This window comes from Adiantum capillus-veneris, chromosome 16 (assembly GCF_014529385.1).
Source record: "Adiantum capillus-veneris isolate H3 chromosome 16, ASM1452938v2, whole genome shotgun sequence".
NCBI lineage: Eukaryota > Viridiplantae > Streptophyta > Polypodiopsida > Polypodiales > Pteridaceae > Adiantum > Adiantum capillus-veneris.
Genome location: NC_140946.1, coordinates 26,739,298 through 26,883,476, shown reverse-complemented (window position 1 = coordinate 26,883,476; position 144,179 = coordinate 26,739,298). Strand labels below are relative to the sequence as shown.

At 44.1% G+C, this 144,179-nt stretch overlaps 2 protein-coding genes across 2 annotated transcripts; both read right to left on the bottom strand.

The window, feature by feature from the left end:
• Positions 1-18,971: 18,971 nt before the first annotated feature.
• Positions 18,972-22,186, bottom strand: LOC147438757 (uncharacterized). The gene is made up of 5 exons (XM_086484737.1): positions 22,000-22,186; positions 21,697-21,839; positions 21,481-21,551; positions 20,504-20,845; positions 18,972-19,622 (listed from the first exon to the last, which is right to left on the bottom strand). Exons 1-5 carry the CDS (start codon positions 22,087-22,089, stop codon positions 19,468-19,470), a joined length of 801 nt encoding a protein of 266 aa, XP_086340863.1. The 5' UTR covers positions 22,090-22,186; the 3' UTR covers positions 18,972-19,467.
• A 45,366-nt stretch (positions 22,187-67,552) lies between these two features.
• Positions 67,553-134,453, bottom strand: LOC147438756 (uncharacterized). The gene is made up of 5 exons (XM_086484736.1): positions 133,909-134,453; positions 109,342-109,440; positions 109,171-109,215; positions 68,313-68,450; positions 67,553-68,027 (listed from the first exon to the last, which is right to left on the bottom strand). Exons 1-5 carry the CDS (start codon positions 134,341-134,343, stop codon positions 67,707-67,709), a joined length of 1,038 nt encoding a protein of 345 aa, XP_086340862.1. The 5' UTR covers positions 134,344-134,453; the 3' UTR covers positions 67,553-67,706.
• Positions 134,454-144,179: the final 9,726 nt, after the last annotated feature.

Below are 144,179 nucleotides of genomic sequence, written 5' to 3'. Positions count from 1 at the left end.
GACATGGATACATCACAATTCACCATTGTCATACGTAAATTGTGAGCTTAGATCCTCACTTTTCCAAATTTCCACAACTATGTGCCAATGTCGTCGACTATGAGGTGGCCTTGCCTTTGCAGCCACATATAACTTTTTGGAAACCCCTCTGTCAAAGTGCCCTAGCATGTGCCATGCATGGAGAGAAGTCGTGCTTCTAATCGAGACCATTTTGTACTCAAGTCGTGCTTGATTCTGGTTTTCATACCAATCATTGGTCTTTTGGATAGCCAAATCTTGCTAAACAAAAACCTTGGCATGGTCCAACCTTTCTGGGTTTTTATGCCTTTGGCAAGCCATGCTTGTATGCAAATTTGATAACCATAATTGTTGCACAAGCCGTGCTTATGCCGTGATGCCACATGTTCTTGAGGAAAGTAATAAACTGAATTAAAATCTATTGCTTACCTCATAAATAACCTCAGCAAACTTGCCTTAGCAACCACATGCCCATAGAGGTCGAGCTTGCAGGATTCGCAAATCATTCATCAAAATTAGTGTTGCCTAGGAGCCTTGCTAAAATTTTCAAGTTGAGAGCGCTCCATGTGAATTGATATGGCCTTGCCAATCGACAAATTTCAGATTTTTTGAATGTGGTAACGTGAATTTGATGCTAAACGTCAACATCCATTGCTTGCGATAATTACAATGGAGATCAAGGTCCAAAATCGTCAAGGTATGTGAGCATGCACAGGGTGGGCATGCACCCTTATGAGTGCCAAGATGTGCCACAGGCACCCTTGTTTGAATGAGAGAAAAAATTCTTTTTTTTAAAAGAAGCAAAGCTTCTCAGTGATGGCGGGCAATTGCATAGAGATAAATAGGGAAGAAGCTCTACATACTGGCCGCAATCAGCCCCGATCCACTGTCAAAAAAGCCTCCTCAAGTCAAGGCAAAAACACACACACACACACACACACACACACAGAGAGAGAGAGAGAGAGAGAGAGAGAGAGAGAGAGAGAGAGAGAGAGAGAGAGAGAGAGAGAGAGAGAGAGAGAGAGAGAGAGAGAGAGAGAGAGAGAGAGAGAGAGAGAGAACTTCCCAATTGGCGATCGTCATGGCTACCTCTAGCCTTGGTAAGAGTGCCTCCACACATAGTTTTTCTCCAAGAAACCGCCTCCTCTACTAAGCCCTCTTGCCCACGGCTTCCGACAATCCCTTCTCCATCTTCTCTGCAAGAGGTCTTCCCCATGGCCTCCACGACCCAAGCTCCTTCCCTCTTCACGGCACAAGCTCACCATCAAGCGCGCGCACGCACACACACACACACACACACACACAAACACACACACACACACACACACACACACACACACACACACACACACACACACACACACACACACACACACACACAGAGAGAGAGAGAGAGAGAGAGAGAGAGAGAGAGAGAGAGAGAGAGAGAGAGAGAGAGAGAGAGAGAGAGAGAGAGAGAGAGAGAGAGAGAGAGAGAGAGAGAGAGAGAGAGATAACATGCAAAGCCATGTGTTTGTCATGCAATACCCCAAACACTGATGATTCGAGTGCTGTGGCGACTAATATTTCTCTTGGGTGACTGCAGGACAGTCTTTTCACCATGGTAGTGCAGTGCATTAGTGGTTTATTTTGCAGTCTTACAATCTTTTAGCAGTGTCAGTTGTTTCTCTCATCGAGATGGTGAGTGGTTTTGTGGCGGCAACTTGTAGCAGCGTTACAGTGTCACTAGCATGGACAGGCAGTTAGTCACAGTTGACAGTTGGCTAGGTTTCACACTAGACAGACTCTCTTGTTAGGTCTATGACACATGCCAGGGATACGGATGGTGGTCAAATCAACACCATGGACATTGTACCACCATAGTTCAGATAGTCTTAGCTAGATATTGGTGAGCCGTTGGTGGCTCTTTATGGTTGTATATATCCGTAACTGTTTGGGTTTTAGGGGATCATCTACTTTTGTGTGGTCAGTCGACTAGAGTCTACCTTCTTGAGTTGTACTAGCACGTCTACACCATCCCTGCACAGTTGAGCCTCGACACCCCCACTGTACCTATGAGATCTGGGCTTGAGTTGAGTGTGCTTCCATGCCAGAGTCTATATCAGTTTCTTTGAGTTTGTCAATGTTCATGTTCAGGTTCTACTGAGTCATACTATTGTTGCTTGGTTGTTCATTGTCTTCTATGTTTGCATTCTGTGGAGTGAAATATCACGCATGTTACATTGAGGAGCACCCACTATAGAGGGCACAACACATTATCTCTGCTACACTTGTTTGCCCTCTGCTTGAAGCCATGGGATGCACCACTTGATAGTCTTGAATAGGATATATATTGTAATCTCTCCAAAAATTTATTGTCCTCTGCTTGAATCCATGGGATGCACCACTCGATAGTCTTGAGATGTATATGGTCACGTTCTAGAAATCTCTCAAAAAACATATTTTGCTTAATCGTCCTCTACTTGAAGCTATGGGACAACCCACTTGATAATCTTGAATAGGATATATCTATTCAAGTTCTTCTAATCTCTCCAAAAATTCAAGATACCTTTGCAATTGCTTCTTTTCTCTCTTTGTTTTTGAACTATAAATAACGTGTCCAGAGGGTTGTTGAGTGATGATGTTGGGTGTAGCTTCCCCCTTACTAGAGGCTTGTGTAAATCCATTAATTGGAAGCATCTCATAGGTGTGTCCATAATCTCCTATGCACTCTTGAAATCCATTGTAAGCTATCACAACTTGATGTGAATGAGAAGGGCTATATAATATGTTTATATGTTCATATCCATCCTCATTCTCATAGATTCTTTTGTTATTTCAAGTTTTACCAATCAAAGACAAGTTCAAAGTGAACCCTATCAATGAGTCTATATAGAGGGTAGCTTTTGATGGTCTTCCTTCAACTATCTTCAAGCCGAATATCTATTCTGCTCATGTTTTAGAATCCCTTGACTCCCTTTGTAGTTGAATTCTTGTCAATGAATGGAATAAAAAACGTTTCACAAGCTTGTTGGAAGTGCACTCTTTGTTTAGCCCAGCTCACATTGTGCTTTCACATCCATGGTCTTCCAACAAATACATGATCTACTAGCTTTCATGTAGGTAGCAAATAAAACTTGTGCATCATAATGTAATCATTATTTTGATTAGCCGAGCTCACATGGACATTGTTCTTTCACATCCATGGTCTTCCACCAAATACATGATCTACTAGCTTTCATGTAGGCAACGAAAAAAACTTGTGCAACATAATGTAATCATTAACGTTGACCTTGAGCATTAGTGATCCAAGTACACAAGTATTTTGTCCAGAATAGGCCTCACATTTGGTTGTCTTCGGTTTGTCAATTGGATTTTCCAAATTTCTCTACATCTCAAAGGTACTAGGTTCAAAGCACTTCAGCCATCAACATAATCATCAAAGATGAGCTTATCATGTCCCAAGTTGACTTGAATGTATGGATTTGTGTTTGGTTCATCATATAAGTCTTGATCCTCATGATTGTCTCTATTCAAAATTCATATGTGATCTTTCCTTGTCTACCTTAGTCTCAATCATTTTTACAAGTGAAATCATGTGAATGGGTATGACTTCATTTCCTTCTTTGTCGCCTAGAATTTGGTTTGCGTAGATTTTTTGATACATACATCCATGGTAGCCAATATATACATCCATCCAAATGTCTTGAATAAGTGTTCTAGAAAGGGTGAAAACACATATGCATCATTTGCCACATCCCTATTCAAGAATACAATATTCCTTTTGTAGACTATCATGCTCCAAAGCTGGTTATAGGCTATGTAAAGTACATACCTTAAGGGGGATAGATTAGGCTTGCATTCACGATGATGGTGCAAAACTCATGTGCAGTCATTCTAAGCACAATTATTGGAGTCAATACACAAAGATAACAAGCACAAATAAGATTGATGTTTGAACTAGAGTGCAAGTACATAGTGAGCCATTATATAGGCTTTTGGAGGGAGATTTGGATGACATCATAGATGATGGTAGGAATCAAGATCAGTCCCAATATCTTCTAGGTTGTGCATGCTTCTCCATGAGTGTGTGTAGCATGTGGAGTCAATGCAAGCATCAGCTAAAAGTGGTAGGAAATTCTAGTAGGCCGATACAATGAATTTAGACAAAGTGAAGTAAGGAAAGATCTCCATGGTGTGCACTGGGCACAAACATAAAAATTCTCCCCTTTTGTGTCAAATAACATCAAATTTCAAAGAGACCTTCTAGTGTTGTCAAAGTCTCCCATCTAGATAGGTGTACAAAAGAGTGCTTCCCCTAGAGAGTGGTGATAGTAGGGTGTAGGCCGAAAGAATTCCTTCCCTTGAGAATGGTGGACATCAAGGGTGTAGGGAAAAAATTTCTCCCCTAGAGAATCGTAAGAAACTAGGGTGTAGAAGAATGTGAGAGTCTTAGAGTACATCTACGTAGCACACTGCTCCGTTGTCTTCTTCACTAGATTTTTCATTTATGTGGACTTTGCCTTTATCTTTGTTTTTTTCTTGCTACAAGCACCAAGTAGAACCATGATTATTCTTACTACAATGCACACAAGGGTTAATTTTGCAACATTTATTGGATGTGTGATGGTGCCATTGAATGTTTGCACCTCTTCTTTATTGGGGTGCTTAATGATGCAGCAATAAGATCTCCTCCTGAAGTCTTTGTATATAGGATCTTCTTCTTGTGCTTTTGAAGTGTGTTGATGATGTCCTCCAAATTTGGTATAGTCTCTTTTTCTTTGAGTACTACCATAATCTGACTGTAGTATGCATCTGGTACTGCTTTGAGTAGAATGGCTACTTGGTCTTTGCTCTCCACTGAAAATTTTATGTATGTCAACTGGGTGCATGTGCTCTTCATTCTATTGACGAGAAGGTGTACCAAATGCAGACTATGGTTAGATTGTCACAATACTCAAAGAAAAGGATCCTATACTAAATTTGGAGGATGTCATCAAATCGCTCCAAGAGCACGAGAAGAAGATACAAGTTACAAAACTTCACTAGGAGCTTTTGTTGCTACATCATCAAGGAACCCGACAAAGAAGAGGTGCAAACACTATAGAATGGCACCAACCACACAATCAACAAATGTTACAAAATCAACCCTTGTGTGCATTGTGGTAAAAAACACCATGGGCCTAACTGGTTCTTGTACAAAGACAAAAACAAAGATAAAGGCAAAGTCCACATAAATTAAGAGTCTAGTGAAGAAGACAACGGAGCAATGTGCTATGTAGATGTACTCTAAGACACTTACATTCCTCCACACCCTAGTTGCTTACAATTCACTAGGGAAGAAATTTCTACCCTACATCCTTGTTGTCTACCATTCTCAAGGGGAGGGACTCTTTTGGCCTACACCCTCAAGTCACCACTCTCTAGGGGAGGCACTCTTTTGTACACATATCTAGATGGGAGACTTAGACACCACTAGAAGGTCTCTTTGACATTTGATGTGCTCAAACACAAAGAGGATTGTCAGGTTTTGTGCATACACACCATGGAGCTCTTCCCTTACTTCACTTTGTCTCGATTCATTGTGTCTACCTACTAGACTTGCCTACCACTTTTAGTTGATGCTTGCATTGACTCCAGATGCTACACACACCCACACACATACACACTCATAGAATGACATGCATGACATAGAAGAGATTTGGGCTGATCTTGATGACTATTATCATATATGATATCATCAAAATATCCTTCCAGAAGTGTATATAATGGATCATTATGTACTTGCACTCTAGTTCAACAATCAAAGCTCCCTCCAGAAGCCTATATAATGGCTCACTATGTACTTGTACTCTAGTTCAATAATCAATGCGATTTGTGCTTGTTTTGTGTCTTGAGTCCACTGATTGTGCTTAGTGTGGCTGCATATGGTGCTTTTTCCATCATCATGAATGCAAGCCTAATAGGTTTCCCTAAAGCTATGTACTTTACATGTGGTATTAGAGCCTATACTATTTGTATTAGCCTAGGCTCTTGTAGATTCAAGTAGATTCATTGTTCTCCCCTAAGCTAGACCATTCCAATTCCTCTCTCTTGCTTGGATGGTCGTCCTTCATACCTCCTTGCATTGCATTTAGCATTTTTCATCAAAAAAATTGGATTGATTAATTATTGTGTGTGAGCACTAAACCTCACCTTCACACTCAAATTTGAAGCTTTCCATTGCTACACTCTCCTTAAATTTTATGTGTGCAAGTAGCCGTTTGTCATATTTTCAAACGAGCCTACTTATGCTTCATTTTGAGCCTACTTCAGTTCCAATAACCGTCAGCTAGCTGCTACACAGAGCTTATATTATGCATAAACGGCTTTCTTTAACAAGGAAACATGTGTTGCATTTTGGTCTAGGTGGAGCAATCCAAAAGTAGTCCCAGTGGGGTCGCAAGGTCAATACCGTTTCCCAATCTTAGAAGCCATGGCAGAAGCATGGTGAGCCTTCTTCAATATTTCCTAAAAGGGAGTCGGGTCTAGCAATGACCATTCACATGTCCACAAACCTCACATCCTCAGATGCCAACTTCCCCCAAAGCTTCACTTTGATCTTTGGGTGGGTCCACAAGTGGCATTCATGCACCATCACTCGGTATTTTGAAGCGAGCACTTGTTAAGGGTGCCCTGACTTGGCCTTGTCATCTGACTGCACACCAACCTAAGCATCCAAGCCCAGTAATGGGGAACATTCCGAAAAGCACTTTGCATATCCACTATTAGCCAAGCCTTTGTTCCTGCGCACACTGTTAGCTGCATAGAAGACAAAGTCTTTCTCCGCTTAACAGAGATTCAGACAACCAAGCAAGCCTTTTGTGAGCTCATTCAAGCCTCTTGTAAGCCTCACTTCAAAGAAATATTTTCAAGCTTTGTAAAGAGCTGCTCCACAAGAGCGGGGAGTGACTTCACAAAAACTCCATCTTTTGTGAAAATCCCCTACAGATTAGTGTCCAAATGACATGGAGATTAGACACTTCCCCACATCAAAGGGGTAAGACCTTCTCTACACTACACTTTGGGGTGAATTATGGGCAAGGATAATCTCACAATTTTTTATGGCCATGGATTCCATGCCTAACAGATCAAAATCTCAGCATCACTACTTCCTATGGTGCATGGGTCACAGAGACATTTTGGAGCCATAGCCAAACACTTCAAAATTTCCATACCACTACTTTCTGTGGTGCATGGGTTATACTTGAGAGACACTTTGGAGCCATAGCCAAACACTCCAAAATTTTTCTCAAAGTGTACCTCTATGGCCTCCAACCAGGAGAAGATCTCCTAGTTCCATGGGGAGGATAGAATGAGTATATCCCCTTTCTTGTCTATAGAATGAAAAGCATATGCACCCAGGTTACATACATAAAATGCCTAGTGGAGAATGAAGACCAAGTAACCATTCTACTCAAAGCAGTACTAGATGCAGACTATGGTTAGATTATAACAATACTCAAAGAAAAGAAGCCTATACCAAATTTGGAGGATGTCATCAACTCACTCCAAGAGCACAAGAAGAAGATCTGAGATACAAAGACATCAGAAGGAGCTTTTTTTGCTACATCATCAAGGAACCCAACAAAGAAGAGGTGCAAACAGTACAACTGCACCAACCACACATCTGACAAATGTTACAAAATCAACCCTTGTGTGCATTGTGGTAAAAATAATCTTGGATCTAATTGGTGTTTGTAAAGAGAGGAAAAAAAAGATAAAGAGTCAAAATTGACATAATGGAAGAATCTATTGAAGAAGACAACAGAGAACTCTGTTATGTAGATGTACTCTAAGATACTCACATTCTTCTACACCCTAGTTGCTTACAATTCCTAGGGGAGGAAGTTTTTCCCTACAACCTTGTTTTCTACCATTCTCAAGGGGAGATATTTTTTGGCCGACACCCTACTGTCACCGCTCTCTTGGGGAGGCAGACTTTTATAAACCAGTCTAGATGGGAGATTTAGAGACCATTAGAAGGTCTCCTTCACATTTGATGCGCTTAGACACAAAACGGAAGGATTTCTAGGTTTGATGGGTTAGTTGATACTCCCTAATCACCAATGGTTAGCCTTAGGTTATGGTGGATGAGCCTTGGCTTAACCATGGTGTTAGGGTTAGGGTGGGAGATATGGAGATTAGGGTTATCCAAGAGCAAGAGCATAGAGAGAGAGAGAGTATAGATACAATGATAATAGTTCAAAGTGCAATGCTTCTTCAAAAAATAGCCTTCCAAATAGTCTTAGTGATTTACAATCATTGGCTAGAGAGGTTGCACCCTCTTGCTATTGGACCATTTCATTTTTTATCTCTTCCTAGGTGGCTAGAGGGCTTTTCCATATGGTGCCATAGGTTGGGGGGCTTACCCTTACAATCGCCCCCTTAAGCCAAAGTTCATATGTTCATTTCATGGTGCACTCCTAGGATAATATGATGCGTCTACCTGATATATCATGGCGGTTCTCACTAGATTTAGCACTTCACAATCCTCAAATGAATACATCGTGGCAATTCTCATAGGATTCAGTGACCATGGTTCAATCTCCCATGATACATCATAGCAGTTCTCAATTGAATTCATCACTATGGTTCACAAGTGAGACTTAGTAGGTTCACTAGAGTAGTCCTACACTACAAGAAATTTCATTCATTCATTCATTCATTTTGGGGTATTCATTTGTGTCCCCTTCAAAATTATCTTCATGTTTTTGTTGTCGTAGTCATCTTCTTCATCTTCATTTTGTTGGCTTTATGTGTTGTCCTCTTCATGTCATGACTTCATGTTGATGTTGATTGGCCCGATTTGTTGAGGATGCGACCTTCATGGCCAACAGTGCAAAACATGCATACACTTTGTTTTGTGTGCTTGTGTGTGTGCTCATGCTTGTGCTCATGATGATGGGGGGTCTTACTGTATACATGATGCATAGGCAGTGTCTAAAATCCACGTGCAATGTGCCTTCATGCATAATCTTGCAATGGCAGTGAGTGTTCTCGAAGTGTTTTTCTTGATGTCCAAGCCAAAGAGTCCTTTTGACAATCTTGAGATTGGTTAAGTCATACACATCAAAGCACGACTCAATGTGATGCTTTGTGTTCCTCATCTTGTTTGGAGTACTACTGCGGGAATGCCCTCTTGACAAGAGTTGCTTACTGTGGGAAAAATTGCTTAATGAAATCTCGGTAGACATCATCCGTGGAAAAGCCCACTTGTGTGGTTTGTGGCTTGAAGGTTTTGAAGTCTTGAAGTAGAAAGCTCGCGGGAGCAAGCCCTTAGGCAATGGGGGAAATGAGATTTTTGTCATCCTTCCAAGAAACGGGGCTTGATTGGTGTGGAGATGAAATGGTTTTATAGGCCCTTTTGAGGGATTTTTAACGTTCGAGACTGTCGCCATTGCGCTAGAAGGACCTCTTGCGGACCCGACCTTGCAACAACATCATTTGAGGATGCCTTTTGAGATTCGGCAAGGCTCCCCTCCAAAAATGGCTCGATAGGATTGAACCCATGACCTCCAAGGGTCAACGAACACCCTATAAATAATGAGCTAACCATGTGATCCTTTGAATTTGATTGTGCGGAGAGTGCTACAGAGTTAATCCATATTGTTGACCATGCAAAGTAACACACACACACACACACACACACAGAACACACACACACAAAATATTATCCCCAATTCAAATGGCCAATCACCTTGGATTTTGGAGCTTAAGGGCTCTAATTAAAGCTAGTGCAGAGGGCTATACACACACACAATTTTCAAATTTCAAATGGCCAATTAATTGGACATGCAAGGCCCGATTAAAGCAAGGGAATATTTGATGAATTGATCTTGGCAATGACTTTGCACACACACAAGTTACATAAAAGCAATGGTGCCTACAACAAGAGCAATAGTGAAAAAAAAAAGTTGAAAATGAACACGAACAAGCACAACAAATTAAAATTGCACACACAATACAATAATGTGAATCTAGAATCAACGTAAGAAAACAATGCTAAATGCAAGTTCCTCCTCACCTAATGACCAAAGGGTAGTGGAGCATGCTCGTGCCCAAGTGGTGATTAGGGAGTGGGATTATTAAGAAGGCTAATGCAAATAAAGATTAGTTGAGCGATAGGCCTAGGTACAAAACCATCGGCTCTGATACCACTTGATGGGTTAGTTGATGCAAAAGCATAATCCCTAATCACCAATGGTTATCATTAGGCTATGGTGCATGGAGATTTAGCTTAACCATGGCGTTAGGGTTAGGATTGGAGATATATAGACATTAGGGTTAGCCACAAGCCAGAGCATAGAAAGAGAGTATAAACACAATGATAGTAGGTCAAATTGCAATGCTTCATTAGAAAATAGACTCTTAAATAGGCTAAGTGCTTTACAATCATTGGTTAGGGAGGTTGCATCCTCTTGCTATTGGATCATCTGAATTTTTTTATCTCTTTCTAGGTGGATAGAGGGCTTTCCCACATGGTGCCACAAGTTGGACCTACCCTTACAAGGTTTTGTGCCGAGGGCCACACCACGGAGATCTCCCCTTACTTCACTTTGTCTAAATTCATTGTATCTATCTACTAGACTTGCCCACCACTTTTAGTTGATGCTTGCATTGACTCCAGATGCTACACCCACCCACAGACACACTCATAGAGAATCATGCATGACCTAGAAGAGATTTTGGATGATATTGAAACCTACCATCATCTATGATGTCATCCAAAGGAGATCCAAAGCTCCTTCCATAAGCCTATATAATGGCTCACTATGTACTAACACTCTAGTTCAAAAATCAATCCTATTTGTGCTTGTATGTGTATTGAGTCCAGCAAGTGTGCTTAATGTGGTTGTACATGATGCTTTCAGCATCATCATGAATGCAAGCAAAATCTATCTCCTTTAAGCTATCTACTTTACATGTGGTATGAGAGCTTAAAGCTAGGCTATCTCTATTAGCTTAGGTTTAAGTCTTATAGATTTAACTAGATTCATCATTCTTCCCTAAGCTAGGCCATTCCAAACTCTCTCTTTTTCTTAGATGGTCTTCATTCATACCTCCTTGCATCGTATTTAGGATTTTGTATGGAAATATTTGGATTGATTAATTATTGTGTGTGGGCATTAAAGCCCACCTTTATGTGTGAGCATTAAAGCCCACCTTTGCACTCAAATTTGAAGCTTGACATTCTTACACTCTTTGTAAATTTTATGTGTGCAAATATCCCTTCATCATAGTTTTCAAATGATCCTACTTATGCTTCATTTGAAGCCTATTTGAGTTCCCATAGCCCTCGGCTAGCCGCTACACAGAGCTCATACTCTACAAAAACGAATTTGTTTGTAAGGGAAATGAGGTGGAGCAACCCAAAATTAGTCATGGTGGGGTTGTGAGGTCAGTATCATTGTCCAACATTAGAAGCCTTGGCAAATGCGTGTGAGGCTTCTGCAATATCACATAAAAAGGGAGTCGAGTCCGACAACGACCATTTGTGCACCCACAAACTTTGCATCCGGATGCCAACTCCACCCAAACCTTCACTTTACTCTTTGGTTGGGACCACTGTTGGCATTTAGGTTTCACCACTTGGTGTTCTAAAGTGATCCCTTGTTAAGGGCACCCTCACCCGGCCTCATCCTTCGACTGCGCACCAACCCAAGCACCCAAGCCCAGTAATGTGGGGCGTTTCCACAAGCACTTGGAATGTACAAAATGAGTCGAGGCTCTGTTCCCGTGCACACACTTAGCTGCAAAAAAGAAAAAGTCTCTCTTGTCTTAGCAGAGATTCCCACAGCCAAGCAACCCTTTTGTGAGCTCATTCAAGCAACCCTCTTGGGCATAAACTCCGTTACTCTTGGGCGAAAACTCCCTTACTTCTTTTGTACACACATAAATTCCTAAATCTTAAAAACCCTACTTCAAGGAATATTTGTGAGTTTTTTGAAGAAGTGCTCTGCAAAAGTGGAGAGTGACTCCATCTTATGTAAAAAATCCTCTACATATTAGTAAACAAATCGCACGGAGATTAGACACTATCCCACATCAAAGGGGTAAGACCTTCTATACAATGCACTTTGGGGTACAGTATGGGCAAGGATAATTTGATGGCCAAGGATTCCATACCTGGTAGATCGAAACCAAGGGGAACCTAATGAAAAAGCAAGTGTGGGCCACAATCAAGCCATTGGGAGAGGGAGAGAGAATTGAAACTAGGCGGTCTCAAGCACAATTCACAGCATGGGATAAGCAAGCATTAGGGATTCTTCCCACCGCTTTGGGGGATGATTACATCCACTACCTAGATGAATGTACTACTTCCTATGGTGTATGGGTCACACTTGAGAGACACTTTGAATCCATAGCCAATGACTCCGAAATTTCTCTCAAAATGCAGCTCTATGGCCTTGCCGTGGAACGAGGAGAAGATCTCCCTTCTCTTGTCAATAGAATGAAGAGCATATGCACCCAGTTGGCATATGTAAATTTCCCAGTAAAGAACAAAGACCAAGTAGCCATTCTACTCAAAAGCTATACCAGATGGAGACTACAATTAGATTGTCATAGTACTCAAAGAAAAGAATCTTGTACCAAATTTGGAGGACGTCATCAACTCACTCCAAGATCACAAGAAGAAGATCATAGATACAAAGAATTTATGGAGAAGCTTTTGTTGTGCTACATCATCAAGAAACCCAACAAAGAAGCGGTGCAAAAACTGTACCCACACCAATTACAAATTCGACAAATGTTACAAAATCAATCGTTGTGTGCATTGTGGTAAAATTAAACATGAGTCTGAATGGTGCTTGTACAAGATAAAAACAATGACAAAGGAAAAGTTGACTTAACTAAAGAATCTAGTGAGGAAGACAACGGAGCAATGTGCTGGTAGATGTACTCTGAGACACTCATATTCTTCTACATCCTAGTCTCTTACAATTCTCTAGGTGAGGAATTTCTACCCTACACCCTTATTGTCTATCATTCTCAATGGGGAGGGATTATTTTGGTCTACACCCTATTGTCACCACTCTCTAGGGAAGGCACTCTTTTGTTCTCCTATTTAAATGGGAGACCTAGACACCTCTAGAAGGTCTCTTTGACATTTGATGTGCTCAAACACAAAAGGGGAGGATTGTTAGGTTTTGTGCTAAGCCCACACCATGGAGCTCTCCCTTAAATTTCACTTTGTCTAGATTCATTGTATCTGCTTACTAGACTTGCCTACCACTCTTAGTTTATAATTGAGTTGATGCCACATGCTACACACATCCATTCACACATACTTTGAGAGAATCATGCATAACCTAGAAGAGATTTGGGTTGATCTTGATGCCTACCATCATCTATTATGTCATCCAAAGCTTCCTCCAAAAGCCTATATAATGGCCCATAGTATATACTTTCACAACATATTAAGTGCATAAGTGAAGGGTGAGTTTAGGAAATGAAAAGACAGATGAAGGTGGAAAGTCAAAAGACAAATGAAGGTAGAAAGTCAAAAGACAAATGAAGGTGGAAAGTCAAAAGACCTTTTGTGTCCATATAAATAGGTGTTTTTCTTCTCTTTCATTTTTCTCTAGCGTTTTCTCTCTCTCTCTCTCTCTCTCTCTCTCTCTCTCTCTCTCTCTCTCAATGTTGTATCCGTCCTTCTGAGCTAATATTGTTGCAAATCTATGTGCTTTGTCATTGCTTGTTTTTATGTGCTATAAACTAACACATCGTTTTTCTTGTTGTTGAGAGGAATCTTTGAATTAGGAATACATTTTTTATTTTTTTTGAAGCCATATAGGAATACCTTTTAATTTTTTAGATCAATAATCAATCCTATCTGTGGTTTGCTTATTGAGTTCATTAATTGTTCTTAGTGTGGCTGCACATGATGCTTTCACCATCATCATGAAGGAAAGCCTAACCTATCCTCCTTAAGCTATGTACTTTACAAAGAATTTGCAAGAGACACACATTTAATTGAAGAGTTTTCATGTGTGATTGCAATGTCAGTCGTGGATTTGCAATAACACTTTCATACAAGGGAGCACTCACTTTCATTTATCCAAAAACTTAGGTTTAATTTACAAAAATTGGCCTTTATACTTTTCGAATGGTCAAAATCTGGTCCTCTAGCCAATATTGTTCATAAAACTGGCAAACTAAGTGTTGTGGGTATTTTGTCTTCACATAAAACACTAGATTTCGTGATGGCTCAATAGCATGCTAATTATTACAATGTACAATTGGGACTTTTGTAGAATTTCCCATATCTCTTGCAAGATTAGTAAGGCATATAGCTTCCTTGCTAGCCTTTGATGCAACAACATACCCAGGTTTTGTGGTAGATTGAGGCGTAATTCTCTATGAATAAGATCACCATGAAACTTCACCCTCTATTTGGACAAATTCTATGTCTTCTTTGGAAATCAAAGCAAGAATCGTCCGCAAAGTAGTCATTTTAACAAGTAGTGAAAAAAGCAATATCTATTCTCTTCTTTTATTTAGACCTTTTGGTAATCAATCAATGCCTTCTATTTAGGCTTTGCATATTGGGTGTGTTACCCTTTTAAATGGCAAAGCATTCTTCCCTTTTGCAAAGGCATTAAGTCTGGTCTGATTCTTCAACAAAGATTTCTTTTTTTTTATTTTTATAGCACTCTCCCACTTGAGATTGTCATCCATGAACATAGCTATCACCATAGTAAGAGGGCTCTCTACAATCATTCAACATAATGTAATCTAGGCTTGGATAAGCACTAAACTTTTATGACCTCAATATGGAGGGAGGGTGGAATTGTGGTGAAAGATGCGGTCCTACCCGAACAGATTGAACGACTTAATCTTACATGTAACAAGGACAATACAAATGACTTTTTTTTTTTTGGGGGGGGGGGGGGGGGGGGGGGGGGGGGGGGTGCGGTTTGAGCATCTTTTGTATAAGCGTATGTTCTTTTTGTGAAGTCCAATGTAATGTGGAGAAATTTATAGGTTGGTTAAAGAGTGAGTTTATATTTATGTGCTTGTTGCAGCAATGTCTCAACTCGAAAGATTGATGGGATAAAAGGATTTGAATGATAATTTAAGCAAGATTGAAATTCTTTTGATCCTAGAGGGACACAAATACATACATTTTCAATGGGAAAAAAAGATTAAAAATGTAAAATAGATTATGTGGTTTGATATTGCAAAGTACCTACCCAGTCAATAGCACTTAAAAAGTATAATTTAAGATGCAATCAATGAAAGGGTTTGCTTTATGACATCCTTGATGGAGGTTCATTGGATCTGAGAGATGGGGGCATCCCTTAGGGTTTTGCGTCGAGATGCAGACTTTTGAAGACTATTGGCTTGGGCGGATCTTTTGCTCGCATCGTAGCTTTATGGTTTGGTGATGAAGCTTGTTGAGAGGCATTGTCATGCTAAAATCTGTAGGATTCTCAAGCTTTCTAAAGGGTGCTTCTTTGACCAGTTGTTTTCTTTCTTTGCCAGCTTGTTGGTGTGGTAGGTCAACTCTCTTGGTGGCAACATGCTTGGAGTTGGAGGTTAGTTTGCTATGTATACGAATGGGTAGTTCAATTGTATTGACATTTGTAGGATGGCTCCCTTTATTAGCTGATGTATGGGATGGACTGTATGGGCTCTTTGAACTTGGTATATCTTCTGGATCATGGCTCAATGGGAGCATGACTAGCATTGTAAATTTTTTGATAATTAACATATTTCTCACTCACGTTTTGTAAGTATTACAAAAAAAAAGATCGTTTTCCATTTAGATTGAGAACACATATAAATCTTCTATAAATATAGGCCCAAGTTTTTTTAGCTCAATCTATGTTTTGTATTGTTTAAATTACCCTTTAAATTTAAAGATAAATACCATTTTCCTTTTTTGCATAATACACTTGGAATGCTGATATGACTTTAAAGCAGTATAAATTGTCGAGAAAGCTTTCCTTGTGGATGACCACTTTGGAATTGAACAATAACAATTCAATTTTTGTTCGAGGTTCAAGAGGTATGAGAAGTCTCATCATATTAGGATGCACTTCCTTTTATTTGAACAAAATCAAGGAATCCTAATATGATGAGAAGTCTCATCATAATAGGATGCACTTCCTTTTATTTGAACAAATCAAGGAATTTTATGGATCTACGCACATGATACCATCTAAGAGATTCCTAGCTAGTTGCTACGAGTTCTCTCCATCGTTCCCAGCACGTGGTGCATCAATTAGGTGGCCATGTTGATGCCTACGCGTGGCTCTTGCCGATGGTACGCGGCCCTTGCCCGACCATGTAACATGGCTAATATTTGGAAGGGATAAGCACCTCCCCCTATGGGCCCTCCGATGTGTCGGAAAAAAAAAGGTTACATTTTATCCGGGTGAAGAAAGTTTTTGGCATTGATATGTGCCATTAAAGGTTAACTTCCTTACTTATCTTTGCTTCCAAAGCTGAGCCTTAATCAATGTTTAACAAGTTGCCTCAGTAAACAAATAACAGAAAGAAGCAAAATTCCCCTATCAAATGTACACTATCCAAGCAGCTCCACTTCTAAGTTGTGATAGTGAGGGCTATGTAGAACTAAGTCGCAAAATGCTTTCACTTGCTTTGCTTACTTGATTGAAAATCTTTGTTGTGGTCTCTCCATAACAAAGATTTTGGCCCCTAGTGATTTATCCTTTGCTATATCCGTTAGGGCTATTTTCATAACCCAACTTCAATCGTCATATGGTTGAAGCTTCAATTAGGAGGAATCAATAAACAATAACATGATTTCCTTGAGCATGAGCATTTATTTGTGAGCCTATTAGGATTTAGTTTTTGCTTCTTTCCTATGCTTGCTCGCTACTCTTATTCTGTTCGCTCGGCTTTTGGTAATCCTCGGTGGTTTTCGTGTGGCACGCGGTAATCACCTTTGTGACAACTCCAATTTTCTCTTATGTTTATTTGCAAAGCTTACGTTTGTTCATGTAGTGGTGAGGCACTCTTTATGCTTGTGTGACCATTTTTTGGTGCTTAAGTATATCAGCTTACATTATGTGAGCATTGCTAATTTCTATTAAAAAAAATTAAGAATTTTGACCTTTAAGAATCTAACAAATAAATGAATTTTTCAATAGTAGAGCTAGTAGGTATCCATTAAGTAGACTCTAGAAGAAAGTTCCATTAACCAAAGACTTTCTTCTAGTTTTGCCTTGAAAACCCAAGGAATTTGGTGATCAGCTATGACAAGGATAAGGAGCTTCTTTTGCCACTATACTCCTCCTATTCATTGGGCCATAAATTAATCTCAATCAGAAGAACCCCTTTGGAGTCCAAAATTTTGCCCATGGTCTTGCTTCATTGGTGTCCCAAGGGGAGCCATCCTACACCCTTTCCTCAACTCTAAGCTCATAAGTGTGGTAGGGGTTCAGGGTGATGCACGCTAACGTTAATGGCACGACATGCTCAATGGTACATGCAATAGTGTTCATGAGCCAACCTCCCATAAAAAAGGAGTCATTAAAAATCATGATGGTTACTATGAGAGCTTCCCATGGGAGCTTAGGATAGAAGCAAAAATTTGGACGAACAATCTACATTTTAAAGCATTTCAATCCAAAAACTCTAGAATCTTTGTATAGTTGCCACTGTTGAAGTTGACATCAAACTGTTGAAAACTCTGCAAGGCTTGGTGTCGATTCTTAACGATGTATCAAACTTAAAGTGGAGGCTCCATCCTTGAAGTACAAGACTTGGAAGGATGGATGATAGAAGAGGAGAAATTTCGAAAGTCATAGGGACAATTGTGTGTGTGTGTGTGTGTGTGTGTGTGTGTGTGTGTGTGTGTGTGTGTGTGAGAGAGAGAGAGAGAGAGAGAGAGAGAGAGAGAGAGAGAGAGAAGAAGAAGAAGAAGAAGAAGAAGAGCTTCCAACATCGTAGGGGCAATCCCAAGAGACCTTAAATATCTCTCCAATGGGTCTTGAACTTAAGTCCTGCTACTCAAGAGAAAACCGAGATAACCAATCGAAGATAAGTTTCTTTCATAGTCAGTAAGGCATCTCCCTTACTGACTCACATGCAAACAACTTTGATGCACACAAGCGACAGATTAATGCGCTGAAAAATAAACACACACCATAAAATTCGTTCAGCTCTTCCCATTCCAGCACGGCAATCAGCTTTGGAAGGTTAAGGAAAGCCCTTTTAAATATAGGAGAAAAACCTGGTTTATGTAACAGGTTTAGGTCAAAGGCATGCTATATAATCTAACCAGTCAAGAACTGACAAAGAGAATGACCTGCCCACAAACAGTTTATAGTGCCTTTTTGTATCATGCCACTGCCACCTCAATTGGCAACCATATGACGTGCAGTGATTTATTCGTCACGAGTACACGGTGACGTATCACAGAGCTCAGCTCTTAGTCCCCCTGATCTGTGATGTCGAAGCTAATGTGAAGTTGTTCATGTATTGCATGTGTAGCTTACAGAACGCACAGAAATGTTGTAGCAGCTCATTTCCTTGACTTAGAAGTTTGGTGCATCCATACCCCATTTGTGCAGCTGAAACGCAGGCACGATCCACGTTCCGCAGCTGCATGGTGCACCAGCCCAGTTACAACTCCCCGACCTAGCATGACATTGCAGACGTGTACAGGAGAAAGCAAACTCATTCTCATAAAACTTCCTCTGATAACATGGAGCTAGCTCTTTGTAACTTCGTTTGAAATCTAGCAAAATGTTGAAGACCAAAACAGGCCCTGAGGTCTGAAAAGGGGCACAAATATAGGCAGCGAAAGGGGGGATTCTGAACATCACGATAGTAAGATTTCAGGTCACATTACTATAGTGAGCTTTCAACTAGTATAAGCAGCAATGGCCTTCAATAGATTGTAACCCTGCAGCTAAGAACCATCAAAATCACAACATCAAGTTTGTAACTTGCACTACTTTCAGTTCCAACAAAAAGCATCTCGCTTGGCATTCTTCTCACTCCCATGCAAATATTTTCACTGTACACAAGCGTGCTTTTAGACGTTTCAAACAGTGTAATGCGCTGCAAAATAAAAATACACCAGAAAATTCATTCGGCTCTTCCCATTCCAGCATGGTGGTTGTCAGGCTTTGATGGTAAAGGAAAGCTTATGAGCAGGTTTAGGTCATGGGCATGCTATACCCTAAACCAGTCAAGAACTGACAAGAAAGAATGACACCCACAACAGCCTATAATTCCATTTTGTTATAATGCCACTTGCTGCCTCTATTGGCAAACACCTAGCATGCAGCCATGTACACGTCACAAGTACACAATGACGCATCTCAAAGTTGAGCTCTAAGCCCCCGCTGGTTTGAAGCCTTGGAGTCCACCGATAATGTCGAATTGTCCGCATATAGCATCTGTAGCTTCCTTACCTACCCAGGCCACATTTTGTAGCAGCTCCTTTCCTTAACAGTTTGATGCATCCATACGGCTTTTGTGCAACTGAAATGCAGGCACAACCCAAGTTCCACAGCTGCATTGTGCACCAGACCAGTTAAAACTCCCCAACCTAGCACTGCAACTTGCACATGATAGCTTTCCCGACACATCACCTTCTTGCACTGCAAAACAGAGGGGCGCGAGCAAGTCATATCAATATAAAACTTTAGAGGGGCAGCTTGCAGAGTAGACATAAGTACTTTTGCTGACAGTACGACCTTTGCAACCGTCTGTATGCGCAAAGAGAAACAAGGGAAAAATACCAAAATGCCCCTAGAACTTGGAAATTCTCAAGATACCCCCTCAAAATTTCCATTACACCCCTCATCAAGGTCCAAGGTCACCGAGCAGGCGCAGGCCATCTGCCCCGTCTATCTAGTAGCCATTCCAAACAGTAATTTCTGCCAATGCCCGTCAGATGTCTGAAACGTCATCACTCGTAATCTGCATGGCAATGATTGTATTCAGCATGCAGAATATCGGACTGTAGTTGCACTGCAGGGCTGCATAATAACGCACTGTATCTGGCACTGCAGGGCTGTACTTGCCTTGGGTCAGAGACCAATGCTTGGCCTGACTCCCCTCCCCTGGACCTTGACGGATGGGAATGGTCATTTAATGACCATAATATTGACTCCCACCATGGCTCCCGGCCTCCGCCGGTTGCCATGGGATCTTCAATATTATGGGGAATTTTAATGACCATTCTGTACCCCCATATTTTACAAATTTCGCCAAAAATTCCCACAATGCCCTTGAAGTTCTCAAGCTACCGTCATCAACCTCACACATTAGGAAGATTGGTTCTCTCTCTGTGTCAATAGAAGATGAGATAACTATGATCTTTAATTGTAGCTACAATGCCACTATTTGAGAGTTTATTCCTGAAAATTTCTTGTCTAAAACACGTAGATATAGATTTCTATTATCAAAAGAGTGTACTATGTGAAAATTGGATCAGTCCATACAAGGAATTTCTACAAGCAAACATTAGTCCACATACCTGCTGTCATCCATTGCATAGGTTCCACAAAAACTGATGTACAGTTGACTGCCCGTGTTTCATCTCCAAGGGCGCTCCTTTCTTTCTTTCTAACAGGTATATGTCCTCCTTCTCGCTCATGGGTTAAAACATTGTCCTGGCATGCCACGATGCGTCGACATTTCTTGCAACGGTACAAAAGGGAAGTGCCCATCTCAGCTTGTTGGGACTGCTCATGAGGGCCCGTAGGCGGTGCGCATAAGGCAGTCTCTGCTGCGCTTTTGAAATTGCGGAGATCATGCATCATCTCACCTATATTGAAAGCACCCACAAAACGCCCTTGAGAGAGTCTTGAGATCCGGCCTGCCCAGGGATGGAGGGGTGAAGGAAAATTAGTCTTGCTTCGGGTAGGCCTTTGTCCTACATAATCTGATAGATTTTGGAGCGCAGTTGGTAATGTCGATCATTTAGTCTCTAAACAGTGGAACCATCTCATCGTATTCTCAATTAAGTGTAGTCAATTTTCTTTTATTTTAATGTATAGATTGAATTGTCAAACTATGAAAAAAGAAACGCATGTCTATTTGATATATAGATACGACCATCGAAATTGAGCCTGCACTAGTGAGGTTAAACTCTGACAAACTCAAAAATATAGAAAGCACAAACATACTATAAAAATTGAACTACAATACCGACGTGATAATCGTGTACGATTATCATCCAATTGTGCAAGCTAGAGGACAATGTTTGAATCAAGCTACGAAAAAACAATGTGAATAGTTAAACATAGTGTCTTGCAATAAAACATCACAGAATGGAACTGCAAAATATGCAGTGCACGTCATGTAGAGGTGCCATACAAAAGTATGGTGGAGAGATGGCATTGTGGTCTCTCCAAAAATTATAATAAACGGAAGCTGTGCCCTGCCCCGTAGCGTTTATGTGTTGCGCCAAGCAAACGTGTAGTCATGGGGTGCTAGATACAGATAACGAACCTTGTAGTGATGTCGAGTTGGAGTCGCACTTGTGCAATTGAAACGTCCAATGTTGTGAATATATGTCCGAACTGCTACCAACAAAAGGTATTTATGGAAAAGAACACGTCATATTGACAAAAGTGCGCTTTAATTACGTCATGCTTGTCATGCTGGAAACATGGCTCAAATGTAAAGCGATGTGATTGATCACCAGAGGGAGTATCTTGTGCAAACCTGTGATAGGGTTGAGGACGACGATGACATACTACCCATTTGACGAGATCAAGCAGCACATGAGCCCTCCATTGCTTGCCACAAGAGGATACAGAAGATGGTCTTGGTAGTGGTGATGGAGACTCTAGCAGGTAGGCAAAGACCTAGTGCTATAGCCGTCAAGTTGTAAAAAGGGTGGCATCACAGGACCTCCGTCACAAAGGAGCCAATATCCATTCCATAAGCCGCTAGTTGCCAAAGATCCGGGATGTCTGTATCATAAGTCACCAAAACCAACCAAGGGCTCTTCTAGAGGTCAGCGACATCAACAGCCATGGAGTCACTTAGCACAGCCTCCCACTCCTGCGCACGCTGCCGCAGAGACAAGGTGGCCTTCATCGATACCCTGTCCATCCCGTCGATTGCTCTTTCTGATCCTCTTCCTTGCTTTGTTGGCAAGGACGACTCTTTATAGAGAGGATTGAAGCCACATCAAGCAACAATTTTCCCATAGAAGAAGAAAACTAGTCAAGAAGATGTGACCACAAGAGCTGATGTATAAGTTTCCTTTATTCCAACGTTCGCTAGAGAGGATTCTTGCTTGCACAAAATGCCTTGAGACTTAAAGGTCGAAAAAGGCTCCCTCGCACGCACTCTTCCTTTCCGGTGATAGCACTCCCATATTCTCCTCCTTGGTGCTACTTTTGCTCCTGTTTCATATAGCCTCCAACTCCTCTACTCATGGTAATCTCTACAGATTGCACCCTTGGCCTTCTAAAGCTCACGACCAGTCCTTGCTCATGGCCCCCTTGGCCAATAGTAGCCCTTCCTATGGCGGTGATGCTTGGTGTAACACCCCATGAAGATGGTGATCCTTCCTTTTTTCTTATGTGGCGCTACCCCCCACTGTAATAGTGTTCCTCCTTTCTCTGTGTTTTTGCTCTCTACAGCTTGTGGATCTTTTTGTAGTAGTGTTCTCCCCACTTTCAGTGCTCACTCCATCCTTTATATCCACTATGGTGCCTCTCTTCTTGTGCTATGAGAAACCTCTTAGCAGGGCTAGCTTCTTCAGCTTCCCTTGGCACAACTTTTTTCCAGTGCGCAAAGCTACAACAATTAGCTGGTGCAAATGTGCAATTACATGTAATCATCGATGCTGCTTTCATTCGCTTGATGCGGCATTTATTATAAATAGATTTTTGCTGATAGCTTTTGACGGAAGTTTTTCCAAGTTAAAAATAATTTTCCGGGTGGTTGATTGTGCACTCAAGGAGTCCTAGATGGACGTTTGGATCCGTAGAGAGTCCCACACCAAGAACTTCTTGCTCTTTTTGGCATGGGATCTGAATCATTGTAGGTCTCTTAAGGAAACTAGTTTGCCTTGATTGATTCACTGTGCAGATGGGGAGAAGTAAAATGTAATGGAATTTGCCTATTCAATTTGAGAGTAGCGGAATTTAATGAGAGTACTTTCAAGAAATGATTTTGTGAGAATAGCGGGTAGACATAATTGAAGATAGCAACATAATTATAGTAATTAGTTAACTTGGCATAGACAATACTTTTGCAAGAGAGAGAATTTAGAGAACATGACAACAGTTGAGGACCGGATTTATGTGGAGCCGGTCCCCCCTCCAATAGGCATTTGTATTATGATTTCTCCCATAAAGAGAGACTTGTTACAATACATTCTTTGTGTTCCTTGTGACCTAGGTGAAGCAATGAAGATGGAAAGCTTCATGCATCACCATCATAGCATAACCTAAACTTGAAGAAAGCTTTAACTATACCAAGCCTCAGTCCCAAGACCTCAAACACCTTCGAAGGTGGAGAGAGCTAGCAGGGAATGAGGGTAGGGAAGAGGAAGAAGAAACATTTCGTAGGAGAAAGAATTAGTTCCTCACTTATCATACTCTTGTTGCTAGCATACATAATAGCATAGTAATGAAGAAGAAATAGATGGCAAGCTCAAGCATTGAAGCATGGCTCTTGGATGGATTTGCACTCCATAGCCAAGAGTGTTGGTGTAGGCTCTCAACCTCTACTTGCTTGGAGAAGGAGAGGGAGCTCTTGCACTTTGCATAGTACACAATGAGAGTGTTTGTGAGTGTGTGTGGGTGATTATACCCCCTAAGCACCCCCCTAGCTTGCTTGGGTCGACCCCCCCTTGTAGCTCATGCTTGAAGCTCATTGGACCCCTCCAGGCCTAGCCAATCACAAGCAGGAGCCATTACAAGCAACATGGGTAGCCTTGGGACAAGTGTCCCTCTTTCCCCTTTGAGAGAGAGGACTTGATAAATGCAAAAACAATTAGATAATTCAAGTAATTTATCATTGGACCCCTTTGAAGCCTAGCCAATAGGCTTCAAGCAACACATGAAGGTAACATGGGTAGGGACCTGACATGTGTCCTTGCTGCCTTTTCAAGCTGGGGCTTTCCTTGTGAGTGTGAGTGTGAGTGTGTGTTCTCTCTCTAATCCCTAGAAAAAGGGCTCGCCCCCCCTCTTGTAGGGATGCTTTTGACTTTAGGAGCTCAAGCACCTTAGTCATCAAGCATGACAAAGCACTTGGACTAGGGGGTATTCCCACAATCATCTCAGGCAAGCATGTCAAGGCACCTCAAGCACCTTAATCAAGCGGCAAGTCAAGCACCTCAAGCATGGAGTAAGTCAAGCACCTCAAGCACCTTAATCAAGCACCTCAAGCAGGACAAACACCTCAAGCACGACAAGCACCTCAAGCAGGTCAAGCACCTCGAGCTTGGGCCGGGTTCCCATCTCAAGCTCAGCCCTAGCTTACCTAAGGTCAAAGGACTTTTACACACATTATTGGAGGTCTTCAATGAAGCCAACCCTAAGGTCTTATGCTCCATTGGTTAGCCTTGCTCTTGATAGACCATCTCCCATTTGGGCCCCTTTACTATTGGCCGCGTGTTGAGATAGATCTATAAGCACATATCTATATCTTAACACTTGTTCCCGTTTATTCTCCCACATTAAGTGATCAATTTAATATGAGAAAATCATTTGGGTTGGTTAGATATTAGATTTTATGACATTACCTCTCTCTTGAAATCATAGTCGTCCTCGACTATGAGGTAGAAGAGATAAAGGCTTAGTCATTAGTCAATCGTACTTAGCGGGTAGAGGATCCCTTTTTTACCCTACGACATCTTTCCAAGATGGATAACTAATCCATTTGGTGCTTGGGAGACATAGCTGCCGCAAGCATGTCTGCTCTTTAGTCCATTTCATTCTCCCAAAGTAGAGTGACAAATTCTACTTGGTGTTTGAGAGACGTCGTCATCACAAACATGATTCTAAGCATGCATACTAGTTAAATTTGTGCACAATTAAAAAGAGAATTAGTCTTATAAGACAAAAACATGAGTCATTTAAAAGAGAGTTGTACATTTGCTTACTCTAATGTAGCATTGTAAGCATTGACAAGGTTCATACTATCCTTAAGTTGTTCTCCTTGCATCCATTTAGCATCTTCAAAAGGATAATTTTTGTATTTAATAAGATATCGTTGGATTATCTTACCATGTCGTAGTACCTTGTCTTCATGCCGAAGGACAGCTTCGGGTTGTAGCACCTCTTCTTGGTGTTCAACTTCGGGAGGGTCTTCAATAATTGGTTCAGTTGGTGGCTCTCCTTTGTAGGGCTTAAGTAGGCTTACATGAAAGGCATTGTGTATAAGCCAATGGTTGGGCAACTTGAGTTGATAAGCCGTCTCATTGATAGGCTTCAAGATTTAGAAAGGACCATAGTATCTTTTTGCTAGTTTAGCATAATACTTTTGATGGCCCGTAGGATTTTTGCCCGTCGTTTGCCTTAATCGAGCCTTAGGAAACTTGAGTAAGACCCAATCATTTTCTTTGAACATTAAGGCTCTTCTGTGCTTATCAACAGCAGCTTTTTGCCTTTGTTGAGAGATGGCTATAGCCTCCCTAATCTTTTGAAAAGATTCTTGTAGGTCACGGCTATATTCATCAGCGGCGAAGATCTTCCCATGTACTTTGAGTAGCAAGGGACTTTTAGGCCTTCCCTCTATGATCTCGAAAGGTGCTTTCCCGGTAGAAGTATGGACAGTATTATTGTAGGCATACTCTACTAGAGGTAAATACTTTTCCCATTGTGAGCGTTGATCTACTTCGGTAACATAAGTCTTGAGTAGATCGAGTATCGTAAGATTGGCTATCTCACTTTGGCCATCCGTTTCTGGGTGATAGGCCGAAGAGAAATTCAATCTTGTTCCTAGATTTTCAAAGAGACCTTTCCAAAAATTACTGGTCATTCTAGGATCTCTATCTGACACGATGGATGTGGGTAATCCATGGTGCTTGAAAATCTGAGATATGAAGAGAGTTGCCATTTGATGTGCCTTAATAGTCTTTTTGACAGGAATAAAATGTGCTTGCTAAACCTGTCGACTATTGTCCATATTCCTGTATTCCCATGGATAGACTTGGGTAATCCAAAGATGAAATCCATGGATATACTCTCCCATGGTGAATTTGGAATAGGCAATGGCTGGAGTAATCTAGGTTGCTTCCCTCTATCATACTTGGTCTTTTGGCATACTACACATTTTGAAACATACTCTTGTATGTCCACTTTCATGGTAGGCCAATAAAAATATGTCTCTACTCCTCGGAGAGTAGGTTGAATACCTCTATGCCCTGCATATGGAGGAGCATGGGATTCATACATAACCTTCTCACGAAGGGAATGGGTAACACATAGCCTATTGCCGGGGAGAAGATAACCATCCTGCAAGGTGAATGGTTCCTCTTTCTTCCCCAAAGCAAGGGCTGACATTATGTCTCTAAAGTCAGGGTCAGTAGCATACTCATCTATCATAGAGGATAGATCATTGTGAGTAGCTGTAGACACCGCATTAACTTTTGGTCGTCGTGAAAGTGCATCGTCAACTTGATTGTGCTTACCAGCTATGTGAGCAATATGGAAATTAAATTGCGAAAGAAAATTTACCCACCTCATTTGTTTGTTGGAAAGTTTGGTTTGCGTCATGAAATACTTGAGACTTTGGTGGTCGGTTCGTAGGATAAATGGAGTCCCCAATAGGTAGTGCTTCCATGTATCTAGGGCATGTAGAACAGCTAAAAGCTCTTTCTCATAAATGCCCAAGACTCGTTCATCACTATTGAGTCTTCGGCTCTCATATGCTATGGCATGCCCTTCTTGAAGCAAAACCGCTCCAAGGCAATCACCACAAGCATCACATTGGACCTCAAATGGCTTTGAGAGATCCGGAAGCACGAGGACTGGTTGGGAAGTAAGCTTCTCTTTGAGTTTTTCAAAAGCATTTTGCTCCTTAGCAGTCCATACAAACTTAACGTTCTTCTTTGTTAAGTCGTGTAGTGGTCCTGCTACTTGAGAGAATTTTGCTATGAAGCGTCTATAGTATGCACACATACCAATAAAGCTTCTTAGCTCATGTAGATTCCTTGGGTTAGGCCATGATTTTATTACCTCTAACTTTGATGGATCCATACGAATACCATCGTGAGAGATAATATGACCTAGATATTGAACGTCTTGAAGGAAGAATTTACTTTTCTTTTGGTTGAGAAAAAGTTTGTTTTCCCTCAAGGCTTGAAAAATCACTTGGAGATGTTGCTTATGTTCCTCCAAAGATTTGGAGTAGATGATGATATCATCAAAGAACACTCCAGTGAATTTACAATATGGTCTAAAAATTTTCTCCATGAGACGATTGAAAGTAGCTGGTGCATTAGTCAAGCCAAAAGGCATGACTAGATATTCATAAAGACCAAATGTTGTGCGAAACGCGGTCTTTAGGATATCTTCATCCACTATCCTTATTTGATGATAGCCACTCTTAAGGTCAATCCTACTGAAGTAGGTAGAGCCTTGTAGCTTATCAAACAGATCTTCTACCCGAGGCACGGGAAATCTGTTTTTGATAGTGATATGGTTTAGTGCTCGATAGTCCACACACATACGGTATGTACCATCTTTCTTTTGCACTAAAAGGACTAGAGAACAAAAGGGAGAGGAACTAGGCCTCACCATCCCTTTGTCTACCAATTCCTGTACTTGCCTCATAATCTCCTCTTGTTGAGCTTGTGAGACTCGATAAGGAGGTTTGTTAGGCGGTGAGCTTCCTGGAAGGAGCTCAATACGATGGTCATCATCCCCTCGTTTTGGAGGTAGGTCCATAGGGATATCATCGATGAACACATCTTGGAATACTTTTAGAAAAGTAGACAAGTCTAACTCTTCTTGATTCCTATCATTTTCATTTGATGAAACATTATTAGCTTTTGGAGACTCTTTGACATAAATCATGTACGTAGAAATTGAGCTCTTCATTGATTTATCAAAAGAAAGAGGATTTACAAGTGGAATAGTGCGACCACGCTCACTAGCATCTATATACATGTTCTTTCCCCTGTAGGTGAAGTAAATTCTCCTTTCAAGGAACTTCATGTGGGCAACCATGCGATCAAACCATGGTACCCCTAGGATAACATCCTGATGTTGGAGAGGAGAGATGAAGAAGTCTTCTTTGTCGACATAGCTTTGGACATGAAGCCTCAACTTCCCAATCAAGGGAGTAACGGAGGCTTGTTGTCCCTTGAAAGCTGCATCAGCTGTTACTATATCTCCCATCTCAAAAGCTTGAATGCCCAACTTGGTGGCCAACTCTATTGATATGAAGTTGAGAGTAGAGCCTGGGTCAAACAAGATGAAGGCATCATGCTCTCTTACCTTTCCTCACGCATAGGAAAGTGATGATCCTTTGCAATGAGCATCCTCTTTTGGAGCTTCGATGGTGGAAGCCCTAGGAGTCTCATTGCGAGTATTCTTCTTGGGGCAAGAACGATAGCCATGTCCTTGCTCCCCACACTTGAAACATTTATGGTCCTTGCGAAAAGCTTCAAGCTCTTCAGGAGAGAGTTTGTTTTTACCTTTGTAAACTCCCTTCTCCTTGGACCGATTGTTGTTGTTGTTATTGTTGTTGTTGGAAGTGCCTTGGGAATTATTTTGTGCATTGGATTTCCCCTTTGCATCATTTTTATCTTTGTTTTCCATGGGCTTGACATTACGTCTAGCCCCTTGATGGAAATTGATGCGTGAAGCAACCATGGTGTGATGGATTACTTCGGTAATAGTACTAGGCCGTTGAGAGTTGATGTATTCGGCCATCTCTTCAGGTAATCCCGCACAGAATTGTTGTCTTTGCTCGGCAAAGTCTATCTTTTGAAAGACAGTAGCTTTGAGATGTAAATCCCAAAACTTGTCTATATACTTGTTGATAGACTCATGAGAGAGAAGCTTCAAGCCGCGCCATTCGGTAAGAACTTTATCTTTAGTATCGCTTGGAAGAAATTGCTTCATGATGTAAACTCGTAGAGTTTTCCATGTCTTTGGGGCTTCTCCATTGCCACGAAGGCTAGCCCACCATTGACAAGCTGATTTTTGGAAGTGCATAGCTACATGGCGTAGCTTGGAGGACTCTGTGAAGCCCTCGTCCCCAAAGGCCGCATCAAATTGCTGGATGAAGGCCAACACTTTGTCGGTAGCACCAAAGGTGCCATCGTAGGTGAGAAAAGAGATACTCTTTCCTCCCTCCTTGAACTTCTTTAGCTTTTGTGACCTTCGCCATGCAGGAAATGATTTGCGATGTCCTCCCCTCTTGTATTCTCTAGGAGAATAGCCATAACTTTCATCGGAAGAGGAGGAAGGTGAAGAAGAAGGAGAAGAGGGTGACCTCTTCCTAGCCCTTTTCTTCCTTTGTTTCCTCTCTTGCCTTTCAGAGTGATGAGGAGAAGAACTATAGGTTGCTCTTTTCCTCTTGGGAGGAGTAGGCGATCGTCTAGACCGCCGTCTTCGTGGAGCCACATCTTCAGAAGAACTTAGACTGTCATTGCTTTCTTTCTCTTTGGATTCCTCCTCTCGAATGGGAGAGAGTCTTCTTTTGGGGGTCTCTTCAAGAGGCCTCCTAAGCTCTCTCTCCTCTGGGAGAGGAAGGGAAATTCCATAAGCACAAAGTTGTTGAGTAACTTCGGCTTGCAAAACAGGGTTGCCCATAGCTTGTTGCAACCTAGTGACGAGATAATTCACAAACATGGGAGCATCATCATTAGTAACTTCATGTGCAAAATCAAAGCTATCAATGTTCATTCTACTCTCTTGATTATTGTCAGCCATGTTAACAAAATTTATGTTTATACTAAGTGTATGCTTTGGCAATACAAAACCTTAGTTGCCACTCCTCTTAGCCTTTGAAAATCGGCTCTTAAGTATCTACACCCATGGCTCAAAGTGGTTAATTATAGAGAGTAGAGGAGTAGGTCTATCATAGCAGAGTTGCCAAGGGTTAGCTCCTTTCGGACTTATTATGGCTCAATAATGGTAAAGCCGTAGGCAAGTCTAGAAAGACTCCATTATTAAGTCCAAATCTCCCGAGGTGTGCACCATTCCCCACATAGTGGGCTCAACAAAACCGATAATAGATCCCAATTCCACTTACCCTATTATAATTAACAACATCAACCATTTATAGGCTACTTAAGGACCTCTCTTCTTAAGCAAGAAAAGAGAAACCAAATGCTCTGATACCAATGTAATGAAATTTGCCTATTCAATTTGAGAGTAGCGGAATTTAATGAGAGTACTTTCAAGAAATGATTTTGTGAGCATAGCGGGTAGACATAATTGAAGATAGCAACATAATTATAGTAATTAGTTAACTTGGCATAGACAATACTTTTGCAAGAGAGAGAATTTAGAGAACATGACAACAGTTGAGGACCGGATTTATGTGGAGCCGGTCCCCCCTCCAATAGGCATTTATATTATGATTTCTCCCATAAAGAGAGACTTGTTACAATACATTCTTTGTGTTCCTTGTGACCTAGGTGAAGCAATGAAGATGGAAAGCTTCATGCATCACCATCATAGCATAACCTAAACTTGAAGAAAGCTTTAACTATACCAAGCCTCAGTCCCAAGACCTCAAACACCTTCGAAGGTGGAGAGAGCTAGCAGGGAATGAGGGTAGGGAAGAGGAAGAAGAAACATTTCGTAGGAGAAAGAATTAGTTCCTCACTTATCATACTCTTGTTGCTAGCATACATAATAGCATAGTAATGAAGAAGAAATAGATGGCAAGCTCAAGCATTGAAGCATGGCTCTTGGATGGATTTGCACTCCATAGCCAAGAGTGTTGGTGTAGGCTCTCAACCTCTACTTGCTTGGAGAAGGAGAGGGAGCTCTTGCACTTTGCATAGTACACAATGAGAGTGTTTGTGAGTGTGTGTGGGTGAGTATACCCCCTAAGCACCCCCCTAGCTTGCTTGGGTCGACCCCCCCTTGTAGCTCATGCTTGAAGCTCATTGGACCCCTCCAGGCCTAGCCAATCACAAGCAGGAGCCATTACAAGCAACATGGGTAGCCTTGGGACAAGTGTCCCCCTTTCCCCTTTGAGAGAGAGGACTTGATAAATGCAAAAACAATTAGATAATTCAAGTAATTTATCATTGGACCCCTTTGAAGCCTAGCCAATAGGCTTCAAGCAACACATGAAGGTAACATGGGTAGGGACCTGACATGTGTCCTTGCTGCCTTTTCAAGCTGGGGCTTTCCTTGTGAGTGTGAGTGTGTGTTCTCTCTCTAATCCCTAGGAAAAGGGCTCGCCCCCCCTCTTGTAGGGATGCTTTTGACTTTAGGAGCTCAAGCACCTTAGTCATCAAGCATGACAAAGCACTTGGACTAGGGGGTATTCCCACAATCATCTCAGGCAAGCATGTCAAGGCACCTCAAGCACCTTAATCAAGCGGCAAGTCAAGCACCTCAAGCATGGAGTAAGTCAAGCACCTCAAGCACCTTAATCAAGCACCTCAAGCAGGACAAACACCTCAAGCACGACAAGCACCTCAAGCAGGTCAAGCACCTCGAGCTTGGGCCGGGTTCCCACCTCAAGCTCAGCCCTAGCTTACCTAAGGTCAAAGAACTTTTACACACATTATTGGAGGTCTTCAATGAAGCCAACCCTAAGGCTTTATGCTCCATTCGTTAGCCTTGCTCTTGATAGACCATCTCCCATTTGGGCCCCTCTACTATTGGCCCCGTGTTGAGATAGATCTATAAGCACATATCTATATCTTAACACTTGTTCTCGTTTATTCTCCCACATTAAGTGATCAATTTAATATGAGAAAATCATTTGGGTTGGTTAGATATTAGATTTTATGACATAAAATAGCGATATTGGTGTGGATTTTATCGCTTGTCATAGCTCGTGATGATGGCTCCATAGCATCTCTCCTCGAAGCTTCGCCAAAAGCTCTATGACCTCGCATCACAAATGAGATTTTTCATGAAAAGATGTATGAATGTAAACAGTTTCACATTATAATAAAAACAGAACGAGATGCATTTCATCGCGAATGCACGAAATGCATCTCTCTCCATTTAAGCTACTTTTGGAACGCAAAGCACGCAAAGTAAGACGAAGGGGAGGTATGCCAAAGTGGCATGCGTTGATTTGAGAATCCGTACAAAAGAACTAGTAAAGCTATTTTTGGAGCGCAAAGCCAGGCAAGGTAAGAGGCTCGCAATTCTGCTGTCCCCTTTGACGATGCGATTGTCTGCAACAATAGACAGGCACAACAAAGTGAGAACAGTCAACGGGCTTCGTGACAGATGTACGTATATAGGACAAGCTTTGATTTTTTGATGTGCGTATATAGGATAAGCTTGGATGTGACCATCCTAGCAAAGCATTGGACTGATTGATCAAGAATGCAAGGCAAGCTCCGATAAAGGGACTGGGGAGCAGGGTCAAATGCACAAGCATGGAGGGAAGGTGAGAGGGCGATACACCCATCAAATAGCTGTCAAAACTACCGCTAGAAAGCAGATGAATATTTGGCAGATCAGTGAATAGTGGTGCTCGTGTCTAAGCAGCAACAGAATATATGGAGGCAATCTCTCCTGATGTGTTGCTTATGTGATAGTCTTCTCCTTTGCTGATTTCCTTCTTGCTCTTTCTCTAGCCTAGGCCTGTGACGTTGCACGGACTCTGCTCCCAGTACCTCCAGCCAGGCTCTGTTCCTCATCTTTTACCTTCACAAAGGACTGCACAGGTTTATTAATTTGCCAATCTCGTCCTTCACAATCACTCCCTCTATGTCCTTCACAATCACTCCCTCTATCGGGACTTCATCAATGGCCTTGCATTCTTGATCATGCCGTTCTATATTCCAACAGACACAGCTACCGCATCATTCATGATTCCAGGGACGGGGGATCCTCGCCAAAACTTTCATGTTCACACCGCCTACAACAACAACAATAATATGCAGCACCCAACTCATACAACTGGGGTACCCTTCAGTCCATTTGTAGTAGTCCTTCCAGTTTCTCAATGCAAGGTCATGTGTAGCCCATGTCCCCTCTCATGAGGATGATGGGGCAAACACATGCATATGGAATGTTCCTACAACATGAGCCCTTTTACTTGGATACATCAAATTTTGCTTTGATGGTTGGATATGCCCAATAGTGGCAGGGCCAGGAAGCTCTGGGTTGTTTTCAACAGACACAATGAGAGGGCAACTCTCATTGCTGCCCTCTCATTGCGTCTCTCAATGAGAGGGCAACTCTCAAAATGTATTCACCTGCACTTGTATCTTGAAGACATGTGGTGTCATGCAAGATGCTGATATCGGCAAAAGGATCCACGATGATATTGTTAGTTAGGGACTGTTGGAAAAAAACGGCATACTTGGCACTGCCTTGGCAGATTGTATAACATCAATTTCGCAAGGTTAGCTATGCCAGGTGGCCACAAATGATTGGATTCTTCAAATATAGGCGAGAGAGGATCGATGGACTCAGAGAGAGCGATGGTGTAAAAAAAATTGATTGAAAAGAAGCGGCTGCATATATGCATGCAACCAAAGAGAGAGAGAGAGGAGCACTGCAGCAATCGACAGCTCCGAGAGAGGAGAGAGAGAGAGCCCGCCATCGCCATTGGAAACGGCGTCTCTTGGAAAGCACTAATTGCGGGATACCCACAACGGGAGCAGGGACAAAAGCTCTAGGCTATTTTCAGCAGATGCAAAGTGATGGCCTTCGTCCAGATGAAATCACCTCTGCGTGCATCTTGAAGACATGTAGGGCTAGGTAGCTCCGGGCTGTTTTTAGCAGATGCAAAGAGAGCAAATGCAATCACCCACACGTGCAGCTTGAAGGCATCTGGCATCATGCAAGATGTTATCGACAAAAGAGAAGCTTCTTGTCCGGAACGTCTTCTCTTGGAGTGCATTGATTGCGGGATATGCACAACAGGAGCAGGGCCATAAATCTTACCAAGGCAGTAGGATACATTTGTGATAGTGGGTTACTTGAAAAATAACATAGACTTAGCCAACACGTTAGTTAGTATGTATATCAAGCATCGTCTACTTGTCCAAGTGCAACAAGTCCTTGTCGAGCTGTTGTGCTTGGCGCTGCTCGATATGTATACCAAATGTGGCGCACTTCAAAAGCACATTGAAGAGCTTACTGTTCGAAACGACATCTCTTGGAATGCACTAATTGCGGGATACCCACATCAAGAGCAGGGACAAAAAGCTCTAGGCCGTTTTCAGCAGATGCAAAGTGACGGCCTTTGTCCAAATGAATTCACTTACGCATGCATTTTGAAGGCATGTTGTCATTCAGGGGCTATTGACAGAAAACTTCGTGCTTGGCATTGCCTTGCCTGCCGAATGTGGTGCACTTGAAAAGGCACAGAAAGTGCTTGAGGAGCTTCTTGTTCGGGACGTCGTCTCTTGGAGTGCATTGATTGCGGGATATGCACAATGGGAGCACGGCCAAAAATCTTACCAAGGCAACAAGATACATGTGCGATAGTGAGTTACTTGAAAATAACACATACTTAGCCAACATGTTAGTCAGTATGTATGTCAAGCGCCATCTATTTGTCTGAGCGCAACAAGTCTTTGACGAGCTGTGTGCTTGGCACTGATCGATATGTATGCCAAATGTGGTGCACTTCATAAGCAGCTTGAGGAGATTACAGTTTGAAACGACGTCTCTTGGAATGCACTGATTGTGGGATATCCACAACAGGAGCAGGGAAAAATAGGTCTAGGCTGTTTTCAACTCATGCAAAGTGATGGCCTTTGTCCAGATGAAATCACCTACGCGTGCATCTTGAAAGCATGCAGAACCAGGTAGCTCTGGGTTGTTTTCAACAGATGCAAAGAGAGCAAATGCAATCACCTACACATGTAGCTTGAAGACATCTGGCATCATGCAAGATGTTGGTATCGGTAAAAGTGTTCACAAAATTGTTATTCGGGGGCTGTTGACAGAAAACTTCGTTCTTGGCATTGCCTTGGTTGACATGTATGCCAAAGGTGGTGTACTTCATAAAGCACAAAAAGTGCTTGCTGTCTGGAATGTAGGCTACTCGAATGCACTGATCGCGGGATATCCCCAATAGAGGCAGGGCCAAGAAGCTCTGGGCTGTTTTCAGCAGATGCAAAGAGAGGGAGCCTATCAAAATGCAATCGCGTACTCTTGTATCTTGAAGGCATGTGGCATTAGGAAAGATGCTGATATGGGAAAAGGAATTCACGATGATATTGCTAGCCAAGGGCTGTAGAAAAGAAACGTTGTACTTGGCACTGCCTTGGTTGACATGTATGCCACATGTGCTATACTTCATAAAGCACTCTTTGTATGCACACGCGCACACATACACACACACACACCCATACACACACACACACACACACACACACACTTGATTCTCTCTATGTAGCACTCGTTTCATTTTCACAGGGTAGAGCAATATCCACTACACAAGCAAACATGGAGAGGAAGAGATGAGTCTTAAAGACTGTGCTAAGAACAAGGATTTGTACCAAGACAGCAGGATAAATGTTGATATTTACGATAGGGGTTACCTGAAAATAAGACATAGTCAGTTTGTATGTCAAGCGTGATGGACTTCTTTGAGCGCACCAAGTCCTTGACGAGCTTTGGGCTGTTTTCAGCAGATGGGAAGCGAGGGCCTTTCTCCGGCATGTGGCTCTATGCAAGATGCTATTGAAAAGAGAAATCGTACTTGGCACTGCCTTCGTCTTTATGAATGTGAAATTGGTGCACTTCAGAAAGTACAAAGACTAGAGGAGTTTACTTTTCGAAACGGCGTGCACTGATTGCGGGATACGTGGAACAGGAGTAGGGCCAGAAAGCTCTAGGCTAATTTCAGAAAATGCAAGGTGAGGGCCTCTGTCTCGATGCAATAACCTATGCATGCATCTTGAACGCATGCGACTCCATGCAAGATGATGATATGGGTTTAAAAATTCATTCTGATATTGTTAGCCAGGGGCTGTTGTAATGCCATGGTCCATATGTATGCCAAATGTGTTGCACTTCAAAAAGCACAAAAAGTGCTTGAGGAGCTTCCTATCCGAAATGTCGTCTCTTGGAGTGCATTGATTGTGGGATACGCACAACAAGAGCAGGGCCAAAAAGCTATAGGCTGGGCATAAAAATTCATGCTGATAGTGTTAGTCAGGGGCTGTTGCGAAATATTGGTGTGCTTAGCAATGCCTTTGTTGATATGTATGCCAAATGTGGTGCTCTTGGGCTGGATGTTTTCTCTTGGAACACACTGATTGCAGGATACGACCAATAGGGGCAAAGACAGGAAGCTTGGGACTGATTTCAAGATGCAAAGCAAGAGATGCTATCAGCTATGCATGCATCTTGAAGGTATGTAGCTCTATGCAAGATGCTCTTGAAAAGAGACGTCGTGCTTGGGCTTAGCCAGCTCGTGAGGACACTTGGGAATGACCCCGAGGCAGCTATGGCCAACAGGAGCAGGGCTAGAAAGCTAGTGCTTGAGAAGCTTCCTGTCCGATACGTCCTCTCTTGGAGTGCATTGATTGTGGGATAGGCACAACAGGAGCAGTTCAGAAAGCTTTAGGTTGTTTTCAGCGGATGCAAAGCAAGGACCTCTCCTGATTCAATCTCACTCACAACAGGAGCAGATCCAAAATGCTCTCGGCTGTTTTCAACGGATGTAAATCAAGGACCTCTCCTAATGCAATCACACAAGTGTGCATCTTGAAGGCATGTGGTTCTATGCAAGATGCTCTTGAAAAGAAATGGTGTGCTTGGTACTGCGTTGGTCGATATGTGTGCCAAATGTGGTGCACTTCAGGAAGCACAAAAAGTGCTTGAGGAGCTTACTGTTTGGAATGGCGTGCACTGATTGCGGGATATGCACAACAGGAGCAGGGTAAAAAGCTAGTGCTTGAGGAGCTTCCGATTTGGAACGTCGTCTCTTGGAGTTCATTGATTGCGGGATACGCACAACAAGAGCGCGATCAAAAAGCTCTAGGCTATTTTCAGCAGGTGCAAAGTGAGGGCCTCTCGTAATGCAATCACATACACGTGCATCTTTAAGGCATGTGGCTCTACGCAAGATGCTGATATGGGCATAAAAATTCACACTGATATTGTTAGTCAGGGGTTGTTTAAAAAGATTTCATGCTTGGCAATGCCTTGGTTGACATGGTTGGTAAATGTGGTACACTTCAAAGGTTGCCAGAAATTCTCGAAAATCTTCCTATCCGGAGTGTGGACTCTTGGAACGCACTGATTGCAGGATTTTCCCCACAAGGGCAGGGCTAGAAAGCTCTAGTCTGTGTCCAATAAATGCGAAACAATGGCCTCTCTCTTAATTGCAGGATTTGCTTCAAAGGGCAGCGCCAGAAAGCTATAGGCTTTTTTCAACAGATGCGAAGAGAGGGCTCTTGGAGAAAGATGTCATGCTTGGACATGCTTTGATCGATATGTATGCCAATTGGGATGCCCCAAAGACTGCGACTTTGTGTATGTGTATGTGTGTGAGCCTACGGACGGACAATAAGGCAGATTCAACATACCTTGAAACCAAGTACAACAGAAGTAGCACAGGTAATGGTAGACATGATAGCAAAAGTGAATGCGACAGTCGACATGTTTGAAGAGGATGCCGATGGCAGAATGTATACTAGTGGGAAGGTGGCGGAACAATGTAAGGAAGATCTAGATGCGGATCCATCCAAGATTGTTCTTTGATCCACACGACCAATACCAAAGGTATACTTATATTCCGTATTTTGATTTCCTTTATGTGATCCCGAAAGTACTTAGATTGCATCATGTACACGTTAAAGCAATGAATTTGTCTCATTTTCATTCAAAAGATTGTAAATGAAGGTGACAAGGACTGAATAATTTTTGTGATGCCAAACAAAGGGACACATGGACAATACACGACGGCATGGCAATGTGGAATGATACATGTCTTCATAAAACTGGTAATGAGTTCTTTTTTGTACAGCTATAGTATTTTTACAATAAGAAAGTTCCTCCGGCATCGGAGGAGAAGCATAAGTACCCCTTCAACACTGGAGGTGATAAAAGTGACGGGGGAAGGGCACGTTCCATACGATATTATTATAAATGTGGAGAATGGTGCAAACTCCACACCGTACATACGTATGGTTTTTTCTTTTTTATATGGGCACAAGCATCGCGAATGCACGAAATGTATCTCTCTCCATTTTTATTATAATGTGAAAATTTTTACGATACATATGTATGATGTGGAGTTGGCACCGTTCTCCACATTTATAATAATACCGTAGGGAACGTGCGCTTCCCCCACCACTTTTATCCCCTTCAGTGTTGAAGGAGGATTTATGCTTCTCTTCCAGTGTTGGAGGGACTTTCTTATTGTAAAAATACTACAGCTTTACAAGGAAGAACTCACTACCGATGTTTTATGAAGATATGTATTATTCCACGTTGCCTTGCCGTGGCGTATTGTCTATGTGTTCCTTTGTTGGGCATCACAAAAATTCTTCAGCCTTTGTCACCTTCATCTACAATCTTTTGAATAAAAATGATATAAATTTATTGGTTAAATGTACACATGATTTAATCTAAGTACTTTTGAGATCACACAAAAGAAACCAAAATACGGAATATAAGTGTACCTTTGGTATTGGTCGTACAGATCAACGCACAATCTTGGATGGAGCCGCTTCTAGACCTTCCTTGCATTGTTCCGCCACGTTCCCATGAGTATACGTTCTACCATCGTAATCCATTCTGCGACTTTTGCAAACATGTTGATTGATGTTGAGTCCGTCGTATCGTTCGTCGGTAGGGTCACATGCACACATACACAAATTCGTAGTCTTTGGGGCACCCCATTTGACATACATATTGATCAAAATACGGCCAAGCATGACATCTTTCTCCAAGATTCCTTGCTTTGCATCTGCTGAAAACAGCCTAGAGCTTTCTGGCGCTGCCCTTTTGGAGCAAATCTTGTAATCATGAGGGAGGCCATCGCTTCGAATCTGTTGAAAACAGACTAGAGCTATCACTTCAAATATGTCTAAAACAGACTAGAGCTTTCTGGCCTGCCCCCTGTGGGGTAAATCCTTCAATCAGTGCGTTCCAAGAGTCCACACTCTGGATAGGAAGCTTTTCAAGAAGTTCTGGTGCTCTCTAAAGTGTAAGTGTGGCTCTCTACTGCATGAGTTGTAGGTTTGCTCTTTTGCTTCCTCAAGTTGAATGTTGTTTTAGCCTAATGCCAGTGTAGTGGGGTGATCTTACAGGCATGCGTATGCATCAAGTATGATGTTACAACTCCAGCAAGGCCCTCCTCCCTTCTGCTTACTACTTGCTAGCATGTCAACATATTTAAGGTTTTTGATAGCCTTGTTGACAGTACATATGGGATGAAGTTGGAGAAAGCCATGGAGAGAGAGACAAGATGTTGCTACAACTTGAACAAGAATGCCTTGAAGTATATCAAAAGAAAGTTGACCAAGCAAGCCATTCCAGGGCTCCCCTGCATTAGTTGACTGAATGGTGAGAGATATACACTCGCTTTGCATCCGTTGAAAACAGCCTAGAGCTTTTTGTCCCTGCTCCTGTTGCGCATATCTCGTAATCAGTGCATTCGAAGAGACGACATTCCGGACAAGAAGGTCCTCAAGCACTTTTTATGCTTTCTGAAGCGTACCACATTTGACATACATATCGACCAAGGGAGTGCCAACCACGACCTCTATTTTCAAAAGCCTCAGACAAACAAAGAAATTGTAAATTTTTGTGCCCATATCAGCATCTTACGTAGAGCCACATGCCTTCAAGATGCATATGTAGGTGATTGCATCTGGACAAAGGCTCTCACTATGCATCTGCTGAAAACATCCTAGAGCTTTCTAGCCCTACTCCGTTGTGCGTATCCCGCAATCAGTACATTCCAAGAGATGTTGTTCCGAACAAAAAGCTCCTCGAGCACTAATTGTGCTTTCTCAAGTGCACCACATTTGGCATACACATCGACCAAGGGAGTGTCAGCATGGCATCTCTTTTCAATAGCATCTGAGTAAAAATATCATCATGAATTTCTGTGTCCATATCAGCATCTTGCGTAGAGCTATATGCCTTTAAGATATACACGTAGGCGATTGCATCTGGAGATAGCTCTCGCTTCACATTTGCTGAAAACAGTCCACAGGTTCTCTTATGCATATCCTGCATTCAGTGCATTCCAAGAGATGCCACTCTCCGAACAGTAAGCTCCTCAAGCACTTTTTGTGCTTTCTGAAGTGCACCACATCTGGTATACATGCGAAGACAGTGCCAAGTACCTCGTTTTTTTCCGACAACCTCTGGCTAACAATATCATCGTGAATTCTTTTGCCCATATCAGCATCTGCATAATGCCACATGCCTTGAAGATACAAGCGTAGGTGATTGCATTTAGGAGAGCTGCCCTCTCTTTGCATCTGCTGAAAATAGCCCAGTGCTAGGACCCTGTTTGGCATATTTTGCAATCACAGCATTCCACAAGACGACATCCTGCATAGTAAGCTCGTCAAAGACTTGTTGGGCATTGACAGGAGCATGATGCGAACTGCCTTCAACCCTCACGTGTAGGTAATTGCATCTGGAGCTTGAGGTCCTCTCTTCGCATATGCTGAAAACAGTCTAGAGGTTCCTGGCCCTACCCCTGTTGGGCATATCCCACAATCAATGCACTTGAAGAGACAAGATTCTGGAGAGGAAGCTAGTTCAACCATTGCTGATATACTCTCTCTCCCCGGCTGCGGTGTGCTCTGACTAACAAGATCATCGTAAACTCAATCTTGCAAATCAGTGCATTCTAGCTCCGGGTAGGAAGCTTTGCGAGAAGTTCTAGTGCTCTCTAAATTGCACCACATTTAGCAAACATGTCAATCAAGACATTGCCAAGCACAACATCTTTTTCAACAACCCCTGACTAACAATATCAGCGTGAATTTTTATGCCCATACCAACATCTTGCATAGAGCTACATGCTTTCAAGATACACGCGTGCATGATTGCATTAGGAGAGAGGCCCTGGATTTGCATCTGCTGAGAACAACCTAAAGAATTATGCCATGCTCCTCTTGTGCATATCCCGCAATCGATACACTCCAAGAGACGACGTTCCGGACAGGAAGCTTCTCAAGCACTTTCTGTGAAGTGCACCACATCTGGCATACATATCGACCAAGGCATTTCCAAGCACGATAGTTTTTGCAACGACCCTCGAACTAATAATATCATAAGTGAATTTTTAAAGTGCACCACATCTAGCAACACATAATGGTGGGAAGATGCAACAACGTCAACCGAGGCATTCCCAAGCAGGACATCTTTTCCAACATTCCTTGACTAACAATATCAGTGTGAATTTTTATGCACATATCAGCGTCTTGCATAGAGCAACATGCCTTCAAGATGCACGCGCGTATGTGATTGCATCAAGAGAGAGGCCATCGCTTTGCATTCGCTAAAAATAGCGTAGAGATTTTTGGTCCTGCTCATGTTGCACATATCCCATAATCAATGCACTCCAAAACAAGACATTCCAGATCAAGAATGTCCTCAAGCACTTTCTATGCTCTCTAAAGTACACCAAATTTGGCCTACATATTGACCAAGGCATTACGAAGCACCACAGTTTTTTGCAACAACCCGTGACTAACCATATCAAAGTGAATTTTGATATCGGCACCTTGCATAGAGCCACATGCCTTCACGATGCACGCGTAGGTGATTTCATCTGGAAAGAGTCCCTCACTTTGCATCCGCTAAAAACAACCTAGAGCTTTCTGGTCCTGCTCTTGTTGTGCATATCCCGCAATCAGTGCTTGGCATACATATCGACCAAGGCAGTGTGAAGTATGACATCTTTTTTCAATAGTCTTTAACTAACAATATCATCGTGAATTTTTGTGTCTATATGAGAATCTTGCGTAGAGCCACATGCTTTCAAGAGGTAAATAATATCAGGGTAAATTTTTAAGCCCATATCACATCTTGCGTAGAGTCACATGCCTTCAAGATGCATATGGACGGAGGCCCTCGCTTCGCATCAGCATCTTGCGTGGAGACACATGAATCATCATACGTAGGTGATTGCATCTGGAGAGAGTTCCTCGCTTCGCATCTACTGAAAACAGATTGGCATGACATCTCTTCCGAGCAACCTTAGATTAACAATATCATCGTGAATTCTATCAGCATCTTGCATAGAGTCACATGCTTTTAGAAGTGATTGCATCTAGTTCGCATCTGTTGAAAACTGACTAGAGCTTTTTGGCCCTACCCTTGTGTGGTAAATCCTTCAATCAGCGCATTCGAAGAGTCCACACTCCAGACAAAAAGCTCCTCCAACACTTTTTGTGCTCTCTTAAGGGCACCACATTTAGAAAACATGTCAACCAAGGCATTGTCAAGCACGATACCCTTTTTCAACAGCCCCTGACTAACAATATTAGCAAGAATTTTTATGCCTATATCAGTATCTTGCATAGAGCGATATGCTTGGAGGCCCTCGCTTCGCATCAGCATCTTGCGTAGAGACACATGAATCATCATACGTAGGTGATTGCATCTGGAGAGAGGCCCTCACTTTGCATTTGCTGAAAACAGATTGGCACGAAATCTCTTTTCAGCAACCTTAGATTAACAATCTCATCGTGAAATTTTGTGTCTATATCAGCATCTTGTGTAGAGCCACAATGCGCATGCCTTTAAGATGCACACATAGGTGATTGTGTCTGGAGATAGGCCCTCGCTATGCACCAGCTAAAAACAACCCACAGCTTCCTAGCCCTGTCTGGGCATATCGTGCAATCAGTGTTCCAAAAGATGACATCCAGCATTGTAACCTTGTCAAAGAGTTGATAGGTGCACCGCACTTGACATACTTACTGACCAACATTTTCCCCAAGTATGCATTCTTTTCAAGTAACCCAATATCGCAATATCAGCATGAATGCTACTGCCTTGGTACAAACCCTTCTCGTTAGCACAGTCTTTGAGTAAACTCACAAAAGAAAGACTCATTCTCTTTCTCTCCATTTTTGCTTGTCTATCCTTTATTGCTACTTGCTTGGAGGTGTTGCAAGAGAAAATGGATGTGTGTGGAGCAAGGCATTGCCAAGAACGACAATTTTTGCATCAACCCTTGGCTGACAATATCTGAGCAAATATTTAAGCCCATATCAACATCTTGGGTAGAGCCACATGCCTTCAAGATGCATGCATAGGTGATTGCATCTCTGTTGACCATATCCTGCGATCAGTGTGTTCCACAAGACCATTAAGCTCGTCGAAGATTTGTTGCACACTGACAACACTTGACATACATACGGACCAACATTTTTATAAGTATGCATTCTTTTCAAGTTACCCACTATCGCGAATATCAGCATGAATCCTAGTGCCTTGGTACAGAAGGTCAAGATGCATGCGTTATATGTGATTGCATCTAGGGAGAGGCCCTTGCTTTACATCCACTAAAAATAGTCTTGAGCATTTTGGCTTGCTCCTGTTACAGGCATCCAACTATCAATGCACTCCAAGAGAAGACATTCCAGATAAAAAGCTCCTTAAGCACTTTTTGTGCTTTCTAAAGTGTACCACATTTGGCATACAACAATGCGCATGCCTTTCAGATGCACGCGTAGGTGATTGCGTTTGGAGACAGGCCCTCATTAAGCATCATGTGAAAACAGCCCACAACTTCCTAGCCCTGTCTTGGTTGGACATATCTTGCAATCAATGTGTTCCACAAGATGACATCCTGCACAGTAACCTCATCAAAGATTTGTTGTGCGGTGCTTGACATACATACTGACCAACATTTTTCCCAACACGTTCTTTTCAAGTAACCCACTACCGCAAATATCAACATGAATGCTACTGTCTTGTACAAAATCTTCTCCTTAGCACAGTCTGTAAGTTAGCCTTTATTGCTGCTTGCTTGGCGATGTTGAAGACTTTTTCTGTTACTCTTTATTTTTGCTTGTGTAGCCTTTATTGATGCTTGCTTGGCGATCTTGCAAGAGGAAACGGATGTGTGTGGAGCAAGGAATGCATGCGTAGCCGTGTGTGCGCCAATTGCTTCTCTGATATCTCTCTCTCTCTCTCTCTCTCTCTCTCTCTCTCTCTCTCTCTCTCTAACTATCTCTACGAAGTCGACGGGATGCATTTCATGCGCTGTTTTTAAACAATTGCTTTTACCACCTTCTGTGTACACCATCGATTTTCCATCCAATCAAAGAAAGCCAAGTGGCACTACTCTCCTTGCTCATTTCTCCAATTCGATCTTAGATAGTCAAGGTAAACATATGTTGGCTTGTACCTTTGGGCCGTTCTCTTTGCAAGGATTTTGCAAGGTCACCATTGTTGCTCGACTTGCGAGTCGCGAGTTTTATCATGTGTGTGTGCACGGACGCGTGTAGTGGACGATGCTGTAGATCTGCTTTACGCTTGGCTTCTCTTGAAATGCTGTAGCCGCTAAAGCTCGACATCGGACTATGGCATGACAAAAGATGAATGCGAACAAGCAGTGAATGGAAAGGAAAGTCCTGTGAGCTGAATGTGAGACAAAGTGGAAAGAGGTCTAGGGCTGGCATAAAATGGCAGAGCGTTTGTTAACAAATAGCACTGTGAGCTGAATGCAAGGCAAATCTGAAAGCAGGTGGGTTGTTTACATGAGAGGGCAATGCTGTTGGGCGCCCGGCGGAGCTCGATCGTAGCTAGAGAGAGAGGAGAGTTGACCCTGCAGGATCCGGCTTATGCAAGGAAGAAGGGAAGGAGCAAGTGCTTGCTCGCTATCGAATGCCCCAACCCATGCTAGCAGAAGGGTTGCCTTATTGACAGCTATTGCCATGCTGTATCCCCCTGCGCTCTCTCGAAATCTCGCGCTGCATACTGCAGGACATGGGCAACCCTAAATTTTGAAATACGGCCAAGGTATTGAGCCACTTGGCACAATCCTCAGCATAGAATGGTGGTCTTAATCAACAGCCTTGGTATCAATAAAAATATTAATTTCTTTTCCTGGGATCCAAACGAGGCGATGATAAATTTCGAGCGCTGCTGCCACATACCACCGCCATTAAAAAGCTCAACACTTTTTACATCAAGGGTGACTGCTAGTGCCACGTAGGGCACTAGCCCTCAAAATTTAACCGTAGGTCTCTCTACGTATCCAAGCATACCGGAGTTGAATAAGGATAAGGCACACATATATGGCTAACAACAGTAAGTCCTTGTGATCGATCTTAAACGCAAAAGCGCAAGTAACACATCCAAAAAAGTATTCGCACGGAGAACAACTGATAAAGGTAGTGAGCCATTCGATTCTACAGAAACCTCTTGAACACTCTGCCACCATTAGTGTTGAGAGAGAGAGAGAGAGAGAGAGAGAGAGAGAGAGAGAGAGAGAGGGAGGGAGATGTTACTGGACGATCGAGAAGCGGTGTTGAGAGCCGAGATGCAAAACGCAGTTGTAGAAATAATGCAACCTTGAAAAGCAAACCGTTGCTTTTTGACGATATATACTGAAAACAAAGCAAGCAGTGTTTTTACTTTTTTTTTTTTTTGTCAATCTCCAACCTTGGATTAAGATCCCCATTTAATGGTCAGGATTGACCCAAATGGCTCAATACCTTGGCCTTATTTGAAAAGAGGAGCTTTGGCTCACCAAGTAAATACCCCTCTAATTTGTGGAAATTCCCAAAATACCCTTTATCTATTTTGGTTGGATTGTTCAAGATTTTCTAATCTTTATTCCTTTTTGACAACCGATATCCGTTTTTAAGTGCCTAGCATGTAATTTGTCACAATTTACCTCGCAAAAAAGGCAATTATGTCTAAAAGTAATGAAGCAATTCATCTCCAAAGCCTACATAACCTACTCAGATGCTAGTTTTAGCATCTTTGTACACAATCAGTCTTCTTTTAAAAGCTAGAAATGTTTTTATCTTTGGAGAAAGCGCTCATCCAAACTAAACCGGCTCGAAAGTGGGCAAGTGCAAGGGCTTGTAGACTACACACTACTTTGTAAGGTTCCAATAGGAGTACAGACCAGGTGTGATTGGCAAAGAGTTGTGAAATGGCGAGCACGCTGCCATATATGGACACTCACGAACCCCATCCAAACTATTGCATCAATCAACAAGGAGCCACATCATCATCAAATTAAGATGTGTGAAACTTGCACAATGCCCAACATGAGGTAAAACAGTCCTACCGAGCTATATTGAGGTAGTGGTAAAGGCCTTAACCTCAGTTTAGCCTTGATCTAGTCGGAAATTGAAAATGAACGTTTGAGACTTTAGGAAAAGAAAAATAATCCAGTTGAGATTTGGCAACAAATATTGTAAAAATGCCAAGAAAGACAAGTTCTTTTACATTATCACTTGTTTCGCATTCCTTAAATGAATTTATGTATGCTTGGCAAAACGAAATTTCTTGAACACTTGTACCTAGCATCAAGCTTGTGGAAGGTTAACCGACTCATCGGGTCTATCCATCCATAAGATGGCGCTTCCAAGCATCCATCCACCCACACACACCACCAATAGCTTCGTTTTTAAATTAACCTACCACAAAATGTGACATATATACAAGCAGGTTTTTTAATAAGGTGATTAAACAGGTTCATTAAAATAGTCTTTTGAACATAATAGAGACCTTAAATGAAAACATAATTCACCATTACCAAAGCATATTCACAAATCTTCGTACATGGGTCTAACTGGCCTCAGCCAAACTATGCAACCATTGTATGTCCAATAGCAACCTCTATATGTTTAGACTTATAGACTCCTAGCAAAAATATGTTGGACCTCACGGACCATACTCCCTTTTCGTAGGCAAACAAGAGGGACAAGCCACCTTGTCACTGCCACAAGCATTGTCTCCATCCAATCCTCTTTCTCTTGTAAGGGGATGTCTCCTCATGAGGTAGGCTCCAACCACATTAGCATGTGCCCACGAAACTAGGCAGCATTCGGGCACAATGCATCCTGAAAGGATGCCAAGGGAACTTGATACTTTGGGTCTTCTACTGATCATACTACTACCCTCGAGCTACACAAGCAAGTACGGGTCATCCATGAGAGGGAGAAGAGTATATGTTTATACATACTCAAGCATCGCAACAAGAAAAAATGGCAACATATGAGACCGTAGGGGACTGGCACATTACAACTCTCCACCCAACCTAGCTATATAGGCTTGTAGCCTACTAAATATAGCACCCCTTGATCATATGTACATCCTGGCCCTTGGCCTGACATTACTCCCCCCTTAGAGAGCCCTCAAAAACAAAAGTAGTGATGAACACTAATGTTTTCCACAGTGGCATGCCTCACTCAGGCCACTTGTTGATTTTACCTTTACATGTTGCATTAATAGGTTCAATGAAATCGAGATAAACATCTTGATTTTCCAAATTGTTGTCCCTTTGCACTGCTTGTATCTAAAACTAGATGAATACGATAGTGTGTAGACTCAATTTATAACTCACTTGAGCACTGTAAATTAGTTACCACAACTAAGAGGTGTCTAAATGAATGACCAGGTTTCAGGATTTCTAAATGTGCTGGAACGTACAATAATAGCTCTGCTCAACTTTCCATGAAAGTGATATGCTGACATGCCTCATCGACACCAACCAAGTTCTTGACTTGTTGTCTTTTCGCAGTAGTCATCAGAACTGATGATCAAGGTTGACAACCTAACAATAGAATGCAGGGACTAAAACTAGTCGCAACATGCTTTGCATCATGAGAAGCAAACTCCAACCTAGAAAGGTACTCGTTCCAGTTGTGTGCTCTTAACATATCCTTTCTTGCTTCTCGCTAACGTATGCTCTTAGCATATCCTTTAGCACTAGATTAATACTTACCTGCACATCCGTCTCTAGAAGAGTGGTAGTATGTATTGTTGTTTCTTCACAAACATTTACAAACAGTCCCCAAAAAAATGACTAGTAAACGTGGGTTCACAAATACACACAAAAATGTGGTGGAATCCATATAATCTATATGGTTGTGATTGGAATAAACATACACAGTTTAGACCATTGATCTACAAACATCCATATTGAGGTCTCCCCTCGTATGGTATTTGCTAGATTCATAATAAATGTCATAGAAATACTGCACTTGTGGTACAGTGTGCTTCAAAAGCTATCATCTCCATGAATTTGCATGTCGTTCCAAACAAACCTATGTTAAACACTAGGACCCATAACACCTAGTGTGAAAGCATTCAACACAAATTTATTCGAACCTGCATTTTCATGACGAGACTTTGCACAGTACATATGTGAAAGCCTTGCGACAAAAGTTGGACCATAATAGAATGTGAAAACTCAATCACATCTAGTTCCAACAATGAAACATTTTTAGTAACAAAACATAGCCTTGCTATTTATGTAAACAACCATCCGTTGATGTTGTTTACTGTACATGTAGCCTCAATAAGTCTGTACTTAGTACCTGACAATTTCTATCCACTGAAATTGTTCCTAGTACTATGTGCTCAAAATGATCCAACAAACAGATGTGATCAACACCTAGGGACTCTGTCGCAACACATCATTAAGAAACATGCATTAATGTCAGTCCCAAGGACTCATATTCTCCACATGTGGAATATGTCTCAAAAAACAATGTCAAGAAAAGTGACATATTCCACATGTGGAATATGTCTCAAAAAACAATGTCAAGAAAAGTGACATCTAGCAAGTACAAGATGTACTTGTGTGTGGAGGTAACTGCAAACACTTAGCGACATGAATGAGAGGGACCCTCATATAATTTGCTCCACATTGGCCAAACCGAACTCCATGAGTTCCTAGACCATGTTGTACACTATGTGATGAACAACATGTGCCAAACTTAACCCTACTATCTAGGTATGTAATTGTTTCAATAGAGAACGAACCCGTCATGGTGTCCCTATGAACACTTAAGAGAGAAAGTGACAAGTTGCCAAAATCGTACCTGAAACACTACTTTCCCAAATTGTGATGCTCTTACATGACCTTGTCATGTGGTTGAAGAGAAAATTGGATGAAAATTATCTAGCTTATGCATCCCTCTTGTAGAGCTTAATGAAACTTATATGGAAATGAAACTGAACCAAAAACATATACTTACGATGAAGTGGAAAATACCGTATACTTACCTGGAGGTCAATGCATATTTCAATGTGTAAGGATACATGATCAAAATTCCTTTGACCTGCTAACCACTAAATATAGAGATTAGGGAAATAAAGATCAATTCTCCCTAGGTGTTGCCTTGGCAATATGAACCCCTTGGGTAGATCCTGCCAATAAAACTCCCTTGGTGAGAGTCTAGAAAGAACTTATTGAGTATCCCTTGGCAGATGGAGAAGTTTTTTCTTTGAAAAAAAAAGTGTGAAGGTTTCTAAAATTGACCATCAACACTTATTGAGTGAGTTAGTCATCATAACTGGGTCCTACCTCAAAAACAATGTTCTTATAGACACTCCTAGTGCTATAGACAAAGCACGAGATCCTCTTAAGTTGGAATCTTATTCACAATTGGATCTGTGCTAGACTTGAAAGTCTATAACCTTGGGTTTCTTGTGGACAACCATGCTATATGAAACACTTTGCTAAGCTATACACCGTGGTATAGATAAGCCTATACAAGTTTAAGATCGTCAAAAGCTCAACTCAATATTCACACTAGAAGAATGTAGTGCTAAAGTGACACCTAAAAAAAATCATTAATTGCAAAACTCTTGCTTGTCTATTAGAGTCAATGGGTACTCCACTAGGCGGAGTGATGGAGGGCTTGGGAGACCAAGACTCCTGTTTGATTGCCTTCCCTCCGTGGTATACTTCCCACTTGCCTTTTGGCCCATGCCGCTGCATTTTCTTGAGCTCCTCACTTTTGCACTTGAGTTGTAGGGGGGTGAGTTCCTCTGCGATCCAAAACTTAGTATCTTTGAGAAGGCGTGATTGTTGGAGAAGCTACAACTGTGATTGTCCCCAAATTGGAGAATTGCATGTCCTTTTGGCATGTGTTTGTTGTTGCCTTTGCAGGTGACAACATCTTTCTTGTCATGGTCGACATGAATGGGTTTGAGGATTTTGTTGAGAAATTTGATGCACTTGGTGAAGTCTCCCTTGTATTTGTCCCACACTTGAGGTAACCCTCCAATCCAAACCTTGAGCACATTCTCTTCTTGAAGGTATCGTTCTTGGAGCTCCTTTGCCACGCACGTTCGTATATTGGTAAATGCCACTGTCTGAGCTTCGGTGACTTTTGTTTTGACCTCATTTACTTTGTTGGTTGCAAGGTTGACCATTTAATTGAAAGGAGATTCCAATTTATTGAGACGTTCTTTGAGTTCTCAGTTTTCCTCCATCACTCGATCAAGGGTTTCTTGTAAGTGTTTGATACAATCAAACTTGCTTGGGGCTACTAGGACAATGACAAAGCTAGGTTCTTTGAGTTCTTGGTTTTCCTCCATCACTCGATCAAGGGTTGCCTGTAAGCAAGCTCGATACAATTGAACTTGCTTGGGGCTGCTAGGACAGTGCTAGGTTTTGGCCTGGTGGTGATCTTGGGAGTGTAATGTCTCGCTTTGTCCATCTTGTTCCTTGTGGGATTCATCTTTAATCTTGAACCACTACTAGTGCCAACTCTGTACTCCATGTGTTCACCATCGATGTGAGCTCGAGCAGAGTCGATAGAGTCAGCAGAGTGAACAGGCCGCGTCGGCACCCTCGATGAGCTAAGAAAAGTGAGCACCGTCGTTGATGAGCTGGGCAGTGTCGGCACTAACGAGCTGGGCATAGTCAAAATCGTCCTTGATGAGCTGGGCAGAGTTGACATTGATGAGCTAGGCAAAGCGTTGGAATTGTTCAGTGTTGATAGATGCAGGCATGTGCGCTAGTTTGAGAAGGGAAGAGGCTAGGGTGTAACCCCCCACTGTCAGGCCCATGGTAGGATAGGGCAGGCCGAGGGCCACGATGGAGTAATATGGTCAAAGGGGCCCTATTATTAGCAAGGAAAGGCTTATATACGGTTGGGTTAGGTGGAGAGTTGCAGGCTCTAGTCCCCCTCATTCTTACATTGGTATCAAAGCTCAGGGAAGGGGGAGCTATGGAGAGGTGGAGCCATCAAATCAATGGTGGAAACCCGCTGTTGGTGGGCTCTGTTGTCCATAACTGAGCTACATGTGAAGGGAGCAGGGCCACTTGTGAAGGGAGCAATCACTTGCTGCAAGGTAGAGGGTAGCACATGTTCTGTAGTGTACTGGGGACGGCAAGTAACACAGTCATGGCGGTGTGCACCAGCAACACCGTCGTAGCAAGGAACGTTTTGCATTTGAGGTAATGACGAAGACTGAAACCCCTAAGTATACTGTTGATTGTAGACTGAACTGGAGGTTGTCTGTACGGTCCCAAATTTTTTTGAGAAGGACCTATTGCTGCATTCTGCATCAATTGGTGTACCTGATCCAGTCCATCCATATCCCACGCCCATCATCGTAGGCTGGGTAGCCCTATTTTCATGTAGAAGCATTTCTCTAAATCCTTGTACCTGAGTTTTGAGGTCATTACTCATTTGGGACTTTAAGGCTTGCTGTAGTGAGAAAATAGTAGCATCCCAATTGATGATGGCGCTTTCAGCGACTCGTAGAGATCCCTCCATAGCTGCGTAAGTAGCGGAGTGACGCTGGTGTGTAGACGCTAACTGCTTTGTTCCTAACTCTATGGTAGCGATAACATTCGGCGATAACATTCTTGGAAGCTTGTAATATCTTCTCAGAAAGCTCAAACACGGAAGTAGAGTCCACCACCGTTGAAGATGCAACAGGTGCATGAGGTGCTGGAGGACACGCATGACCAGGTGGCACTGCTGGCGAACTAGGATTAGGTATGGGTGAAGTGGTTACAACTGGTGTAGTGGGTACATCTGGGATGGTTGGTGTTGATGGGGTGGAAGATATTTTTACTAGAGGAGGGGTGAAAATGGGAGAAGAAGGGAGAGGATGTTGTGAGGGAGAAGCGGCGGACTCGTCATGAGGAGTGGAAGTAGACACTGGCATAGTAGAGCAAGGAATGGATGTAGATGGAGCATCCCGAAAGATGTGCTACCCTAGTCTGTTTTCTCTATGACTTTGGCGATGAGCGTAGAGACTCTACTTAGTCCTTAACCACCTTGGCTTTGATCTCCTTTTTCTTCTTTACTGCCTGATCAGTCTCACTAGTTAGAGGTTTTTTTTTCTCAATTCGCAACACTGGTTGGGTATCCTCATCCACTTGGGTAAGGGTTACACGAATATTTATTACCCACGCAAAAAGAGGTGTTGCAAAACATTTGAAACTCAACAACACAGACTGCACCTGGGCTCGAAATCATTTGGCCCGAGATTGTAAGGATGTAAAGAGAATCTGGTGGAATCCACAGGGTAAGGTATGGATCAAACAGTAGAGGCCGTCCAACTGGGAAAATGTAATGGGTAGGTCACACTTCCCCTTATCTGCTTTTGCATCTCTGGCTAGAAAATAGTACCTAAAGATGGCCACGAACTGTTTGTTTCTTTCATACTCGGGGTAATCCGTGCTAAGCAACTCTTGACATGCTTGAATGGGCATCCTTGGACAACTGAGAAAAGGTGCTTGTAGCAGGTTTCACAGATGGAAAGTTGGTCATACCCATGGCATGGCCAAGCCGTGTAGGAGTGAGTTTGTGGCCCCTTACCTTGGGAAATTTTTGTAAGATCTCATGGATCATTCAACAAGAAATTTGGTTGGTAGATGGCTAGCAGCCAGTGTTGTGAGATCGCTAGCAGCCAGTGTTGTGAGACCTAGACTGTGTAGCTGAGCATTAGAAAGGACCTCGCTCAAAGATGGTTGAGGCGGCTGTAGAGAAAAATCCAAGGAGAATGTTGAGTGTCTTTTAGATGTTGAAGGCCTTCTTATCTCATGAGTGATGACTTTGATTTTCCCCTTTGCTTTGACTCCCCTTCGGCTGTTCCGCGCGATCATTGGAACCATTCGAATCATAGTCAGCTTCAAAATCCAACGTTGAGTCTGTTGTTGAGATGTTGTAGGTTTCATTACTAGCGTCACTTGAAGTGATGTCTTTGAGGCCTTTGGTACTGTTTTTTGAGTCGTCATCACTCATTGATTCTGCACCCACAACTGGCTTTTTGCGCAAAGCTGCTTTTTGCACTATTTGCTGGTACTTGCCATATCAATTCAATCAAAGAGAGAGGGCTCTGATAGGAAGTGACGCCTTGGTGTGTAGAGGCGATGTAAAAAAGATCAAGCAAAAGGCGTATCTGCTAATTGTTGTGTTTGATGGCAAAGCGTTACGGATATGGGCAAGGAAAATTGGGTAGGGGCTTGTGGGTTAGGGTAGGAGTGATTAGAGAGGGTAGGGTTGATGGGTTGGCGTAGGGGCAAAAGAGTTGGAAAGGGCCAGGAGAGGGTTCTGGAGAGGAGCAAGTGGAAGGGGTAGGGGTGAGGGGATAGGTAGGGGCAAGGGTTTTGGGTAGGGCAGGGGAAAGCGGTTTGTTTAGGGCGAGGGAATAGGGTAGAGGGGGGGGGGGGGGGGGGGGGGGGGGCAGTTGATAGGGTAGGGGCGAGGGGGTTAGGTGAGGGGCGAGTGGAAAGGGTAGGGGTGAGGGGGGCGAGGGGGTTACATGAGGGGCGAGGGAATAGGGTAGAGGCGAGGGGGCGAGTTGATAGGGTAGGGGTGAGGGGGTTAGGTGAGGGGCGAGGGAATAGGGTAGAGGTGAGGGGGAGCGAGTTGATAGGGTAGGGCGAGGGGGTTAGGGTAAAGTAGGGCGAGGGCTAGTGTTGGGTAGGGTCCTTGGAAAGTTTAGTGCACAATAAGGAAGTTAGATAGGAAGATTGAAAGGGCTTGCAGGCAAATATATGCCCACAAAGTTAGATAGGGAAGATTGAAAGGCTTTCAGTCAAGAGTTTAGATGTGAACAACTAAGAAGAGATAAACTAGAAGATGCTCTATAATTTGTATGATTTCCCTACATAGACATTGCACCGGTAAAGCAACTCATGGGGAGGAAATAAGTAGCCTAAGCACACTGGAAATCCCCACTTGAGTTGAGTTGAGTGGAGGAGAGGAGGAGGAGGAGAGTAGTGAATATTTGTTTGAACGTGGGGATGGAAGATCAAAGGGAGATATATGGGATGGTACAACAGTTGGCGAATAAACACTACTAAGTGCACAGGGAAACAAACAGATATTGAAATTGCGTGCGAAGTAAAGACCACAATCTGGAAAAGAACAGTACGACAGTGGCTAGGCATAATCCTTAAAAAGAGACATCTGGAAGGGAAGTGGTAAATCAAATGAGAGGCTTTATGAAAAAGAGAGAATTACTCGATTAAGTAGATAGAGACCTCAATAGAGACCGCAATGCCACTGATTGTACAAATCCATATCTTAAAGGGAGAGTGTTGCATTAGAGAACACAATATATCTACTAACCAAAGCGTAATCAAGTGAAAAACTCGCAGGGCACAAGACAGATGGGGTCATAAAGAAAAATGTTGAAACAGTGGGCCAGGAGAAAGTGAGGCAAGGACTGTGCTGAAGACAATGAAGCGTTAGCAGGTTGGTAGGAAACACACCTCATCTACTACTAGACTGAATGACACGTTGTAGGTTAAGTACTAGTGAGAAGAGATTGCCGAGATATGAAGAATGGTTTATGGCGAGAGGTAGTAACGTTTGATCCTGGAGCCATGTACCAGCGGTAAAGAAACACCTTCTAGAGTTAGTAACTGTACTGCCCCTTGTGGTAAAATTTCATGTACTATGAACGGTCCTTGCCAAACTGGAACCAACTTCTTTGCTTTTTTTTTGTATCTCATTTGGTACAAAAGCAGAGTGATCCTTGCATAATTTTTGTCTTTCCTAGATGGCAATCATGCCATGCCTTGCAACGAAGTTGCTCTACTTCAAGAGCCTGAGAAGCTAAGTTGCATTATTCGTTATTCGGGAGACGGATAATACGCGAATAATGGGCGTATTATTCATTTATTTAAATTATATGGTTGTATTATACGGTGCCACATCAGCATACACGGCCAAACGTATAACTTCTTAATTTTTTGATCGAAAAACTTTTGGAACGAAATTATTTTCGATCTAAAATAATAACGATCTGTATATAAAGCAACATGCGACAGCCAATTTTCACACCATCATTCACAGTCAGTGTTTTCCATGTGAGTATTCTCACCAAACAATTAAAAGAGTAATATGTAAAAAAATAAAATAATTTGAATTAGATAAAAATTAAAATTCAATGGATTTTAAGTTTTGTGTTTCAAATTTATAAATTTGTTTTGAATAAAATAGTAAATAGTTGAAAGTTTGTATTTTGTGAAGAGTTTAATCTCTCACCTGATACAAAATGTAATTATAAGAATCACTTGTCAATGTGTACAATTAATTGACACTTGAAAGTGACTAATTAAAAAATTTAGGATATTATCGTTGTGTGTAGAGTGTACTCTCACATGAGATAATTAGTTTAAAAATATAATTACATAAAAATTAATTTTATGTAATTTAAAGTTCGATTTTGATGTGTAGAGATTTTCTCTCGCTTCAAAATGAATATAATGGAACAAAAGTATATTTTTACGTTTTGTGTAGAGCTATTCACACTGCTATGCTCTCACTAGAGTAAAAATTTAGGAAAAACATGTCTAAAAATATTGATATTCTCTTATCTTTATTTGGACTATAAAATCTATCGTACTGTGTGAGAGCATACACATGCTTGCATTGTAGATAGATAATCGCTTAAAAATCTATGGTAAAGTGTAAGAACTTTTTGTTCGCACTTTACATAGATACGATAATTATCAAGTATTTTAAGTGATTATCGTTTTGACATTTTAAAATGTCACTTATAGCTAGGTATAACAATTTATAATGATAATCATTTTAATACTTGATTTAATTGTAATTATTGATTATTGTAATGTGTTAAAGCTACAAGCTTGCACTTTAGATAAATCGATGCAATTTATATGTAATCCAATGGTATTGTTTTTTATTATTGTATTTTTGTTCAATCATTGTTTTTAATTATTTTAATTTCGTTCAATCATTGTTAGTTAAATTAATTTAATGTTTAAATTGATTTTGATTATGAAAATTATCATTGACTTTGTTTTCACTAGTAAATTACTTTTGTGCATCATGGTGAAAGGACAAGAGTGGAGTTATGTGCATGAGTTGAAAGCTGGGAGAAATACATCTCTACTTAAATGTAAATCTTGTGGCCACCAGTTCAGTGGTAATGCAACCAGAATTAAAGAGCATTTATTTAAAGTCCCTGGCAATGTTGAAAAGTGCAGGGCACCACCAAAAGATATTCATGAAAAATTTCCCATGTATTCTTGCAAAGTAAAGTTGATTCTTGCAGCTAAACATAAAGGTGATGTTTCTAAAGATATTCATGCGAAAATTGAACCATCTGTATGCAATGAGGCAACAGAAGAGGTGTGTACCACTCGAGTAAACGATCAGAGTTCTCAATTGAACCCTCTTCATGGACATGCTTCTACATCAGGAGGAGTTCCTAGCACAAGCAAATCTGGCAGAGCGTCATCCAATGGACAGACAATGCCTGAAGCATTAGGTAAACAATGGTTGCTTGAGTTGCATTTAAAATGGACACAAGCATTTGTTGCGTATGGCATATCGTTCAATGCTATGCGCAATCCAATATTTCAAGATGCTTTGATGAGTACAGCCAAAAAAGGATTTGTGCTTCGTGACTATAATAAGATGCGAACTGAATATCTGGATAAAGTCAAAGACAGTACTGAAGCCATTGTCAAACGCACAGTGCTAGAGTTTGTTCCAGCATATGGATGCACCATAGCATTGGATGGATGGACTAACTGTCAGAAAAAACCTTTAATCAATGTAATGCTTATTAACCCTAGAGGGGCTATGTTCGTGGAAGCAATTGACAGCTCATTGAAAAGAAAATACTATCACCTACCTAGCAGGGGTGTATGAGCGTGCAATTGCAAAGGCAGGTGGACCAAAGAATGTGACTGCTATTGTCACAGATAATGCGGCCAACTACAAAGGAGCAGGAAGAGCTATTCAAGTCAAGTATCCGGATTTCTTGGGTACCATGTGCAGCTCACACTTTAAATTTGCTTTTAAAAGATATTGGTAAAATGGCATGTGTGAAACAAACTTTATTGGATGCAAATCATGTGGTGAAATTCATTAGAGAGCATCAATTTTCATATGCTCTTTTTTTAACCAAGTCACCAAATAAAGCTTTGCAAATATTTTGCGCGACAAGGTTTGCTACGGCATACTATGTTCTTGCTTCTTTGCAAGAGTTGAAGCCTGCATTGATGGAAACCTTAGCAGACAGAAGATGGGATGGATGGCTCAGCAAGTATTCAAGTTATCAGGAAGCAGCTGGTCGATGTGCGCAAATAGTAAACTCGCTAGTCTTTTGGCGTAATGTAGAAAGAATAGTAACTGTGTCAAAGCCATTTGTAGATCTTTTGAGAGCAATTGACACAGATTCTTTTATTTTTGGTCGGGTCTACTGGTATATGTCAGAGGCTATACACAAGCTAAGAGAAAATGTCAATTTTGGTGCAAAGGATAAAGCTACCATGATTACAATTATTAACAAGCGTTGGGTGCAGTTGCATACGCCATTGCATGGTGCGGCCTTTGTATTGGATCCTAAGTTTCAAATGCATCAGCAATCTGCCAAAACAAAGAAGTTATGTCCGACTTCAAAACAGTGTGCTCCCAACTCTTAGGGCACGAAGATGGAAAAGTAGCTTTTCATCAGCGAGTAGATTATGCCAATAGAACTGGTATGTTTCAGGATCCGTGGCATATAGATGCCATTGCCAAAACAAGTGCACCTTTATGGTGGAAGGAGTACGGTGGAGAGAAAGTGGAGTTGCAACACATTGCAGTTAGAGTTTTATCAGTAGCTGCATCAAGTGGAAGTTGTGAGCGAAACTGGTCAGCATTCGACTTTGTGCACACTAAAAGCGAAACAGACTTCATACTAAACGGACTGCTGATTTCGTGTATGTTTTTTGCAATATGAGACTTACTCATAAGCCTCAAAACATTGCAACTAGAGCCGCTCAAAAGCAATATGGAGTCTTCCAAACGCATGAAGCTATTTTTGCAGAAGTTGATGATGATGATGATATGGAATGGGAGATAGTTTCAGAATGCTCAGATATGGATGAAGTAGATGATATGGTTGCAATTTTTGAAGATGGAGATGATTTGTGAGAGTACCATTGTAATACTTACTCAACAAGTTTTTGCATATGATGAAAGAAAGTGTTATCTCGTTGTCGTTCACATCAAAACCTCTCTCTCTCTCTCTCTCTCTCTCTCTCTCTCTCTCTCTCTCTCTCAGACACACATATTCACTCACACTCAAATATATACACAATTAAGAGATGTGGTCTCTTCAGTTGAAAATAATAAACTGCCGATAATATCTTGTCGAATAAAAATTACATAAAGTCGATGTAGGTTTGAAATTACAACAAGGTTCTGGGAAATTACTCAATCGAAAAGAGTTTGATATAATTTTGAGATTACAAAAAGCTTGTGAGTGACTTATGATTTTGATAGATTTGTTATAAGTTCATCTATGGTAAAATCTGTAATTCCTAGCTAAGGGGATGGTTTAGCAACATCTTCATATGAGTGTTGGATCATTTGATTGAGGACCACTTTTTTGGCCAAGGTGAAGATGACTACGTCAACTTACAGTATCCTATTATCACTCTATGGTTGATTCTATGCATTATTTGGGTGGATATTTTGCTCCTCGTATAAAGAGAAGATTTTGTTGGATTTTTTTCGTGAGTTTAGTCTATGCATTGATATCATTTTTGCTACAATTTGAGTTGAGATTTCACTCCTGCCACAAAAGAGATACTGTCAAATTTCCCCATGATTCTTGCCATAGTGCAGTTATGGTATCTTCTTTTAAAAATAAAACATAAGGAAGCTTGATGCCACGAGCTTTTTTACATAGAAAGAAAAAATTCAGATTGTCTCAATCCAAAAAGGTCAATTGGAACCACTCTTTGCATGACAAGAGGGAAGTGGCTATACAGATGCACATTGGAAAATACTTGATACCAAAGTTAGGTCCACTATTTGTTGACACTCCATAGAGTCTGTGTACTTTTGTGTTGTGGGTGAAGCTACTTCTAAAGACTTATGGGAAAATATGTGCAATATGTATGAGAGCACGAGCACAAGTAACAATGTTTACTTGATGAAGAAGCTCTTCACACTTTGCATGAAAGAAAGCAACACAATTTTTGAACACTTCAATGCGTTCAACATACTTTTCAGTCAATTGACGTCATAGGGACTCCATTTTGATGTAGTCCCTGCGGATTCACTCTTTATAGAAAATGGTATGCCACTTATAAGCAAAGAGTTTCAGAAAAGCCCCCATTTTCAACTAGTACATGGACCCCCCTTCTTATGCTTATAAGAGCTATAGTGAAAAAAATTGTTATACCCCTATCTTAAATATTAAACTTTGTATGGTTCTTTAAAAAACACTTATGTCTACATTTATGGTTTCATAACACTCTTGTTTGTGTTTTTTTAGCATTATTATATGTCATTATACCTTGACGGGATGATAAACTTAAGTGAACTATGTGAAATATTTTAGGTCTTGTGATATCAAAGAATAACTTTCAGATAGGAATTATAAATATTACACCAAAAATGTTGGCATCTGATGTATTCATCAAGCACTCTGTTTATCTCAGTGGAAGTATATTTATATAGACAATATATATGCTCCTCTCCTTCCATCACGTCTATATCTCTTGCCCCCCCCCCCCCCCCCCCCCCCCCCCCCCCCCCCCCCCCCCCCCCCCCTTCAAGTAATACATATATTCCACCCCCTATTAATAAGTTGAGAAGGAACCATTATTGGGGGCCTACCCCTAACTTATATGATTATCTAATTTTTTGGAAAAAAACTCCTCCTATGCACTTATGTGATACAGTAAATTATCCATGGTCGATCCCATAGGGTACAATCTATCTTCTTGTTATGCTCACTCTCTATCTCCTTCATGGGACATTTTATACATAGCCATAAGCAACTCTATGCCTGAGGGAAATTTGGTCTCTCATGACAGTTTATAATTTGCTCATAGAAGAGATTTGTAGAAAATTCATGGAGCCTACTAAATAGAGTGATGCATATGTTTCTAGTGGCAAAAGACATAGAGGTTGCACTTAGAATCATGTTAAAAGCAAGGATCGTGAAAACTCTTGTAGTAAATCTAAAGTTTCTTTGTGCAATGTTGATGCCACCATAAAGAAAAACTATTGTACATGGCAAAGGGATAAGAAGAAGTCTAAAAATGTGCAAAAGTCTAACAATGATGGAAAGGGCAAAAGCTAAGATCAAGGAGCTCAACATAGTAGAGTCTCCTAAGACTCTAGATGTGCTTGAGGTCCTAGTTTCTACAGTAAATCTTAGCCAAGATTCTCTTATTGTAGAAAATTCCAGCTTTGATTAGAATTAGGTCGTAGATTCTTGAGCCATTTTTATGTGACACCTCATAGAGAGTGGTTCTCTACTTATGTGCATACACATGGCATAGTGAATCTCGGTGATTCTTATGAGCTTGAGAGACATAACGCTAGAGACATTAAGCTGGTTTCACATCATGGAAGGGAGTTCACAATCAAGAATTTTAGACATGTCCCCAAGTTATCAAAGAGTCTATTGGTCAGCTTGATGACTTGGGTTACACAATAGCCTTTGGCAACGGTTCATGGATGATCAAGAAGATAAACCTTGTTAATGTCAACGGTCAAAAGCATAGAATACTTTATTTTATGTTTGTCTCATGTGTAAAAGAGGATTATATAGCCATAGCCAAGCTGTCGCCTACTGAGTTATGGCAAAGCTGGCTAGGCTATATGAGCCAACGGGAATGGAAACATTGGCACATTTTTATTACTTCCTTGTGTTATTTTTTTTTTTTGTTTTTATGTTTGAATATTGTATTTATGGCAAACAAACTAGAAACAGCTCATTGCCATTGCATAGGAAGCGTTTGCCGGCCACTAGACCTTATTCATAGTAATGTTTTCGGTCCTATGTTGACCAAGTCTCTAAGCGAAGCTAGCTATTTTGTGACCTTTATAGGCTATTGCACTAGGAAGGTGTGGGTTTATCCTTTGTGTCATAAGGATCAAGTCTTCTCTACTTAGAGAATGTCTGGCATGAAGCTAAAAAGCTTGAGAATTGATAACGAGGGAGAATATGTCTCCAAGGAGTTTGAGAATTTCTATAGCAAGAGAGGTACTAAGAGGAATCTTACTGCTCCTTACACACCTAATCAAAATGGAGTTGAAAAATAGATGAACCAGATGACTCAAGAGCAAGTCACAACTATGCTTTTCATGGCATATCTAACTTAAGGTTTTGGACAGAGACAATACTAGATATAGTGCACATCATTAATTGCACCTAATACCACACTGAATTACCATATTCTAGAGTAGTTGTGGTCTGGATAAAATCCACACTATGGTGATTTGTGTATCTTTCGATGTGATACGTATGTCCATGTGCCAAAAGAGCTACAAAAGATGTTAAATCTAAAGTAACACATGCATTTTCCTTGGCTATGGTGCAGATGGAGAAATGGAATATCGTATCTAGCATCTGAAATCTTATAAAGTCATTCATTGTTCACATGTTATCTTCAACGAGTCAAAGATGCTCAACAAGCCTATCAAGAGGTTGAGCATAGAAAAGTCACATTTGAAGACACTGCCTTAGATAAAGGTGAAAACTCCAAAGACTAGTGATGCACCTTCCACTAGCAATGCTCCAGTTGACAAGGCGGAGATCAATGGTCAACGTTGAGACGATCTAGTAGGCTAGATTGGTTGCTAAGGAATTCAAGCAACAAAAAGGAGTTGATTTTGGTGAAATCTTCTCACCTGAGGCTCAAAATGACTACACTGCATACAGTGCTTACACTAGTAGCCACTGAGAACATGACGAGGAACATGAATCTTATCAAAATGGATGTGAAGACAGCCTTTCCTCACGGGGATCTTGAGGAGGATGTTTATATGAAGCAACTTGAAGCTTTTGAACATCCTAGTAGAGAGGATCTTGTATGCAAACTCAAGAAAGTGCTTTCCGATTTAATGCAGGGTTCAACGCAATGGTATCAAAATTTTGATTCTTTTATGAGTTCCCAAGGGTTTAAAAAGTGTCATGAGAATACTTGTATACACGAAAACTCAATGATGGTTCACTACTCATTCTCATCTTATATGTAAATGACATGCTAATTGCAAGAAAATCCACTAAGGAGATTTCCAAATTGAAGCAAAAAACTTTACTATGAAAGTTTTGAGAATCAAATCATTTTCTTGGTATGCATATCAAAAGAGGCAAGAAATAGGGTATTCTTGACTTGTCTCAAAAGTCTTCTATTCAAAAGGTCTTGTAGTGTTCCAATATGTAGGGGGGGGAAGGCAGTGAGTTCCCCACTACCGTCATGTTTGAAACTAAGTGAAGGAAGTCAAATGCTAAGAGAGCACCAAGTGTGCCATATTCTTTAGTTGTAAGCAGTCTCATGTATGTTATGGTAGTGACGAGGCCAGACATTTCATTTGCAATGGGAGTTATTAGTCAGTATATGGCTTATCTTGGCAAGCAACATTGGATAGAAATGAAACATATCCTCAACTACTTGAAGAGTATACTAAGCAAGTGATTATGCTTTGATAATAGCAATTCATCTATTGTTGGTTACACCTATGCAAATTATGTGGGTTGCAAAGATAGTAGAAGGTTTACATCTAGCTATATATTCATATTTCTAGGAGGAGCCATCTCTTAGAGTTCATCTCACCAGAATTGTGTGTTTTCTCTCACAATAGAGGCTGAGTATGTCGTAGCACCAGATGTCAACAAGGAAGCTATATGGTTGGTTTATCTAGTGGGAGACTTAAATATTCATTAGGTTTGAGGTTTGCATTGTGATGCTCAGAAGGTTGGCAAGGAATCCCATGTTTCACTCCAAGTTGATGCACATTGAGGTGAGGGATCATTTCATTTGGGATGAGTTGATGGACAAGCGGCTGGAGCTTATCAAAGTCCACACTGATGACAACATGATAGATGCTCCTGTAAAGAGCCTGGCTACGGAGCAATTTGCACATATCATTGAGTTAATAGGTTAGGATGAACATAGTTATACAAGGGTGAAGTATCTCTCTCCACTATCTTGTTATCAAAGAATAAATTTCCACATCCAAGTACAACAGTTTGCAATGTATGCCCAAAATTTCATTTATGGAGATGACCTAATTGTCATGCTATTGTAAAGAGGTAAACACTGAATTTGGAGCGCCTCCAAGTGTTAATACCCCTCTAATCACACAATGGGTGAGAAGGGGGTTAAGTTCCATGGCAAGGGGTTTCACACATGGTTAACAAATATGTGAAGGCATATCATAAAGAAATAGCTATGATCTGTTTTCAAACCTAAAGCACCAAATGAACCATGCATGAGTGAAAGCACTCAAATTAAAGCAATAAGTGCACAAGCTCAAACCAAGGATGAGCAAACCTTAAAAATGATTATCACTACTCATGATAATTATGTGCACAATATCAACACTTGCACCACTACAATTCAAGCATAAGACATTTTAAAAGAAAATTTTGGTCTAAAAGCAAAGCAAATTAGAATCAGTCTCAAGAAAAGCTTGCAGAAGCTAGTCCTGCTTCAAGGGAAGGGGATGTCTCTAGTCTCATTAATTTAGACTAATGAGCATCATTACCCAACTCACATAGATTGACTGTGAGGTTCCTGAAGAAGACAAAGTAGTAGATCTCTTGAGTGCATTACCTCTCTCATTTGACCATGTTGTCATAGTCTTGGAAAACAAATACCTTACACCAACTTTGCCACATGTTGTTAGCTCATTCCATGAGGAAAAGAGGAAGCAATTAAAGAAGTCAGGAAAGTGGAGGAGCATTGGATGCATCTTCATCAACATCAGTAATTTCATCTAGTTCAACCAATAAAAAGAAGTGTTGTGTGGAAAACATAGACCCTTCTCCAAAAATTGCTGCAAAAATAGATTTTGTATGCATTGTAGCAAGAAGAGACAACCACCATACAAATGTCTCAATAAAGATAGCACTAGTAGTAATAGATTCAAGAAGAAAGAACAAGCCGACCTTACAAAATCCAAGGATGACAAAGACAAAAAAGAGGTGGGAAGCAGTCTCCATGTTCACACATTGTAGAACGATTACAGTGGTGGCAGTGATATACTATAGAGGATATGGGTGATCCTTAGCCTCTTCATTTTAATCTATTTTGAAGATGGGGATCTTTAGTCTGTGTGATACAATAATTCATTGAGACATTTTGTAGCCTATGTGGCATTGTTTGTGTGACTTCATCAGCCTATGTGGCATTAGTCTCTATGTAGTTTGATCACTAGCTTAAAGTCCAAGGGGAGGGTTGTCGGGTATATAGCCTTTGGCATGTGCACCAATATATGGTGTGTACCTTCTCTAGTCTAGTCACTAGCATGTGATACAGCTTGTCATGTGACCTCCATATAATGTGTATGAGGTGTGCTGGCATCCAAATGATTTTTGTAAGAGAAAAGTGATCGTCACTGATTGAGGTTGATTAATTTGCGTACTTTTTATTATAAGCGAGGGAGGCCTACTATTTGGCATTATTGGTTCCCCTATCATCTATACACTCTTTGTCCTATGGGTGTGCTAGTTCTCTATTTTGCCATATGGGTGTTGTCTTCTACACGTATAGTGCGATGTACATTTGGCGGCGACTGCAAAAATCAAAAGACTTTCTGAATGCCGCTCTTCAACACTTTGCAAGTGGATAGTAACTACGGAACTTACCCATGCTATGAAGTTGTTATTCCTACAAGTGGGTAGCAAGCCAGCTACTCTACTTAGTGGCCTCTCTATAAAGTGCAGCCCAAAGCCAGTGTGACAATAAGTCCTTCCACTTGTAGAAAAGGTTGGTAGCCTTTCCTCCGCTGTATCCCCCCCCCCAAGCCCCTCTTACACTCACACATTACCATATTGTAACCCTCAATGAATCCAAGCACACGACACGACATCGTGGGGTAGGATTTAATTTTATAACGACTTCTTGCTAGGCTTGCTTTCGACTGCACTTTATAAAGAGGAGACCGTGTTCCAAGAGTGAGTAAGCAGCTAGCTGCTACCCACTTGCAAAATGTTGAAGGGCAACATTTAGAAAGTCTTTTGAGAGGGTGCGGTGCACATATGTTTTTGCAGTCGCCAACAAAAGCACATTGCATTGTACTTACAGCATGTAGCACCCACAGGGCAAAGAGTGTACAATATGGTAACCAATAGCATCAAACAATAGGCGTCCCTTTGTTACATTACAAAGCAATGTGGACTACATAAGCACCGACAAAAAATTAATAGACCCCTATCATGGATGATAGCAATTTCAAGACAAGGATTTTGTTTGCGCAAGTTATGGTGAAGTTCACAAGCGTTTGGAAGATTCAAATGGAGAGGGAATGCTGAGAGGGGCTCATGAAGCTCCCACACACCCATTGTCGCCACAACCAAAGACAATTAGAGACATGAAGCACAAAGCTTGTATTAGCAAGAGCAAAGTGGACACAAGCAACATCATGGCTTGCAAGCGATAGCACGTCGCTGTTAGTGATGATGCAATGGTCGATAGAGAAGGAACGAGAGCGAGGGAACATCGCAAGTTCCCCACCGACAAAGCTGGTCCCTCCACCGATCGAGTGAGGGAGCTGCAACTATCAATCACTATCGGGATTGGCAACACTAATGTTGCTTCAAAGCTTTTCATTGATGTTGTTGAGTTTGTTGATACAGAGGATGTCAAGGGTTTGTTTGCACTAGAGAAAGGGGGAATGCTCAACCATTTGGACATGGTTCTCATTATCTTCTCCACCTCTATCAAGACCATTAGGAATTTACTCAACGCATACTTAGTGTGGCACGTCATGAATTCGGAGGGGAGAGTCATCATGTGTAGGTCACTGCGGCAAATTAGAATGAACAAACTCCTCACAGGCATGATCAAACATTGTTTGAAAGACTTGCAAAAGGCACACTTTTTATGGTTTGCAAAGGGAGTTGGAGCAAAGGAGAAAGCAAAGGGTCAAGCACTACATGCTCAGTATGGTAGGGCAAGCTTAAGCACCATGTGACTCTCATGCTAACATGTTTGACCGGGCATACGTTTGCATGGAGAACATCACAAAACCAAGAGGGACCAATCCTGCCACACACACTATTGTGCATGCTTGCCACTAGTTGGTACTACCCGTCCACAACATGGATGGTACTCAAATCTGGGTCATCGCCATTTGACGATACATGAAGGAGCCGACCAACGTGAACCTTGACGACATAAGGTACGTGTATATTTATGAAACTCGAGTTGCTTTTCAAGTATATTTCATTCGAAGTACATGAATAATTACACTTGTTTCCCTTCACAAGAGTATCTTCTTCCACACCATCAACGCATCATGGTACCACGAGGCAACTATCTCGCCGGCTCATCCATTGCTTCGAGAGGATTCCAAAAGCAATGAGGATATTCCAATCACTCGTCAACGACCCATCAACATCAACGACAATGATACATTCACGGACACAAATGCCAACAACCTTCTTACTCCCTCCCAAGACTTTACGCCTATTGCCACACGTCATGCCCCGTCACCGTGGGTCCGCAACGTTGGAACTTGGTATGTCGGTGTTGGCTAGACACGAGCCCACACCAACTCAACAGTCACCTCCACTTAAAAGCCTCCCTGAATGCCCCACACCTTCATAATTGAAGCTCCCCATCCTGTGAGACCCCTCACTATCGTATTGTACAATTCTTTAATGTGAAACTGTAGCCTTTGTATATAAGTATGATTGTAAATACACATATGTGACTCATTTATACTCTCATAACCCCATATTTTACACATTCAACAAAAGTGCAGCAGCAAGCTGTTGATGCCAGATAGAAAAGAACCCCTTGCTTGACAAATTATGCTGACAAAGAAAGCTATCATTAAAGAGCAAACCTGGCAATGTAAGTAATAATTTGACTAATGCATTGCATCCACAGATCTCAAAAGTTTTAAGAATTCCAAAGAGCAAAGAGAAAATACTGCCATTCTAGTCATACCCAGCAAAATAATCACATAAGATACCCCAAACAAAAACGGTCTTACAAGCTTCAAATATGCCAGCATTGACTAGATTTAAGACAAGACCCAAATTCTCAGGAACAGGAAAAAGTAGACCACCAGTAAAATAATAAAGCAATGTTTTATAGAGAAACTCACCATTATATGTTACAAGACTGTTAGTGAAGTGAACATATTACAAATCTGTACCTCTTTAATGCCAGCAAGACCAAGTTAATGAGACTTGTCTTTTTTGAAAGGAGAAAGTTTCAATAATCTAGACCCTCTTAACTCGTATACTGACAGACTCATTCAATACAGAAACCCTTATCCCTTCCCAAACAGAAGTTGTTGTTGGAAGGCTGACAAGTTTCTCTACTAAAGGTATATCTGCAGGTAGCACATGTGCAAAAACTGTATATTTGGGGTGCCACTCGTTGTGATTGGCGAGGCTGATGAAAAAGTCGGGGCCATTCCCGATCCAGCCTACTGTGCCCCTTCTAATGTTAGGACATGCTTCTGTCTCAATTCCTTTGAAAGGAGAGCAGTGATTCTCCAATGAGCCTTGTACAAGACCGTATGGAGGGCCTGTTGTGCTCTGTACATTAAACACATCACCAAGAAAAATGAGAGTAAGCAGTATTTGAAGAGTGTTCAGAAAAAATCATTTTCCTATATGATTTTGCAAATAGGAAATCTTGAAATTCGAGCTTCCTTTTTCATATGGTTACTTTCCCCTTTTTCATGTCAAAATTTTCCTGTTTCCTAACAGCCATTATTGAATTCTCAAGTGGCACAATTGTAACCTGAGACACACTTTTCCTGAACACGGGTTCAAAGAGCCCTAAAGAAAAGTTGATTCCATAAGAGAACAGCATCACACCTTATTTGACCAGTTGCCCAACTCATCCCAAATGCTTCCTCGACTCTCAGCCCGATAATAGTAACTGCCTGTACATCGCCCGTTTTTCACCATTTCAAGAACATAAGCTACAGACTTTGGAGCACACTCTGGCAGCAACTGTCAAAAGACAGGCAAATGTGAGCAATTCCTAAGACCCAAAGTTAGTGTACTTAATACATGACTGCAACAAAGAATTTGCACGACATTCGGCACGCTCAAAACTTAGTTTCCCCAGCCTGACAAGTCAATTGGCACATAAGCATTATCCCAGCCTACACCCGGTGCCTAAAAATACAGAAAAAACCATTGGGTGTGGTAAGGGCCATATTCTTTGCTGTTGAAAATGGTAGAAGAATATATGCACACCTGCATTAAAATGGGGGCTTAAAAAATTACACAAAACACACAATCAAGCAACACCCAAATATACCAAAGATTTATGTCATTCTATGCACACGTGGGAATGTGTGAAGCTTGGAGGTTCTTGAGTAGCCTTCATCCTACGTAGCTATGTACAAGACTCCGTTCACGTTGATGGATTCCAGATCTCTCTCAACTGTTGCACTGCAGAGGTGGACAATACTTTCATCAAGCACGAGGAATGTGTCAATGCACGAACAAAGGTGGATACAAGCTGCATCTAGGCATAAGCTTTGGAGATTGAGCCTACTAAGGATGGTCATTTGACTATTAAAGATGGCAATTAAGCAAGATAGACTTTGACCAGCAATTGAGCCAATATGCAGAGAATTCACCATGCGAGAAGCTTATAAGCAGCCCACCTTGCATGGGGTGCTTTGGGGAAGTGTTGATGGTTGAAATGGCTATGTGAATCCAAACTACGTCGGCCCGTATATTTGTATGCCAGGAGAAGCCCGAGTGTGGGCGAGCGAATGCCTTCTGGGCATGGGGACTTGGGGGCCTTTAGTAAAATCAATTATTATTGTGAAAGGTTATCTGTCAACTTGGAAGGCTGGAAGGTCCCGTGGAAGAAGGCCGGAAACGGCATTGACCTGCACAGCACATGGACCGCTGTCAAGGACCTGGAGCGCCAGGGGAAAGGGGGACCAATATGGGCCTCCCTATCTCTTGAAGCTGGTGGCTCGCAGAGGTTAATAGGGGAGGCAGCCCACTGGTGGTAAGAGAAGGGAGCTCTAAACTGAGCTCGCATGGTGTCACAAGGTGCAGCAGGAGGGCGTCTCCAAGCCAAGGTGGTCATCATGCTCAACCGGACCACCACCAGACAGAGGGGGACCTCATAGAGATGCATAGAGAGGAAGCCGCCAATTCCAAAGAGGGTGCGGCTCAGAGAAGCCGAGAGAAGGAGATCAGCGGGTAGGAGCTCATTGGGGAGGCATTCCCTCAGGATAATGGACAGCCAGATGATAATCGAGCCTGAAAGCATTAATCAAGGGAGGGGCATCTTGCGCTACAGATAGAGTTATCAAGAGTATAAGGGCTTGAGCCACCAGTGGGTGAGAGATTGGGAAGTGCTGAGGAGCAAGTGAGAGAGCCGATGCGCAGCTAGAGGGTGCTCAGATAGAGCTAATAAAGGAAGGAGGCTTTGACAAGGGAACTCTGCAGAGGGAGAGCTTGTCATGGGAAGGAAGAAGGGTACCAAGAGGAGAAGGAGCCTCATTCGGAGGGCCATTCAGAGAGGGAGCTAGTTGGAGAGCGACTCTCAGAGAACCAAGGGAACACGCAAGACAGAGACGCCATGCTACATATGAACTGCAGGTGAGACGATCATAAGCCGCAGGGTGGGAAATAAAAAGGGAGATGTCTCCATATTTGCTCGCAGGCAGAGAAGGAAGGCAACCAAATTTGAATAGCTAGGTGAGTAATATCACAGGGACTTTAAGAAGGAAACCCGCTCATACTAGAAGGTCGGTGAGTGCTTCGAGGGAGAGAAGGTTGTTGCCTGGTTGCACATGAAGGGCGTTCTGTGAACACATTGGCTATCCAAGCTAGGTATGGAGTTGTCCGAGGTTCATAAGGAGTTGTTCAGAGTTGTATGAAGCAGAGCAAGAGCCTGTATGTCAAGTCGAGTTCAATACAAAGCCTTACATGCTTGTACATGGAAATCTACAGTTATGTCCTGGTGATCATGAGCGTTCATGTCTACCTTAGCCCAGCTAGGTGAAGCCGCTTGGGTGTGGGTGTATGGAAGGCATAGTCACATGGGGACGGGGACGGTCTCGGGGACATGACGGGTCCCAAGGACGGGGACGTGGAAAAACAAGAGATGGGGGACGGGCCAGGGGACGCGCATTTAAAAAAACTTGTTTATTCCACCATGCCCATGTGAAGTTGGGGGAGGAAGGGGGTTGAGAAGCCATGGTGGGGCAGAAGGGAGGAGAAGGAAAAGGGCTTAGAGCTGCTCAGGATCCATCTTGAGATGCCATAGATATTAGAGAAAAATTAAAATAGAAGCTCGGAGATCCGGAGAGAAGGAGAGAGGGGTAGGCTTCAAGGCTCCAAAGTCTCGACTTCAAGAGGAGGAGAGATGGGAAAGAGAAGGAAAGGAGAGACTCGAGAGGGGAGGGCCACGCTCAAGGATTGCCCTTATAGATTGCCCCTCCCTTGCTATCAAGCTCTCTCTCCCTTGAGGCTTGGCAGCCCTTATAAATTGCCCCTTCCCCCCCCCCCCCTTTCATTCACAAGTGCAACAAGCTCTCAAGCTCTCTCTCTCCCTTGCTCTCAAGCTCTACCCTCAGACTTGGAGTCAAGCCTCTCTCTCAAGGTCTTTCTCTCTCTCAATTTTCAAACCCTCAAGGAGCAAACTCTCTCTTTCTCGAATAATCCAATTATCCACGGCCTCTTCTTCTCGTTCAACCCCCTCCGTTCAAGCGGGCAACACTCAAAAGGCAAAGGAATGGTCGTGGTGGGATGAAGTGACCTCAGAGGACACCTTGTCGGCGGAGGGAGGTTCTCGTGCATGGGCATGCAAGTTATGCTCTTACACACGGAGAGGGGGGCATGACAAAGTGAGGACACACTTTCTTAAGAGTGTCGGGACATGAGGTGAAATTTTGCACCAATGTAAGCGTCGAGAAGAGGAAGGAGCTTGAGGAAAAGGATCAGCAATTCAATCATAAATGCAAGCCCGCACACAAAGGTATCGACCCGAAGACCCTCATTTTCCCTTCTTCTTCTCTACCCGGTGTCGGTGCCAATGGATCTTCATCGGATCCGATTCATCGCCAAAGGACCATTGCCACCTTTTGGGACCCAAAGAAGAAGGAAGAGGTGGATGCCACCGTGGCCCGATTCTTCTATCACGACCATATCCCATTTGTCGCAGCAAGGTATGTTTTATCGATCTTCTCTCTCATTTCTTCCGTTATCGTCGTTTCCGCCTTTTTGATACTAACCTCTTCTATGAGTGATCGAAACAGGTCGGAGTATTGCAAAGTTATGGTGCAACGGATAGGAGAGTATGGCACCGGCTATGTGCCGCCATCTTCAGAGGCTCTCTGAACCACTTTGCTCGATCAAGAGAAGGCGATCGTGGAGGAACCAACACTCAATATTCAACGGCTTTGGGTAAAACATGACGTTTCTTTCATTGCCGACGGGTGGAGCTATACAAGGAAGAGATCTATCCATGGCCTCGTCACATACTCGAGTGGAGAGATGTACTTTGTGCACTCTCATGATGCCATCGAGAGTGGCAAGTCCGCCGATGTCCTCTCTGCAGAGTGGACAGCGGCCATAGAAACGATCGGTGAGCAACACGTGGTGGCCCTTGTCACAGATGGGGAGGCATCAAACAGGGCAGCAGCAGCTATTGTAGAGGGCCACTATCCGCATGTAACAGTGTGCTTTTGCATGGCACACTACTTGAACAACCTTCTAAATGTTGGAATTAGGGTTGCAGAGAAACGCACACAAATTGGAGAAGACGAAGGAAGCTCAAGGCACACAATAGAGAGTGTATTACTTAGTGTGCAATGGAAAGATGGATAGCCCTAGAGTGATGGACGTATATACAATGCACGGGGAAAAAAACCTCCTACAGAGGGAAAAAAATACCCCGACGGTCCTAGTGTGTTCACACACATCACTACCACATGTATATGGTAACAAATCCCCCCTGGAGTGATGCGTTGAACGAGAGCTGTCACATGAGTAAAGGGAAGTGCCATGCCTTGAGGACATGATCAGTCCACAAACGGGAGTAAGCCCAAAGCTTTGTGGAAAGCTTCGAGCTTCTCACGAGACAATGCCTTTGTGAAAAGATTTGCAAGGTTGTCCTGTGTTGGCACATAAGCCAAGCTGATCTCTCCTGCTGAGAGCCTCTCCCTGCAATAGTGGTAATGCACCTCAATGTGCTTTGTGCGAGCATGAAAAACTGGGTTCCTCGCAACTGCCAATGCGCTCTGACTGTCAGCGTAGATAGTGTTGGCAGTGTCCTGTCCAACACCCAAATCAGCCATGAGGCGTCTGGACATACACACTCAAACGTAGCTGTGAAGACTGCCCTGTACTCAGCCTCACAACTCGAAGTGGCCATAGTAGATTGCTTCTCGCTCAACCATGATATACATGAACTGCCAAGCATGAAACAAAAACCACTTGTGGACACTCGCGTGTCAAAACAACCGGCCCAATCGGAGTCCGAAAAAGCATGTAAGTCTGGCGGCAATGATCCCCCCTTGGGATAAAACAAGCCAAGATGTAAAGTGCCACTAAGGTAGCGAAAAATCCTCTTGACAGTCTGCCAATGCTTAGACCTTGGGCTATGCATAAATCTGTTGACCTATGAGACTGAAAACTAAATATCTGGCCTCGTGTTGCATACATAAATGAGGCATCCAACAACAGTTTGGTAAAGAGTCACATCAGCACGATCACCACCATCATGAAGACTCAATTTCAAACCTGTTTCCATGGGAGTGGCAATAGGTTTGCAATCCGCAAGTCCAAACTTACATAGCAATGTCTCTATGTAACTTTTCTGACACAAGGCAATACCATTATCACACTGCTTAAATTGTATGCCCAAATAATGATGCAACAACCCCAAATCTTTCATCTTGAAAGTAGCATTCAAATCAGCCTTAAATTCAGTAATATGTCTCTCATTTGGTCCAGTGATCAGCAAATCATCTACATAAAGAACCAGAATGAGAAATATTTACCCTCACGCTTTACATACAATGTGCTTTCTGTTGGACTGTTACGAAAGCCTCGTTTGACCAAATGAGTCTCAGCTTTCTCATACCAAGCACGAGGAGATTGCTTCAACCCATACAAAGCCTTCTTACATCTGCACACTTTGTCTTCTTGTCCTTTCACAACAAAACCGCAAGGCTGCATTACATAAACTTCCTCAAATATGTCACCATTTAAGAAAGCAGTAACAATATCTGATTGATATACATCCCAACCAAAATGAGTTGCCAATGCACATAGAAAACGCACAGTAGTCATACGACAAGTGGGAGCAAAAGTCTCCTCATAATCTATGCCTTTTTGCTGTGCATAACCCTTTGCAACAAGTCCAGCTTTATGGCGATCGATCTCACAATCCGGCTTGCGTTTCAACTTGTAAACCCACTTCGTACCAATGGCCTTTTTGCCAAGAGGCAAATCACATAAAGTCCATGTGTCATTTTATAAAAGTGCATCATATTCTTATTGCATGGCAGCCATCCAATTTTTTGAATTCTGTGCTGCATCAAAAGACAGAGGCTCCTCAACATCATGTAAGCTAGACACAACCAAAGAATAACAATCTGATGCATAAGATGCATGGCGAGAGCCTGAACGAGTACGACTAGACAAAGGTGCATCCAATTTACGGTCACGCAATGTATGCACCAACCATTTTGGCATACCTCTAGCCTGCTCATTTTCGGCCCTTTCCTCATCAAGTACATCATGTACATCTGCATCAGTAATAGGCTGATCTGTAACATTTTCAGAAACCCCCATAGGCTGTACATTTGCCTCATTGGAATTTACATTCGAACTTCCACCACTGAAAAGAGGCAACAAAGTGTCATAAATGTCCTATGAGCTTACATTACTGTCTCTAGTACAAGACAGCAAGGGCTGAACAGAATCTTTCACAAACACTACATCCCGTGAAACCACAATACGCTTTGTTTACAGATGATACAACCTATAACCTTTGCTTTCAGAACTGTAACCAGCAAAAATACATTTGACAGCCTTATCATCCAATTTTCTCGTTGTGTTTGTGGCACCAAAGCATATCCCAAACAACCAAAAACACGCATGTGCTCAATAGAAGGCTTTCTATCATGCCATGCTTCATATGGAGTAATAGACTGCAAAGCTTTCGTAGGACACTTGTTCAGTACATAAGTGGCACACATGATGGCCTCAAGCCAAAAAGAATGCGGCAAAGCTTGACTTTTGACCATACATCGTGCCATTTCCGTAAGTGACCTGTTTTTCCTCTCAGCAACACCATTTTGCTGAGGTGTATAAGGCCCTGTATAATGGTGTTTTATCCCACGACTAGCCAGAAATGCATTAAATTCATGAGACATATACTCCCCCCCTCGATCGGAACGGAGGGTGCCCATAGTACATTTCGATACATTTTCAACCATAGCCAGAAATTATTTGAAGCACATAAAAACTTCGGACTTCGCTTTAAGCCGAAATACCCATGCATGCCTGGAGTAATCATCAATGAAAGCCACGAAGTAAAGGTAATTGCCCAAGGACGGAGTTTGCATGGGCCCACAAACATGACTATGCACAAGCTACAACCTGCATATGGCCCGAACTGAACCATCCCTTGGAAACTTCGAACACTGCATCTTACCCAAAATACAGCTTCAAGAGGCGGTAAACAAGCAATCATATCAGATTTCTGCAAACGCAGCAAATTGGTAAAATTCAGATGACCAAAACGTGCATGCCAAGTTTTGCATCTGAAATAGCCCTTGAATCTGCAACTGCATTTGCAAAATTTTGTCCACACTTGTCATACAAAGTGAGTTTATACAGCCCACGGCACAGAAGCCCAGATGCAACGATTTCATCACCAAAACTGAGATCATGAACTGCACATCTGTCATCCACAAATTTGACAACAAGTCGAAATCTAGAAAGTGCAGATACACACAAAAGATTCTTCTTGATCCCAGGTACATAAAGTGCATCAACAAGTGTGAAAGAACTGCCATTAGCAGCAGTAAGCACAATCTTTCCAACTCCCTGAACTGGATAAGAGGCATTGTTGGCACAAGTGACAGAATTTCCATGAGGGACAGACTCTGTTGTCTAGTCGCAGATAACTCCCATATCTCCTTTCTTCGCCGTTTTTTAGCTAATCTCACCGCATGGCCAATTTGACTTTGTTTGACTTGTTCCTTGCAATGTCACTACAAGAGGTTGTGTGCTCTTATGACGCTTTTAGCGACGGAAATACACTGGGTTTTTATAACCCCTAGTGTCGCTAAGAGCGTCGATACGGGGACGTCGCTATGCCAAATTATCGCTATAAGCGTTGCTATAAACGTCGCTATATAGCGACGGCTATGGCGACGCTGCAGAGCCATCAATAGCGATGTTGCAGAGCCTTATATAGCGACGGTCATAGCGACACCCGAGAGGAAAAATTTTTGGTGGCAGGGCATACTTATCAACCATATTGAATGTTTCATTTGTCTATTTACCTTTGAAAAAAAGTGCAAAGGTAAATATAGACCCAAAATAGTCACCCACAAGACAATATAATCATTAACTCCATCATCCATAGTGCGTATTGTTTGCAAAAGCGAGTACCTCAAGAGGTCGGATGGCAATGTGCTTCTAAAGTATTCAGACACCCGCTTCGCATTCAACTTTCTTCTTGTGCGCAGACTGTCTGAATGTCAAAATGCGGTCCGACAGGTCTTCATCGGTGATGAGTTCACCACCTCCCCCTATGCAAAGACGGTTGCACGGATTTTGTGCAAGGATAAGGCAGAGGATCTTGAGAATGGATACCTTATTCCTCCAAGTTTCTCTTTAAATACTCCCATCTCATAGGTTCTCAAAAATTATGGGAAATAAAGAGTTTTTAAAATAAACATTCAGATTTTTTGCCTTTTGACTTTTCAACTTCTTAAAAAAACCCAAAAATTCAAAAACACAAAAATTTAAAATTCTTCTTTTCTTTTTTCTTCTTTCTTCTTTCTTCTTTCCAAGCATATATATGAAATAATGCCTGAATCTTGTGTGTATATGTGTGTGTGTGTTCAATCAAAAAATGGTAAAATATGGACAATGTGCAATGGCTTCTCCTTCCACTGAAGCTACATGTTTATTGGGATCTCATTTCAACTCTGCAATGCTAGGAAGGCTCTTCATATTTACCATAGTGGGCCACCTCACTCAAGAAAAATCACTTTAACACTATAGCTATCCTCACCTGTTGATATGTACATATACATGTGTGACCTATTATTCCATGAAAGAATCTCAACTAGCTAGTTTTCTAGTTAGGGGAGACAAAAAATATATAGATAAGTATTACGGCCAAGTTTATACATAATATTTCACACTAATTTTTGCCTAAATATAGTGTGTGTTAATGTAAGTATTTTACAAACTTATGTATATACCTATATTGAAGTGTGGATTTTTACCGAGCCTACGTACATCAATTTTTACCATTTAACCCTACATAATAATTTGCTATTTTTTCTTGTATATACATGTGTATACTTGTATGGAGAGATTGAAAATAATAAAACCAAAATGGCTATAGCTTAGCCTTGGTGGAACGCCACTCCAACACAAATCACAAAAACTAATTTCATTTATGTCAGTATATTTTCACTATTGTGATTTTAACTTTTCTACAATTATTCTTCTTTTCATTCTCATAATCAATTCTAGACAAAGATGAGCAACACATTGTCAGAGATCAATTAAGACAGTACAGAGAGATGCAGGGGTCATTTGGCAGTCTCGATGCTCAGATTGATCGCAGGAAGATAGGTTGAGTGCTATGGTGGGAGGACTATGGCTATGATGGCCCTGAGCTTCAAAGATTGGCGATCCGTATTCTCGGCCAGTCAATTAGTACATCATGCTTGGAGCAATTGTGGAGTACCTTTAGCCACATTGCTTCCAAGAAGAGGAATCGGCTTGGAGTGGAGAAGGCAAATGATCTTGTCTTTGTCAGCGCAAATTTGAAAATGCTTTGCAAGAGTGCAGGTAAATAGACAGATCCTTTTACACACTGGGAGATGGAGCAAGAGGCTCCTCAGGCAGGTGGAGATGCAGAGCCACCGACACCAGGTACTTCATCCATGGCTGAGGTCGAGCCGAGCCTAGAGCTCAATGATGAGGAATGGGAGGATGTACATGATGTATAGCCGACTACTACGAATTGAGAGGTTTCTCAGGCTAGTGGCTCTTGAGTCTTGAGTCTTGAGACTCGAGAGTTGCGACTTTAGGACTTCCATTATTCTTACCTTTTTGTCTGGCTGCTTGTATTTGTCACCTTTAGTCTTTTGGTATTGTGGTCACTAGTTTGGCCCCCTTGTAGTCTATGGTATATGTCACCTTTGGTTTTCTTGTAGTGCCTTGGCGGGCCTTGTTAGCCAAAATTAAGCGAAAAGTGTATTTTGCTCAATGTTATGGCTCAACTTTCAAAGTTTCAAGTCTTATTTCTGACTTTTATTTGAGAGCTCTAATCTGTAATTACATGTGTTATTGTGTATGGGCATTGTGTTTGTTCAATGTTGTGTTATGTACCATGGCCGCGGCGCCGCACATCCCAAAATCAAGTCATAATAAGACTGAACGGTCTTCGAATCGTGTTTTTTGTGGGTATTAGACTCAAAGCACTCTAGTACTACTTGTATCAAAACACATAACACTAAAAATAGTATTATTTGGGTGTTTTTTTAATCTCCCGTTCCGCGCCGTTCTCGTTCCCCTGTTCCGCACGGAGGCCCGTCGCCGTTCCCGTTCCGCGTTCCAAGTAACTATGGCTTAATTGTCCATTCAAGAGACTTGTGTAGTAGGTGTATGAAAAAAAGTTTAGAGACAAAAGATTCGTTATCCATATTGGTCAGCCTCAAGTGAGTACAGAGCTGTTGGGAGATTAAGTGGGTGTGGTTTGGGTGTGTTTGTCCTAGGTGCCATCATCTTTTGGCGATCCTGTTGGGGAGCGAGTATTGTGAATATACACTCAAAAGGTGGTTTTCGAGTGGAGTCGTAGCAATCGAAGACAGAGTGTCACCTTGACCTAGTAGACTATCATGGTGAACATGTATTTTGACTCTTCAAGTCAACAGGATATGCAAGCATGGAGCGACCAAGTTCAGGGGGAGATGATGCAGCTCTAGATCTTCAATGGTGCGAAGCAAGCAGACTATGCATCGCACGGCTTGAGAGGAGAAGCATGGGAGTTCTACTGCAGGTTACACAAGGAAATTCAGGGCAATTGGAGTCGACTCAAGGTTGGACTACTATGGGGCTTTTGGAGGGTGTCCAAAAGCTGCTTATGCTCAGGTGCAAAGGAAGAAGAGGATGACTTTTGTGGACAAGATGATGCTCCAAAAGAAGAGGCTGTGTATGATGCTGATGTGTATGATGCTATCTCAAAAAATCCCATAGTGAGGGAGATGTCTACCCTACACATAGAGCAGGCTGAATTTTAGGAAAAGGCATTATGCCAGGCATCTTATGATGCATGTACCCCAAAAGCTGTGACATGCCATGAGTATATGTTCATAGACTCGGATAATGGTCTGGAACATTCGGGTGGTCTATATGTCAATGGACAAGGATTTGCAACTACAAGTGAGCAGGAGGAATCCATTTTCCTTTGGATTGGGGATCAAGTTGAGATTGATAGGGTAATAGTTACAAAATATCTGAAGAGGAATCAATTTTCCTTTGGATTGGAGATCAAGTTGAGATTGATAGGGTAATAGTTACAAATATATCTGCAGATGATCGAGTCTCTATGCAAGAAATAGTCATTTAGTCACTCTGAAGGAGTGCCAATGAGTGTGGCTTCAGAGTTTGCTTATCTGCAGGTAGAGGGGGCCCTGAAGAAGTGTGTTGACTCAAGAAGAGAGTTGCATGTGGACAGAGTGTGTTGCATGCTACCGATGGTCAGGGTCAACAGGAGGCGCCGGACACTGCAATGAAGCGATTTCAATGCCAACTAAACAAGGCCAGATTCAAGTACCACTAATGGCTTGTTTCCAAATCGAGATCACTTGTTGAAGAATTAGAGGGAGTGAAGGATGATGGCTTGCTCGGAGCCAAGTGCATAAGTAGCGAACTTGATTCTAGCAGTCTCCGCAATGAGGACTAGGATAGTTGGGAGTCTATGTCAACTTATCATGTCAATGGAGCTCTAAGGGAGCTATCAGAGAGTGATTGCATGGTTGCACCTACATGTTGCCTTGAGGATGAACTTGAACTCGATGATTGGGGCTTTCAGGAGTCTATCATGACAATTGTGGATGCTGGTATGCAAATCTATGTGGATAAAGCATTGGTGCGAATCAAAGCTATGAGAGAAATCTCCCAAGGTCAACAAAAGTTGGAAGAGAGCAGCTCACTGTGTAAACTTCAAAGGGATCCTAACATCGAGCTATGAGTTGGATCTTTTGCACATGCACAATACTTGCAAGGATAGTTGCTATGCTATTGAAAATCCTCATTTTTCTACAGGTTTTGAAGTTAAGGCAAGGGCACGTCTTCTTGGCTGACATGCTTTTGTTGCCAGCCTTCTCTTTGTAGCTGGCTTTCTAGAAAGGGCTTGTCTACTATCTGGGATCTTGGTGGATGCAAATGTTTGCACTTGTTTAGGGTTTGATGATGTAACAAGCTTGGACATTCCAAACGGGAAATCAATAGCAACACGCGAACAGAACTTCATAAGCACTGAACTTTAATTGTGTGTGTGTGTGTGTGTGTGTGTGTGTGAGAGAGAGAGAGAGAGAGAGAGAGAGAGAGAGAGAGAGAGAGACGGCCTAGCGTAGTTCCGTGCCCAAAGGTATTGGCCCCAAAGACTGGCGCCCCTTTTGGTATTTCTTTTTCAATAATCATTGCAAAAGTACAACTCCCGAGGGACCTCTGCTCTCAGACTCTGCGTCTAGATCCTCCCTAGAGTGAGGGCCCAAGGGCTTATTTATTCTTACAAGGGATGCCCCAAAAGCTTCTAAACTCAAAAGCAATTAGCCCCAAAAGCAACTAGTCAAAAATCTGCCAAGAAAAGCAGTTAGCACAATTTGCCGAAATCCGTACAAGCTGCCACGTCAGCACATGTCAGCGCAAATCGCGGAGGTCCGTATTGTCTGCCACGTCAGCATGTCGTACGGTGCCACGTAAGCATGACATATTGTTTGCCACGTCAACAGGCCAATCCGCTGGTGGTCATGCCACATCATCGTTTTGTCGCATACCCCCCTCTTGAAAGAATGGTAATTGCCCTCGATTACGCCTGCAAAACAAACAAAGGCCATAAACCAATTGAGTAGACACTGACTCTAAGTATCGACGCACTAGACAACACACATCTAGCACTTGCACGCAGACGACATAGTCAGTGCACATTCACATAAAATCAATCACATAAAAATTGATTCCAAATCTAAGACCATGATTCCGTGCAATGTATTTAGCAATCGCATCTAGATCCACATAGGACGTCCCTGATGTCGGATTCAACTAATCCTTATTGCGATCATGTCTATAGATTCTCAAGTCCGTGATTCCTTGCAACGTATTTAGCAATCGCATCTAGATCCACAAAGGACCTCACTGAATCCTTATTGTGATCATGTAACAAAAGTCAGATTCATTCGGGAATCCCCATTTCGAAGTACTTCTTTCATAAAGTCATCCAACAGAATATTGTTAGCACATCAATATCCTTGAAGTCCAAATGCAAATCAATGACTTTATTCCATCCAGGAAATTTGTGACAAAGGAGCGGAGTAACTCCCCTCTTGTGCAGTCGGGCCTGCACCAGATTCAACCCGCTGATCTCCGAGAACTCTTGGAATTGCCAAAGCTAGACCAAAAGCGTCAAGGTAAAGTTTCAAATCTAAAAAGTATCATCCACTTCGCATCCAATGCCGGATAGTTCTTGACTAAGAACCGCCGTTCACTTTACCTTTCTCTTTCCTTTCCTCGTGAACCAGTATCTGTTCCAGAACGAGTATCTCCTCGCTCTCTTCCACTTCACGTTGCCCCTCAGGCTCCCTATCGACTGGCACCTCACTCTTGAAATTTTTTAAGAGACTCACATAAAAAGCATTGTGAATCTTCCAAGTGTCTGGCAACTTCAGTCTAAAGGATACACCATTTATCTTCTCTTGAATCGGGAAAGGGCCATAGTATCGCTTTCTTAGCTTTGGAAAAAGTTGCTCCTTTCCTTTTCGTTTCATTAGGCGTGCCTTCTTAAACCGTAAGAGCACCCAATCATCTTCCTTCAACTACAAGTCGTGTCAAGTCTTGTTGGCTGCCTTCTTATGCCGTGCTTGAGACCTCTCAAGAGCCTCGTGCACCTTGGCAAAAGCAATATCCAAATCTAGATCATACTAATCTGCTTCAAAAATATATGATCCTGGGTCTGGGGAATTCTCTAATCTACCAGCTGATTCCCTTTTTCCTTTCTTTCCTTGTGCCGAGGGACCTGTGGGTAGCTTCTTTGGCTTCCCCTGTCCATGGGCACATCAGTCTCAATCATCGCAACCCTAAGAAGCACTATTATCTGATCCCCTTTCTTTGGAATCCTTTGATGAGCTTGCATCTGGTTCCCTTAGTTCGTCGGAACCTTCTGATGTGCTACCATCTGATTTTCCAGAATTCTGTTGTCACAAGACGGGCACCACGTGCCAATAGAAAAGAACAAACTGAACAGACTTTTAGCACTTCATTAACACTGAAAGAGAGAGACAATACGCGACACAGAGTGGCGGAATTCCACCCCAGAGAGTATTGGCCCCAAACCTTGGCGCCCCTTTCGGTATTTCTTTATATTGCATCATCAAAGTACAAGCTGGTACTCCAGACTCTGCACCTTCTCTAGGAAGCATGCCAGAGAATTGAGCCCTAACCTCATATTTAAAGGCCCTAGGCCCCAAAAGCAGTTTATAGTGAAAAGCCTTTAAACTCAAAAGCATCTGGTCCAAAAGCAATGCCAAAAAGCTGCCAGCGTAATTTACGGAAATCCGTACAGCTGCCACGTCATCAACCAACGCAAAACGCGGAAATCCGTTCAGCCTACATCATGTCAACGCAATTTTCGAAAATCTGCCGCAAGTCTCTTTTTTGTGTGTGTGTGAGAGTCTTGCTTTATCTCCATTATGTCACTTGAGGCCCCATCGGAAGGGGTCCCCATAAGTTGGTAGGACTTCTTCTGTTACTTGTTCTTCTTAGGGTTTAGGCCCCTCGACCGACATCTGCGAGTTGGCTTCCTTCTTTAGGGCTTTGACACTCAGCAGTTTGTGACATCTACACTTCTTGAAAGTTAGCTCAAAAAAATTCCGAGGGACATTCAGGTTGCTCTTTTTGTTAAGGAGCTAGCTTCTCCTTTCAGCTCTTTTGATCAAGGAGTTAGCTTCTCCTTTCGTCCAGATCGGAACTCTTGATATTCCGGCGTAGTAAAATTAGCCATCACACAAAAATTTTAGGCTCGCTGCTGCTCGCACCTCTCCCCCCTTGCGCCATCGCCCTCCCTCACTCCCTCGCGCTGCTCTCCCGCTTGTCCACCTCGCGCTGCCCCCTTCCCCTCGCGCTACCCCTGCTGCTGTCCGCTGCACTGGCAGCCCGCAGCTGCCCGCTGCCCTGCCGCCCCCCCCCCCCCCCCCCCCCCCCCCCCCCCCCCTCGCGCTGCCCCCCGTTGCTGCCTGCTGCCCAGCCAGCCCGAAGCAGTTCCCGCAGTCAACCACGCCAGCCCCCCCTCCCACTGTCCGCCCCCCTCGCTTGCTTTTTACCGTTAGCCTTCTCCCTCTCCATTCTTGCTTGACGGGCGTCGCCAGCACCATTGACGTGCTCGGTCCAACAGGTCTTCCCCCCCTTTTTTCGTCGACGATCCTCCGCCTTTTCTTTACCAGTAGCAGACACAAATGGCGGCTCATGCTCCACCGCAGAGGGACTCCAATGAAGCCCCCTCGCCCGACACCGCTGAGCCCACCATTCGACTTGCTCTTACGCCGGCAGAGCAAGCGAGCCTTGCCACAGAGGTAGAACGCTTGCAGGCGACTTCTGTCATCTGCAAGGTTCTCGGCACTCGTCCCAGCAGAGGAGAGCTGCGAGACCTTCTCCAGGCCCGCCTCCTCGCAGAGGTGGGCAAGATCTTGGATGTCCAGATTCTCGGACGGGGGTACTACCAGATTGAGTTCGAGACTTCTGAGATGGCCTCCAAGGTCATAGCTATGAGTCCATTGGCCATCCGAGCATCACGCGCCCACTTTCGACAGTGGCGACATGGTTTTGACCCGTCTTCGGATGTGCTAGTAGAGGAGGCAGACATCCCCATCTCAGTCTGCTTTCCGGGTTTACGGAGGGAGTACCTTCCACTTCTCTCCAGGATTGGCTCCGCCATCGGAACTGTCCTGGAGACACCTCGTACGGCAGCATCAGTAGCTGCCAAGGCGGCTAGCATCCCTTCAGTTCGAGTTTTGGTCAGAGATACCCACACGCTCCCGAAGGTCATCCTTCTGCCTCGCGTGAGTGGGGGTTGGTTTAGACAGAGTGTGGAGTACTCGGGTCTCCCGAACCAGTGCTTCATTTGCAGACAGATGGGCCACCTAGCGAAGGCCTGTCCACGGAGGAGACCACGACCCGCACCCCAGCCTCAGCCCCAACCTGCCAAGGCTGGGCCGCAGCCACAGCCAGCGACACAGAGCACAGAGTCAGCGCCACCCTCCGAGCCTGGGGCTCCAGCGGAGGAGGGGTGGCAGCAGGCCCGTGGCCGTCGACGCTAGGGGCCACAGCGACAGCCTGGCACTCAGAGTGGCCCCCAGGTGCCTACTCAGCAACAGTGGGTTCCCACGGGGAACCGCTTTGGTCCTCTTGAGCAGGAGGAGCCCCCTACGCCAGCCACCACCTCCGCTTCACCCTCGCCAGCCGCTCCGCCTTCCGATCTCCCCTCCTCCTCCTCATGCCCTCCCCCGCCCTCTGCTACCGCTCACTCCCCACCTCGCCCCCCCCCCCATGTCTCTGCCGCCCCACCCCGCTTCTCCTCTCCCCCGCCCCCCCCAGCCCCTTCTCCCCCTCCTCCTGCTTCAGTACCACAGTCGGCTCAGGAGACTGGACCCTTGCCGGCGGCCAAGAGATCTCTTGGCAGCGCCTTCGCCACGAGTCGCCTAGCGAGAGAGGGTCAGCCCTTCATGCGGCCCCCACTGCAGATTCAGACTTCTCCTCTTGCAGCTATCCCTCGTGGTTTGACGAGCTTTGACCTCCGACGCCGCTGGGATTTCTTCGATTACGGGTTTACTCGTTTTCTTGGCGATTCCGCAGCAGACCACGAGGCAGCCTGCTTCAGAGTCCACGCTTTGTTCCTCGCCGCTAGGGGGACAGAGGCCTTGGACTCAGCAGTTGGTTTCTCCTTCCCCCTATGTGGCAGGACTGAGACAGAGTGGTCCCTCGACTCAGTGGTGGGATGGTTGCATACACAGGTTCTCGAGTTCTCTCACCACATGGGAGAACTTGGCATTACAGATTTGTTGCAGACTTTGTGGCCACTGGCCAAGTTTGCGGTGACACCCCCAGATTCTGCAGGATGTAGACACATTGTGGTGTACTTTTTTGCTGATACGCAGTGTTTGCCTTGCTATGTATTCATTCATGAGGACTCCTGGACAGAGGAGGTTGCTTTACGCACGGCTCGCTCTACTTGGGCTTGGACCAGGCACTCACTGCAGTCTCGCCTATCTAGAGGACGCTCAGATGCGGATTACTCCCCATCCAAGCCTGCTTCGAAGATAGCTTGTCTTGCTGCTTCGGCAGCATCTGTTCTCTCTCGCTCCCCATGAGGATCGTCTCGTGGAACGTGCAGGGACTAGGTGGGCCCCAGTTTCAGCGACAGCGGGGCCGATTGCGTCAGGAGCTTCAGCGTTGCCTTGTGGGAGGAGAGATTGATCTCCTTATGCTTCAGGAGCACCATTTGTCTGAGAGCCGCATTCGGCGATGTGGTCAGATTTTGCGTGGACGCTATGATACCTTTTGGTCAGCTGCTTTTGGACCTGGAGGCATCCAGGGTGGGGTATGTATGACTATTGCGGACTCATTACAGCAGGCCATTGTGGGCAGAGGGATTATTGTACCAGGCAGGGCTCAGTGGATTACTATGCAGGTTCAGGGTAGCCTTGTGGGTTTCCTGTACATCTATGCGCCCAATGTGGCGAGTGCTCGTGCAGAGTTTTGGTCACAGATTGTTGAGTCTTTGCCACAGGTTGACCAGTGGTGTGTAGGAGGGGACTTCAACATGTTGGAGGACCCTTCTGATAGGATCGGAGGCAGCCATGCTACTTTGCATGGAGTCGAGTTAGCAGCTTGGGAGAGGTTTTGTATGACGTTGAGGGTCTCGGATACATGGCAGCATTCTGGCTTTGTGAGGCCTCCAGAGAGTCTTGCCTTCTCTAGATCGGACCGCAGAGTGGGAGGAGTGAATCTATCGCGCATAGATCGCTTCTACACTAGTGACGACTTCCGTGACTTGGGGGGATCAGTGGGCATCCTGGCAGGGACATCCTTCTCGGACCATGCACCAGTGATCCTCACAGTGGCAGACAGGCAGAGGAGTGGGAGCACGATGCTTCGCATCCCAGAGCGGGTCTTGTTGGACTCGGCACTCAGAGAGAGGGTCGAGGCTCTATGGACAGAGGGCATGGACAGCCAGGCTCCACCTGCAGACAGAGTGGCCTCAGGCCTAGCTCAGCTTAGCCACTTCTTTCTCCAGGAGTCTTTGGCTCGACGGGCTGCAGCGAGAGAGGAGGAGCAGCGTCTCAGACGAGTCATTGCTTCACTACAGAGGATGCAGGAGCAGCATCCAGACAGTCCATGGTTGGAGGAGCAGCTACAGCAGGCTCGACAAGAGCTTGCTTGCACAGAGGAGAGGCGCCATGAGTTTGCCTTCCACCGACAGGCATCTCAGTGGACTCAGGTGGGTGACAGAGTGACAGGTGTTTTTTTTGAGACAGTGGGACCTCGGCACTCGCATGCCAAGGTCAATCAGTTGAGGAGACCCGATGGGTCAGTTGTTTGTGAGCCAGAGGATATGCGTGCAGTTGCTACTGACTTTTACCGTGAGCTACTATCGGCTGAGCCCGAGTCAGAGAGACAGGATGCATGCAGGGAGCAGGTCTGGGCACAGATGCCTTGTCTTGTGACTGAAGAGATGCGGCAGAGGCTTGAGTTACCTCTTCAGCTTGAGGAGCTGCACACGGCCCTTCGGGCCCTCCCTCGTGGTAGCTGTCCAGGTGAGGATGGGCTGACTTTCACCTTCTTCTTGGAGTACTGGGACCTGCTTGGCCCAGATCTTTGTAGTGCCTTTCAGTACATTCTACACACAGGAGTGATGCCGGATAGCATGAGTGAGGGCCTGATTTACCTCATTCCAAAGGAGGGTGGCTCCTTGGATGAGATTCGACAGTGGCGTCCCATCACCATTCTCAACTCAGCCTACAAAATTCTTGCCAAGGCTCTGAGTTTGAGGATTCAGCCACTTTTGGAGAGCCTTATACATGGGACTCAGACAGGTTTTGTCAAGGAACGCAGTATCCTTGACAACATCTTCACTTTTTGGGAGGCTTCTGCCCTTGCACGGCTCCGTGGGGAGGACCTTGTGATTCTTCTTCTCGATTTTGAGAAGGCATACGACAGAGTTGACTGGGACTTTCTAGAGGGCACGCTACGTAGGATGGGCTTCTCAGAGGCTTGGATCAGAGGGGTGTCAGCTTTGTACAGGAAGGCCCACAGTCAGGTGCTTTTGGCAGGAGGTAGAGGTGAGCGCTTCATGCTCACACGATCGGTCAGACAGGGTTGTCCTCTTGCCCCCTTTCTCTTTCTGTTCTATGCGGAGGCGATGAGCAGATTTTTGGTGTCACAGCAGGTTGGTTTGAGGGGCTTAGCACTCCCTATACGGGGAGATGAGCTTCTGGACGCTGAGTTTGCCGACGACTCAGCCTTGTACTTAGAGGGCCAGGAGGCCAATTTACACAGATGTGGGCAGGCCTTGGAGACCTTCTGCTGTGCATCGGGCGCACTGATCAACTGGAGAAAGACAGTGGCTTTCTCAGTTGGTAGTGCTCCTGTGCCAGATTGGATGCCAGGAGAGCGTTTCAGGTGGATTCCTCCAGGGATTGCAGTTCGGTACTTGGGTTGTCAGGTTGGTTTGGATTTGTCCCCCGAGCAACAGATTGCTCCTCTTCTCCTGTCCATCAGGAGAAAGCTGTTACATTGGTGCTCAGCACGACTTTCGCTGGCTGGTAGAGTAGTAGTTGCCAACCAAGTGTTGTTGGCGACTATGTGGTACATCACTTCTTGCTGGATCTTCTCGAGTTCTTGCATCAGCCAGGTAGAGAGGTTGATCAGGAACTTCCTTTGGTCTGGTCGCGACACTCACATTGCCCGAGCCAAGGTGGCTTGGTCGGTCATCACACTTCCTTGTTCTCAGGGAGGGCTTGGGATCATTGATCCAGCACAGCAGAGCAGAGCCCTTCTTGGGAAGTTCGTCGTCAGAGGACTTCTTCCAGGCGAGGAGCCCTGGAAGGAGTTCTTGTTGCAGAGGCTTCGTGCCAGGGTGCCTCAGTCAGGAGGCCCTTGGCAACCTTCGACCAAATGGATCTTTACAGAGTTGCGCCGAGTTGGTTTGAGCAGGAGACTGGAAGACCGATTCGCTGTGAGTTTGCTTCGTTCTTGGGAGCTATTGCGGCGTGGCCTAGAGCAGCGGCAGCCGACGTGCACGGAGGAGCGCCTACGGCAGCCCCTCGTCTGAAACCCCATGGTTAGCACTCAGAGAGGCCACTTGGTTGGGAGTAGGCCTCATGTTTCTTGGGGTCCCATGGCAGCAGGTCCAACGCGCTCTCTAGGTGACTAGCTAGAGTTCACAGGTTTGTCAGAGGAGGTGCAGGTTGTCCAGCTACAGGGCATGAGAGGGGTTCAGAGCATGTGTCAGGACATCTCAGAGTCAATTCCAGCTGATTGGCTCACGTCTCTCGAGCCAGTAGCACCCCGGTGGATGGGAGCCTTCACACGACAGGAGGTTCTCATTTCAGTCAGGGCTTGCTCAGAGACTGTCCCAGCCCTGTTCTTCGAGCTTCAGGGTGGGGGACGATTACAGAGAGTTGCAGTAGAGGCCCCGCAGGTAGCAGAGTGTTGTTTCCAAAGGATCCGAGTTGTGGGCATCTGTGGGAGGACTTGCGTCATAGACCCTGACCCAGCAGCTCTTGAGACAGGACACTGGAGGCTATGGGCTTGGGAGTGTTGTCCACTGGCACGAGTACAGTGGGATCCTGGTGAGTGGCTATGGAGGGACCCATTCTCTTCTGCAGACCGCCCAGGAGTCCCTTTCTTTCAGTACACTGTTCGGCTTGGACGTCATATACTTGCAGCACAGAGAGAGGCCCGCCCCGCTGCAGCACGTCATTGGCAGGAGGAGGGTCTCACAGTTGAGTTCTTGGCAGCTTTTTGGCAGAGGCTGTGGGACTCCAGACAGCCGAGGCGCGTCACCTTGTTCCAGTGGTTGGTTGCACACAGAGCCACAGCAGTAGGGAGTTGGCTTGTACATAGTGGTCTCTCGGCCGCATGTACAGCCTGTGACCAGTTGGTGGAGAGTCAGTGACACTGTCTTTGGGACTGCCCCTCGGCCCAGCAGGTGTGGCTACGAGTTCTTCGGCTGATGCCTGCCCTCTCCACGGCTCGACAGTACACTTGGGGGGCGGCGGCTTGGTCCACCCTCACGGGCCCGGCACTTCAGTTTGAGCTATCTTCCACCAGCAGGATGATAGTGATACAGGGGGGTCGACCTACACTCCAGCCTGCTTCAGACCTTACTCCACAGGAGTGGAGCAGTGAGAGAGCGGAGTGTTGGGAGCTCATCAGCGGCCTAGCTCTCTGGTTCATCTGGCGGGCCCGTTGTTTCCGCATCTTTGAGGCTCGCCCTGTACCACCAGCGGAGACTGTTCGTGACTTTTGGCTAGAGCTGATCCACACTCTCAGAGGACAGCTTGAGGGACTACAGGGCAGCTCCGACCGCATGCGGGAGCGCCGCGAGGCTTTCCTTCATCTCTGGCGCCCTGGGCCGTTTTACTCCATGGTCCAGGGGGTGCTCAGATGGCACTATTGTCCACCTGTGTGGCTTTTCCCTCCTCCCATCTCTTGATTTAGCCCCATTGTATATATGTTGTTTTTTTTCATTGGGAGAGTCTCCCCATCATGTGTGTTGTAGCCCTCTCTTGCAGAGGTGGATGTAGCCCTATGGGCAGCTTTCATTAACTAATAGAAGGATCTTTTTCTCGGAAAAAAAAAAATTAGCCATCACACCCAGACCGCACTGATCTTCCACGGATGTCTTGATGCACTAAAACTTCATACCCAGGCAATCTCATCCAATTAAGAATATTCAGTGGTTGGCACATCACAATGCAACACACATACTCACATATGCATGTTATAAGACATAGAAACATAAAGCCGCCGATGAACACACACACCCCCCCCCCCCCCCGCAAATAACCATCCAGGTCCGAGCCATGAGCTGTTCAACGACTCCCTCATCACTCCTCCCGTAAATAACGTAAAAAGGTCCGGGCCATGAGATTATTAAAAAAAAAACAACACTTTTCAATCATTCAATACTCCCCCCGCAAATAACCACAAGGGTCCGGGCCATGAGTATGAACAAGCATTCTCAAACATAATTTCTCACTACTCCACCCGGGAGTAAAATCACCAAATCATTGAAACCAATATTAAAACCAAAGTCAAACAATTGAAATCAGCACCAAGACAGGTTCAAAACAGATACAATCCATTTCAAACAAATTCCAAACAGGATCACCAAACAAGTTCTCAAACAGATTTCAAACTTAAAAAGCAATCTCGACATCAATTGAGCTCGAGAAGTCGACTGACTTTCCATCCTGGAACCTGCACCAAAAATTAGGGTTAGGTTCATTCCGTAAGGTCGTAGCCGAGCACAACATGGTCCATAAGCTCTTGGACAAACAATGTTTCTTTGACGGTGATGGTAGTCCCAAGATAGCAATCGCACTGGACCTCCAAGGTCATCTGCTCGTGAAGAGACATCTACTAAGAGATGTCGAGAAATTTCAAGTTATAATCTGCTAGGGTTTCCATGGCAAGCATTTCAGGATACCCCACTCTGCCAGAAGTTGCACTCCAAAGGAAGATGTTAGAAACCATATAACTTCGGGGGGGGGGGGGGGGGAAATCCTTGAAAGCTTGCCAAGTACTTGGAGTATGCTGCTTGGTAGCTGTAGACATCAACATCTACATGGCACTGCTTCTGAGAAAAACAGTGACTTGAAACAAATGGATCCTTCTCTTGCAAGTGATCTTAATTGGCTTATGCCCTGTAAGACATGAGCGGTGAAGACGGGAGCGCGCCCGATGCGCGATGAAGTAAGGGTGGGAGTGGCTAGTAAGTCTGGGTTGGAGGGCGAAGATACCTCAAATAAAAATTCCAATAGCTCTGTCTGCTCTTTTATAGGACCGGTATGCTTTCAGAAAAGCACACACCTGATGCTCTGATACCACTGTCACAAGACTGGCACCACGTGCCAATAGAAAAGAACAGACTCAACAAACTTTTAGCACTTCATTAACAACTGAACTGAAAGAGAGAGACGACACGCAACACGGAGTGGCGAAATTCCACCCCAGAGAGTATTGGCCCAAACCTTGGCGCCCCTTTCGGTATTTCTTTATATTGCATCATCAAAGTACAAGCTGGTACTCCAGACTCTGCACCTTCTCCAGGAAGCATGCCAGAGAATGAGCCCTAACGTCATATTTAAAGGCCCTAGGCCCCAAAAGCAGTTTACAGTGAAAAGCCTTCAAACTCAAAAGCATCTGGTCCAAAAGCAATGCCAAAAAGCTGCCAATGTAATTTACAAAAATCCGTACAGCTGCCACGTCATCAGCCAGCGCAAAACGTGAAAATCCGTACAGTCTGCCACGTCATCATGTCAGTGCAATTTTCGAAAATCTGCCGCAAGTCTCTTTTGTGTGTGTGTGAGAGTCCTGCTTTATCTCCATTATGTCACTTGAGGCCCCATCAGACGGGGTCCCCATAAGTTGGTAGGACTTCTTCTTTTGTTACTTGTTCTTCTTAGGGTTTAGGCCCCTTGGCCGACATCTGCAAGTTGGCTTCCTTCTTTAGGACTTTGACACGTCAGCAGTTTGTGACATCTGCGATGAGCTATCATCAGGTTCCCCTCATTCATTATGTTCACTGGGAGACTCTTGCCATGTTGAAGTGGATACTATCCTATCCGTAGGTTAAGTCAATGAGCCGACATGAGTTCCAAATCGTTCCTTAGCATGTTGCGTAAGTCTTTGAATAGAGTCAGACTTCTAGTTTAGACAACAGTCTCAAATCTCTTTTAGCAAACCACAGCAAAACCGCTCAATCTGGTCTTTCAAAGTAATCTTCAAAAATGAAGACACTGGCAAATAAGTATCCCAAAATCTCTAGCAATAGTCATCCAATATATCTTTTTCTGTCATTTTCAAGTGATACCAAGACGTGATAATATCCAAGTTGACGTGAAAATTATCTTGAATTTTAATCACGTTGCAGGTGCTTCTCTGCATAACAACAAAGTAAACCACCATGTCAGTTCAGTTCCTTTCAAGTAAGATGCTGCCTTTCACACCTTGGAATGGTCTGAGAACCGTCCTGCAGAGAAGGCGACGTCAAACTGTTGTACAAACTCAAGGGCTCGATGGGTGTCTTGGTAGCCTGAAAACGTCTCAAACCTGACGGCTTGACTCCCTTCCTTGAACTCCTTGGTTTTCTTGTTGATCTAGTCACTATCAAAAGAGGACGAGCTCTCCTCCTCTGAACCACTAGATGGCCTTCCATGCCTTCTAGACTTTTTCAAAAATCTACTTCAAAAGAATCTTGTCGTAGGTGCTTAGGAATTCAGGAACCTTCTTAGCACCCTCGAATACTTCAAATAGCGCCTTCCCCGTGAGTTGTTATAGGCAAACTACACCAAGGCCAAATACTTTTCCCATTTAGTCTTCTGATAGGACTTCAACAAATCCAAACCATTGAATTGGCTATCTCAAATTGCCCATATGTCTACGCGTGGAATGAAGACGAGAACTACAGGCACGTGCCAATGTTCTCCTAGATTATCCTCCAAATACTCTAGTAAATCGAGGGTCTGTGTCCGAAACATATAGTCGAAAAATCTGTGAGACAAACAGTTTCGCCAAATGATCGGGCTTAATTGTCTTCCTTACCATATCTATGCCGCGGTGACCAAAAAAAGGTGGACAATGGCACTGTCAAAACCTTTTCCCTCAAAGGCTGTGTAGTACACAGCATCGTTTTCCGCATCAAATAGCCATCCCGTATGGAATAGCCTAAAACTGTCTCTAGATCCTAAATCTTGGTAAAAATATCAATAAAGTCAGGATCCGTGGCGTTCTGATCAACCATATCCTTGAAGCTTCTGTGATGTATCGCAGAAATAGCCAAAACTGTCACAAAGTGATGACGTGGCGGACAGCAGAAACCCTAATTTCTGCCAAAAACCCTAAAATTCCTGCAAACCCTAATTTTTGCCAAAAACGCTAAATTCCGGAAATCGCGGAGTCATTCGAAGTATATTGTGATGCTTGTGGTCGTAGTCTGGGTGCGGTCTTGATGCAAGAAGGCCATGTCATAGCTTACGAGAGCCGTTTGTTCTCTAGGCCGGAGATGACAGCACAGATTTATGAGAAAGAGCTTTTGGCGGTTATCCATGCTCTTACTCAATGGCGGCATTACCTACTCGGAGCGGATTTTATTGTCTTTACAGACCATCAGAGTTTGCGCTACTTCTTGTCACAGAAGCAGCGTTCGGAAAAGCAGATGCGGTGGGCGAACATCTTGTCACAGTTTCACTTCCAGATTGTCCATGTGCAGGGTCAGAAGAATGTGGTGGCAGATGCTTTGTCTCGGAAACCGTTGGTTCTGGCTATTTCCGCGATACATCATAGGAGCTTCGAGGATATGGTCGATCAGTGTGCCACAGATACAGATTTTGCAGATATTTTCACACGGATACGGGATGGGGAGACAGTAGCTGGATACTCCCTTCGAGAAGGCTACTTGATGAAAAAGACTATGTCGTGCGTTACACAGCCGTTGAGGGAAAAGGTTATGACTGATTGCCACTGTCCACCTTTTACGGGTCACCGCAGCATTGCTACCACCATGAAAGGGGTAGAGAGAGATTTCTTTTGGCGGAGACTGAAGAAGGATGTGGAAGAGTTTGTGCGCAGTTGCTTGGTATGCTAGAAGGTCAAGTTTGACAGGCATAAGGCACAGGGATTGTTACAGCCTTTACCCATACCCACCCACCCGCCCCTGGGAAAATATTGAAATGGATTTCATTTTTTTTTTATCTCCCGAGAATACAGAATGATCACGATGATTTTCCGATTACATGGCACGTCTAAGACGATTCTCTTCGACATAGACCCCAGATTTATGAGTTGGTTTTGGAAGGCAATTTGGGAGAACATTGGCACGTAGTTGCAGTTCTCATCATCGTTCCACTTGCAGACTGACGGGCAATTTGAGATTGCCAATTCAGTGATTTTAGATTTATTGAAGTCTTGTATCTCGCATCAGAAGACTCAATGGGAAAAGAACTTACCTTTGGTGGAATTTGCCTACAATAACACGATACACTCTTCGACGGGGAAGACGCCATGAGAGATTGTTGAAACTGCTGCGAAGGTTCCATCCTTCCTGAGCACGAAAGATTAAAAATTTGAAGCGGATGAATATTCGCGAGATTTGGATACGGCTTTTGCCAAGGTTCACGAGACTTTATAGAAGTCTCAAGAACGACAGAAAAAGGCAGCGGATCGCCATCGTCGCGACTTGAAACTGAAGGAGGATGATTGGGTGCTCTTACTTTTGAGAAGGCACGCCTAAGAAAGAAGAAGGGAAAGGAGAGGCTTTTTCCAAAGCTTAGTATGTGATACTACGGACCTTTCCAGATTACTGACAAGATAAATGATGTCTCCTTCCGATTGGAACTGCCAGATACTTGGAGGATTCATAATGCATTGCATGTGAGTCTCTTGAAACCTGTTAAGGGTGATGTGCCTGATGATGGGGAGCCTGATGAGCAACCCGAAGTGGAAGAAAACGAGGAGATCCTTGTTCCTGAACAGATTTTGGCACATAAGGATACGAAGAATAAGGGTAAAGTTCGAAGGCGGTTCTTGGTTACGTTCAAGAATTATCCTGCACTTGATGCGAAGTGGATGGAGGAGGAGGACCTAGCAGATACTCCTCAGATTGTGAAACTTTACCTCGATGCTTTTGGTTTAGCATAGTCTACTCCAAATGGAACCCAGAATTCAGCTTGGCCGAAGATCTGGTGCAGTGGGATGCACAAGAGGGGAGTTACTCCACTCCTTTGTCAACAGATGCCTCGATTTTGATACTAAAGTCACTGATGTCTCTTTGAGCTTCAGGGATACTGAGAGGTGACAGTATTCTGCTGGATGACTTTATGAAATGGAATTCCTGATTATGATACTGATTTGTTCTTGACTTCTTGTGAGTGCAGGAACTGATAGCCGAAATGACTGCAGCATTTTGGTCTGATTGATCTCGAATAGACATGGTTGCAATAGGGGTTAGTCAATCGGACATCGTTGAGGTCCCGATTGGACCTAGATGTGATTGCTAGCTACATTGCCGATAAATCATGGTCTAAGATCCGAATGAATGTTGAATGTCATGTGATGTCCTGTGATGTCGTGTGATGTGACTGTCGATTTTGTACATGTGCTAGATGTGTGTTCCTAGTACGTAGGTACTAACAGTCAGTGTCTGCTAAGACGGTTTATGGCTTTTGTCGGTTTTGCAGGCGTAATCGCGGTCGATTACAATGCTTTCAAGAGGGGGGTATGTCACAAAGTGATGACGTGGCGGACAGCAGAAACCCTAATTTCTGCCAAAAACCCTAAAATTCCTGCAAACCCTAATTTTTGCCAAAAACCCTAAATTCCGGAAATCGCGGAGGTGGATTATTATTTTTATAAAAAAAAGAAAAAAAATTTGGAAAATGATGAGCGACGCGAATTTTGCTTTTGCTTTTTTTTTATAAAAAAAAAAGAGAAAAGACTCTCTAAGAGAGAGAGAGAACTGATGCTTTTGATTTTAAAAGCTTTTGGGGCTCTGCTTTTGGGCATCCCTTGTAACCTTTAAATTAGTGGTGAGGGCCTCACTTCTCAGAGCATCTGGACGCAAAGTCTGAGAGTGAAACCCTAACCGCTCTCTTGTACTTTGATGATTGATTAATACAAAAAGAAATACCGAAAGGGGCGCCACTCTTTGGGGCCAATATCTCTAGGCACGGAACTCCGCCGGGCCAGTGCAAATCTATTGTGATCTGTGAATTGTTTTGAAGTGGTTATTTGGTGCTGTCGCGGTTGATTCTTGACTTGGAGTGTCCAAGTTCGTTACAGTGGTATCAGAGCACGGCCGATTTCTCTTCTACGGGAAATCCGATCCCCGAATTTTTTTTCCGCGGCACCTATGGCTTCAGGCAATGATCAGTCGACTCCCTCTGCATCTGGAGATGCGGGCTGGGATCACAACGAAGATTCAGACAGAGAGTATGGCCCGCCTCGGCCTACTCAGGCGGAGCAAACGGAGATGGAGCGTCGTCAATTGATTGGCGATGCAACAAAGATGATGCTCAATTTTGCCAAGGACCCGAAGATGGTAAAATATATGAACCAGACCTCTTTGAAAGAGGTACAGATGGAGTGGCAGAGAACCACAACACCACTCCCGAAACCCGCTCTCAAGAAACCTTCTACCTCCAAGAAATATACGGAGAAGGAACTGGAGAACGTGGTTGATGCACGTATTGCTCAGCTTTTCGACGTGCAAAAGAAAGGCAAAAAGCACGGCAAAAAGCAGAACAAAGGTACTGACTTCCCGGGATATTTGGGTCGTCAGTCGACATTCGACAAAGCAAAGAAACAGAAGAAGCGTGTTCGATTTGAAGGAGTACCCAGTTCTTCTTCTTCTTCTTCTGACAGTTCTTCTAGCTCCTCGGATTAGAGCGAAGAAGACAGAAAAAAAGCAAAAAGCGAAGCAAGACACAAAGCTTCGGAACGGGCAAGAAAAAGGCAAAGAAGGCTACATCTCGCCCAGAGACTGACAGTTCTACTGAGGACTCGTCTACAGACAGCTCAGATTCCGATGACGGAAAGTTTTATGCGAACAAGAAGAATTTTTACAAAGCCAACCAGTATGACTTTCTCGAAGATAACAGCAAGAAAGTCCGAGAGTTTAAGGAAGGTGGCCACTCGATCAAGTTTGATACTTTTCAGGATACTCAGATGCTTCGAAGGCTTTGTCTCTTATACAGCAGTTTGACATCGCTTTCGCGGGAGGACGCTATTCAGAGCACTCCAAGATTCGGAGAGCTGCCTCTTACTCTGAGGGGAATGCTCGTACTTGGTGGTCCACGCTTCTATTAAGCAAGACTGTGCCAGTTACATGGCTGAAATTCAAGAGGCTTTTTATTTCTTCTTGGTTGACTCAAGAGTTTGAGCGAGATATACGAGCTGCTTGGAACCATCTCCGGATGACCAAGAGCGATACAGTGAATTCTTATTGTGAAAGATTCTGGAGCTCTTTTCTACCCGCCTCTTCATTCAAGAAGATCTCGTTCAGAGAACAAATTGAGCGGTTTACCTTGGGTCTACCTACAGAGATCCGAGATCACTGCTTGGAACAGAAGTCAGCTTCTATTCAGGAGTTGATGAGTCATGCGAAGCGGGGCTTTGCCATTCACTCTGGCAGTCTGACCTACCCCACAGATGAGGCCATGACACAACGAGCCAAACAGACTTCTGGGAATGAAAGTAGAATGAAAAAGAGCAACCCAGAGAAAAAAAAAAGGATGCACGACCCAAGCTTACTCCTGAGGAGAGAGCTCGCTTCATCAGAGAGGGGAAGTGCTTTGGATGCGGGAAACATGGACATATTTCCGCAAAGTGCCCTGATAAGGCACAGAAAGAACAGAATGATAAAGACGACGAAAGGTCTGAGAGTTCGAGAGCAGCTGAGGAATGTGGCAGAAAAGGCAGATAGAAAAGCAGAACTGGTACCACATGGCGTGGGACTTGCACCGAATCAAATGAATGAAAGTACAAACTTTGCCGTTTTTTTTGGGGCAAAGTGAAGGATCAAGAAGCTCTTTTGAAGGAGCCAAGGCCAACTTCTTTTCACTTGGAATTGGCGGCTCGATTTGGAACTGCGCCCGACAGACTGACGCCACTGGCGGAGGTAGTTCGACTGGCACCTGGATGGGATGTTGCCATTACACCGAGCATTGGCAAACTTCGTTTGCAATGACAGGGGTGTTCAGGGCACGTGAGTGACGTTCTACTTGGGATCCCTTGGTACCACAAGAACTACGCCGTGGTTGACTACCGGGCCGAGAAAGCGACTTTGATAAATGAAGGGCTTAGAGATTGTACTTGATGAACTTCAGTTTTCTTACTCATTCTTTTGGGAGAACTGAACCATGGATAAAAGTTGAATATGTTTTGACCTGAAGAAAAGAACGCCAAGATTTTTTTTCTCCACGCTCATGCCGATTGCTTTTGAGAGGGCCTGAAGATCATACCATTGATCTGATATCTGGAAGCACACCACCGAATCGGCCACCTTATTGTGTGAGCCGAGTACAGAATGAAAAGATTATGAACTCAGTGAAAGACCTCTTGGAAAAGGGTCTTGTCCAGCTTAGTACTTCACCGTATTGCTCTCCAGTGTTGTTGATTTTGAAGAAAGACAGATCTTGGAGAATGTGCATCGATTATAGCACTCTCAACGAAATCACCATCAAGAACAGATTTCCGATTCCTAGGATCGATGATATACTCGACAGGTTACAGGGATCCTCGTGCTTTAGCAGGATTGACTTGAAGAGTGGATATCATCAGATCAGGATAGCGCCAGGAGATGTCTACAAGACAGCTTTTCGGACGACTTTTGGGTTATTTGAGTTTTTGGTGATGCCTTTTGGCTTAACCAATGCTCCTGCGACATTTCACCGGATGATGGACAGGATTTTTCGAGAGTACAGGCTATTTGTTGGCACTTTCTTTGACGACATCATTGTTTTCTCGAAGAATGAGGCAGAACACAGAGATCATCTGCTTCAAGTCTTTTAGGCATTACGAGATCACACGCTAGTGATTAATGCAAAGAAAAGTGAATTTTTTTCCTACCATGGATACACTTTTTGGGACACATTGTGTCAGCAACACAACAGGAGTGCAAATGGACCCGGCCAAGATAGAGACTATCCGTGATTGGCCCGATTTGAGGAATGTCCATGAAGTTAGAAGCTTCTTGGGACTATGTTCATACTACAGGCGGTTCATACGAAAGTTTGCAGAGGTTGCTTCCCCTTTGCATATCTTGACACAGAAAGGAGTACCTTTTTCGTGGGGACCCACAGAGGTGACTGCCTTTCAGACATTGAAAGAGAAATTGACTACGGGACCTATTTTGACTTTGCCGGACTTGCAGAAGTCATTCGAAGTATATTGTGATGCTTGTGGTCGTAGTCTGGGTGCGGTCTTGATGCAAGAAGGCCATGTCATAGCTTACGAGAGCCGTTTGTTCTCTAGGCCGGAGATGACAGCACAGATTTATGAGAAAGAGCTTTTGGCGGTTATCCATGCTCTTACTCAATGGCGGCATTACCTACTCGGAGCGGATTTTATTGTCTTTACAGACCATCAGAGTTTGCGCTACTTCTTGTCACAGAAGCAGCGTTCGGAAAAGCAGATGCGGTGGGCGAACATCTTGTCACAGTTTCACTTCCAGATTGTCCATGTGCAGGGTCAGAAGAATGTGGTGGCAGATGCTTTGTCTCGGAAACCGTTGGTTCTGGCTATTTCCGCGATACATCATAGGAGCTTCGAGGATATGGTCGATCAGTGTGCCACAGATACAGATTTTGCAGATATTTTCACACGGATACGGGATGGGGAGACAGTAGCTGGATACTCCCTTCGAGAAGGCTACTTGATGAAAAAGACTATGTCGTGCGTTACACAGCCGTTGAGGGAAAAGGTTATGACTGATTGCCACTGTCCACCTTTTACGGGTCACCGCAGCATTGCTACCACCATGAAAGGGGTAGAGAGAGATTTCTTTTGGCGGAGACTGAAGAAGGATGTGGAAGAGTTTGTGCGCAGTTGCTTGGTATGCTAGAAGGTCAAGTTTGACAGGCATAAGGCACAGGGATTGTTACAGCCTTTACCCATACCCACCCACCCGCCCCTGGGAAAATATTGAAATGGATTTCATTTTTTTTTGATCTCCCGAGAATACAGAATGATCACGATGATTTTCCGATTACATGGCACGTCTAAGACGATTCTCTTCGACATAGACCCCAGATTTATGAGTTGGTTTTGGAAGGCAATTTGGGAGAACATTGGCACGTAGTTGCAGTTCTCATCATCGTTCCACTTGCAGACTGACGGGCAATTTGAGATTGCCAATTCAGTGATTTTAGATTTATTGAAGTCTTGTATCTCGCATCAGAAGACTCAATGGGAAAAGAACTTACCTTTGGTGGAATTTGCCTACAATAACACGATACACTCTTCGACGGGGAAGACGCCATGAGAGATTGTTGAAACTGCTGCGAAGGTTCCATCCTTCCTGAGCACGAAAGATTAAAAATTTGAAGCGGATGAATATTCGCGAGATTTGGATACGGCTTTTGCCAAGGTTCACGAGACTTTACAGAAGTCTCAAGAACGACAGAAAAAGGCAGCGGATCGCCATCGTCGCGACTTGAAACTGAAGGAGGATGATTGGGTGCTCTTACTTTTGAGAAGGCACGCCTAAGAAAGAAGAAGGGAAAGGAGAGGCTTTTTCCAAAGCTTAGTATGTGATACTACGGACCTTTCCAGATTACTGACAAGATAAATGATGTCTCCTTCCGATTGGAACTGCCAGATACTTGGAGGATTCATAATGCATTGCATGTGAGTCTCTTGAAACCTGTTAAGGGTGATGTGCCTGATGATGGGGAGCCTGATGAGCAACCCGAAGTGGAAGAAAACGAGGAGATCCTTGTTCCTGAACAGATTTTGGCACATAAGGATACGAAGAATAAGGGTAAAGTTCGAAGGCGGTTCTTGGTTAAGTTCAAGAATTATCCTGCACTTGATGCGAAGTGGATGGAGGAGGAGGACCTAGCAGATACTCCTCAGATTGTGAAACTTTACCTCGATGCTTTTGGTTTAGCATAGTCTACTCCAAATGGAACCCAGAATTCAGCTTGGCCGAAGATCTGGTGCAGTGGGATGCACAAGAGGGGAGTTACTCCACTCCTTTGTCAACAGATGCCTCGATTTTGATACTAAAGTCACTGATGTCTCTTTGAGCTTCAGGGATACTGAGAGGTGACAGTATTCTGCTGGATGACTTTATGAAATGGAATTCCTGATTATGATACTGATTTGTTCTTGACTTCTTGTGAGTGCAGGAACTGATAGCCGAAATGACTGCAGCATTTTGGTCTGATTGATCTCGAATAGACATGGTTGCAATAGGGGTTAGTCAATCGGACATCGTTGAGGTCCCGATTGGACCTAGATGTGATTGCTAGCTACATTGCCGATAAATCATGGTCTAAGATCCGAATGAATGTTGAATGTCATGTGATGTCCTGTGATGTCTGGTGATGTCCTGTGATGTCGTGTGATGTGACTGTCGATTTTGTACATGTGCTAGATGTGTGTTCCTAGTACGTAGGTACTAACAGTCAGTGTCTGCTAAGACGGTTTATGGCTTTTGTCGGTTTTGCAGGCGTAATCGCAGTCGATTACAATGCTTTCAAGAGGGGGGTATGTCACAAAGTGATGACGTGGCGGACAGCAGAAACCCTAATTTCTGCCAAAAACCCTAAAATTCCTGCAAACCCTAATTTTTGCCAAAAACCCTAAATTCTGGAAATCGCGGAGGCGGATTATTTTATTTATAAAATAAAAAAAAAAAAAAAAAGGAAAATGATGAGCGACGCGAATTTTGCTTTTGCTTTTTTTTTATAAAAAAAAAAGAGAAAAGACTCTCTAAGAGAGAGAGAGAACTGATGCTTTTGATTTTAAAAGCTTTTGGGGCTCTGCTTTTGGGCATCCCTTGTAACCTTTAAATTAGTGGTGAGGGCCTTACTTCTCAGAGCATCTGGACGCAGAGTCTGAGAGTGAAACCCTAACCGCTCTCTTGTACTTTGATGATTGATTAATACAAAAAGAAATACCGAAAGGGGCGCCAGTCTTTGGGGCCAATATCTCTAGGCACGGAACTCCGCCGGGCCAGTGCAAATCTATTGTGATCTGTGAATTGTTTTGAAGTGGTTATTTGGTGCTGTCGCGGTTGATTCTTGACTTGGAGTGTCCAAGTTTGTTACAAAAACCAAGGGCTTCCTAGACAATGCATCTGCCACTAAATTTTTGTGTCCCTGAACATGGAAAATCTGGAAATGACACTGTGATAGGATGTTAGCCCATCGCATCTACTTTTTTCGAAAGCTGCTTCCATGACAAAAAGTAGCGTCAACTCTGATAATCCATAAAGACTGTAAAATCAGCTCCGAGTAAATAGTGTCGCCATTGCGTAAGAGCATGCATAATTGTCCAAAAGCTCTTTTTCATAAACTTGTGCAACCAACTGAGGACGTAAAAACATCCTGCTCTGGTAAGCAATGACATGAACTTCTTACATCAAGACTGCTCCCAAATTGTGACCACATGCAACACAGTAAACGTCAAAGGGCTTTTGCAAGTCCAGTAAAGTCAATACTCTTCTAGGTTGTCAAATTTTCCTTGAGAGTCTGAAAGGTTGCAATCTCTAACTGTCTCCTAGTAGAAGGAACCCTTTTCTGAATCAACACATGCAAAAGAGAAGCTATCTCTGCAAATTCCCGAATGAACCGCCAATAATATGGACACAAGCCCAGAAGACTTCAAACTTCATGAACATTCTTCAAATCAGGCCAATACCGAATAGTCTCAATTTTTGGCCGGGTCCATATGTACCTGCTTCTGTTGAGACGATGTGTCCCAAGAAATGTATCTCAGGCAAGAAAAATTCACTCTTTTTGCATTCATAACCAACTTATTCTTTCGCCATGCCTGAACAAGTGGTGTCTGTGTTCTGCTTCATTCTTGGAGAAGAAGATAATGTTGTCAAAGAAAGTGTCCGCAAATGATCGGTACTTTCTAAAAATCCTATCCATCATACGGTTGAATGTAGCTCGAGCATTCGTAATATAAAAGGCATCACCAACTATTCATGCAAACCAAAAGTCGTCCTAAAAGCTATCTTGTAGCCGTCTCTAGGAGCAATTCGGATCTGATGACACCCACTTTTCAGGGCAATTCGAAAAGTAAAACCCTGAAGTCTGTCGAGTATATCATCGATCCTCGAGATGGGGAAAATCTGTTCTGGTTCATTATTTCTTCATTTCGGGCTTGGCTAGGTCGGTAAGATGGCCGGTTCGGTGGTGTACTATCGGGGATCAAATCAATCGTGTCTTTAGGACGTGAAGGAGGCAATTCGCCTTGTAAGCCCTCAGAGAAACAGTCAGCCTAAGCTTGCAGAAAATCTTATCGTTCCTTTTTCGAGGTCTTTCAGTTTTCCATCAAGTACAATCTCTTTGCCCTTCTCATTCTTCCAGATGGCTTTCCCTGTCCTGAAATCTATCGCGACACTATTCTTGGGGAACCAAGGGATTCCTCGGAGGACGTCACACCCTTCCAAAGGCATGATGTAAAAGTCCTCGTGCCCTAAATACCCCTGACACTGCAAACATAGTTTGCCAATGACCGGTGTAATGGAAACATCCCGCCCGGGTTCCGCTAGAACAGCCTCTGCCTATGGCCCCACTTCCTTTGGCATAATTCCAAATCTAGCCGCCAATTCGCTTGAAGTTGGCCTTGGCTTCTCCATCAAAGAAGAATCAAGATAAGGGTTTCCTGGTCTCGAACTTTGCCCCATGCTGTGCAAAGTTAGGTATTTCCGTTCATTTGATCAAGGTCGGTAATCCCCACAAAATCTGGTACCAATCCTGCTTACGTCTTTTTCTTTTCTTCCGCGCTCGGCTGCTGCTCTGTGACACTCTGGCTTATCTTCTAGTAGCCCTCTGGTTCATCTTCTTTTCAAGACTTTTGTCTAGCTCTTTCTGCAAGTACGGGTACGGGTTCCGCTTGTCTGCACTCATTTGTCCTTCCATCTTTCCTCCCGATCTGAGAGAAGAATCAATGGCTTCTCGCCATCTCAAGAAAATCTCATCAATCGGGTAAATCTTGGGTTTCTAGAGTACTTGATCAATCTTCTCACACGTGTGTCAACCTGCACTTGACATTTGTAGTCCGCTCTGGTGAACTTCTCCGTTGAAAAATTTGTCCAAATCTTCATTCTTTCCTTCAGTTCCCACGGCGGATTTCGACTTTTCTATACCTCCCCACCAAGAAGTATTATCTCTGTGAGACTCTCCATGAGAACCCATGTATAATTTGGAGTTCTTTATGGCTTATGCCCTGTAAAACAGAGCGATGAAGACGGGAGCAGGCCCGATGCGCGATGTACGAAGGGAGGGAGTGGCTAATAAGTCCAAGGTCAGGACACAAAGATTCTTTCACAAAAACATGCGTGTGCTGCAAAAAAGGATCGGATCCTCCATAGAAGACGAATCTTTCTCAGTTCTGATACCCATTGTAACAAGCTTGGACATTCCAAGTGAGAAATCAATAGCAACACGCAAACAGAAACTTCATAATCACTATACTTTAATTGAGAGAGAGAGAGAGAGAGAGAGAGAGAGTGTCGACACGGCTCGGCGTAGTTCCCTACCTAGAAATATTGGCCCCAAAGCCTGGCACCCCTTTCGATATTTCTTTTTCATTAATCATTGCAAAAGTACGACTCCCAAGGGACCTCTGCTCTCAGACTTTGCGTCCAGATTCTCCTTAGAGTGAGGCCCCAAATGCTTATTTATTCTTACAAGGGATGCCCCAAAAGCAGAGCCCAAAAATCTTCTAAACTCAAAAGCAATTAGCCCCAAAAGCAACTAGCCAAGAAGGAGCTAGCGCAATTTGTGGAAATCCGTACAGGCTGCCACATCAGCACTTGTCAGCGCAGATCGCGGAGGTCCGTATTGTGTACCATGTCAACAGGCCATACTGTTTGCCACGTCAGCATGTCATCTTTTTGTAACAGATGTCCTACGACCCAGGAGGAAGGCCCTTCAACCATTGGGAAACCAACAATTCCCCATTTGATCCAGGTGGAGCTCTGTACATGAGCTTTAGGGAGAGTTAAGGCAGCCAATACAAATGCTATCATAAGTCAGGTGAGCTGCTTTTTTGTGTTTTGATCAGCTTGTACATATTGTATATAATGGTTTGTACAGGTTTGCAGTAGTCGACTAGTGCAAAAGTTGAGCATGAATGCTCAACTAAAGGGTTGGGCAAAGATGATGGATTCCGGATCTCTCTCAACTGTTGCACTACAGAGGTGGGCAATACCTTCATCAAGCACGAGGAATGTGTCAATGCACGAACAAAAGTGGATATGAGCTGCATCTAGGCATAAGCTTTGGAGATTGAGCCTACTAAGGATGGTCATTTGTCTATTAAAGATGGCAATTAAGCAAGATAAATTTTGGCCAGCAATCGAGCGAATATGCAGAGAATTTACCATTCGAAAAGCTTAAAAGCGGACCACCTTGAAGGGGACGCTTTGGGGAAGTGTTGATGGTTGAAATGGTTACGTGAATCCAAGCTACGTCGGCCCGTGTATTTGTATGCCAGGAGAAGCCCGAGTGTGGGTCCCTGTGGGAGAGCAAATGCCTTATGGGAATGGGGACTTGGGGGCCTTTAGTAAAATCAATTATTATTCGAATTGTGAAAGGTTATCTGTCAACTTGGAAGGATGGAAGGTCCCGTGCAAGAAGGCCGGCATCGGCATCGACCTACAGAGCACATGGGCACCGCCAAGGGAAAGCAGCATCAGGGGAAAGGGGGACCAATATGGGCCTCCTTATCGACGAGGAGGCTCTTGAAGCTGGTGGCTCGCAGAGGTTAAGGGGGGAGGCAGCCCACTGGTGGTAAGAGAAGGGCGCGGTGGCTGACCGACAGGCAGGAGGGAGCTCCAAACTGAGCTCACATGGTGTCACAAGGTGCAGCAGGAGGGCCTCTCCAAGCCAAGGTGGTCATCATGCTCAACAGGGCCACCACCAGAAAGAGGGGGACCTCATAGAGCTGCATAGAGAGGAAGACACCAATTCCAAAGAGGGTGCGGCTCACAAAAACCGAGGGAAGGAGATCAGTGGGAAGGAGATCAGTGGGTAGGAGCTCATTAGGAAGGCATTCCCTCAGGGTAATGGAGAGCCAAATGATAGTCGAGCTTGAGAGCATCAATCAAGGGAGGGGCATCTTGCCCTACAGATAGAGTTGTGGAGAGTATAGGGGCTTGAGCCACCACCGGACGAGAGATTGGGAAGTGCTAAGGAGCGAGCAAGAGAGCCAGTGGGCAAATAGAGGGTGCTCAGATAGAGCTAATAAAGGGAGGAGGCTTTGACAAGGGAACTCTACAGAGGAAGAGCTTGTCATGGGAAGGAAGGAGGGTAGAAATGAAGCAGGAGCCTCATTCGGAGGGCCATTCAAGGAGGGATCTAGTTGGAGAGTGGCTCTCAGAGAACCAAGGGAACACGCAAGACAGGGACCGCCATGCTACATATGAACTGTAGGTGAGACGATCATAAGCCACGGGGTGGGAAATAAAAAGGGAGAGGTCTCCATATTTGCTCGCAGGCAGAGAAGGAAGGCAACCAATTTGAATAGCTAGGTGGGGAATATCACAAGGACTTTAAGAAGGAAAGCCGCTCATACTAGAGCGGAGGTGAGTGCTTTAACGGAGAGAAGGTTGTCGCCTTGTTGCACATGAAGGGCATTTTGTGAACGCATTGGCTATCCGAGCTAGGTATGGAGTTGTCCGAGGTTCATAAGGAGTTGTTTGCAGTTGTATGAAGCATAGGAAGCGCCTGTATGGCAAGTCCAGTTCAATACAAAGCCTTACATGCTTGTACATGGCAATCTACAGTTATGTGTTGGTGATCATGAGCGTTCATGTCTACCTAAGCCTAGCTAGGTGAAGCCGCTTGGTTATGGGTGTATGGAAGGCGTTTGCACGTCCAAGCAGGAGTTTCAATGTGTCACATGAAGTTTTGCAGTGTACACCTTGTCTATAGTATTCTCCTGCCCTTAAGTATTGAAGTATGTGCTTAATTGTCCATTCAAGAGCCTTGTGTAGTAGGTGTATGAAAAAAAGTTTCAAGACAAAAGGTTCGTTATCCATATTGGTCAGCCTCAAGTGAGTGCAGATCTGTTGGGAGATTTAGTGGGTGTGGTCTGGGTGTGTGTCCCCAAGGTGCCACCACCTTTTAGCGATCCTGCTAGCGAACAAGTATTGTAGAAATACAGTCGGTAGGTGGTTTTCGAGTGGAGTCGTAGCAATTGAAGACACAGTGTCACCTCATTTGTAGACTATCATGGTGAACAGGTATTTTGACTCTTCAAGTCAACAGGATATACAAGCATGGATCAACCAAGTTCACGGAGAGATGATGCAGCTCCACATCTTCGATGGTGCGAAGTAAGCAGACTATGCATCGTAAGGCTTGAGAAGAGAAGCATGGGAGTTCTACTGCAGGTTACCCAAGGAAATTCAGGGCAATTGGAGACGACTCAAGGTTGAACTACTATGGGGCTTCTTGAGGGTGTCCAAAAGCTGCTTATGCTCAGGTGCAGAGGAAGAAGAGGATGACTTTTGTGGACAAGATGATGCTACAGAAGAAGAGGCTGTGTATGACGTTGATGCGTGCGAGCATGAGGCTGAGGAGCGCCAAAAGACTAAGTCAAAATGCAAACATGCTAAGTCAAAAGATCCCATAGTGAGGGAGATGTCTACCCTACACACAGAGCACACTGAATTTTGGGAAACGGCATAATGCCGGGCATCTTATAATGCATGTACCCCACAAGCTGTGACATGCCATGAGTATATGTTCATAGACTCAAGATAGTGGTCAGGAGCATACAGGTGGTCTATATGTCAATGGGCAAGGATTTGCAGCTACAAGTGAGCACGAGGAATCCAATTTCCTTTGGATTGGGAATAAAATGAGATTGATAAGGTAATAGTTCCATTTCTATCTAATATATGTGAAGATGATCGAGTCTCTGTGCAGGAAATAGAGTCATTTGGTCACTCTGAAGGAGGGCCAATGAGTGTGGCTTCAGAATTTGCTTATCTGCAGGTAGAGGGGGACCTGAAGAAGTTTGTTGACTCAAGAAGAGTTGCATGTGGACAGTGTGTGTTGCATGCTACCGATGGTCAAGGTCAACAGGAGGCGCCGGACACTGCAGATGAAGGATTTCAGGTCCAAGCAGGAGTTTGAATGTGTATTAAGATGTTTGGGAGAGTACATGGTATCTAGATATCTTTTCGGCGTTATTCGAGCGCTTGCAGGGTTGTTTGCCTATAAACCTCTTGCCTTGTCACATGAAGTTTTGCAGTGTACACCTTGTCTAGAGTATTCTCCTTCGTTATCCATATTCGTCAGCCTCAAGTGAGTGCAGAGCTGTTGGGAGATTTGGTCTGGTTGTGTTTGTCCCAAATGCCGACCCTCGTTCACATGGTGTTGTTTTTCATTGCAAGCTTGGGAGGACGTTGCACAGATTGATAGAGCAGGTGTCCCTCAAATAAGCCAAATTGGAGCACTGAATCAAAGCTCTAGTGGCAAGGAGCAGTGAGCACACTTGTTGTTTAAAATCTGCATTTAAGTGCTCCCACCAACGGAAAGCTACAATACACGGGGACAACTTGCTGGCCATGAACCACTACAATATCCATACCCACCTTCACAAGCTCAGCTTCCCTCTCAATTATATACTGACCTTCTAGGATATCTTTTCTTTACAAAGTTTTTGTTTCAAAGAAAATGCTTTTTCTTGAAAATTTTGAAAAGCTTTTGCTTTGAAGTCGGTTCCGTGCTTCGGTTTGCAAGGCCTGAACTACCTGTAAATTATGGGAGCTCTAAGGACGTGATTCCTTCAATCTTTCACTTCCCCATTATATGAGGGCTTACCAAGGACCTTGTAATGAGTGCTTCCCATTCCATAGAAGTAAACAAGCCACCTTTTTAGCTCAACAGGTGACCCTTGAATTGCTGTTTAGAATACACCTACTGACTCTCTCACATCCTTGTCACAAGTGTTACCATTTCATAGAATGAGAGAAGCCATCATGTGAGCTTGACAAATAACCTTCATTTTCCTTCGTAATAGCTCACCGACTCTCTCATATCCGTAATTCAAGGAATACCTAAGCTTAACATCCAATCAATAATAACAAAAGAGTCCTAAGGGGATGTAGAAAAGGGAAGAAAGGGCATCATTAACCACGTTAAACAGAGGAATTTGAAGACATAAACTGCAATTAAACTTTCAAACATGAAAGCAGTCTGCAAAGATTCAAGGAAATTTTGAATTTTTCTAATATAGTGATTACCTTCACACGGACACTCCCATGCTCTGTTTCCAAAGCTACAATGCCCTTTAAATCACCAGAGGAGAAAAAGAAATCAGGATTCTTACTCCATGCAGAAGGAAGAACCTTGTTTTGCACAAAAAATTATACATTTGTATTTTTGGTATATGTTAACATTAACATATATCTTACCATGTCTTTTCCGTAAATTAAGCCTGATGTCCACATGCTAGTTGATGACGAGTCTTGCACATCTGGAATAAGTGGGTCTTCTTGCATCTTCAACCAGCACTATTGAAACCACAATGAAACATCAAACATCAAACGCAAAGCTCTATAAAAAAGACTTGAAAAATCAGGCGTATCACATGAGATAAATCATAAATTGAACCCCAGCTTCAGCAAAAGCAACCAATTTTCTAAAACCGGCAGAAGTAAATCAAAGGGCCAATCTGGCCACACAACAATGACATGGGACCTAGGATGCCACCATATGGTGATGGCATATCTCCACAAGTTCCCCACTCAAAATAATCAAGGTTCATGAGGAGGACATAAAGATGCAAAGAAACTGAAGAGTTTGAGTGAAGAAGACACAGTTTTCGATGTGCACAAATAGAAGATGATGAAAAAAAGGCAGCGGAAAGCGATTTTGACAAAAAATTGACAGATTCAAGATAGATATACCTAGATGAATCCAGGATAAGCCCAGATTCACCCTTGAAGGAAAGTGCAAGGTATAGACCCATGGTAGTCACCCGCAAGACAATATAACCATCAGCTCCATCATGCATAGTATTGACTAAATACCACGACATCCCCACTAACGTCGTCAGTGCCTAATAGTGGGTGTAGAACTAGGTAGTAACATATGCTCCCCAACACAACACACACCACACACACACACACACACACACACACACACACACACACACATGAGCATACATCAACACAAAGGTCAGCGTACTGAGTTTCTGTCCTGACTCCGGAGATCAAGGGCAGACTCCGCCATAATGAAGCCTAGCACTAAAAGAAGCATTAAATCGGAAAAATTAGCACAAAAATGAGGTAGTTGATAGGGCATGTGCACCACAAAAGATAGAAAGAATTTGCACGATTCAAGATTGACTGCGTGTTGACCGACAATTGACTGACGTTGATACTGTCAAAGTCGACGATGCCGAAGCGTAGAGACCAAGGAGAGTGAGCACGAGCGAGAGAGAGAGAGAGAGAGAGAGAGAGAGAGAGAGAGAGAGAGAGAGAGAGAGAGAGAGAGAGAGAGTGGCACCTGCTTTTGGGCCAGTTGCTTTTGTGTTTGAAAGATTTTCATGTAACTGTTTTTTATGGCCAACGGCCTTTAAATATGAGTCAAGGGGTCAATCTCTGGCACACTTCGGTGAGAAGGTGCAGAGCGCGAGTACCACCATTGTACTGAGTTCAAGTAATATAAAGAAATACCGAAAGGGGCGCCAAGGTTTGGAGCCAGTACTCTCTGAGGTGGAATTCCGCCACTTCGTGTCGCGTGTGTTCTCTCTCTCTCTCTCTTTCAGTTCAGTTGTTATTGAAGTGCTTAAAGTTGTTCAGTATGTTCTTTTCCATTGGCACGTGGTGTCCGTCCCGTGACAAGATCGCCCACATTTGTAACGCTTGGATGTTTGTGTCCTTAGCCAAGCATGTACCACTAGTTGCTTGGAACAATTATGGAGTGTGTACAGCCACATTGCCTCTAAGAAGAGAAATCGCCTTGAGGTCGAGAGGGCCAATGATTTGGTGTTTGTGAGCGCTAACTTGCGCATGCTTTCCAAGAGAGTCACACACAAGGCAGATCCCTTCATTGAGTGGGAGATAGCACAAGAGGATCCATCTACGGCCGAGACACTTTTGGAGGAGCTAGAGGAGGACCGCAAGGCCAATATGGCGGTGATGACCTCGACTACAACAATGATGTGGAGATTCATCAAGAGCCCTTCCGGAGTTTGATGATCACTCAAACCTACCCCTTCACACTTTTGTTTAAACTTTACCCCCTTTTACTTAGTCTTTTTGTTATATATACCTTCATAAGTTCAAAATAGTCTGAACTCACAAATTATAAGAGAGAACAAAGCACTCATAAAACTACAAAAGCAAGGGACACAAGAAAAGAAAAGAAAGGAAAAAAAAAACAAACAAACTAACTAACTAACTAAATCACTTTGTTTGCTACGAAACAAAATTAGATAAAACAAAACATTATTAAGTTAAAAATGTTTTTAGAAAAGGCATGCGCAAAATAAGTTGACGCAACTCACTTGGCTTAAAACAAGTACTCAACTTTAAACAAAAAAGGATAAGACATCTTAAAAACTTAATCCTAGAAATCAAACTTCACACAACAACTTCTAAAGGAACAAATTCTTAAATCTTCACGTAAGCTAAATACAAAATCGAAAAATGAATACTACTACAAACCTACGAAGAGCAAAGATCCAAACTTGACAATATGTGACCTCAACTTTGCTGCTTGTCCAAACAGGAAGAATAAGATTATCACCTTTATCATGCATAGCTTGAACAACAACTATCACATCCCTACTCAAGTCGTCAGTGCCCAAGAGTAGGTGCAGGTTTGTATAGAGGTCATTCATGCTTTGAACGTACTCTACAAACCAATGAGCTAAGTTTCTATCACTCTCCGAAGTTGATCCCGAAATCTGCAGCCCCTCTTCCTTGTTGCGAGCACTGGCCTTTTTTGGTGCTCTGAGAGAGAGAGAGAGAAAGAGAGAGACAGAGAGAGAGAGAGTTTGCTTTTATTGCTCCTAGCAGCCGGCAGGAATAGGGAGGGTCAACCTGGCAGAAATAGCGCTAAGTAGGGGGCGCCTACAGCTGGGAGTGAGAAATCGCTTTTGCTTTTGCTAAAAAGAGGGAGAAAGTGGAGCGCCGTGGTTTTTGCTACTTTATTTGTCAGATGGCTGCCCACTTATTAAGTGGGCAGCCAGCCACTTTTAAAAATGGTCTGAACTTGCTAAAAACTCAATAAAAACTTATAGGTTGAAAACAATGCTTACACAGCACTTCCCAGGCGTTCTCAATGCAACCACATGCACAGATGCAATGTTGGCATGGACTTCCTTGCGGAAAAGCATCTGCTTTCCCGAAATAAACCTGCTTTCTCAGAAAGCAACTGTTCTTTCTCAAAGTTTCCTCTGAACCCATCTTCATTCAAGTGCTTGCTCCTCCTTGTGCACAATTCTAACACAATTTAGAATTTCCTCCCGCCTATGGAATATTCCCTTTCAAATGCCCCCGTCACCCACCATATGACGCATCAGGAATACCCATCACGTAGTCCTTTCCTACCGAACTTACCGTACAATCTCCTTCGTGATTCTCTATGTCATCCATTCGATGGTGCATCAGAGATGTCCGTTCTCGGATGGTCGAATACTTCTTCCCAATGCTCCCTATCACCCATTCAATGTGACGCATCAGAAGTACCCGTTCCTGGTGGCCTTACAGATATTCCCGTTCACAGTGCTCTCGTCATCGATCTGAGTGACGCATTAGAGCTATCTGTACTCGGATGCCTCCAATGAGAAAAACCCTCTCACTTAAAATTCCAATAATTCATTTATAATTGATTTTTTCTGGTCTCTGAAGCGAGAAAACCCTCTCGCTTATAAATCCAATAATCCATTTAGAATTATTTTTCTCTCAGATAAAGCTAATTTAGCAACAAAAGGTGCCTGAAAAGTTTGAAACCAAGAAGACGGGACCATGTCCAAAATTATCACCAAGGTATTGTGGACCTTACACGATACTAAAGAAAGTTGGAGATATGGCTTACAAACTCCAATTACCAGAGACAAGTGGTATACATCCAGTATTCCACGTTAGTAGACACACATGAGCCAGAGAAAATACTAGACACTAGAGAACAAAGAACTAGAACTACAATGTATAAAGAGTGTTTAGTTAAGTGGAAAGATTGTGTTGAGGAGAGTTCAACATGAGAACAAGCATTATTCAGAAAAGGTTTCCCAACTTTAGGATTATTCCTTCCAGTGAAATTTTCAAGGACGAAAATTTTTCTTGGGGAAGGAATGTGATGTTGTCACGTGACACATCCAACCCTATGTGTCCGTGGACAAGCTACAGCATGACAAGGGTTCAGTCAACCAAGTCAGTCTAGATTAGAAGTGATCTGGCACTTTTGTGAGTCTATTCGTAGACCGTTCATGCCCAGACTCTTAGTGTAGATGCATATCCTCTGGTTACACACAGCATGATCATAAGCATTCCCATCAGAATCCTTCAGGGGAATTTTCCAGTGCATTTAGCCTATTTTACCTATTTTTGACATTTTTCACTTATTATTTTTTAGTGACTTTTGTTGGAAAGTAGGTAGGGCAAATTGAGTAAGTTGGTATATAAGCAAACCTAAACTAGCACTATTTGGCAGAAGAGGCAACAAGAGCCAAGCTCAGCAGGCAACTTCTCAACAAGACCCCTTGGCGGTTGCTTCCTCCAAGCAAGCAGAACCATCAACATCCCCTAGCGTTTCTGGAGTGCATCAGCCTGGCGTTTTTGCATCCAGATATCATCGACAGAAGCAAGCCAATCCTAGTGTTTTGCATCAGCAAGGATCGCAAGCAGAACCCAGATCCTAGCGTTTTCTGAAGACTGCAGCCCTAGCGTTTTTGAACATTCCTAGCGTTTGCAGACTTTAGCCTTGGACAATTTTAGGCGGCGTTTTCAGCAATGAAGCATCTGCCTATTCAGCCCCTTAAAGAGTAGCAGACTCAGCCTAGAAAGACTATCAGTTTTCAGCCTAAAGAAACCTCAGTTTACAGCCCTAAACCTGCAGATTTTCAGCGACAAAGACCTACAAAAAAAAGCCCCCAAAATCAGCGTTATTGGACTGTAGCAGATTTCAGCCCATAGCATTTTTGGACAGCAGATACAAGATTGCAGATTTCAGCCCTTAGGTCAGTCTTGTCATCACCGTCGTCATCGTCGACATAGCCTAGACTTGCATCATTCACATGCATTTAGTTTGTACCAGATTGTGCAATCAATAGTAGACCACTCTCGCCGATGAGAGTGGGGCCTTCGGAGGAGGGTTTTACAACGTCTTTGGTGTCGTATCTCTCTTCTCTCTCTATCTCTCAGTCTCATACACTTGCACGCACAGTGTCCATTCACTTTGTTTGTGATCATAGCACTCTCTCATTAAGAACGGAAGGCTCTCCCTTCCATAAGAACAAAAGGAACCTTGAGCACAGTTCGGAGCACTCATCTGGAGCACCTAACATTGGTATCACAGCCTTGGCAGTGTTCTGTATCACTCAAGGAAAGAACCGCACAGTGTGACATGAAATGTTTCGGGGTTTTGTGCTTTTCAGGGTTTCGAGGTTTCTGAAACGTTTCATTTCGGATCTCAAAGAAAGCGAAACACAGGTTTCGCTTTATATGTATGTTCATATAATTATAAATTGAATATACATACAAATTTACCTGTCAAGTCATGTGAAATACCAAAATCTAGATGTGAGACTTGAGTCACGAGTGAACAAGGTAAGTCGGCAGCAAGCTGCAACGACGTACATGAAAGACCCGGGCCAAGCTGACGTGTGTGTGAGAGAGAGAGAGAGAGAGAGAGAGAGAGAGAGAGAGAGAGAGAGAGAGAGATTATTCGATGTGTGTGAGGGTAAAAAAATCGATCAATTTTTTGTGGCAGCCTTTGTGCATAGATTAAAAAATCCCCAAATGGGTAATTTGAGGTTAACTGGTCAAAAGAGGGGGGGGGCGAAAAAAAAAATCAACTAGTTTCGCTCGTTTCGCCGAAACGTTTGGGCCGTTTCGTTGTTTCGGGGTTTCAGAGGGCTAAAACGAGTTTTTATGTCACTATGGTACCGCACGACCCACACATCAGAGTGGGCCGGCGAAGAGTCCCTTCTAGGATTCCGGATGCTATTGGCGATCTCCATCGACGACATACAGTTCGGTAGCAGTACCTCACTTTGAAAAGGAGGGGATGTCACGTGACACATCCAACCCTGTGTCCGTGGACAAGCTACAACACGACAAGGTCTCAGTCAGTCTAGTCGGTCTAGATTAGAAGTGATCTGGCACTTTTGTGAGTCTATTCGTAGACCGTGCATGCCCAGACACTTAGTGTAGATGCATATCCTCTGGTTGCACACAGCATGATCATAAGCATTCCCATCAGAATCCTTCAGGGGAATTTTCCAGTGCATTTAGCCTATTTTACCTATTTTTGACATTTTTCACTTATTATTTTTAAGTGACTTTTGTTGGAAAGTAGGTAGGGCAAATTGAGTAAGCTTGTATATAAGCAAACCTAGACTAGCACTATTTGGCAAAAGAGGCAACAGGAGCCAAGCTCAGCAGGCAACTTCTCAACAAGACCCCTTGGCGGTTTCCCCCTCTAAGCAAGAAGAACCATCAGCATCCCCTAGCGTTTCTGGAGTGCATCAGCCTGGCGTTTTTGCATCCAGATACCATCGCCAGAAGCAAGCCAATCCTAGCGTTTTGCATCAGCAAGGATCGCCATCAAAACCCAGATCCTAGCGTTTTCTGAAGACTGAAGCCCTAGCATTTTTTAACATTCCTAGCGTTTGCAGACTTTAGTCTTGGACAGTTTTAGGCAGTGTTTTCAGCAATGAAGCATCTGCCTATTCAGCCCCTTAAAGTGTAGCAGATTCAGCCCGGAAAGACCATCAGTTTTCAGCTTAAAGAAACCTCAGTTTTCAGCCCTAAACCTGCAGATTTTCAGCGACAAAGACCTACAGAAACAGCCCCCAAAATCAGCGTTATTGGACTATAGCAGATTTCAGCCCATAGCGTTTTTGGAGAGCAGATACAAGATTGCAGATTTCAGCCCTTAGGTTGGTCTTGTCATCACCGTCATCATCGTCGACATAGCCTACACTCGCATTATTCACATGCATTCAGTTTGTACCAGATTGTGCAATCAATAGTAGACCACTCTTGCCGACGAGAGTGGGGCACCTTCGGAGGAGGGTTTTACAATGTCTCTGGTGTCGCATCTCTCTTCTCTCTCTATCTCTCAGTCTCATACACTTGCACGCACAATGTCCATTCACTTTGTTTGTGATCATAGCACTCTCTCATTAAGAACAGAAGGCTCTCCCTTCCATAAGAACAAAAGGAACCTTGAGCACAGTTCGGAGCACTCATCTTGAGCAAAGCGCAAACATTCATTCCGCTGCACCTAACAGATGTGTATCCTTTAGTCGAGGCACGCACATTTAGGAGCTCGGGGAAACTGCCACTTAGTGATAATAAGGGGCTCTTGAACCAGATGTTCAACAAGGGCAAGCTTTCTTCTGAAGCATCAAGAGAGGACCATGGCAAGCGTTCAGTAGGGGATCTGCCGGGGGATCTCAAAAAATTTGAGTATAAGCAACAGCTTCAGGTTGACATCTGTAGAAGGTGCCTTGTCAAATACTCCAAGGATCTGAATTATGTGAAGTATCTGAAGAGTCTTCCAATTGTTAAGGTGTGCCACAAATGACAAAAGGCCGTCCACACTCCAACCAAGTCAGCAATAAAGACCAAGGTAAAGCCAATTGTAGACAAGCAGAAGTTGTGCTCACAAGAAGAGTTTGATGAAGCTCTTGAACAAAAAGTTAGCAAGTTCATGAGAGCGAAAAAGCACTCTCGGAAGGGCAGGGACAGCAAGTCACAGGATCATGTTGGCTATTTGGGCCGGAAATCTACTTTCAAGGAGGCTACCATATCAATGAAGTGTGTTCGCTCAAGGCGATCTCAGTTCTTCTTCGTCTTATGATAGTTCCGACAACTCTTCTTACTCTAGTTTCAACGAGACTGAGAAGAGACAGAAGAAGCAAAGCAAGCAAAAGAAAAGAAAATCAAAGAAAGCCCAAAAAGCAATCTAATAGTTCAGTGGGGAAACTTCTTCCACTTTGGACAGTTTAAATAGTGATTGCCACACCTTTAGTACAGTTTATGGTAAGAAGAAGAATTACCTGTTATGAGCCGCTCATTATGACGACTTGGAAAAGAAGAAGAAGAGGCAAAGGAGTTCAAGAATGGGAACCAGAGGTAAAGTTTGATACTTTTTCGGGCTACAAGGATGCCCATCAAGCTCCTCCTTTCCTACAGCAGTTTGACATCGCTTTCTCTGGAAGCAACTTGTCGAAAGCCTCTAGAGTACGAAAATGGACATCTTTTCTGAAGGGGAATGTTCAAACATAGTGGTCAACTCTTCTTTATAGCAAGGCACCGACCAAGTGGGTGAAATTCAAGAAATTGTTTTCTTCGGTATGGTTGACATGGTAGTATGAGTAGGACATGATCACGGTGTGGAACCATCCGAAGATGCGGGAAGACACTTTTGCTATCTACAGCCAACGATTATGGGATACTTTTTTGCCAATTGCTTCTTTTTGAAAGATCTCTTTTCTTAAGCAAATGGAACGATATTGTTGTGGATAGCCCAAAAGTATTCGGCGATATCGTTTGAAACAAAAGTCCATGAGCATTTAGCAACTCAGGGAACATGCTATGGATAGGATTTCCATGCACTCAAGCTCCCAGTGTCCAAGTCATCTAAAAAAGAGTCTTCTAAGGAGAAGAAGAAGGGTAAGATGCACAAGAAAAAATCTCTAGGGCCTAGATTGACAATAGAGCAGCGTGCAAACTACTTCAAAGAGGGCAAAGGCTGTTAGACTTACACCAATCTGCTGCTTCACACGTCTAGGGCATGCATGTACGGCTACCCTTTGCACATGCATTTAGGTTGCATTGTCCGGCCGCCCACCTTGTCCGAGCGCCCTCATATATATTTCTTTTCTTGTTGGGTCATGGGGGATTTTATCTGGCATTGCCCTACCTCCCCTTGGGCACCTATTTATGGGGCCTGGGGGGTACCCACTTCCATCATCTTGTTATTGTGTATTGGGTCTTCTACTCATGGTAGTCATGGGGGACTAATCACCCCCTCTTCACCATATCTTGTGTTTGTGGTCTACTCTCTCTCTCTCTCTCTCTCTCTCTCTCCACCTCATGGGGGAGGGGTTTGTGATTCGACCTAGCTATATGGACACGCATCTTTCTCATGGTTTGCGTTGTCCCATTGGCCAGATACGCACGTCCTCACATCAGCTCGAGATTGAGACTGGCAGATTCAGAGGGACACCAGCAGATAGCAGGATATGCCGCTTATGCCATCTAGAGCCAGAGACAAAGGTACATTACTTATGTCATTGCACAGTGTACTATGAGATACGAGGCCATTTTCATTGTCTATTCAGAGAAGGTTTTGGGCCTCTAGCTAGGGTCATGAGGTATGAGGATCAGAGATGTCTTGGGCTATATCTACTTGAGTTACACAGGCATAGAGAAACTTTACTGAGAAGAGCTGAAGAGAGACAACCCCAGAGACAGATCACAGATTTCTTCACACTAGATATTGTTCACCCAGAAGAACAGACAGAGGAGCAGCCAACAGTGGAGAGGTCTGCTCGCACTACTGGCATTCTCATAGACCGAGCATTGGAGCTAGGGAGATCTAGACGACCCCGATGGAGAAGAGGAGCTACACAGTATTGAAGGAGGCTACTGTCACAAGGCGGACACCACGTGCCAATAGAAAAGAACAGACTGAACAACTTTAAGCACTTCAAATAACAACTGAACTGAAATGGAGAGAGAGACGACACGCGACACGGAGTGGCGGAATTCCACCCCAGAGAGTATTGGCCCCAAACCTTGGCGCCCCTTTCGGTATTTCTTTATATTGCATCAACACAGTACAAGCCGGTACTCCAGACTCTGCACCTTCGTACTAAAGCATGCTAGAGAATGAGCCCTAGCCTCATATATAAAGGCCCTTGGCCTAAAAAGAAGTTTACATGAAAAGCTTTCAAACTCAAAAGCTTCTGGTCCAAAAAAGCAATTTACATGAAAAGCTTTCAAACTCAAAAGCTTCTGGTCCAAAAAGCAATTTACATGAAAAGCTTTCAAACTCAAAAGCTTTTGGTCCAAAAAGCAAAGCCAAAAGCTGCCAGCGTAAATCATTGAAATCCGTACCGCCTGCCACATCATCAGCCAGCGCAAAACGCAAAAATCTGCCCTTAGGGTTAGGGTTAGGGTTTTTGCAATTTTAGGGTTTTTGGCAGCAGAATAGGGTTTGCAGGTTTTAGGGTTAGGGTTTCCAGAATTAGGGTTTGCAGCAATTAGAGTTTCTGGCAGAAATTAGGATTTGCAGATTTTAGGGTTAGGGTTTTCAGAATTAGGGTTTCAGCAGTTAGGGTTTTTGGCAGAAATTAAGGTTAGGGTTTCTGCTCTCGGGCAACCACGTCATCACTCTGTGACACTTCTTCTATTGCTTGTTCTTCTTAGGGTTTAGGCCCCTCGGCCGGTAGCTTCGTTCTTCAGTAGGTCGACACGTCAGCAGTTTGTTACATCTCCCCTTCTTGAAAGAGAGTAATCGTCCGCGATTACAGCATATCTGCACAACAACTCGAGTTAGTTCAAAAATTTCCGAGGGTCATTCTGAGGGACAATCAATTTGCTCTTTTTATTAAGGAGTTAGCTTCTCCTTTCTGCTCTTTTGATCAAGGAGTTAGCTGCTCCTATCGGCTGTTTTCATCAAGGAGTTCGCTTCTCCTTTCGTCCAGATCGGAACTCTTGATATTCCGGCGTAGTAAAATTAGCCATCACACCCAGACCGTACTGATCTTCCTCGGGTGTCTTGATGCACTAAAATTACATACCCAAGCAATCTCATCCAATTAGGAATATTCAGTGGTTGGCACATCACAATGCAACACAAATGCTCACATGAGCATGTTACAAGACATAGAAACATAAAGCCGCCGATGAACACTCCTCCCGCATAACCTAACAAGGTCCGGGCCGGGAGATATTCAACGACTCCCTCATCACTCCTCCCGCATAACCTAAAAAGGTCCGGGCCGGGAGATATAGAGGCCTTTTACAACCAAACGCCCCCCAGACCGCAGCCTGCGTCGTTTGGAGGTGCTGAGAGTAACCACTGCTCAGACTTCTTAATACTCCTCCCGCATAACCATCCAGGTCCGGGCCGGGAGTCACAACAACAATTATTTTACAAGCATACAACCAAGCGCTCCCCAGGCATCGGCCTGCGTCGTTCGGAGGTTTTCAAACATACAACGAAACGCTCCCCTGGCATCGGCCTGTGTCGTTCCGAGGTTCAAACAATACCAAAACAGTATTTCTCACTTCTCCACCCGGGAGTAAAATCACCAATCATTGAAACCAGTATCAAACCAGAGTCAAACAATTCAAATCGGCACCAAAACAGGTTCAAAACAGATACGATCCATTTCAAACAAATTCCAAACAGGATCACCAAACAAGCTCAAACAGAACTCAAACTTATAAAGCAATCTCGACATCAGTCGAGCTTGAAAAGTCGACTGACTTTCCATCCTGAAACCTGCACCAAAAATTAGGGTTAGGTTTCTTCCATAAGGTCGTAGCCGAGCACAGCATGGTCCATCAGCTCTTGGACAAACAGTGTTTCTTTGGCGGCGATAGTAGTCCCAAGATAGCAATCGCACTCGGTCTCCAAGTTCATCTGCTCGTGAAGAGACATCTACTGGGAGATGTCGAGAAACTTCAAGTTATATTCTGCTAGGGTTTCCATGGCAAGCATTTCACGATACCCCACTCTGCCAGAAGTTGCACTCGGAAGGAAGATGTCAGAAACCATATAACTTCGGGCAAAAAATTTCTTGAAAGCTTGCCAAGTACTTGGAGTATGCTGCTTGGAAGCTGTAGACATCATCATCTGCATGGCACTGCTTCTGAAAAAACAATGACTTGAAACAAATCTGGATCCTTCTCTTGCAAGTGATCTTAATTGGCTTATGCCCTGTAAGACACTGCGGTGAAGACGGGAGCGTGCCCGATGCGCGATGAAGTAAGGGTGGGGGTGGCTGATTGGTCCGGGTTGGAGGGCGAAGATACCTCGAATCAAATTCAATAGCTCTGTCTGCTCTTTTGTGGGACCGGTATGCTTTTAGAAAAGCACACGTCTGATACTCTGATACCACTGTCACAAGGCGGGCACCACGTGCCAATTGAAAAGAACAGATTGAACAACTTTAAGCACCTCAAATAACAACTGAACTGAAATGGAGACAGAGACGACACACGACACGGAGTGGCGGAATTCCACCCCAAAGAGTATTGGCCCCAAACCTTGGCGCCCCTTTCGGTATTTCTTTATATTGCATCAACACAATACAAGCCGGTACTCCAGACTCTGCACCTTCGTACTGAAGCATGCTAGAGAATGAGCCCTAGCCTCATATATAAAGGCCCTTGGCCTAAAAAGCAGTTTACATGAAAAGCTTTCAAACTCAAAAGCTTCTGGTCCAAAAAAGCAATTTACATGAAAAGCTTTCAAACTCAAAAGCTTCTGGTCCAAAAAGCAATTTACACGAAAAGCTTTCAAACTCAAAAGCTTCTGGTCCAAAAAGCAAAGCCAAAAGCTGCCAATGTAAATCATTGAAATCCGTACAGCCTGCCACGTCATCAGCCAGCGCAAAACGCAGAAATCTGCCCTTAGGGTTAGGGTTAGGGTTAGGGTTTCTGCAGTTTTAGGGTTTCTGGCAGTAGAATTAGGGTTTGCAGGTTTTAGGGTTAGGGTTTCCAGAATTAGGGTTTGCAGCAATTAGGGTTTCTGGCAGAAATTAGGGTTTGCAGGTTTTAGGGTTAGGGTTTTCAGAAGTAGGGTTTTTGGCAGAAATTAGGGTTACGGTTTCTACTCTCGGGCAACCACGTCATCACTCTTTGACACTTCTTCTGTTGCTTGTTCTTCTTAGGGTTTAGGCCCCTCGGCCGGTAGCTTCGTTCTTCAGTAGGTTGACACGTCAGCAGTTTGTTACAGCTACAGCGAAGGATTCGAGCCTGTTAGGTGGAGCGGAATGAATGTTTGCGCTTTGCTCAAGATGAGTGCTCCGAACTGTGCTCAAGGTTCCTTTTGTTCTTATGGAAGGTAGAGCCTTCCGTTCTTAATGAGAGAATGCTATGATCACAAACAAAGTGAATGGACACTGTGCGTGCAAGTGTATGAGACTGAGAGATAGAGAGAGAAGAGAGATACGACACCAGAGACGTTGTAAAACCCTCCTCCGAAGGCCCCACTCTCATCGGCGAGAGTGGTCTACCTATGATTGCACAATCTAGTACAATGGTATGCATGAGACTGATGCAAGTCTAGGCTATGTTGACGATGACGACGGTGATGACGAAACCGACCTAAGGGCTGAATTCTGTAATCTTTCTACTGCTGTCCAAAAATGCTATGGACTGAAATCTGCTGCGGGTCCAAAAACGCTGATTTTTGGGGCTTTTTCTGTGGGTCTTTATCGCTGAAATTCTGCAGGTTTAGGGCTGAAAACTGAGGATCTTCAAGGCTGAAAACTGATGGTCTTACCGTGGGCTGAATCTGCTACTCTTCGAGGCTGAAACTGGCCGGTCTTCTACTGCTTGGGATCGCCAAGACTGGGATCTGCAACCTCCAGGATCTCCAAAACGCTAGGGCTGCATATTTGCTTGTCGATGCAACTGTTGCAAAAACGCTAGCTGTTGGGGCTGCCTGGCGATGCTGCTTGGGGTCAAAAACACTAGGTCTATGGTCTTTGGCGATGAAGCTTGCTGACGACAAAAACGCTAGTGCTGATGTTAACTGCTTGAGGGAAAATGCCCCCAAGGGGTTCTTGCTTGAGAAGTTGCCTGTTGAGCGGTGTAGCTCCTGCTGCCTCTTCTGCCAATTAGTGCTAGTCTAGGTTTGCTTATATACAAACTTACTCAATTTGCCCTACCTACTTTCCAACAAAAGTCACTTAAAAATAATAAGTGAAAAATGTCAAAAATAGGTAAAATAGGCTAAATGCATTGGAACATTCCCCTGAAGGATTCTGATGGATTCTGATGCGAATGCTTATGATCATGCTGTGTGCAACCAGAGGATATGCATCTACACTAAGTGACTGGGCATGCACGGTCTATGAATAGACTCACAAAAGTGCCAGATCACTTCTAATCTAGACTGACTGGACTCACTGAACCCTGATCATGCTGTAGCTTGTCCACAGACACAAAGGGTTGGATGTGTCACGTGACAGAGCCATACTTTTTCGTCGTCCAGAGTGCACATGAAGATGGATCTCTACCTCCCTCCCATATTGTCTACACATTATACTGCTTAGTTCACGCATTTCACTCTTTCACCTTTCACACCTATCAGCTTAGTTTAGGATTCCGCAGTTTTTATATTTGGTTATCCTAGTTTAACTTATTTTGTTAATCTGACTTTGTATCAGATACACCGCATTGTACTTTCTGGTCTCATAGGTCACTTTGGCCTTTTGAAGGCGTTAATATAACATTTCATTTCATTTCATCTCTCTCTCTCTCTCTCTCTCTCTCTCTCTCTCTCTCTCTCTCTCTCTCTACACATGGTATCAGAGCTTCAAACTCTCCATGGTCAAGGCACATCTCCGCATCAGGTTTCTCTCCCAAGGTCAGATCTGCCAGCGTTTTTGCATCAGCCAGGCAAGCGACGGGATGCTCAGTTTTTTGTCATAGAGGACCCCTCTCCACCTGCGTTTTTGCAGATCTACATGGCGAAACAACTGAAACTGAAAGAGAGAGAGAGAGAGAGAGACGACACACGACACGGAGTGGCGGAATTCCACCCCATAGAGTATTGGCCCCAAGCCTTGGCGCCCCTTTCGGTATTTCTTTATACTGCATCAACTCGATACGATACTCCAGACTATACACCTTCTCCAAAAAGCATGACAGAGAATGAGCCCTAACCTCATATGTAAAGGCCCTTGGCCTAAAAAGCAGTCTTACATGAAAAGCCTTCAAACTCAAAAGCATCTGGTCCAAAAGCAATGCCCAAAAGTTACCCGCATAATTTACGGAAATCCGTACAGCCTACCATATCAGCATGTCCGTGCAAAACACGAAAATCCGTACGGCCTGCCACGTCGCACTGTCAACGTGATTTTCGGAGCGTCTGTACTGTTGCCACATCATCAGTTGCGCGTGTGTGGGTGGGTCTTTCTTTATTTTAATCATTTATGTCGCTTGGGCCCCATCGGACGGGGTCCCATAAGTTGGTAGGGCTACTTCTTTTGTTACTTGTTCTTCTTAGGGTTTAGGCCCCTCGGCCGTGATTTGAAGGTTGGCTCTGCTCTTCACTGACTTGACACATCAGCAGTTTGTGACATCTCTCCTTCTTCAAAGAGAGTAATCGTATTACAGCATATTTGCAAAACAACTCAAGTTAGCTTTTTAAAAAAATTCCGAGGGACAATCAATTTGCTATTTTTTTTGTTAAGGAGTTGGCTTCTCTTTTCGGCTCTTTTGATCAAGGAGTTGGCTTCTCCTTTCGTCCAGTTCGGAAATCTTGATATGCTGGCGTAGTAAAATTAGCCATCACACCCAGACCGCACTGATCTTCCACGATTGTCTTGATGCACTAAAATTACATACCCCGGCAATCTCATCCAATTAGGAATATTCAGTAGTTCGCACATCACAATGCAGCACAAATGTTTACATATGCATATTACAAGACACAACAAACAGTGCCGCTGAGCACTCCCCCGAGACAAACGGTTTGTGGTATGAAGCTACTCAACGACTACCTCGTCACTCCCCCCGCAAATAACCTAAAAAGGTCCGGGCCATGAGCTCAGAGGACTGTAGAACCAAACGCTCCCCGACCGCAGTCTGCGTTGCTTGGAGGTTCAAACATACGACCAAACGCTCCCCAGGCATCGGCATGTGTCGTTCGGAGGTTTTATAGCATACAACGGAATGCTCCCAAGACATCGGCCTGCGTTGTTCCGAGGTTTTCAAACATACAACGAAACGCTCCGCAAGCATCGGCTTGCGTCGTTCCGAGGTTCAAACAATACCAAAACAGTATTTCTCAATTCTCCACCCGGGAGTAAAATCACCAATCATTGAAACCAGTATTAAACCAGAGTCAAACATTTCAAATCGGCACCAAAACAGGTTCAAAACAGATATCATCCATTTCAAACAAATTTCAAACAGGATCACCAAACAAGTTCTCAAACAGAACTCAAAAACAATCTCAACATCAGTCAAGCTCGAAAAGTCAATTGACTTTCCATCCTGTAACTTGCACCAAAAGTTAGGGTTAGATTCCTTCCATAAGGTCGTAGCCGACCACAGTATCGTCCATCAGCTCTTGGACAGAGTGTTCCTCTAGCGACAATGGTAGTCCCAAGACATAGCAACCACACCGGACCTCCATGGTTGTCAGCTCAAGAAGAGACATCTACTGAAGGATGTCGAGAAATTTCAAGTTATAATCTGCTAGGGTTTTCATGGCAAGAATTTCAAGATACCCCACTTTGCCAGAAGTTGCACTCCGAAAGAAGATATTAGAAACCATATAACTTCGGGCAAAAAAATTTATTCAAAGCTTGCCAAGTCCTTGGAGTGTGCGGCTTGGTAGCTATAGAGATCAACATCTACATGGCACTGCCTCTGAGAAAAACAGCAGCTCGAAACAAATCTTGGATCCTTCTCTTGCAAGTGATCTTTATGGCTTATGCCCTGTAAGACATGAGCGGTGAAGATGGGAGCGTGCCCGATGCGCGATGAAGTAAGGGTAGGAGTAATTAACAAGTCCGGGGTCAAGACCCGAAGATACTTCAAATAACAATTTCCAATAGTCTCTATCCCCAGGTTTGCTCTATATGCTCTTTTGTAGGACCGGTATGCTTTCTGGAAAAGCACACGCCTGATGCTCTGATACCACTATCAAGGCGGGCACCACGTGCCAATAGAAAAGAGCAGAGTGAACAAACTTTTAGCACTTCAATAACAACTAAAACTGAAAGAGAGGGAGAGGGAGAGAGAGAGAGAGAGAGAGAGAGAGAGAGAGAGAGAGAGAGAGACGACACGCGACACAGTGGCGGAATTCCACCCCAGAGAGTATTGGCCCCAAGCCTTGGCGCCCCTTTCGGTATTTCTTTATATTGCATCAACTCAGTACAAGCCGGTACTCCAGACTGTGCACCTTCTCCAAGAAGCATGCCAGAGAATGAGCCCTAACCTCATATCTAAAGGCCCTTGGCCTGAAAAGCAATTATACATGAAAAGCCTTCAAACTCAAAAGCATTTGGTCCATCCGTACGGCCTGCCACATCAGCATTGTTAGCGTGATTTTTGGAGCGTCCGTACTGTTGCCACATCATCAGCTACATGTGTGTGGGTCCTGCATTATTTTATTCCTTTATGTCACTTGGGCCCCATTGGACAGGGTCCCATAAGTTGGTAGGACTTCTTCTTCTGTTACTTGTTCTTCTTAGGGTTTAGGCCCCTCGGCCGTGATCTGAAGGTTGGCTCTGCTCTTCATTGACTTGACACATCAGCAATTTGTGACATCTGCTTCAGATTTCAGCCATAAACACCTACTGTTTTCTCTATTTACAGCCCATCAGGGGCAGTCATGTTGATTCACCACCATCTCCAGACCCTCTGCACCGCTCCAGACCTTGCTGGGAGCATACGAGCACGCTTAAATTTGTTGGACAGCAGCGTTTTCATCACCTCGCAGTTGCGTTTTTGGGTGGACAGCAGCCACTTGGCTTGTGTTTTTCACAGAGGATGAGGTTACCTCCTGCCAGTACACGGTATCTTCAACATCAGCTTGATGATCTACAGGCGTACAATCCTTGGGAGATCCATTCATTCCAGCCATCATTCAGCGGTTGCGCACTCCAGAGGGGGTGGTGACTTGTGAATTGCTATGGATACACCTATGCACTAATCAGAGGAGTTCACACGAGATATGGCCATGCTCATGGCATATGGGATCACGACATTCCCAGAGAAGACACCACCATCTTGGGTGGACAGACACTTACCACTTGACCTCGACACGTCGGATCACTTGCTTACAGTGTACACAGGAGCATCTACATGGACTTAGGGAGAGGATCTTGGATCTCTTCTTGGACAAGTTCATCGCTTGGATCTATAGATTGGAGTGGGACTTCAGTTCTTTAGAATCTCTTGAGTTGTTTACCCGCAAGATGCGGGAGAGGGGATCAAGAATCATTACGCAACTACATCCACAGTCACCCAGAGCTTGGCTTGGATGGTGGTGCTGTTGCTCTTCTACACTCCTGATCATTTGAATTGCTACCTTCAGAGTTTCTTACACTCACTCTCAGTAACCTTACAGCAGACTTATCCCCCGACCTGGGCAGTAGGTCACTCCCAGCTCATTTACATTGAGAGCCGCATCGAGATGCGGTTTAGTGGCGTTGTTCGTGTGGATTTTGTTTTGGTTTGATGCCGGAGGATTGGAGGCAAGAGGTACAGGCAAGACAGCGCAGACATCTTGGTCTGGCCTTTCCTCTTGTCGGAGGATCTTCACAGCACAGATTGTTCAGTTTGGCTTCCCTACTTCTACAGGATGATCACGATGCAGACAACTTAGTCTAACCACAGCTCTTCTCAGAGGCCCTTCACAGTGCAAACTGTTGAGTCTGGCTTTCCCCTCATCTTGGATTACCCTACCTATTGAGAGGACACCGTCTAGTGGTGGTCCGTGCGGTCTATCTGTGACTGCTGCAGCTTACGGTAGCTTCTACAGTGCAGACTGTTTAGTCTGGCTTTCCTTGATTCAGAGGACGTTTACGGAGCAGATTGCTACATCTAGCCTTCCTGGAGTTTATCACACGTTAGCCACTAGGCCACCTTGGGTTGAAGGTTCATGCATTGACAGGCTTCCGCTCATTCTCATGACGGTTCTTGGGCTTCCCCATTTTCTCTAGGCAGTTTGACTACAGACACCACAAATCCTAATGGGCAGGACACTTGCAAGTCTATTGGCACTTCTTTTACGACAAGAAGTTTTTTTCACACTCAGTTCGGGACGTTCGCAGTATCTTCACCCTCAATCGACGAAGTACAACAGTTTACTACACTGCTCATGACGGCACTTTACCATGGAGATCTCTCGACGGTTCGTGACAACACTCTCAGAGTTCGCCGAGTATTGTCTTTCAGTGGAGATCAAAGCAAACATCTTTATCATTTGCCTCACATCTTTGGCTTCATGCGGTTTCTTCAGAATCCGATGTTGAGAGGGGGAGTGACTTGAACCACTCTGCTGCTTCACAGGTCTAGGGCATGTATGTACGGCTAGTGTGCCTCTGGGCTGGCCACCCTTTGCATATGTATATAGGGACCGCTTCTGGGCCAGCCATCCACCTTGTCCGGGTGCCCTCATATATCTCTCTTTTCTTGTTGGTCGTGGGGGATTTTATCTGGCATTGCCCTACCTCCCTTTGGGCAAAAGCAACTTGAGCGCCCCCACTTGTAGTAGATGAGCCAGCGCTACAGCAAGGAGACTTTGTCGCGATAGAACCACAATTGATCGCACGACAAGTTGAGGTTGCTTTCCATACTCGGAGCGACAGGTAATTGGTTGTGCATGAGATCTACGCTTCTTTGCCATCATGTTTGTGTTTTTTTTGCAGGCATTCCAACACGGAGAAGGAGCAAGGAGGCTTCGGCCTACGCTCGAGGATTCCGGAAATGGAATCCGGGACGGTTTGCAGAGCTTCGACGCTCTGAGTACAAACCGGAAGGAATCCAGATTAAAAGCTAGTCTCTCACGTTCCCGTATGGGAAGGAAACGACCATCAAGGCTCATATCTAGAACAGACAGGTTTTCTCGGGTTCTTGTGCGTGTAAAAATCTCTCCCCATAATGAAGATTCTTTTTAAGGGGGGGCTAGTCCCCAATACTATATCAATCTTCTCCCTTCTCTCTTTTGGTCAATATTCTATTTAGTTTCTGCTAGTTAATTGCTCATGCACGCTCCCGATTGTGATAGTGGTATCAGATCTCGATGGTCTCTCTTTATCTGCAAAGGAGGACGATTCTGAGAAGGGACGGGAAGAACCATGACGAGTCAAGGGAGAACCCCTAAAGAAGAACTTTAGCAAGTATGAATTCGACTTGCAGGATTGCAATAGCTTCTCACGTTGCCAACTGTTCAGAAGGTTTTGGACAGACTCAAGAAACCGCAAGGAAGAGATGCTAATAGGTGTAAAGAAAACACTTTTGGTGATAACGACCCACAGGAGGAAACGCAAAAGAGGTGCCGCAGTGCACAAGGGATCTTTGGATGGGAACAAACAGCCTACAAAGAGCAAAGGCCACAACAAAGAACTCTCTCTACTGACTAAAAGTAAAGATGTTTCTATCTCTTCCATGTCATACACTCCCGGCTATACTACCTCTATTTCCCATACACTATCTAAAACCTCTTCTAATAGAAAAACGCCTACTACTCCCTTACATAACACTAATGAGAAGCACAAGTTCAAAAAGGACAACCGCAAGAGTCACGACAAGGTGCGAGTTTTCAAATCTGGTAACAAGGACGTCAATATCTCCAAAGCAATGTCTTTTATCAAACAGTTTGAAGTTGCTTTTGCAAATGGAAACTTCACCGCAAAATCCAAGTTGCGTCATGATGGGATGTATCTCAAGGAGACAGCAAGTGGTTGGCAAAGATTCTGGAAAGTACCCAAGCAAGAACATGGACTCAGTTCAAAGCTGAATTTTACGAACAATTCCTTCCCTTGGACTTCAAGAAGGACATCCGGAAGGAATGGGACTAGTTCACCCAACAGGAACATGAGAAAGACACGGCCTATGTTGACAAGTATTGGTCAGTCCTCAAATCACCCCTTTCATGAAGGTATCCGACAAGGAAAAGATGCAGAAGTTCAAAGCAAGCCTTCAACCACAGCTTTGAGAGAGCATGAAGGTGTATCCCCATGATACCCTTCGGAGGATGATGGAGTCGACAACAAAGTTACCAAAACGGGAAAGGGGACCTCCGGAACGTTTCCGGAACGCCCCCACACCCCCCCACAAAAGCGGAACGGGAACGGGAGCCGGAACGATAAGCTTAAAATATGCTTAAATTAGGTTGAATTTAACCTATATGTTAGTAGAGAGCCATACACACCCATTAGTCTAAGTAGAATCCTATTTAGGCATGCTTTGCAATGATTCTTCAGTCTTAAGGCTTACACGTGATTGCGCACTACACACAACACATGAATTGAGAACATCCTTTACAAAAGCATCTTGATTCTTCATAGAAAGAACATCAATTCAAAGTTGAATAGAGTCCTGACTCCACACAAAAGCTTGGGGCAAAAAGATGATAGATTATAAAGATGGCTTACAAGGCCAGCCAAGGCGCTACAAAAAGACATGTAGAGGCTAGAGACTAGTCACTAGAGTGTTAAATAACAACTCTTAGAGTCACCAGGTGACATGTCAAGACTCAATACCCGCTCCCACCCGGTTGCAGATCCTTGCCACATTCCCCATACAGTACCAGATCAGCCTAGCGTTTTCAGATTTCAGCCAAATCAGCCAGTGTTTTTGCATTTTAGTATTAGTGCGACTCAGCGGTTGCAGATCCAAGCCACAGTGCCACCACAGCCAGAGTTACTCGGAACACATAACGGGAACGGTGACCCCCGCGGAACGGGGGAACGGCCAAGGGTCCGGAACGGGAACAGCGTGGAACGGGATAAAAAACACCCAAATAATGCAATTTGTAGCTCTACATGTTTGAAATTTGAATACAAGTAGTATTAGAGTCCTTTGACTCTAATTCTCACAAAAAACTCGATTTGAAGACCCCTAGGCCATGAATGATGCGAGAGGGAGAGGGAGAGGGAGAGACTTGAGAGGGAGGGAGAGGAAGAGAGCTTGAGAGAGAGAGAGAGAGAGAGAGAGAGAGAGAGAGGGAGAGACTCAAGAGAGGGAAAGAGCTTGAGAGAGTGAGAGGGGGAGAGCTTGAGACTCGAGAGTCGAGAGAGCTTAAGGCTTAAGCCTTAGACCTTGAGGGCGTGTGGATTTGCTTGAGAAGGGAATGGGTGTGAGGGGGTGCCTTTTGAGTCCTTGCACACTTTAAAAAACACCTAATGTTCACTACAAATTTGCAAAAAACTGTCTATTTCTCCCCATTTTGAGAGTTGGCCGTTCCCGGCCATTCCGGTATCAAGTGGTCACCCAGAACAACAAAACGTTCTGGGGTGTTCCGGCCTTGCAGGGGAGGAGGGAACGGCGTTCCGGCGTTCCAGAGCCTAGGGAACGCGTTCCCCAATAACTATGGCCACAGTAGCAAATCCATAGCAGAACATCTAGCATTTTCAGTTTTCCCCATTTCTTTTGAGTTTGAAGGCTTTTCATGTAAACTACTTTTGGGGCCTAGGGCCTTTAAATATGAGGCCATGGGCTCATTCTTTAGCATGCTTCCTGGAGAAGGTGTAGAGTCTGGAGTACCGGCTTGTACTTTGATGGTGCAATATAAAGAAATACCGAAATGGGCGCCAAGGTTGGGGGCCAATACTCTCTGGGGTGGAATTCCGCCACTCCGTGTTGCGTGTGCTCTCTCTCTCTCAGTTCAGCTGTTATTGAAGTGCTAAAAGTCTATTCACTCTCTTCTTTTCTATTGGCGCGTGTTGCCCGTCTTGTGACACTTGAGCCTTGAAGGCTTTAGGCCCAAGGGATGCGGAGAGACTCGAGAGAGGCTTGAGGGAGAGGCTAGAGCATGTGAGTTGAGTGACGTCGCGACGAGCCTTGAGGCTCGAGGTTGAGAGCTTGAAGGCTTGAGGGAGGAATGAGCCATTATATAGGATAGCCCCCTCCCCAAAACGTTCAAAAACATTACCCCTTAACGGCTTTGTTTTTTCTTTAAACTACAAAAAAAATCAAATTCAAATCTATCGTTCCCGCCAGCCTGCGTTTTGCGTTCCGAGCCCCGTTCCGACTGCCCGTTTCGGCTATGCTTCTAGGGGGAACACCATTCCGTTTCCCGTACCCGTTTCAAGTGCCTTGCTCGGGTGGGAACGCATTCCGAGAACGACAAGGGCCCATTCCGACTATTCCTTGTTACTCTGGTCGGCAATCATTGTTGAAGACCAACACTCCACTGGCACCCCCAGAAGGATGGAACAAAGAAAGTACCATCCAAGACAAAGAGCGGTATATGACGATCATGGCAACCAAGACAAAAAGCGTCCCCCTGAGGACCCTAATCAACCTAAGAAGCCAGAGGGCACCAATAAGCGGCTTAAATATCTTTTACTTGCCCAAGTACAAACCTTCGAGGAAGAAGGAAGATGTTTATATTGTGGAGAGAAAGGACATATGAAGCCCGATTGCCTTGTTCAGCAACAACGGCACGAAAAATCATCTTAGAGAGAAAGAATAAACGAAGAAGGAACCCGCTCTACCCAGCTTCAATTCTATTCTTGATGTACAAGGAAACACGGGAAATGGAGAAAGGGAAGCGTCAGCTTCTAAAGGGCTAGGGATCTCTGGATAACCGGCGAGTATCGGTCCTCTATGATCAGGGAACGATGGACAATTTCATCTCACTTGATATTGCAAAATGCTTGAGCCTAACGTCTGCTCAGCTCGACACTCTGGTCACATCCGGATCCGCATTTGAGGAATTGACCACCAATGCAACTCACGTGCAAGGACCGTTCAATCTTCGAATTGGCGAGTACAAGGACCGTGAATCATTTTTGATGGCACCCATCGAGGGATGTGATATCATCTTGGGTATGCCATGGCACTTCCACATCCAACCGGTCCCACAATATGTGAAAAAGTCCCTTATCTTTGAACATGAAGGCAAGAAAGTTAGTTTGCTTGTTGATGCCGGGGATTGGCTATTCCCTTTGCCGCCTGGAAGGTTCTGGCCATATAATTTACATGCAATCCAATGGTTGGCCAGCCCAAGAAGACAACTAGCCATACAAGAATCCCAAAAATTCTAACCAGTTTGACATGTTCATAGTGTCGTTAGCTTATAATCCACTTTATAATTTAATGAGCTTTTAATTCACGATATGTTTGCTCTCTTAGCACAAGTATACTTCAAGGCCATGGTGATAAAGGCTGGGCAATTTGGCCCATTCAAAGTGACATCTTCATTTAAGACCATACACATGGCCTTGCTCAAAATGGAAATGGAGATGCAAAGTGTGGAGCCCAGGTTGAAGCAACAAAGTCCACCTAATATAGAGCCGTGGGTTCTCTTCCATTGTCAAATGATCAAGCGCCACTCACAAGGGTTTCATCTATGGATTACTTGCCTATTCTCTAGCGGAGACCGCCGAGCTCACTTTGACGTTGAGACTCCCTCTGTAAACATTCAATTGAATGATGCAAACCCCAATCTCACATACATATGATGCCTCATCTACCTCTACTAGAGGAGTAACAGTGACTAGATTCACGTATGTCCAATGGACGAGACCCACCAGGTCAACTTCTTCATCGAACAAAAACTAATGACACCTTAAGGAGACAAGAGGAGCTCGGCAGATACAAACTGATCTTTCTTGCTCTTAAACGGCTGTATGACATCCTATGTTGGTCCTGATTTTCTTACATGTACTCCCACCATATTTTGGGAGCTATCTTGCTCTTAAACAGCTGTATGACATACTATATTGGTCGTGATTTTCTGCCATGTTATACTCCAACCATCTTCCCCTCATGCATTACAAATCTCTCTCTCTCTCTCTCTCTCTCTCTCTCTCTCTCTCTCTCTCTCTCTCTCTCTCTCTGTGGATGCAAGCATAAGTACTCCTTGCTAACCTGGCCAAACCTGTTGCCACATTTCTCAGAATCAGAGCAGAAGACCCATGAATTGCAAAGGCAAGGACCATCACCCGAGCACATGGCCTTGCAGGCATTGCAGCAGTGAACGGAGCTGTTGAAGGTATGGCTGTCACCCGAGCGTGCTACACGGCCCCAAAGTTCAAGATGAGGGGTGCCCCGGCAGCATTGGGAGATGTGGGTTTCGTGGAGGTCGAAGAAGCCGGAGCTGTGGAGAGAAGAGGAAGCTGTGAAGAAGGGGAAGAGGGCGAAATACACAGCCAGGCAGGTGGAGAAGGTGATGGCGGAGAGGACGAGAAAGGGTCGCCAGCCTGCTTCTTGATCTAAGGCATACTTGCTGCTGCTGCTGCGAGGAGCCGCCGCAGTCGCCTCTTCCAATCCCAAAATGGGCGATGGGCGAGCCCTATGCTGCATCTCGGGCTCCGTTCAGAGCTTAGGATCCAGAACCATTAATCCTGCAACAGCAAACGCTGCACCTTTGCTCGACTTTAGATTAAAGTTCCGTACTCGTAAAGGATCGTGCATTCTTTGACAATGATGGTATGGCTCAGATCGGGAAAAATCATTTTGGCAACTGTACCTGTGAGTCGTGACTCGTTACACGACGTCACTTTATACATTTCGGCCAACTGTGACGCCCCAGGAGCTGGGCGCGTCATGGAAAGGTGCATGGTGGGCGCGTTTGCGCTCAAAGGGCCCGGCTCGGACGGGACCGGCTCGGGGCAAGGTGCTTTTGTCTTCAAAGGGGCCTGGCTCGGACGGGACCGGCTCAGGAGGGCCCGGCTCGGACGAGACCGGCTCGGGTCGAGGTGTTGTCTTCAAGGGGTCCTGGCTCGGACGGCACCGGCTCAGGAGGGCCCGGCTCGGACGGGACCAGCTCGGGTCGAGTTGCCTTCAAGGGGGGCCCGGGCTCTGATACCAAGTGTGACGCCCCAGGAGCTGGGCGCGTCATGGAGAGGTGCGTGGTGGGCGCGTTTGCGCTCAAAGGGCCCGGCTCGGACGGGACCGGCTCGGGGCAAGGTGCTTTTGTCTTCAAAGGGGCCTGGCTTGGACGGGACCGGCTCAGGAGGGCCCGGCTCGGACGGGACCGGCTCGGGGCCAGGTGCTTTTGTCTTCAAAGGGGCCTGGCTCGGACGGGACCGGCTCACGAGGGCCCGGCTCGGACGGGACCAGCTCGGGTCGAGGTGTTGTCTTCAAGGGGTCCTGGCTCGGACGGCACCGGCTCGGGTCGAGGTGTTGTCTTCAAGGGGTCCTGGCTCGGACGGCACCGGCTCAGGAGGGCCCAGCTCGGACGGGACCGGCTCGGGTCGAGTTGCCTTCAAGGGGGGCCCGGCTCGGACGGGACCGGCTCGGGCGTGGTTCCGTTCCATGGGTCGACGGCCGTGTTGCGTTTCGCGGGTCTTGCGTTCCGGGTCCCTAGCCCCACATAGCCTCAGGCTCCGCTGCACTCACGGAGGGTCATAGCGTGCCCTGGGGAACCTTGCATGGAGTCCCCACGGTGCACGAGTGCGTGGAGTGAGGCTAGCGTGTCTAGGTGGGGGGTCCCCTCCCGTGGCCGTTTTCGGGAGGCTCATACCCCTTATATACACCCCCGGTTGAAGAGAGTTCGACGTCCTCGTCGAACGTAGCGAAAAGAGAGCTTGGCTATGCATGAGGCCAAGGGACTAAGGGGTGCATATAAGTGCAAAGTGCATGAAAACTGTACCCGAAAATGCAAGTAGATAGGATGCTTTGTTTTTGTACTTTTTGACATAAAGTGTGTGTGTATTTTTGGATTTTTGGCAGAAGGCTGAAAATGTATGCTTTGAATACGCAAGTAGAATTCCCCATACTTGTGTATTCCCCGAATAGGTAACCCGATGTGCGCGGAGCCACCTGCTGCATTGGTCCGCGCGGAGGCTTCTTGAAAGCCGAATGTGAAGGAGAGTCCGTCGCAATGCAGCCCTTGCGATTTTTGCAAGGAAACTTACCGTCATGTTGACGCGTGTTGTAGACTTAGGCTGACACCAGCTTTGGTTTCCAATCGCCGAATCTTGAATCGGGCAAGGTTTCTTGGTTAGATGCAGTGTTCAGGTTGAAGTAGCGTTTGTCGTCATGACACCATGAAGGCTTCGGCTGATCTTCATTCTTCAAACTGATCCCTGTGTGTCCCTGTGTGGACGTCATTTGGAGGGCTAGCTCGGGTGCCCTGTGGTCTCTTGTAGACTTGAGTGGGTCTTCAGCTCAGCATGGGCCACAAAAGTGGCCGGGGCGCGATGAACACAGTTGGGTTGGTCCGTCGCGTTTTTCTCTTTTTGTTTTTGATGTGAAGAGCCCTGTCTGGCTCGCATCTTTCCTTTTTGTTGGAGGTGTGACGGCCCGCGGGTTGGGCGCGTCATGTTGGAGGTGCCCGCCTCGGATCGGGACCGGCTCGGGTCACGGGTGACGGCCCGGGGGTTTGGACGCGTCACGGGGACGGGGACTGACTACCTGGAGCTCTCTTTTACCGAGTTTTGACGACCCGGGAGGTTGGGCCGTCGTGAGTAACGTGCGCGTCAAGGGCACGAGGGTCTGAAGCTCTTTGCCTGGGGCTCTTTTACCAAGTTTTGACGACCCGGGAGGTTGGGCCGTCGTGAGTAACGTGCGCGTCACGGACACGGGGGTCTGGAGCTCTTTTCCTGGAGCTCTGGAACGGGACCTGGAGCTCTGATACCAAGTGTGACGCCCCAGGAGCTGGGCGCGTCATGGAGAGGTGCGTGGTGGGCGCGTTTGCGCTCAAAGGGCCCGGCTCGGACGGGACCGGCTCGGGGCAAGGTGCTTTTGTCTTCAAAGGGGCCTGGCTCAGACGGGACCGGCTTAGGAGGGCCTGGCTCGGACGGGATCGGCTCGGGTCGAGGTGTTGTCTTCAAGGGGTCCTGGCTCGGACGGGATCGGCTCGGGTCGAGGTGTTGTCTTCAAGGGGTCCTGGCTCGGACGGCACCGGCTCAGGAGGGCCCGGCTCGGACGGGACCGGCTCGGGTCAAGGTGTTGTCTTCAAGGGGTCCTGGCTCGGACGGCACCGGCTCAGGAGGGCCCGGCTCGGACGGGACCGGCTCGGGCGTGGTTGCGTTCCATGGGTCGACGGCCGTGTTGCGTTTCGCAGGTCTTGCGTTCCGGGTCCCTAGCCCCACGTAGCTTCAGGCTCCGCCGCACTCACGGAGGGTCATAGCGTGCCCTGGGGAACCTTGCGTGGAGTCCCCACGGTGCACGAGTGCGTGGAGTGAGGCTAGCGTGTCTAGGTGGGGGGTCCCCTCCCGTGGCCGTTTTCGGGAGGCTCATACCCCTTATACCAACCCTCCTCAGGAGTCAGGACTAAAGTAACACCGAGCCTCGAGGCTCCGAGCATAAAGGGGAAGTGGCAGCCATCCACGTTATTTAAAAACTAAACCCGCCGACCACGAATTAAACCTGGTCATATGGAGCGCCTGTGTTTTAATAATAAAACCTTATAAAAACGGACTAAAGTTATAACACGTGTGTGCGGGTGAGAAGGTTAGCCCATGCATATCAATCTCACAACGAGGATCTGAGATTAAATCAGTTTGATGATGAATCCATTTTTTCGTCGATTCTCGAACGTTCGGATTTAATCCGCCTCGCCCACTTTCGGGTCGTCGATCCCCTTACCCCCCCCCCCCCCCCCCCCCCCCCCCCCCGCCCCGCCCCCCCCTTTAATGCTGGGTGTCACTTAGTGTTGAGGGCCACCCCTCGACCCTCATAAGTAAATAACACAGGGTCTAGAATAAAGACTACGCGCGGAAAAGGCGAAGTAGGCTCGGCCGTCCAATTTCAAACGAACGTGTCGTAGTTTACTTTTCTTTGCAGGAGTTTACCTTATTAGGTTTATTTCGTTCCTGGAAGAAAACAAAATGCACCCGCCCATGTGGTTAGTTCATCGCGCTACCATGGCCTAGGTCGTGGATTCGAATCGCAAAAGGATGTTGACCTCGCTTTTTTGTTGGCCGTCGATCATCCTAGAGATGCATGCGTGCTTAGCTTGCCGTCGATCCCATGATGGGGTCTTCATTGAAGACCCGCACTTAGTCATGTGGCCCCTCAACACATCCTAGAGGAGGCTAATGATAGGATCTATCACGTGGGAGAGGGGCAACGATCTCAAGGCAATTGGAGGCTCAAAAAATAACGTGTCGGATTTGCCCACAGATCTCGAATCCTCGCCTATGCCATGGCAACCATCTGCACTAACCACCATGCTCGCATGCGCATCTAGGGTCCAATGGGGAAACAATTGTATATATTGGTAAACTCAAACAACTGGCATTTGTCCAAGTTTACTTGCATGGTCCTAGTTTACTTCACGCCAATCCTATGGCATGCGCCTTCTTGAGATGTGTGCGCTCACTTCACTGTCGTGCATCCCATGACGGGGTCTTCATTAAAGACCCCATCATAGATAGTCGTGAGGGCCAACACCGAAGGCAGTTCGGTTGCCATAAGTATATTAAAAGACAATGAAAGTGACAAGGTATTAGAAAAGCAAAGGGCTAGATCGCATGTGGGCTCCAACCCTGCTATTCTACGTGAAGCAATTGGAGCTTCCGATGAAAAAAAATAAAGAACGTCATCAATGCTGTAGAAGGTGAGAACCATTCCTTAGAGAGATGCTTTGAACAGGAGTTTACTTGAAAGCTGTTCAAGTTATCTGGAAGAGTTATTATCAGTTACGCTATATTGTACCACTATGTCTACTAGTGAGAGTTCATTGCGGCTACCTATAAATAGGGCCCACTAATCCTATTTTGAAGCTATGAGCGGTTAAGCTATGCAAGGCTACCCTATTCATTTTGTATCTTGTACTTGAGAGCGTAGGCGCGCCTAGTGTCAATCGTTGCATCATTTGTATCTTTCAATCAATCATTCTAGAGTTCTAAGTTTGAACCATTGTAATTTGAACTTTATTGTGAATCTGAATACACATTCTTAGTTGTCTCATTCCATGTCTTAGAATCTTAAGTCTTTCATTTCAGTTTACTTCATTTGTTCATTTGATTTGATGTCAATTCATTTGAAGTCTCAATCTATCATCCGATTGTCTGAAGTTTGAATGTGTCATCTGATCATCTGATGTCTAAATCTGTCATCTAAAGTGTGAAATTTCCATTTGATCATCTAAACTTGATGAGTTACGCTTAATCTAAATCTGGAATAGCTGTCAAACGATCCAGCTCATTCCACTTTGGCGACTACGATAGTGAGCTAAAGCTCTTAACAAGAACCAAGGGTCCAGTTAGAACTCATAGTCAATGAATCATTCACAATGCCTATACGACACTTAACACAAGGACGAAGAACTGCCAAAATGTTTATCGAAAATCAAGGTCACATCAGTCTGTTACCATATACATGTGGTAGTGATGTGTGTGAACACACTAGGACCGTCGGGGCATTTTTTCCCTCTTTAGGAGGTTTTTTCCCCCGTGCATTGTATATACGCCTATAACTCTAGGGCTATCTATCTTTCCATTGCACACTAAGTAACACACTCTCTATTGCTGCCTTGAGCTTCCTTCGTCCTCTCCAAGCTGTGTGCGTTTCTCTGCAACCCTAATTCCAACAATTGGTATCGGAGTAGGTTGCGTCCTCCTGGGCTTAGTCGTCAGCTACTCCAGCACACGCCTGCTCACTTTCTCCGATTACAGTGAGGTTTGGCGAGCATTCGCAGGTCGACAAATATTTTGGGACGCCTCGTAGAGCTTAGTCTGCTCAGATTTTTGATTCGGGCTCATTTCGGCCTCCGTCTCCACTACAGGAAGGTCTGCATAGGCAATTTCGTCATTTTGTGCAGAATATTTGTTAGTGTCGTTTTTCGCATAACAGGTGCCTTATGTAGTCTTTTACGGTTTGTGCTATATAGCATGTGTTGTTCCCGCTCCGTTTCTCCTATTTTCGGGCAGTTTTCACATTAGGTGCATCATTTACCATGGCTGACAACAACACAAATGTCTTCAAGATGTTTGCTGATGAGGACAGGTTGGATGGGGACAACTACCCTATGTAGGCTTACATGATGCAACATGTTCTTATCTCAAAGGGCGTTTGGAATATTGTGCAGGGAATTGATGTACGTCCTGGTTCTGAGGATGCAGGCGATGTTGAGGATGTTGCAGGTCTTGCTGGAAGGATTGCTGCTATTAGAGTTGTTTTGCCTACGGCAGAACAAGCTCGTTGGGATGTTAAGGATACGCAGGCTCATGCATTGATTGCGTTGTCTATGAAGCGCACCATTGTTCCTCACATCCGTTCAACAAAATCTGCAAAACAGGCTTGGGATATTTTGGCTGGTCTTTATGCAAGTCGTAATGAGGCTAAAATCGCTTTGTTGCGTAAAGAGCTAGAGTCGAAGATTATGAATGAGGAAGATCATATGGACACTTTCCTTGCTAGTGTCAAGGATATCAATGAGCAACTTATTTCTGCAGGTGAAGTCGTTTCAAACAGTTCCCTTGTGCAGACTGTTCTTGATGCCTTACCAGATTCTTACCAGACTTTTGCTAGTACTTGGAGACTTATGACCTAAGGAAATCTAGAAGTTGTTAAGTTTGATGCATTATGCACATTGCTGTTGCAAGAGTCACTTTCCAAAAAAAAACAGGATAGACAAAATGCAGTTGAACAGGCTTTTATTACTTCTCAAAGAAAGGGTGGTAACAGCAATGCAGCCACTTCTTATGGTTCTGTTGCGAGTGGCAAAACTTCTGTTCCCAATGCTTTTGCTGGCAGCACATCGTCGGGCAATTCTGCTAACAAGGGCAAAAAGAAGATGCGTTGCCATTATTGTAAAGCTAATGATCACTTGATCAAGTCGTGTCCTAAGTTGAAGGCCAAAGAGGCTAAGAAGAAAGAGGGTGGTTCCACTACAAATGTTGGTTCCACTACAAATGCAGCCATTGTTAAGTCTTCTGTAAAAGGAGAATGTAATGCTGATGTTGATGCAGAATGGGCTTTTAGCGCAAAGTACACTTACAATCCTGCTATCCATGATGCATGTTTGTCAGTTGCTGCAGATTCACATGTGTGGTATTTTGATAGTGGTGCTACAAAGCACATTACCTCACATCATCAATTGTTCACCTCTCTCGAGTCTGTCCTCATGGAAATTCAGTCACTTGTGCCAACAATGCCTCTTATCCAGTTCAAGGAGTTGGAAAGATTGTGCTTACTGCTGCAAATGGCAGTTCTTTCACACTTGTTGATGCACTTTATGTACCTATGATCAAGAAGAATCTTTTGTCCATATCTGCACTTGCTAGACTTGGACTTGTAGTCAAATTTGTGGATGACAGATGTACATTTCATGATCTCAGTTTTGGTGATGAAATTGTTGCATATGGGTTTTTGTTCCGTGGACTGTATAAGCTCACTTTGTATGACAAGTGTGGACAAAATTTTGCAAATGCAGTTGCAGATTCAAGGGCTATTTCAGCTGCAAAACTTTGGCATGCACGCTTTGGTCATCTAAATTTTGCCAGTTTGCTGCGTTTGCAGAAATCTAATATGGTTGCTTCTTTGCCGCCTCTTGAAGCACCTGTCAAACATGTTTGTGAAGGCTGTATTTTGGGTAAAATGCAGCATTCTAAGTTTCCAAAGGATGGTTCAATTAGGGCCACATGCAGGTTGCAGCTTGTGCATAGTGATGTTTGTGGGCCCATGCAAACTCCGTCCTTGGGCAATTACCTGTACTTTGTGACTTTCATTGATGATTACTCCAGGCATGCATGGGTATCTCGGCTTAAAGAGAAGTCCGAAGTTTTTATGTACTTCAAACCCTAAACCGGATATGGCTGAAAATGTATTGAAATGTACTATGGGCACCCTCCGTTCTGATCGAGGGGGGGAGTATATGTCTCATGAATTTAATGCATTTCTGTCTAGTCGTGGGATAAAACACCAATGTACAGTGCCGTATACACCTCAACAAAATGGTGTTGCTGATTGAACTTGACTCAAAAATTCAAAAATAACTTACTCACTCACACTTGGCCAATATTTTATTTATTTTTGGGTTTTACACCCATTAGTAGCAAAAAAAGGTGCATATTTTTTAAGTTTATCATGCATACATATATATATATATATATATATATATATATATATATATATATATATATATATATATATATATATATATATATATATATATACACACACTTGATCAAGGCTCATATTTAACTTTTTGTCCTAATTCTTATTGCTAGCTCATATTATGGCTTTTAAGAGTTTTGAAAATATTCTCACAAAAACAACGGATTTTTTGAAATCATGTTTGAAAACAATACCCATGGTTATTATATGTTCATCATGTTGAGTTGGTATTTGTTCTTCCTCACTCCCTCCTAGAAAATGGGTGATTTCCAAGGTAGTGGTTAAGAAAACAAAAAATAGGTCTCTTACAGAAATGACAAGATGTATGGTCAAGAGTCAAGCTTTACCACATTCGTTTTGGCTCAAGGCTGTCATGTGTGCCACTTATATACTCAATAGGTGTCCTACGAAAGCGTTGCAGTCTATGACTCCATATGAAGCATGGCATGATAGAAAGCCATCTATTGAGCACATTCGTGTTTTTGGTTGTTTGGCTTATGGCATAGTGCCACAAGTGCAACGCAGAAAATTGGATGATAAGGCTGTCAAATGTATTTTTGTTGGTTATAGTGTTGAAAGCAAAGGTTACAGGTTGTATCATCCGCAAACAAAGCATATTTTGGTTTCACGGGATGTAGTGTTTGTGGAAGATTCTGTTCAGCCCTTGTTGTCATGTACTAGAGACATAAATGTAAGCTCACAGGACACTTGTGACACTTTGTTGCCTCTTTTTAGTGGTGGAAGTTCGAATGTAAATTCCAATAAGGCAAATGTACAACCTATAAGGGTTTCAGAAAATGTTATAGATCAGCCTATTACTGATGCAGATGTACATGATGTACTTGATGAGGAAAGGGCTGAAAATGAGCAGACTAGAGGTATGCCAAAATGGCTCGTGCACACTTTGCGTGATAGTAAATTGGATGCACCTTTGTCTAGTCATACTCGTTCAGGCTCTATCCATGCATCTTATGCATCAGATTGTTATGCTTTGGCTGTGTCTAGCTTACATGATGTGAGGAACCTCTGTCTTTTGATGAAGCACAGAATTCAAAAAATTGGATGGCTGCCATGCAATCGAAATATGATGCACTTATAGAAAATGACACATTGACTTTATGTGATTTGCCTCTTGGAAAAAAGGCCATAGGTACGAAGTGGGTTTACAAGTTCAAACGCAAGCCGGATGGTGAGATCGACCGCCATAAGGCTCGACTTGTTGCAAAGGGTTATGCACAACAAAAAGGCATAGATTATGAAGAGACTTTTGCTCCCACTTGTCGTATGACTACTGTGCATTTTCTATGTGCATTGGCATCTCATTTTGGTTGGGATGTACATCAATCAGACATTGTTACTGCTTTCTTGAACAGTGACATATTTGAGGAAGTTTATGTAATGCAGCCTCGCGGTTTTGTCAAGAAAGGACAAGAGGACAAAGTGTGCAGATGTAAGAAGGCTTTGTATGGGTTGAAGTAATCTCCTCGTGCTTGGTATGAGAAAGCTGACACTCACTTGGTCAAACAAGGCTTTTGTAATAGTCCAACAGAAAGCACATTGTATGTAAAGCGTGAGGGTGATGTACTTCTCATTGTGGTTCTTTATGTAGATGATTTGCTGATCATTGGACCAAATGAGAGACATGTTGTTGAATTTAAAGCTGATTTGAATGCTACTTTCAAGATGAAAGATTTGGGGCTGTTGCATCATTACTTGGGTATACAGTTTAAGTAGTGTGATGGTGGTACTGCCTTGTGTCAAAAAAGTTACATAGAGACATTGCTATGTAATTTTGGACTGAGGATTGCAAACCCATTGCCACTCCCAAGGAACCAGGTTTGAATTGAGTCTGCATGATGCTGGTGATCTTGTTGATGTCACTCTTTACCAAACTGTTGTTGGATGCCTCATTTATGTATGCAACGCGAGGCCGGATATTCAGTTTGCAGTCTCACATGTTAGTAGATTTATGCATAGCCCAGGGTCTAAGAATTGGTAGGCTGTCAAGAGGATTTTCCGCTACCTTAGTGGCACTTTACATCTTGGCTTGTTTTATCCCAAGGGGGGATCATTGCCGCCAGACTTACATGCTTTTTCGAACTCAGATTGGGCTGGTTGTTTTGACACGC

What these genes read in the sequence shown, in the direction of transcription:
- LOC147438756 (XM_086484736.1), bottom strand. Translation starts at nt 134,343, where the DNA reads ATGCAGCATAGGGCTCGCCCATCGCCCATTTTGGGATTGGAAGAGGCG. An exon ending in ATGGGAGTGTCCGTGTGAAG is followed by an intron (nt 68,451 to 109,170) that starts GTAATCACTATA and finishes GTCTTTTGACAG; the next exon opens with TTGCTGCCAGAGTGTGCTCC. An exon ending in TGGGCAACTGGTCAAATAAG is followed by an intron (nt 68,028 to 68,312) that starts GTGTGATGCTGT and finishes TTTAATGTACAG; the next exon opens with AGCACAACAGGCCCTCCATA.
- LOC147438757 (XM_086484737.1), bottom strand. Translation starts at nt 22,089, where the DNA reads ATGGACAGGGTATCGATGAAGGCCACCTTGTCTCTGCGGCAGCGTGCG. An exon ending in CGTCCTCAACCCTATCACAG is followed by an intron (nt 21,552 to 21,696) that starts GTTTGCACAAGA and finishes TGTTGGTAGCAG; the next exon opens with TTCGGACATATATTCACAAC. An exon ending in CAACTCGACATCACTACAAG is followed by an intron (nt 20,846 to 21,480) that starts GTTCGTTATCTG and finishes ATCCCTGGGCAG; the next exon opens with GCCGGATCTCAAGACTCTCT.